This window comes from Myodes glareolus, chromosome 22 (assembly GCF_982192425.1).
Source record: "Myodes glareolus chromosome 22, mMyoGla1.1, whole genome shotgun sequence".
Classification (NCBI taxonomy): Eukaryota; Metazoa; Chordata; class Mammalia; order Rodentia; family Cricetidae; genus Myodes; species Myodes glareolus.
The window spans coordinates 21,956,074-22,089,255 of NC_142047.1; the positions used below are offsets into that span (position 1 = coordinate 21,956,074).

General features: G+C 44.5%; 3 protein-coding genes and 2 long non-coding RNA genes across 7 annotated transcripts; 3 read left to right on the forward strand and 2 right to left on the reverse strand.

Moving 5' to 3' along the window:
- Window positions 1-12,571: 12,571 nt before the first annotated feature.
- Window positions 12,572-39,983, forward strand: Mmp2 (matrix metallopeptidase 2). Its single transcript, XM_048426753.3, has 13 exons — window positions 12,572-13,032; window positions 15,779-16,005; window positions 16,936-17,084; window positions 17,995-18,123; window positions 18,313-18,486; window positions 21,182-21,355; window positions 22,481-22,654; window positions 25,039-25,194; window positions 26,150-26,291; window positions 30,051-30,187; window positions 32,481-32,640; window positions 37,047-37,156; window positions 39,118-39,983. Exons 1-13 carry the CDS (start codon window positions 12,880-12,882, stop codon window positions 39,219-39,221), a joined length of 1,989 nt encoding a protein of 662 aa, XP_048282710.2. The 5' UTR covers window positions 12,572-12,879; the 3' UTR covers window positions 39,222-39,983.
- On the reverse strand, window positions 33,887-41,649 carry LOC146890267 (uncharacterized). The gene is made up of 3 exons (XR_014999152.2): window positions 41,295-41,649; window positions 36,233-37,255; window positions 33,887-36,094 (listed from the first exon to the last, which is right to left on the reverse strand). It is a non-coding gene; the product is annotated as an uncharacterized LOC146890267 (long non-coding RNA).
- Window positions 41,650-41,679: 30 nt separating this feature from the next.
- On the forward strand, window positions 41,680-104,383 carry Lpcat2 (lysophosphatidylcholine acyltransferase 2). 3 transcript variants are annotated; one of them, XM_085682019.2, is made up of 15 exons: window positions 41,680-41,850; window positions 49,917-50,056; window positions 54,662-54,879; window positions 56,177-56,289; window positions 58,115-58,175; window positions 59,097-59,155; window positions 62,326-62,360; window positions 66,171-66,225; window positions 72,831-72,913; window positions 76,308-76,433; window positions 77,584-77,737; window positions 95,491-95,589; window positions 99,715-99,850; window positions 102,398-102,573; window positions 103,474-104,383. In XM_085682019.2, the coding sequence occupies exons 1-15, from the start codon at window positions 41,680-41,682 to the stop codon at window positions 103,699-103,701; spliced, it is 1,854 nt and encodes a 617-aa protein (XP_085538145.1). In that variant the 3' UTR covers window positions 103,702-104,383. The 3 variants fall into 3 exon arrangements, with proteins under 3 accessions (XP_085538145.1, XP_048282711.1, XP_048282713.1); XM_048426754.3 differs by lacking the exon at window positions 103,474-104,383 and having other exon boundaries at window positions 102,398-102,871; XM_048426756.3 differs by lacking the exons at window positions 41,680-41,850; window positions 49,917-50,056; window positions 54,662-54,879; window positions 58,115-58,175; window positions 103,474-104,383 and having other exon boundaries at window positions 102,398-102,871.
- LOC148118467 (uncharacterized) lies at window positions 60,476-67,652 on the reverse strand. The gene is made up of 3 exons (XR_015735993.1): window positions 67,196-67,652; window positions 61,353-61,519; window positions 60,476-60,866 (listed from the first exon to the last, which is right to left on the reverse strand). It is a non-coding gene; the product is annotated as an uncharacterized LOC148118467 (long non-coding RNA).
- Window positions 87,943-88,966, forward strand: Capns2 (calpain small subunit 2). The gene has a single exon (XM_048426758.3). It carries the CDS (start codon window positions 88,023-88,025, stop codon window positions 88,773-88,775), a length of 753 nt encoding a protein of 250 aa, XP_048282715.3. The 5' UTR covers window positions 87,943-88,022; the 3' UTR covers window positions 88,776-88,966.
- Window positions 104,384-133,182: the final 28,799 nt, after the last annotated feature.

Genomic DNA, 133,182 nt, shown 5'->3' on the forward strand with positions numbered 1-133,182 from the left:
GGTGTTCTGTGTGACAGTGTTTACCACAGTGCTCGGCTCAAAGCAAGCCCCTGGCAGATCCTTCTCAGTACCTTAGCTTAGTTCCCCACTTTGCCACAGTGGCTGTGGAAGGTGATAGTTCAGTGAAGACAAGGGACTCCAGAAACCAGAAAGCCACAAGGATGTCCCAGTGCAGATTCTGAGTCCATAGTCTTGAGTGGGTCAAGTGTCCTCAGCCCTAAGCAGGGGTGTTGGCACCCTCCACCAGTCTGTCTTCCACTGTCAAGCTATCAGACAGAGAGGCAGTACTGGACTGTCTGGAGAAATCATCTTGTCTGACATACTGGTGCCCAGAGATGCTCCTGCAGCTGCATCCCTACTGAACCTCATTCCAGGGCTCTTTCTCTACTGATGCCATCTTAGAAACACACTACCCAAACATTCCAAAACCCTCAAGGACCCCCTTCTGTGGAAAAGCTCTATCCTTACCCTGCCCCAGGATGAGTGCTGGGGCACCCATGGTGCTGTGGATACCAGGGCCATTACAGGCTGACTCTGGGATGGAGGATGGAGATGGAGGTGCTCTGGAGAGAGGTATCAGGACATAGAAGAGAGGAAACAGTCCAAGAAAGGCTAGCTGCAAGGCTCAGCAAGGTCCATCCTTCCTGCAAGTTCCGCTCAGGGATTCCTTAGCCCTGGGGTGTTTCCCCTTTAAATAGGCTTTCCACCAAGGGACATGGTGAACAAGCCCCCTTCCTGTACTCCTCAGTCTTGGGAACTCTCTCTGAGGGCTGGTGTAGGAGGGTCTTCTGTCTATGTGTTACTTTCATTGGTTAAATAAAGAAGCTTCCTTGGCCTTTTGATAGGCCAGTCCTTAGGTGGGTGGAGTAGACAGAACAGAATGCTGGGAGAAAGAAGCAAAGTCAGGCAAACACCATGGCTCTGCTCTCCAAGACGGATGCTGGTTAAACTCATGCCGGTAAGCCACAGTCAAGTTGTTATATAGATTATTAGAAATGGGTTAAATGAATATGTAAGAGTTAGCCAATAAAAGGCTAGAACAAATGGGCCAGGCAGTGTTTAAATGAATACAGTTTCCATGTAATTATTTTGGGTGAAGCTAGGCGGGAGCCAGGTTACAAAAAGCAGTCCACTCCTTTTACAACAGAGTGGCGCTCCAACATGGGCTGCTAACTCCATGTAAAACCTGAGAGGGCTTAAAAAGGAGAGAGAGAGTTTAACACAGCTTTTTGCTGCTTGTGGGTGGTGTGCCACAGAGAGAATTTCCTGACTCAGCAGCCTTATAAAAAAAGCTGCGCCATTTTAAAACGCAGCTTCCTGGGCCCTGCTGCTGATGCAAACTCCAGCTATGGAGCATTTGTGGGCCAGGACGTTTGTGTGCCTACTTGGAGTTGGGAACAAAGTAACTGAGACCATGCCTGTGGCTCAGCTCTTCCTGCCTGGGTAGGCAGCAGGATCAGGTCTACTAGAAAGTGGTGGTTTTGAAATACCAGATTCTAGGCTGTGCCACCATCACAATCTCTGTCTGACTCCTGCGGGAGACAGAGCTTTGGAATGGAACATTTGGAGTAAAGTGCTATGGTTTGTTTGATGGCAACTAGACTCACTGTATGCCTAAAAGGGGGACATTGCCTACTGTGGCTCAGAGGCACAAGCAGCTCCGCCATGCTAGCAGTGCAATGTGCAAGGCTCAGAGGCATGAGCGGCTCCGCCATGTTGGACTGGGCAGGGCAAACCCACAACACCTGTTTTTGATCTAGGAATGTCACAGCTTAGATTCTTAAGCGCTTAGTGATTTAAAAGCACAAAGCAAAAATGTTCCTGGACAGCAAAGAGTTACAGGCAATACAATAGGACAGATTCAGACATAAAAGACCTCTAAATGGGTCATAGTGTTAGATAGACATACGTAGGCTTGGGAGAGAGAAGAAAAAGAATATAGAAAATAAAGTTAATGCTTTAAAAAAAGGGATAAAGTCTTTAAAGAGACAGAGTACAGATAGTTATAGATTAAAATAAATAAATAAATTTTTTTAAAAAAGAAATAAAGAAAAATAAGCCATACAAAAATGGAAAATTCATGGAGAGTTTGGATTCTGTACATTGTATTTTCTTCTAATTTTTTGACTGTGAAGGAGCTAAATACAGAGAGACATTTCACTGTGTAGTCTGCTAAGCTAATCCAACATGTATATTATAAAGCTATCTTGACTTCAGAATTTGGATCTAAGGATATGATGCTTTGGAAAAGAGGTTCTTTTTTTTCTTCACAGAGGATGAGACTCTGTAGATTACTTCTATCCCAATATGTATGATAGACCACACCCTCCTGAAAGGTTGCTGTGAACACCCTCAAAAAATTACTTCACTCAACTGTCAACTGAGTTGAACCTGGCACACAGGATACACCATGAAAGACCTGATTAACAGCGCCCCCATACAGCATGAAGCAGTCTGGAGAGAAAAAACTGCACCTGTATTCCCAAATATTGTTTATAAATGTTCTTTTAAATTTAAAGGTGGATATGATATAGATATGAATAATTTGCATTGGTATGGATTTTAAAGTCAATTTTGTTATATGTATATGTATTTCTGATATTGATTAAGGTATTGTGATTGTGTAATTCATTTAAAAATGTAATGTATAATTAGGAAATATAAGTTGTTAATGGATAATCGTCAATGATAGCCAAACTTGTAGTCATATTAGTTGGATTTTCTGGATATATAGAGATATATTTCAGTTAAATAGGCATGCTTCGTATCTTTCAAAGACTACAGAATACGGCATTTTAAATGTTTTAATACCTTAGGGCTTTTCATGACAATGAGACATGTCTGCTCCTGGAAGCACCAACTACTTCCTGAGGAAGATGGGCATCGAAGAGGCTCCTTATGAAGTTTGATAGCCATTTGGACAAGAAACTGCTCTTGCCTGGATGGTTGCATAAACTGGACACAAAGAACCCGCAGAGAGAGGACTGCTGAACTTGCCTAAAAGTGAGATGGTCTTTCGGGGTTCCTGATTTATGAAAGAGTCTGTGAGACATTCTGCAGGACACAGCAGATAGTGACTGAACTGTCTTTGAATTTTCCTGCTTCATGGAAATGTCTGCTGGATACTATGGGCCTGTAGGCTGAAGATGGATGCCCCAATGGTACAAAAGAACTTTGGGTGACTGTACAGGCAACGAGATGTCTCTGTCATTTCTAGAGTTTTGGAAGTTGCTTACTTTTTGTTTACTTAGGTAATTTTATATCCTTCTGGAGCTTTGATGGAGTTGAAGAATAGATAGATAGTTACAGATATAGTTTTCCTTAGATATGATAAAAGATAAAGTAGATATAAATATTGTAACTGTAATTCTTGATTGATAACTATTTTGTTATATGTAATTTTACTATGTTAAAGTGAAAGCCTTTCTTTTTGTTTAAACAGAAAAAGGGGAAATGGTGTAGGAGTGTCTTCTGTCTATGTGTTACTTTCATTGGTTAAATAAAGAAGCTGCCTTGGCCTTTTGATAGGCCAGTCCTTAGGTGGGTAGAGTAGACAGAACAGAATGCTGGGAGAAAGAAGCAGAGTCAGGCAGACGCCATGACTCTCCTCTCTGAGACAGACACTGGTTAGACTCGTGCCAGTAAGCCACAGTCAAGTGGTGATACAGATTATTAGAAATGGGTTAAACGAATATGTAAGAGTTAGCCAATGAGAGGGTAGAGATAATGGGTCAGACAGTGTTTTAATTAATACAATTTCCATGTGGTTATTTTGGGTATAAGCTAGTCGGGTGGAGGGAATGCAGCCCACCGCTCCTCATCACTACAGAGGGCCATGAAAGCTGAGCATTGGGGTTTCCTTCCAAGGTGGGGGTAGGGAGCTAGTGGGGTTCTCCTTGCTGACAAAGCTCAATCTGTCTGAGCCTGTCCAAGAATGAGGAGGAGCTCACTGCTTCATTAACCAGTCTCCCCACAACCTGAGCCTCCTTACAGCAATAGGACCAGGATCTCTTTCTCCCTGAGCTTCTGGCATCCTTGTGAGAACCTCATATCTCTTCTACCCCTGTAGTAGCAAAGCAGGAAGTTTTTGCCCCCAATGGAAGCAACTCACTATTCTTGATCACTGAAGACTTTTCCCCGGGGCACTCTTATATACAAATGATGAAAAAGCTACTGAAGTCGTACTAAGTATAAAAAAAGCTCACAGAACTGGGAAATCTAAGGCTATGTTACTTTCAGGTAAAGCTGGATCAAGGGTGTCCAAGTCTTTGATGTCATCTGCCCCTCCCCACTGACCTTAAAGCAGATCCCCATATACAGATACACACAAATTCAGTGTTGTCGGGGCATGCTGGCACATGCCTGTAATCCCAGTACTCAGGAACTGAGGTCAGTCTGGCCTGCAGAGAACCAAAATGGAATGACTAAAATACAAATAAGCTGGGAATTCAGCTAAGTGATAGAAAGTTTGCCTAGTGTGGGCAAGCACCTAGGTTCAATCCCCAGGTGCCCCAGAAAATTAATAAAAGTTAATGAACTAATTAAAAACTAAATGATTCATGAACTCTTGTGCCTATTTAGCATGATGATCTAAAGGTCTCAAGGCTTCCTCTGGCCTCAATCCCACCCTTAAGATGAAGTGTGGCTTCCATGGGGTTACTGTGTGTGTGTTGTTAATGGCAGATATAGGGCAGGTCCAGGCCACAGTTCCCCAGCTGTTTCTTTCCTCCTGACCATCTCAGACAGAGGTCAGCCTAAGGCAGAAGCCATGGGTCTGGTGATGGGAAGTAGGTGAGGGGGATGTGATGTAAGAGGAAGGAGACAAGGCAGGTAAGTGGGACAAAAGGCAGAAAGGTGGAGGTCACAAGGACACAAACTTCTCATGTCCTTTCAGCCCACACAGGACCTCAGTCTACCTAGTTGGTTCAGTGTAGACCAAACTTGCCGGTACTTTGCCTCCTTGATTTCCCGGAAGGAATCCTGCAGTCTCTGGGTACCGGATTCACCTTTCCATCTGCTCACATTCAGAGAATTATTCATTCATTCAAGCTGTTGTTGGGACAACAAGTATTTATTGAGCAACTACTGTGTGTGAAACCATTCTAGGTACTGGAGATGCCACTAACAGTCTAGCACCAAAGTCAACAAAGAACTAAGAAATAAAAACAGTAAGATTATTTTGAGGGTTGGAGGGATGAGTGAGTAGGTAGGAGGGGAAGCATGCTAGCTGTGTGAGCATAGACCCCAGCATCCTTATTTTAAAAAGTCAGGCATGTGTCTGTAACCCCAGTGCATTAGAGAGGGGAGACAAGAGGGTAACCAGGCTTTTCAGGTACCAGCCTAACTCCAGATTCTGTGAGAGACTCTGACTCAAAGGAACAAGGCAGAGAGAGATAGAGTAGGACACTAGGCATTCTCCTCTGGCTTCTATGTATGCACACACAGATACATGAAAACACATAAACATATACCACCCTCCCTCCACACACACTTCCTGCCCTGCTCTGGACTGTATGGCCTCTGACTCTGGCTTTGGTGTTAGGTTCAATGCAGTTGGTGAGGAGAGGAAGAAGGAGAATGAAACCTCCTTTTCTGTTTCTTCGCTAGAAGCTCCTTCTTAGTTCCAGTTTCCCTCCTTTAGGATTTCAGTACTTGACCCTCCAGGATCTTCAGTGGGGTCAGCCTCAGGTTTCTGCCCAGGTTCCTAGGGTAGCCCTGGGCTATCCATCCCTACTCCCCAGCTCCTGACTGCTTAAGACAAGGCTCTAAGAAATCCTGAAGGGTCTTGTAGCCACAGAAAGGAACTGAGGTTCTACCATGGAAGTGAGGTGAAGTCAGAGCAAGTTGTATAGAGCAGTCAAGACCCTCAGAATCACCAGGGGGTAGAAGGCTAGAGCTGGTTCCAATCTGACTGGGACTCCCTGGCTTCAGTGAAGTCTTTGCCACTGCCCCTTGAAGGGGCAGTGTGTTCTGGGTCCTGGCTTAGGGACAGGGGTGGGTGGCTAGGAGTGTGTCCCTTAGGTTGGAGATCAAGACATAGTGTGAAATAATCCTTCTGTACACTGTGAAGATGTGTCTTTGCCAAGGTACCTTCTGATTCGTTTAATAAAGGGCTAACTGGCCAATAACAATGAAGGAAAAGGTTAGGCAGGAGAGACAAGCTAAGAGGATGCTGGGAAGGTCAGGGTGACAGGAGTTGCCAGCCAGACATAGAGGAAGAAAGAGGTGAACACGCCAAGCTGAAAAAAGATACTACTATAAGGTAGAGCATAGATAAGAAATATGGGTTAATTTAGGATGTAAGAGATAGTTAGTAGCAATTAGTAACAACTGTGGCTATTGCTCAAGCATTTACAATGAATAAGTCTCCGTGTGGTTATTTGGGAGCTGGTACTCTTGATGAAAAACTCCACCTACAAAGACAGAGTGACAAAACAGGGGAGAGCAAGAGGCTATCAATGGCCTTGGCTTCCCAAAGTTTTTCAGGGGCCAGCCAAAGTCATCTAAATATGTTTTGTCAAAGACAAAACAAAGCCAGTCAAAGGGACTTACTGACTTATTCACTAAAAAGTTCAGTTGCTACCTGGCTGTTCACAGAAGGCTGAACAGCTTAGTGGGGGCAGGGAAGGAAAAGTAGGAGGAAGTTGCCCTCTTTCACTCAGTCTCCACTGTGCTGCCATCTTTGTGTCTCTTCCACTTCAAGGAAACCATAGTCTTCTACTACCCTATGCCATGCCAAGTTCACTTACAACTAAAAGTCAGGTGCATCCAAAACAGAGACCAGCAAATGTCCCTGAATTATTGGCTGGATTAGACAGATTCTCTCTCTCTCTCTCTCTCTCTCTCTCTCTCTCTCTCTCTCTCTCTTTCTCTCTGTGTGTGTGTGTGTGTGTTGTATTGAGGAGTGGCGGGCCACTTCCTGAAGCCCGGCTCCTGGCTAGCTTTACCCGAAATAATTACATGGAAACTGTATTTTTTAAAATTTATTTATTATGTATACAGTGGTCTGTTTGCATGTATGTCTGCACACCAGAAGAAAGCACTAGATCTCATTACCAATGGCTGTGAGCCACCATGTGGGTGCTGGGAATTGAACTCAGGACCTCTGGAAAAGCAGCCGGTGTGGTGCTCTTAACCTCTAAGCTATCTCTCCAGCCCCCCAGAAACCATATTCTTTTAAACACTGCCTGACCCATTAGTTCTAGCCTCTTATTGGCTAACTCTCACATCTTAATTAACCCATTTCTATAGAATCTGTGTATCACCACGTGCCTGTGGCTTACCCGGATGAGTCTAAACCTACATCCATCTCAGAGAGGAGAGCCATGGCATCTGCCTGACTCTGCTTTCTTTCTCCCAGAATTCTGTTTGGTCTACTCCGCCTACCTAAGCTGCTATCCTATCAAAAGGCCAAGGCAGTTTCTTTATTTGACCAATGAAAGTAACACATAGACAGAAATAACTCCATATGTTTGTGAGTGAGTAAGTGTGTGTGTGTGTGTGTGTGTGTGTGTGTGTGTGTGTGTGTGTGTGTGTGTTTTCAGGATAAGGTTTCTCTGTAGCTTTGGAACCTGTCCTGAACTAGCTCTTGTAGACCAGGCTGGCCTCAAACTCACAGAGATCCTCCTGCCTCTGCCTCTGGAGTGCTGGGATTAAAGGTGTGCACACCACCACAATCACCTAGCTTTCAGCTGATTCTTAAAGCCCAGTTGAGTCTGCCTTGTCAAGGAGTATGAGCTCAGTCCCCATCCAGGTCTATGCCAGGCAGCCACTGTGGATTTGGGAGGTGGGTCCCATCTGCTGAACCCCACTAGGATGAACCAAAGATCCAGTCCTGGGAAGACACAGTTGGCAGATGCCCACCCCTTGCACACTTTAGGCAATTGCATTGTCCCTGTGAAGAAAGAGCAGCTGTCCTGACAAACTGTATTTCTAGTTCTTTGTTCTCTGACTGTGACCAAACTTATCTCAAATTCCAGGAATAGTGAGTGCCCCTAGCTTCCACCCTCTGACTGGAAGTGGCCTGCTTCTCTCAAGCAAGAACAATCATCTCCTAACAAGAAACAAATTGCCCCTAATATGATGCCCTGGAGCCAACAGGACCCAAAACCAGAGTTGAGATAGTCATCAACCAGACCATTTCTGGACCAGGAATGCTTAGCTGTACACTCTTCTTTTGCTCTTTTTCCATATACATCAAAGCTTTAGTAACACCCCAAAGTCAGGGATTGAAGTGATGGCTCCCATTTCATCCCAATGTGGCTTCATCTGATCATGTCACATCCTTGCTTCTCCACCACTCCTTCCCTTCTGATTGATTGATTCCAGTCAGGTGCCTCTGGAGTCAAGGTCTCCTGGAAGCAATTCCTGTTTCCTCAGGGACACAGACTCTGACCTAAAGGTGGAGTTCAGCACCTTGAACAGTGTTCGTAAAAGAGTTCTTGAATGAGTAAGTGAATGAACGGATGAGTAAGGGAATTGAAATGCTTGTCATAGCCTGGCACCTGCAATGTGCAGCCTGGGTAGTTTCCTAGGTCTATGGTGTCCTAGTTACATCTCTATTGCTGTTGAAGAGACATCATGTCTAAGGCCAGTTATGCCAAAGAAAATATTTAATTTGAGGCTTGCTTACAATTTCAGAGACTCAGTCCATGACCATCATGGTGGGGAGCATGACAACAGCCAGGCAAACATGGTGCTGGAGCAGTAGCTGAGAGCTTACATCTTATCCACAAGTTAGAGGCCGGTGTAGGAGGTCCTTCTGTCTATGTGCTGCTCTCATTGGTTAATAAAAGAACTGCTTTGGGCCTACAGCAGAGCTGTAGGGGAACAGAGCTAGTTGGGGAAAACTAAATGGCATGCTGGGAGAAAGAAGGCAGAGTCAGGGGGAACGCCATGGAGCCGCCAGAGACAGATGCTGAGAATTTCACCCAGTAAGCCACTGCCACATGGTGATGCACAGATGACTAGAAATGGGTTAAATTAAGATGTAGGAGTTAGGGGGCTGGAGAGATGGCTCAGAGGTTAAGAGCATTGCCTGCTCTTCCAAAGGTCCTGAGTTCAATTCCCAACAATCACTTGGTAGCTCACAACCATCTGTAATGAGGTCTGGTGCCCTCTTCTGGCCTGCAGGCATGCACACAAACAGAATATTATATATATATAATAAATAGATAAATTTTTTTTTAAAAAAAAAATGTAGGAGTTAGCCAATATGATGCTAGAGCTAGTGGGCCAAGCAGTGATTTAATGAATATAGTTTCTGTGTGGTTATTTCAGTTCTGGGCGGCCGGGACAAACAAACGGGCCCTCCTCCTACACAACTGGGCCTAGCATGGGGTTTGAAACCTCTACCCTCCCCCCCCCCACAGCCTCCCCACCAACAGCAGTGACACACCTCCTCCTACAAGGTCACACTTAATCCTCTCCAAAACAATTTCACAACGTGGGACCACACATTTGAATAGATGAGCCTAGAGGATGCCGCTCTCATTCCAACCAACACATATGTAACAACCCTCCGTAGATAACACAGCTCTGAAGTTCATCTTCTCCCAGTTCTGGATGCCAAAGCCCTCTCGGGCACCTGCAGGGCCACGTGCTCCCCAGGAAGGCCCCAGAGAAGAAGGTTTCCTAACCTCTTCCGGCAGCTGGAGGCCAACACACTCTTGTGGAAGGATGTCCTCTGGGCATGGCGTGACTGCTGTTTGGAATCAGAACAGCTGTGACACAGGGCCCTCACAGGATGGAGGAAGAGAAGGCTCCAGGGGCACATAGGACAATGTACGAGGGTTCAGGTGTGACTCCTGAGATGGCATGTGAGAGGTGGCCTTGCCCCTCCCTGAGGATTATATAAACAGGTAATAGTAGTTGGTCAGGAGGGAATGTTTCTTTGATTATATAGCTCCTTGTTGGAGAAGGGAGCCACTTGTTCGTCCCAGCCACCCAGAACTGAAATAATCATAGAGAAACTGTATTAATTAAATCGCTGGTTGGTACATTAGCTCTAGTTTCTTATTGGCTAACTCCTAGATCTTAATTTAACCCATCTCCATTAATCTGTGCATCACCACAAGGTCATGGCCTACCAACAAAATATCAGCATGTCTGTCTCCGGCGGCTCCATGGCTTCTCCCTCACTCCACCCTTCTTTCTCCCATGCTATAGGCCAAGTCAGTTCGTTATTCATTAACCAATAAAAGTAACACATAGACAGAAGGACCTCTCATTCCAGCTCCTCATTTACCCATAGCCCTGTATGAACCCCCTTATGCTTCTATCAAGAACTCCAAGAAAAGGCAGGTTGGTTAAAATGGTACTTGCTATCAAGCCAATGGCCTGAGTTTGATCCCTAGAACCACATAGTAGAAGACAAACAGGTTCCACCTAGGGACTTCAAAAGAAAAGTCCTTCCCTCCCTCAGAGGAGCCCCAAACCGCTGCTGTTTGGACTCCAGATCTCCCTAAGTCTTTCAGGGTAAAGTTGAAACTGAAACCAGGTGTTACTAGAGCATGATTCTGGCCTCCCCTCTATTCCCTTGGGTCCCTATCTCTGTAGAAAGAACTTAGATGAGACACGCAGAGTGTGGTGAAGAAGACACGGTTAATGGCAAAGGAAAGGAAAGCTCGCTTCTCGGGATGAGGGTGGGTCAGGACAACAGACACCACTGTTCCCATGCTATTGTGGGTAGGCTTCATGCTGTTTCTACGGGCTCTAGGATGGATAACTTTTCCCAGGAGAATGACAAGCCCATTTGGACTGCCCTTCTGGAGAAGGCAATGGTAAATGAAGGGTTCTGCTGGGTAGGAATTGTGCAAGGTTTTGGGTTCCTGAAAGGGGGTTTAGTTTGTTATCAAGTAATAACTATCAGACAGTCCTGGATGTCTCAGGACTTAACGTCCCCTGTTGGGTTATGATTCAGATCCCATTCCTCTGGCCAGTAAGCATCTCACACTTGTCTCCACGACATGGTCTAGTATTCTAGCCCTAACGTCCTTCAAGGTAGCTAATATCTAGCCAACTATTTGGCATAGTAGGTGACATGTGGGCAGCCAGTGGCTGTCACATGGAAACTGTTACCCAGGGTTGCTAGGTCTAGGACATTTTTTTAACGAAACCAGAAAGTCTGATTTTTACATAAGGCTTCCCAAATTTCAAAATGCTATTCAACCCACAAGCCACGAGTTTGCAACTCCTGCTTTAGTGAGACAACTTTTTCCACTTTCTCTACCCACTTTCCAACTTGGCTCTCTGGCTATCCACAGGACTTGAGGGCCCGGTGCCAAATGGGGCTGGGCCAGCAGGCAACCCCCTCCCCAGAGGTTGCCCCTCCCCAAAGCCTGGATTGTTCACTCAGATGGCCCAGCTTCCTCCTACAGATCCTGGTCCCAAGAGACTCCTTGCTGCTGACCCTGGTCAACCCCCCTCCCAGGCCTGCTGGGCAAGCCTGAACTTGTCAGAAGCCCACTGAGACCCAAGTCAGAGAGCTTTCCCAAGCCCTGGGATAGCTTCGCTATGATTTCCAAGCACCTTAGGCAGAGTGATACTGGCTATCTCAGTACTTGCTCCTTTAATCAGGCCCACCTTACCCTAATTTCACCTTCTTCTTCCCAGACTTGTCCTTGCTGGCCCCTTGGGCAGGATACCCTCTACCTTTAAGATAGAAGGTACTTCCTCCTCTGATATATCTTGCTGGAAATGTCTGTCCTGTTCCTGCCCTGTGCCCCAAAGTTTAGCTCTCCCATGAACAGCTCAGAAGGCACTTCTTCCAGGAAGCGTTCCTGGAATGTCCATATTAGTTGGTGTGGGGGTCAGACTCAATTGTCTTTCCTAAGAGAGAGGACCTTTCTCAGGGTGGAGTGTTGTGTTCTTCACTGTATGTGTTTCACTGAGGACTACCAGTGCCACCAAACAAATGCCTACTTTGGGAGGGAAGAAGAGAGGAAGGGAGGGAGGAAGGGAGGAAGGGAGGAAGGAAGGAAGAAAGAAAGGAAGGAAGGGAGGGAGGGAAGGAGGGAAAGAGGGAAGGAGGGAGGGAGGGGGGGAGTTAGATTCTACTAGCTTCTATTTGTCTCTTTCTACATCTTCTCAGTTTCCTCTCTTGCGTTTCCGTGGCTGATTATCTAAAAGTTCTGCTTCACACTATCAATAAAGGTCAGGGTCCTCTTGCCTCTAACTATCACTTTTCCAACACCCCTGTCCCACGGAGCTCAGTCTACTACTCCCAGCATCCCTCCAAAGCCAAGGCTGCCATCCAATCTCTAAATATCAAGAGCCTCTATAGCACCAGTTGTTTAACGGGAGGGTCCTTATCTGTGCTCCTGGATGGGAGCCTGTAGGTGTAGAGGTGCAGCGGTGAGAAGGAGCCCAGCAACGGAGCAAGGCTGGAGGTAGCTGGAGGCGGAAGGGGGATGGGAAATGCAAGAAGAGGTAGGAAGAAACCGAGAAGAGGGAATGGGAGTGGGGAAGAGAGGGGCGGGTCGTACTGAGCCACCCCTCTCGCCCGCCTCATTCCCCTACCCTCCCCACACGGTTGGGTGCTGCCAGCACTCTTTCAGCCCAGCCGGCCACATCTGGCGTCTGCCCGCCCCTTGTTTCCGCTGCACCCAGACTTCCCCCCAGCGTGGCTGGAGGCTGCTGTGCGTTCATCCAGGGCTTTAAATATACAAAGGGATTGCCACGACCACCACCAGGCACCCGCGGTAACCGGGCTAGTAGGGACGCGGAACTCCGTTATGAATCCCTGAGCCCTGCAAAGCCAAGGCAGTTTAGCAAGGGGATCTCGGAACGGCGCCGTGTGGAGCAGGAGGCTCCAGCCGGGCGGACCCCAGTACACAGCCAGCAACCTCAGGGTGACACGCAGAGCCCGGGAGCGCAACGATGGAGGCAGGAATGGCGTGGGGAGCGCTCACCGGCCCTCTGCGAGTTCTCTGCGTCCTGGGCTGCCTGCTGGGCCGAGCCATCGCTGCGCCATCGCCCATCATCAAGTTCCCTGGCGATGTCGCCCCCAAAACAGACAAAGAGTTGGCAGTGGTAAGTTGCTACGCTGGCTTCATCCAGCAAAGTTTAGACAAACTTTGGAACCGGAGGCCAGCTTTCCTCTGACTTCCTACTGGCCTACCGAGTCGGGAGGGGCTTTGGTAAAACATCTGCTAGGGTCTTTGTAAACGATGGGGAGAGGGTTTGGGTAAGAGGAGGCTGCTGATAAGTAACTTGGGGGAAGTTCAAGGTACATCGCAGGGACCAGGACGGAGCAAAGGAGGGGGAATGATTGCCTTGGGAAACATCTGGAAAGGGTTGTTTTTGTGAATAACAGAGACTTTGTCTGCGTACCTAGGGGATTTGGTCCGAGGTGGGTTTTGTAAATGTCTTTTGGATGCATCAGGAGAACTGGCAAGAGCGCCCTTGGCAAGTATCTTGGCAGGCCTTTAGTACACTCAGTTTAAGGGGGAATCTATTGAAAATCGGGAGTGTACTTTGGCATATAATTTGTGTAAGCTTTTGCGCATAGAAAGATAGCCAAAGCAAGGTTTGGCTAATTTCTGGGAAACTTTGGCACACATCTGGAGACAGGCCTTTGGTGAGACTCTGGAGGGGCCCATTTGGCAAAGTAAAGAGACTGGAGGGAAGCAGAATGTGCATTTTGATGCCTTGGTTTAAGGCAGAAGTTGACCAGGAGGGTCTGAGCTGAGTTTCTTTGAACTTTTCTCTGAGGTCAGAGGATTCAAGGCTGGTGGGCGGGCGTGAGGAGCAGGCGCAGAGGGCCAGGGCGCGTGGGGCGGGGGCGGACTGAGCTGGGCTGGGGTCGGCCAGCGGCCAGCACGACCTCCTTCTTGGCCAGGATCCGAGCTGCGGCTCAGATGTTGTTGTGTGAGCGTGCGCGCCTGACTCTGGGGCTCGCGGGTAGCAGCTATGCATAAACCAGACTGGAAGACAGCTGCAAGGCAATACCCAGCCAGGAGAAGGTACCTCTAGCCATCTATGGGCCATGAATTGGCTTAGATGTCAGGTCTCAGGACATCTGCACCTTTGTTGCCATTATTCAACCATTGTAGGACTCTTCCAGCCAGCCTCCTCCCCAGTCTACCCAGAACTAGGAATCACATGCTCTTGGATAGCCTTTGGATGTCTCTTGCTGTATGAGACACCAACTCTCTTTCCACAGCCCTCTTTAGAGCCTCCGTCCTCTCTGGATAGATGGGTTGGGAGATCTTAAAACATTTAGAGAGCTACGTTTTTCCCCCAAGGGTCTAAAGTGATTTGTTTGTTGACTAAGAGTGCAACTTAGGAGCAGTTACCTGGGTCTCCATGCCTTCTGTAGCCGAAAGAAGCCCTTGTGACCTAGAGGCAGGTGCTAGTGAAGAGAGCTTAATAAGGGGGGAGGGGCAAGCCTGGTGGTGCACACCCGTGAAGCCAGCCTTGGGGAAACTGGGACTGGAGGGTCCTGGGTTCAACTTTGGCTTGGGCTTTACAGTGCAAAGATCCTAGACACAAAAGAAAAAGAACAGAGGGGATTTTGAGCTTCCGCTGCTCCCTGCATCCTCTCAGGTGAGCTCTGAAGATTGATTGGAACTTCTGCAGTGGCCATTTCTTTGGAGTCAGAGTGTCAGAAAGGCACCCATCTTTGTGATGAATGGGGAGATGCTCTTAGGTTCTTAGAAGAGTGTTGGGCACCTGGGAAGCACTAGTCAACACCAGGCCTTATTGTTGTTACACCGCCATTCTCACCGCTACTGTCTGCCATGCCCTCCTTTCCCTCTTGGGTACTGCCTCTGAGGAGGTGAGACCCAGTCCGGACCACTTCTGGTACTTTTCACTGTTCTAGCCAGCCCTTCCCACGTATTTAATCTCGCATTTCTTGGTGATCTGCCCACATTCTTGCCCTGGGTTTGAAATGCAGGTCCTGATGGTCAGTTTACCCCAGCAGTAGCCCAAGGAGTGGCACATGGTGGGTAGGCATCTATCAATGCTGGCTGATAGTCTGAGGCAGACCCTCTGAAGAAGAAGACCATTCTCTGTTTACAGATCACAGATGGAAGGTTTGAAACTCAGGTCTGCTACCAGATCCCATGCACACAATTCCTGAATTTCTTTATAAGAAAGAAAGAGAGAGGGGCTGGAGTGATGGCTCAGTGGTTAAGAGCATTGCCTGGTCTTCCAAAGGTCCTGTGTTCAATTCCCAGCAACCACATGGTGGCTCACAACCATCTGTAATGAGGTCTGGTGCCCTCTTCTGGCCTGCAGGCATACATGCAGACAGAATAGTGTATACATAATAAATAAATAATTTTTTTTTAAAAAAAAGAAAGAAAGAGAAAGAGAGAGAGAGACAGAGAGAGAGAGAGAGAGAGAGAGAGAGAGAGAAGGAGGAAGACAATGTATGCCCAGGTCTGTTGGGAGGTTCAGTAAGATAGATGCTGGAGTATCAGGGTTCAAGCATGGGCTCTGAAGCATGACTGCTTGGAGTCAAATCCAGATCTGACATCTGTGAGTGGTTTCAACTTCAGCAAGTCCCTTAAGCTGCCTTATGTATACTGAGTGGTACATAAATTAACATATAATAAATAAAGGAAAGTGAAAGGTGGTAGCTATTCCATTTATAAATGCACCACCCAGTTGGTGGGTGACAAAACATATTTGAAAGCCTAAGACTTCACTCAGTGTCCTTGAACTCTTTGATTCCATCCTGTCCCATAGGGGGTATTTGGGGAGTTGTTGGGGCTGTGTGCTTTGCCATCTCAATGTGGTTCCTGACCTTGAGACTACCTGTCTCTTTCAGCAATACCTGAATACTTTCTATGGCTGCCCCAAGGAAAGTTGCAACCTCTTTGTGCTGAAGGACACCCTCAAGAAGATGCAGAAGTTCTTTGGGCTGCCCCAGACAGGTGACCTGGACCAGAACACCATCGAGACCATGCGGAAGCCGCGCTGCGGCAACCCGGATGTGGCCAACTACAACTTCTTTCCCCGAAAGCCCAAGTGGGACAAGAACCAGATCACATACAGGTGCCAGGGAGAGGCTGGGAATGCGGGGTCAGCAGCCTGAGGGATGTGAGTCTCCTTGGGATTTGCCTTTCTAGTTCAGGGATTCCCACAAAGTGTCATTACTGAGATTTGGGCATTCAGGGACATAATAGAGTTCTTGGTGAGTGGAGCCAGGTAGACCTAGACTTGAGTCTCATACTCACTAACCACGGGGCACTGGTCTTGTTCTCCCACACTTGGAGTTGGTATCCTTGGTTATGAAACAAGACTAAGAAATCCCTTTCCTAAAGGGATGATTGGGAACCTAAATTAGATTACAAGTAAAATCAAGGGCTTCCATAAAGTTTGTTACAGAGCAAGCATCTAATAAGTGTTGGTGATTGTTATTATCATTTGGATCATTAGAGTAGGTAGAGGAACTTGATAAGCAGCTGATTGTGGTTTTAGTATTATAGGTTTTTTTTTTAAAGATTTATTTTGTGTATCGTGTTCTGCCTGCATGTATACCTACATACCAGAAGAGGGCACCAGATCTCATTATAGATGGTTGTGAGGCACCATGTGGTTGCTGGGAATTGAACTCAGGACCTCCAGAAGAACAGCCAGTGCTCTTAACCTCTGAGGCATCTCTCAAGCCCTTAATGTTATAGTTTTGTTGTGATTTGTTGCTAATAGAGCTAAGAGCTCCCCTCTGTGTGGCTGGCATTTATCAAAGGGGAGAGCTCTGCCTTTTGTCCAATATTGCACTGTTTGTGTTCCCGGTGTCCTTGTCCCAGACAGAAGTGAGAGCTGAGGAGGTCTGGGATTCTGGAAAGATCAATAACTGTAGGAGGATGTACTTAGCTTTGCTCAACACATATGTGCAAGGACATTTCACATCCACACACTGTGCACATAGCCAGTTGTACAAATGGACATGTGCACACTCGTATGCATTTCTACCCTTTCTAGGATCATTGGTTACACACCTGACCTGGATCCTGAGACAGTGGATGATGCCTTTGCTCGGGCCTTACAAGTATGGAGTGACGTAACTCCACTGCGCTTCACTCGTATCCACGATGGGGAAGCTGACATCATGATCAACTTTGGCCGCTGGGGTAGGCAGAGGGGAACTGAAGGGTGTTGCAGCGGGGCCCTGTAGACATCTGAGACATGCGGGGATCCGGAGGGCAATTTACCAAGAAGGTGCAGACACTGAATGTGAGTTAGTTGGAAGTGCCAGAACACGGCCCCGACACTGGAGAGTCATGACTATAGAACAGAGGCTGCCCCGCAGTGTACCGACCCTTCATGCAGTGAAAACCTACTGCACCCTTTAAATGACAGCCCCTAAATGACAACTTGGATTTAAAGTCATACAAAAGGCTTTTTAATTAAAATTCAGTTCTCACAATAGCAATATGGGAGAAGGTGAAATAGAATCTTGGGTCAAATCACCATCTAAGCTGTTGGCTTGAACCGGCTGCAGCATAAATATGAAGGCTGCTGATGTAGGTACAAGGTGGTAAAGCAATGAAGGTGGAGGGTGGGGGAAGAAGAGCATTGGCTTGGGAGGAAGGTGAGCATGCTGTCACCGTGGGCCTGAGGTCTAGCTCCCTGGGTAGTGATGACAGTCTACTGTGAGAGTAGGGCATGGCAAGGAAGATGGTGCTGCTGGGAGGCATGGGTGTCAGGAGGATATGTGGTTAGCATGCTCTTTTGGCACTGGAAGCACATGGGCGAACCCAGTGCTGTTGATAACGATGGAAGCAAAAGTCAGTGGTGCAGGTGAGGGCACCCTGTGGGCTTGAGAGTCACGTGGTCCACCGCATGGTCGCAACCAAGCTAGAGCCTTCCCGTCAACTCCCTGCAACACCTATCCTCGATAACCCCAATGGGGAAAGGGTAGCGGACAGGTGCTCAGCGGAGCGAGGCATTCCAAACACAGATGAGGGGGTAGCTAGACTTAAGGACCAAGCTGTTGGGGTGGGGGAGACGCCAAAAGCTAACAGCCAGTGTGGGTTTCAGAACATGGAGATGGATACCCGTTTGATGGCAAGGATGGACTCCTGGCGCATGCTTTCGCCCCCGGCACTGGGGTTGGTGGAGACTCTCACTTTGATGATGATGAGCTGTGGACTCTGGGGGAAGGGCAAGGTAAGACGACCTCCCCCTGGGATGCTTCCCGGTCCCCTAGCAAGCAAAACCAACCTTAAGGCCTTCATCGTCTGTGATGGGATGAGGAGGAAAAGAGGGGGAGGGAAGGTAGCCTCCAGAGTGAGCCCACAGCCTAGTGTCTGATGGAGGCCCTGGAGTCGTAGGTTTCCCGCTCTGTGTGCCCTGCAGTGGTCCGGGTCAAGTATGGGAATGCTGACGGCGAGTACTGCAAGTTCCCCTTCTTGTTTAATGGCCGGGAATACAACAGCTGCACTGACACTGGCCGCACCGACGGCTTCCTCTGGTGCTCCACCACCTACAACTTTGAGAAGGATGGCAAGTACGGTTTCTGCCCCCATGAAGGTGAGTGTCTGCCCTGGCCTCAACCCTCATCCTACCCTGGCCCCCAGCCTACATGTGTTCCTGCTATGCCTTCCTCTTCCACATTCCACAACTGGTTAACCTTCATCCCTTATCCTGAGGTCAGCCATCGCTGGGGCCCTCCTCTACGGTTATAACATATATTGCTTAATGTCAGGCGCAAGTTCTAAGAATTGCACAGTTGTCCAGGTTCATCATCACCATGTGAACACGGCATCCTTACACAAGCTGAGACGAATACAGAGTTACCAGCCAGTCTGACCTTATGGGACCACTGTCACATGTGATCACCACTATATGTGTGGTCTGTTGTGACTCAAATGTTACTTTTGTGGTGTATGACTATATGTACTTACTTCATATTTACTTAAGTCACCTTAGGTTTTTAAGTTTCTCAGTGTTATTTGTGAAATCATGAATTGGGGCATATTAATTTTGTTCTAACATACATGCGAATAACTTTAGATGTGTTCACAGACCCTATGATTGTTTCTGGGGCCACTGTACACTCCCAACAAGACCCAGGGCTCAAGGACAGGAGGACAGGAGGGCAGGAGGACTGGAGAGGAGAGTTGAGGCACAGAGACGGATTGAAGCTGAATAGTGGCAAGGGACAGGGCTCGGTCCAAGCTGGTACTTGGTTGAAGTAGGGGCTCCAGTCTGAGAATATTAGCTTTCCTTCCCACACTGGTCCCACAGTACCAGCGAGAGTCAGTGTAAGTGGTCACAGCTATGACATCGGACTCTGCCTTCTATCCTTGTGTCATGACAAAGGCCTCCAGCTCCACTCCGTATTTGTGTGTGTGTGTGTGTGTGTGTGTGTGTGTGTGTGTGTGTGTACACATGCTCAAGTGCTCATTCAAGCTCAAAATATTCTTTTCTCCATCTACCATTGCTTGAGGTAAAAGTGTGGAAAGGGGAAGGATATTAATATACACACTCAATCAACTTTGAAAACATCCTGAATATGCTTTCTAATCATAAATCTTTTTAAGAATATGCATGACCTCATACTTGGCCAGGCCATCTCGCTTGATGGCTGTAGAGATCAGAAGTCCAGAAAATGTTGGAAAAGCGGGAGAAAATACAAACATGCTTCTAAGTAGTAGCTTATTTCCCAGCCCATAAAGACTTTCCCGGATCATAGACTGAGGACCGTCTGTTTGGGGTGAGGAGGGGCTATAATTGTATATAATTGTATATGCTTGTGGCTCTCCCTGTCCCTCTTGCAACGGGACACCAACACCAACCATCTAGACAGAAGGAAAGAAACAGAGTTTCTGGTTGTCTTCCTGTTTACATCTTTTTTTTTTTCCTTCTTTCTTTGTCTGGAAGATACAACCCACCACCTCACACATGCTCGACATGTTCTCCTCCAACACTGAGTTCTGCCCGCAGCCTGTTTATGCTTTTGTCACGGAAGCTAAACTTTGTACTAAGACTCAAGCTGTTGGCTGTTAGTAAATCAGAGATTTTGAAATAAAAGTCTGTGTCTTGCATTTCCCAGTAGGACACGAGGAAAGACAGAAACTCCTGAGTCAGCCATTCTGTTAGAACAGTCTTCGTGGATAGATAAGGACACAGCCTCCCACTTCGTGAGCTCAGAAAGGCTCCCTCTGTGTCAGACACCAGCCATTCCTTTGGTCCTTTGCCAGGTGCAAGTACGCATAGTGCACACGTGCTTGGGCCTGGGGCAGCAATTCTGATTACTCAGCCCCTCCTGATGGCTGACTCAGTGTCTGCTCCCTGACCTTCTCTTCGGGAGGAGGGTTGATCCCAGAGGAGATGGACTTCTGGGTGGCAGGAACAGAACTGGTGGGATCCGAGTTATCACGTAGCCCTAACCCACTCTGAATCACCAGGGCCTCTTCCCTAGGAACCACGCTTCCTGCTTCATCAGGGAAAGGTGTCTCGGTTAGGATGAGCAGAACGAGGAAGATAGAGAGTTCTGCACTGGGAGGCCAGGGGTTGGACTCCATTCAACCTGTGGTAGAGTTAACAGGCCTGGTGAGGTCACCTCTGGCACTGCTGTGCACAGATGGTCCTTGTTATGCGCTTGTGGTTTTGCTTGTTGGCAATTCCAGGGACACCATTTTGTAACTCGAGTGGAGGGAGGGAGGGAGAGGGAGGGCCCAAGACAGACAGGCTGAGCTTGATCCCATCCCTCCCTGTTCTCCAGTCTTGGCCCTACCTGGGGTCATCGGCGTGGGAGGCTTGGACACCAGCTGCCCCTGTCTCTTTCTCCTCACACTCCTTCAGGGACTACAGCAGCAGTGGAGCTGTCTAGAAAGGACGGGAGCTTTCTCAGCCGAGCAGATCATCACTAATTAGTAGAAACTGGCTTTTTAGAGTGATCTTTTACCACTATAAATTATGCATAGACGTGTGTGTATGAGTATGCACACATGAGTGTAGGTGCCCTCTGAGGTCAGAGGCATCAAATTCCCTGGAGTTGGAGTTACAGATGGTTGTGAACTGCCTGACCTGGGTTCTGGGAACAAAACTTGGGTTCTCTTAACCGCAGAGCCATCTCTCCAGTGCCTAGAGATTGTTTGCAACTAATATTTTAACACAGCAACAATTTAACTTGCATGAGCCGGCAAGTGGGTGACTAGCCAGCTCTACCCAGGCCGATATCTCTCTCAATGGCGTCTTCTCCCTCTCTTCTACTCCCCAGCCTTGTTTACCATGGGTGGCAATGGAGATGGACAGCCCTGCAAGTTCCCATTCCGCTTCCAGGGCACTTCTTACAACAGCTGTACCACCGAGGGCCGCACAGACGGCTACCGTTGGTGTGGCACCACTGAGGACTATGACCGAGATAAGAAGTATGGATTCTGCCCAGAGACCGGTGGGTATCACTGCCTCTCTCTGTGTCCCTCAGAGACAAGCATTTTAATATAGAATACCCATTTGTCCACCCACAGCATCCTTTCCCGAGACTAGCTGCTGGTACCACATGAGTATGGAAGTCAGCTGGCGCGGTTGGGCTTTGACTTCTGGCCAGCCAGTTTGCACCCTGCTTGCTGGCCTGCACCCCTTGTTTTCCAGCTCTGACATGTATTCCTCTCCCGCCCTCTGCCCTTGAATTTTGCCTCTCACCTTCTCTTGGTTTTATCTCCTCTCAGTCTGTTATTCATTCTTTCTCACTTCTTTCTTCAACCTATGTTTACTGAGCCTGCCTCTTTTTTAAAAATATTTATTTATTATGTATACAATATTCTGTCTGTGTGTATTCCTACAGGCCAGAAGAGGGCACCAGACCCCATTACAGATGGTTGTGAGTCACCATGTGGTTGCTGGGAATTGAACTCAGGACCTTTGGAAGAGCAGGCAATGCTCTTAACCTCTGAGCCATCCCCCCCCCCCAGCCCTTGAGCCTGCTTCCTGAAGCTAACTCAGGGATTGGTCTCTAAGACTGAGCCTAAAGCCTCATATTCTAGGACCATTGAGACCTTCTAGAGTGTTGAGCCCTTCAGCTTGCTCAGTCCTTTGGATGTTTGGCCTCTCTGCTCCTCTCTACAGGGTCCAGCTCTGAACTCTGAACCATGGCTACCTGTGTTTAAACCTTGGCTCTGATACTTAATTTTTTTTTCTTCAAGACAGGGTTTCTCTGTAGCTTTGGAGCTTGTCCTGGAAGCAGCTCTTGTAGTCCAGGCTGGCCTCGAACTCACAGAGATGCACCTGCCTCTGCCTCCCAAGTGCTGCGATTAAAGGCGTGTACCACCACTGCCCGGCTTCTGATACTTAATTTCTGTGCATTACCTGCTCAGCAAGTATCTTAAGTTCTTCAAATCTCGGTTTTTTCCCCATCTATGATATGAAGATGTTACTACAGGGTCTCTACAGTGCCAGGGTTGTTGATGGGGGGAATAGTACCCAGGGAGTGTGTGTTAATATCAACATCTTGTCATTGTTTCCTAGCAGTGACCTCACATCCTCTGCTGCCCCTTGACCTGTGTCCCTTGTCCCACAGCTATGTCTACTGTGGGTGGAAATTCAGAAGGTGCCCCATGCGTCTTCCCCTTCACCTTCCTGGGCAACAAATATGATAGCTGCACTAGCGCCGGTCGCAATGATGGGAAGATATGGTGTGCCACCACGGCTACCTATGATGACGACCGGAAGTGGGGCTTCTGTCCCGACCAAGGTATGAGGCCCTGGCCTCTGGCAGAGACACTGCACTCCTCCACACCTGAGCTAGAACGTTCTGAGGACCAGACTACTTTCAGCACAGACGTTGTCCCTTGACAAGTATCTCAGTTAGGGTTTCTATTGCTGTGAAGAGACACCATGCCCACGGCAACTCTTATAAAGAAAACATTTAGTTGGGGTGGCTTGCTTACCGTCAGAAGTTCAGCCCATTAAGATCAGGAAGGGAACATGGAGGCATGCAGGCAGACATGGTTCTAGAGCTGAGAGTGCTACATCTTGCAGGCAACAGGAAGTCAACTGACTGTCACACTGAGGGAAGCTTGAGCAAAAGAGACCTCAAAGCCTATGGTCACAGTGGCACACTTCCTGCAACAGGCCACACCTCCTACTAGTGACAAGCCATTCAAGGGCCATTTTCTTTCAGACTACCACAGAGACTCCCATTGGGCCTTCAGCCCTCCCCACCTGAGTAGAGACTCCACTGAGTCCCAGTGAAGACAGGTTCCTTGCTAAGGTCCAGCCAATTCAGTCAGACACTCACACAGCTTCCAAAATGAGACCCCATCACTAGGTACTGATCCTGGGTGGGTATCAGCCCTGCTATTTTTATTCTTGCTTTCTGCTCCAGTCACCCTTCCATGCAGGACTGTCACTAGCAGGAGACAGCCAGTTGACCTTACTGTCATCAGAACTATAAGCAGGGCCTAGCTTTCAGGGCCCAAAGGCCCAGGGTTTCAGTTTTCAGGCAGCCCAAAACGTTCAGGCAAATCCAGGACCTGCCATAATTAAGTGAGCCTCTGTCCTCGTTTGATTTTTGTTGTTGTGAATAAACACTTCGGAAGGAAATGGTCACAGGCAGGCTTATACTCCCAGGTTGCAATCTATCCAGGGAAGTCAAGAACTTAATGTAAGAACCTGAAGGCAGGAACCATGGAGAATACCCCTTGCTGGTTTCACCATCTGGCTCACAGGCTCATGCTTAGCTAACTTTTTTATGGACCAGGTCACCTGCCCAGGAACTGGAGCTGCCCATAGAGGCTGTGTTCTCTTGTGTCAACTAACCATAATACAGTTCCTCACAGACATGCACTGAGAACAACCTGATAAAGGCGACTACTCGACTGGGAGTCTTGAACTATGATTCTCGGCTGTGTCACATGGACGGTTAATGCAAACCAGTACAGCCCTGTCACTTTTGTCCTTTATTCCCACAATGAGATAGATGGACCTTGGTGAATGGCGCAGCTGGACAAATCAGCTTTTCTTAGGAGTTTTTCTTGCCCCAAATACTATGCTAGGTGAGATGCTGACATCCCCGCTCTGTGCAACTTCTGCCAAAGGTGGGATCTCCATCCCTGTGGAAAGCCTGTGGCCCCTTGGGCTGTCATGTACAAAGCATAAGGTATTGGTGGCTTAAAACAACATCAACTGACTCTTTGCTGATTCTGGAGACTGGACATTTAAAACCAAAGTGTTTCCTCCGAACCTGTATCACTTTATCATCCGCTTCTGTTATTACATGGCCATCTCTGCGTCTGTCTCTTCATGTCTCTTCTTATGAGGTCATGAGCCACACTGGGTTAAGAGCCTCTCCACTGCAATGTGGTAGTGTTTTTAACTTATTCGTTATTTGAGGCAGGGTTTCACTACATGGCCCACGTTGATCTCAAGTTCACAATCCTCCTACCTTCAGCATATCAAGTACTGAAATTATAGATCTATAACACCACTCTTGGCTCTGCCTTCCATTTTAATGGCATCTGTAAATAAGATCACATGTCCTAGATAACCAGGAACAGAATTTGGGTGTATATTTTGTGTGTGTGTGTGGTAGTGGGGCCCGTGGGATAACAGGGTGTGGTATATGACTTGCCTGCTCTCCGTGGCCAAGCCTGAGCAACGCACACAGACATGGATATGTTTTCAGTTTCCCTATGGGACTGGAGATACTGCAATATCATCAAGTCACACTACCAGGAGAGTGGTTTGCACTCCCTTTCCCAGGCAGAAGTGGTGAAGCCCTCAGGCCAGACTATCCCGTTGGCTCTCCCGCTTTGAGAACCCGAGCAGCAGCTTTGACTTCCACTCTCACAGAGAGCCAGGAAGTATGATGTTTAACAGATGAGCCTTGAAGCAGAGCTCCAGTCTCTCTCCCTCATACTACAAGCAGCCGTCACCGGGAAAGAGCAAGCGGATATTGGCTGACCCACTCAAAAGCAACAGAGCTCTCAGGACAAGGAAGAAATCAATACACCACTTGCAGAACTTTAGGCCTACCCCGGAGATGTCCCCCAAAGTTTCCTTCTTATGAGGAAAGTCTTGATGACAGTCTCATCGCTCTGTCTCAAATTCTACCCCTTGTCCCTGCCCTTGCATCAGGATACAGCCTATTCCTCGTGGCAGCCCATGAGTTCGGCCATGCAATGGGGCTGGAGCACTCACAGGACCCCGGAGCTCTGATGGCGCCCATCTACACCTACACCAAGAACTTCCGCTTATCCCAGGATGACATCAAGGGGATCCAGGAGCTCTATGGTAAGCCTCGGCTTGAGGGCCTCTGCTCTGCGGGTGGAGGTGTCTACAATCATTCCACAGCCTGGGTGGGAGGCCACAGAAGTGGAAAATTCCAGATCTCATCTAGCCAGAATGGTCAGGGGCATGAATGGTGTCTGGTCCCTGGGTTTCGGAGTAATGCTTCAAAGGGCCACTCACACAGCCCTGTCCTTTCTAAATGAGTCTTTCTTGACCCTCTGGGCTCCCCATTTCTAGGGCTCTCCATTAGCTAGGTGTGTAATCCAAGGCAAGACTAGGTTTCAGTGACCAGGTAGGGTTCAGGATCTAGAAGAGTCAGCTGACTATAGAACAGGATTTCTCTGGCACAGAATGAGAATGTTGGCACGGCAATGAACGTTGCCAATCTTTGTAAGATGTTGATCTTTTAATTTGTGATAGAAGCGTAACAATTGGTTCCTGCAGCCAATGATCGCTTATTGTTTGTGCTTTCAGAGAGGCTAGAGGTTTAAAAAAAGTCAGTACATTGTCTAAAAAAAGAAATCAATCATATTGTTGAAGATAGTCCTCAGAGTTCCTGGATCAGGCAAAATAGTGAAGGTCAAACCTGAGTGGGGAAGCCTAGGGACATTGGAAAAGAACTGGAGATCCAGATGGTAAGAGGTGGCATTGCGGTCCTCTCTAGACTGACTTTTTTCAGATGTGGCTGCTCATCAGGAGGGATAAACAAGTGAGTCCTTAAGAAAGCACCACAGCCCTGAGGGGACCCAGACTTTCCTGTTCTTACAGTAAGAGACCACACAAAATTCAGGCTTCTCTTAGTTCCCCAGTATAAGTGCAGGTGACCCTGAGGCAGATGTCTCTTCCTTCTAGCCTTTTTGACTTTATGGGTCAAGTGAGCAGTATTGGGGCCTAACCTGGTGATGAGAAGTCTTGTTGCTGGGGAGAGTCTAAATTCAGGTGTCACCCCATCCCCCAGGGCCCTCCCCTGATGCCGATACTGACACTGGTACTGGCCCCACCCCTACGCTGGGACCTGTCACTCCCGAGATCTGCAAACAGGACATTGTCTTTGATGGCATTGCCCAAATCCGTGGTGAGATCTTCTTCTTCAAGGACCGGTAAGCCAGGCTGCTTTTGTCTTTCTTGTGTTCCCGCTGTTTGCTGAGGACCCCTGGGACCTCACAGAATGATCTGCAGTAAGCAGTTTCTGCTGTGTGCCTCACTACCTATCTTGGTGGCTTACACATAGGTGGTTCTCTCGAATTCTGGGTCTACCAGTTGTCTAGGCTTTTGTAGCAGTAGGGGGTCAGGTACATTCCACACGTCACTCATTCTCCTACAGTTAGCAGATACTTGTGACAGATGACAGGGTGTTAAAAGGCCAAATCAAACCATACACGGACTTAGAAAGATTTGATGCACATCACATCTGAGAATCTCTTACCAATGAAATCAAAGAACATAGCTAAACTGGGCATCCCAGTTTACCCCAGCCCAGCCGTAAAAGATGGAGTGTGTTGTTATGTATTAAGGCACATCCAGGCAGGATTCTAAAGTAGGATAGAGAGAAGAATGTAAGGGGATTGGCCAATCTTCCATCGGCTTTCTCCCTGAGATCTCTAATGGCCAAATTGCTGTCTGTATAGAAAACAAGTGACCATAGGTGGAGAGAAATTATTTCCTTCATTCTTCAAGGCTGTGATCATAACAAACAGCACAGAGTCACTCTAATGCCCTAGATCTCTGGGTAATAGCAGGAACTGTCTAGGACCTCATCAAAGAGTCTGCTCATCCAGATATCTGTCCTTCATCTATCTGTCTATCCATCGCTACCTTCATCTATTCCTCTATCACCTGTCTGTCTGTCTGTCTGTCTACCAAGCATCTTTTTCTGTCCATCTAGCCTCCATTATCCTTCCATACGTTGATCCAGTTGTCCACTCACCCATTCATAGTGTATAATAGTTAGGAAATTGGGTTGTCGACGTAGAATACTATGCTAACTGTCTACAAGTTGTATGGCTACCAGTAGGCTAACCGTTTTCTTTGTACCTCTGTTTACCCATCTCTAAGATGGGGCTAACATTTTACCCTATGAAATAGGGCAAAAATAAGGATCAGATGAGTTTAGTGCTTAGAACAAGGCTAGCACAGAGTGTGCTTGTTTAGCCCCATTAGCTGTCACCTCAACAAACCACATTTTAGCAGCTTGTATGCCAATTGCCTTGATGGTAGCGGAGGAAGGGAAGATGTGTGGTGGGGGTAGGGGTCTGTTTAAAGTCACATCACTGTTCTCAAGAGAAGTGCACAGGCCTCCTACGCTAGAACCACCTGGGATGGGGATATTAAAAAGCCATGGGCTTCTGCCCTCTTCCTGAGCCCTTTGGCTGGACTCTCTGTGGGCAGGGCACACATATCTGCATTTTACCAAATTTCCCCAGTGATCCGGGTGCTCTTTGATGGTGTGCCACTGTGTGGTTAGGGAAAGAAAGCCATAGCAAATTGACAATAATACGAAGAGTTTCTGTGTAGATGTCCCAGGCAAGGAAGGCTTCATAATGGTGGTGTCCTCTCAACAGGGCCTTTAAGGGGAAACAGCATTCTTTTGGGTGGTGACAGTAGTGGCAGTTTAGGAACTATGAAGCAGAGACCGATAAAACTTCCCGACTTAAACATTGTAGGACAGAGAGCCCGGAGAGGCTAAATGATATTCCAGAAATGTCTTCTGTTCCACAAAGGGCTTCTCTTCACACATGGGGGCAGGTATGGGGCACACATGCCCTGCCCTTCACTGCGTATACCACTGGCCAGTCGGCAATAACAAGAAGGTTGAGAGAGAAGTGAGAATCAAAACACAGTAAGTCGATTTTTGTCAGGTCTTAGTGCCCAAGCCAGTATTAGTGATTACAGATTCCCCTGGTGTGCTGCTACACCTTGTAGGGAGGGAGAAAAGGTACATGGAGACTCTAGTCTCCAGCAATGTCCCCAGCTCAGAGCACTTGCCACTGTAGAAACTGTGACCATGTTTCTATAGAAACATGTGTAGTATAGACAGCTGTCAGAAGCGAGAATTGCAGACACGGCTCTGAGCCCATGCCCAGGCCAGAGCAGGTTCTGACACAGCATCACACTCTCTACCAAAGGACCTAACTGGGTGTTCAGTGCTTCACTGAGCTAATTCGCTGTAAATAATTAAACAGAAAACATACACAAATATTGGTGCCAGGCTCTGGGAGGGTAGCACAGTACTACAGGATCCTTGAATATGGATTTTGGAGTTGGACGTGGACTTCAGTCCAGATAATATCATAATCTGAGTGTTGTTTGGCAAATTAGGGCCATAGCCCTGCCTTATATATGTTCCCTCAAGTAACAGAAATGCCACCTTCTCCTGCCCCAAATTAAAAAGTGGAAGAAAAATTGCTCTTTCATGATATAGCGTCCAGGGATAAGGCTGCTTTTTTTTATTTTGTTTTGTTTTTTTAAAAAATATTTATTTATTTATCTATTTATTTGTCTATTTATCTATCTATCTATTTATTTATTTATTTATTATGTATACAATAATCTGTCTGTGTGTATGTCTGCTGGTGTATGTCAGAAGAGGGCACCAGACCTCATTACAGATGGTTGTGAGCCACCATGTGGTTGCCGGGAATTGAACTCAGGACCTTTGGAAGAGCAGGCAATGCTCTTAACCACTGAGCCATCTCTCCAGCCCAAGGCTGTTTGTTTTAAAGGGCAGAGGAGGGACAGCAACTTGTCTTTGTCCATTGACACCTTTACACGACCTCTATGCCAAGGATGGGTCCCAAGATGACTGCCAGGGGCGGTTAGTACCACAGGCTTCCCACAGGTCCAGCCAAAGTATGGGGTGAGGTGTGAGGGAGAGAGAGATGTCTGGAGGTGAGGTGCTGGTCTATCTGCTCAATCTTGTCATGCTGATATAAGACACAGGGCAAGGAATGTTAAGCTAACCAACTTTGGCAAACAGAATCATCTGGAAGGCTTGTTCAAACAGAGTCTCAATCATAAGCCAGGGAAGTCTGCTCCTCAGATCTCAGGCCAGGCCCAGAAATGTGCATTTTTGACACATGCCCAGGTGCTGCTCGGCCCACTGGTCTGCGGATCACAGTTTGAGAGCCAGTGGCTTACCCGTGACCAACCTGCCACTAAGGTCACTTTGCAGCTAAGGACAGCTCTTGTTTTGCTCATGCAGTGCTAAGTCATGTTACAGTGTCAAAAGTTTGGAGACACCTGGGACTCATCCCTAGGATGAGGACGAGGTCATGGGCAGCAGGGACTCGGGGCGCTGAAGGATGGGTAGAAGTGTGGCGCTGAGAGGAAGGATGGTAGAGAGAGATGCTGGATACCGAGCAGATAGATCATCAAGCACACACACGTTAGGCGGTTCTGAGGCTAACATTTTACAAGGCTCATTCGTACAAGTGCTTGGCTCTTCGTATGCCCTTAGTCAACGTAGCTTGTAGTTTGCCAAGACATCCAGCCTCATTCCATTTAAGTTCAGAAAATGCTTTGAAGCGCCTTCAGCCCCTGCCTCACTCAGTTGGCTTCTAACCAGATAGGACAGATAAATAAACAGTACCTGCTCCAGGCACTCAGCGCTGGTGTTTCAGAGAGGCCCCAAGTAAGGAAACACAGTAAGCAGAGACAGTCTGGGGAGGCTTCCGGGGGGGGGGGCAAGAGGGAGGGTGGCATCTTGCAGAGCAATCTCCTCCTATTCCCCAGTGTCCCCCTCTACCCTTCTCTAGATCTTGCCACCTTCCACTGCCCTACCTCATTTCTGATTGGACTTGGCGGTTAGAGCTTTAGAGTGATGGCAGGTGTGACTTCTTGTGTCCTGTTCCCCTCCCCAGGTTTATTTGGCGGACAGTGACACCACGTGACAAGCCCTCGGGGCCCTTGCTGGTGGCCACCTTCTGGCCTGAGCTCCCAGAAAAGATCGATGCTGTGTACGAGGCCCCACAGGAAGAGAAAGCTGTGTTCTTTGCAGGTGTGTGGGAGGGTCTTGCTGGCCCCGTTTAACTGGATCTACCCCTCCACCAAACCACAGTTCCTAGGCACCTTCAGGCGCCCCATCTTCTCTAAAGATCCGCCCCAATGTGATTTCCCAAAGCACAGGGTCTTAGTTGGCTTCTATTGCGGTGATAGAACACCATGTTTAAAAGTAACTTGGGTAGGAAAGGGTTTATTTCAGCTTACAGATGTAGCGTAGCGTGAAGGCAAGTCAGGGCTGGAACTCAAGGCAGGAACTGAACCAGAAGCCATGGACAAACACTGGCTTGCTCCCCACTGTGTTTGCTCCGCCTGAGCCTGCTTTCTTAGAGACTCCAGAACCACCCACTCTGAAGTGGCACCACCCACAGAGGGCTGGGGCCTCCTACATCCATCACTAATTAAGAAAAAACGTTTCAAGGACTTGCCAGCAGGCAGATTTTATGAAGGCACTTTTCTCTACTGAGAGTCCTCCTTCTCAGACAACTCTAGCTTGTGTCCAGTTGACAAAAGGGGGAAGCTAGCCAACGCACATAGGATTTTTCTGGGAGTGTGGTCTAGACACCCAGCATCAACTAGCCTCGCTGGAGGGGCATTTCCTTCCCTCTGGGTTCTTTGCCAATCTCCTAGTTCCTTTCCTAAAGGAAACAGTCTTCTTTCAGTGATGTTTCCCTAACATCAGTCCCTTGCTAGAGCCTTGGCTGGTAACTGCATCAGTTAGACCTTTAGTGTGGTGTGTGTGTTCATGTGCGTGTGCGTGCGTGCGTGTGTGTGTGTGTGTGTGTGTGTGTCTGTGTGTGTGTAACAGAGAGAAAATGAGAGACAGACAGACAAACAGACAGACAGAGAAAATGAGAGAGAAAGAGAAAGAGAGACAGAGAGACAGAGAAAGTGAGAGAGAGACAGGCAGACAGACAAAGACATGCATACACACGCACACACACATACAGGGTCTCATACAATCCAGGCTGGCTTCGAACTTGCTGCATAGCTGACGTTGGTCTTTAACTATGATCCCCCCGCCTCCTCTCAAGTGTTAAGATTAAGCATTTGCCATCACATCAGATTTAGTTGGATGCCGTGAATGGAGCTCAGAGTCTTGTGCACAGCTCTCTACTAACCAAGCCTCAGCCCAACCCCAAACTGTTTAAAATATTATGTATATTGTGTGTGCACGTCTGTGTATGAGGGCGGGGGAGGACATGAGTGAGGGTACTCCCAGAGGTCAGAGGCATTGGTCCCCCTGGGGTGGAGGTACAGGCGTGTCTTAGGATTTCTTTAGCTACCATAAAACATGACCAAAAGCAACTTTGGAAAGAAAGGGCATCTTTCCTCTTACCTCCCATCATCCAGGGAAGTCATTGCAGGAACCGGGAGGCAGAGGTTGTAAGCTGCCCCACCTGGCTACTGGGAATCTAACTCTGGTCTTCAGGAGGAGCAAGAAGCACTCTTAATCACCAAACCATCTCTGCAGCCCCCAGCCTCTCATTTTTAACATATAATGCTTTGTAACATGCATTGGTTTGAATAGTAGTTCCAGTAGGGTGGCTTCTAAAAACAGGATATAAACAAACTATTCTATACATGGTGTTTAGATGCCAAACCAGCACCGTTCTTTACGAGGCTTGTTACCTTTGCCTTTGTTTAGAGACAAGGTTTTATGGCATCACTCAGGCTGGCCTGTGTGTTTGCTGTGTAGCCCAGGCTGACCTTGATGGTGCAGCTAAGTTTGGGCACTGACTGTCCTGTATATGGACAGCTTCCTCCTCCGTCTTTGGTGATCACAGGTCCTGGCCAGGCTAGCTTTGACTCCCAGGACACTTTATACATGTCAGAAAGAGGGGATTTGTGTGGCAGACATGACACTTCCGTGGGCTACTAGTCTCCTTTCACTGTCACCTTTTGTAACCGGCTGTAACCGGCATAAACTGTGTGCATGAGCTAGAGATGTAGTTCAGTGGGTAGAGTGCTTATGTAGCCTAGAAGTTCAGTTCTCAGCACTGTATCCATCAGATGTGGGACAGCCTGCCTCCTTGTAATCCCAGTACTCAGGAGGATCAGGAGTTCAAAGCCAGCCTGGGTTATATGACCTCTTGTCTCAAAAGTGAAGTAAAACAAAACATAACCGTGTGGTGAGGCCTGCTTCTACAGAGCTAAGACATGAGCAGAAGGCCGTTCCCTGTGGAGAAAAATCCAGTAGGCTCTTCTGCCAGAGAGATGATGGCGGAGGCCAAGATGGGCCTGAGGCATTTCTCCACAGCCACTGACCCACCTTCTGCCCCTTCCCTCAGGGAATGAGTACTGGGTCTATTCTGCCAGCACTCTGGAGCGAGGGTATCCCAAGCCACTGACCAGCCTGGGCCTGCCCGCTGATGTCCAGCGAGTAGATGCTGCCTTTAACTGGAGTAAGAACAAGAAGACATACATCTTCGCTGGAGACAAGTTCTGGAGGTAAGGGGGCCCCAGGTAGGATGGTGGCATGGCTGGTTTCATGGGGCAAGACTCTCTGTGGCTTGATATAAACAGCGTGGGTAAACATCCGCTCCCTGGTCTTAGCCTGCCTGGTAGCCGGCCCTCCAAGAGAAGACACCACAGAATGCACCCTCCTTATGACACTGTTAGGGCTGTTCTGGCCAGAATCCCCCTTTCCCTTCTCAGCCGCCTCTGATTGGGCCTGCAGACACCTTGTCTAGACCTTCATGTTACGGCAACTCACAATGGAGTTGGTGATATACATGCAGGTAATAGCTGATTGCTATTGTAAGCCAGATGCTATTGTAAAGCCCAAGGAAGTCGAAATCACTGTTCTTCCCACTTTTAACAAGAAGAAAACAGGGTTTCAAACGGTTAAATAACTAACTTCAGGTTCCATGGCCATGGAGTGACAACTGTGCTTTGAGCCTCCTGGCCCTGGAGAATGCCCTACTCTTTTTTTTTTTTAATTTGTTATGTATACAGTGTTCTGCCTGCATGCATGCCTGCCAGAAGAGGGCACCAGATCTCATTTCAGATGGGTATGAGCCATCATGTGGTTGCTGGGAATTGAACTCAGAGCAACCTGAAGAATAGTCAGTGCTCTCAATCTCTGTACTCTTCCTGATACAGTGGAGACACAGGGAGGGAAGGTATAGTCAAGGCAGCAGAGGGAAATGAGGAAGACAAGATCCAAACTAGGACCTGGGGTGTCACAGGCACCCTCCTCCATGTCTGCAGCAGATACCCTCCCCCATGTCTACACCAGGCACTCTCCCCCATGTATGCAGCAGGCACCTCCCCCATGTCTACACCAGGCACTCTCCCCCATGTATGCAGCAGGCACCCTCCCCCATGTCTGCAGCAGGTACCCTACCCCATGTCTGCAGCAGGCACCTCCCCCTTGTCTACAGCAGGCACCCTCCCCCATGTCTACAGCAGGCACCTCCCCCATGTATGCAGCAGGCACCCTCCCCCATGTCTGCAGCAGGCACCTCCCCCATGTCTGCAGCAGGCACCCTCCCCCATGTATGCAACAGGCACCCTCCCCCATGTCTACAGCAGGCACTCTCCCCCATGTCTGCAGCAGGCACCTCCCCCATGTATGCAGCAGGCACCCTCCCCCATGTATGCAGCAGGTACCCTCCCCCATGTCTGCAGCAGGCACCTCCCCCATGTATGCAGCAGGCACCTCCCCCATGTCTGCAGCAGGCACCCTCCCCCATGTATGCAGCAGGCACCTCCCCCATGTCTGCAGCAGGCACCTCCCCCATGTATGCAACAGGCACCCTCCCCGATGTCTGCAGCAGGTACCCTCCCTTGTGCCTATAGGTCTGGCACAGGAGTAGTTTAGAAGCAGTTGGTTTAGCTCAGAGTCCTCTGGCGAGAAGGCTCTAGCACTGAGAAGCAAAGGTCTGAATGATGGGCCAGAGAACAGCATCCACGAACATAGTTCAAACACAGGATTATGCTTTTCATCCTTCACAATTTACCCTTTAGGAAGCTTAGCTTAAAGAAGTTACAGGACTCAGTCAACTCACTTAAGTGCAAGTTTTCTGGCCTGGAGCTATGCTTAAATTTGCTTCTCCTCTTTTTCTTCTGTACCCCCTTCACTGTGCCCTCTGGGTCATTTGATCAATGAGGAAAAGGGTAGGCAAACAAAAGCTTTGCAGACACCTCCTTTCCCTTTCCCTCCCAGCTTTCTGTGGCTGTGATGGCAGCCAGGCCATACCCAGGAACCACTGATGGAACTCTCGGACCTTGTCTGCTGTCCCTGAACAAACATTCCTGCTTCCCTCAGAGGCCTCAGTCTCCTCCCCCTTCTCTGCCCCTCACCTCACCCGAAACTGCCCTGATTCAGCAGCTGCTTATGTCCCCCGGCTGCCCATGGCAGGGTGGAATTCTGAAGGCACCGCTGAGATACTTAACAACCTAAACTGATTGGTATCTCAAGCCTCGAGAAGAAAAACAGTCTGTCAGGAAACCACTGAGCAGGCCTTTCGCCCATGGGCTCCGGAACCCTCCCCAGCACAACCACGTACTGCAAATGGCATCTCAGGCTCTTGAATTCATGGGCACTGTAAATCTTTAACTCTGCCTGTGGTGAGCGAGAGAAGTCACAGACACATGATTCGGGAATCTCAGAATCCTAAAGCCTATGTGATTCCCCTGTGGTACGCGAGGAGCATTCTCACCATCTTCCTTCTACACATCCTCTGTGTGCACACATGCAAGAACAGGCATGTCTCATATGAGCAGGAGTGTGCATGCATACATAGACTCACAGGCCCTGAAATGCCTTGCTGATTTCTTCTAATCCTTTTCCTTGACAAGGCCTTCCTCCAACTCTAGATGCCAGAACAAATACTGTCCTCTGCTGAGGAAGTTCCATGAGCCTTGGGTAAAGGCTAGAGTGGATAGAGCTGGTCCTAGCTTCTGGACTGTGCATTTAAGGGGGACAGGTCCCTCCCAGAAAAAGCAGCACAATAGCTTGAGACACTTTCTTGGGCCATGAATGCAGGAAAGAGAGAGAGTTTGGAGTGACTAGGGTGAGCCACTGTCTGTCCCCACCCAGCATGACAGGAAGCCCTCAGCCGCTGCCTTTTGGAGTTCTCACCAATACCACAAATACATGTTCAGTGTCCTTTATGTGCTGTGCACATAACTTAAATTCATTTGCATCTCACATTGGGGACTCCGTCCGACCTGTGCCTTGCTCTGGGTGGAGGCTATGCATGTCACCTGGATTTTTCATTTAATGGATACATTGTTATCAACTCCTCTTTCTGGACCAAGGATACCGAGGCTCAAGTGGGTCAAGGACACATGGAAAACCTGGGACTCAAATGTCGCTTCTGACACTCCGCATTGCACCTTCTACATCTGTAGATCAGCTGCCCAGATAATGAGGCTAGAGGGACAGGGAGGAGGTGACACCTCTCCTGGATAAAAAGGACTTTCAGGAAGCAAGTTGTTTGGTGTCTCTGGGCTTCACTTATACAAGAGGGTTGATTGATCTTCACAATCAAGAGGGTTGATTCCTGCCCTCTGCTTGTGCTAAGGAAAGTCCTTTTGGTTTTGGTAACCTGGGCCATGAAGAAACAGCCTTCTTCAGAAATTGTCTTCAGATGAAGCTGTGGTTTTGAAGGTGTTACTGGCAGGTCTTGGAGTGATGAGTTGAAAGCGAAACCCCTATAAAAATAGCCTTAGGGTAGTCTATGGTTGGAATCCCTGGTGGGGGTGGTACGGCTGCCACCAGGGAAAAAGGAGAGCCACCCAGGATGCTGTACAGAGCAAAGAAAGCTTGTCCATCACCAGGATGGGATCCAGTGTGATCTGCTTAGAAACTTTCGGCACGAAGGTGAGACTTGATCTTGATACTGAGATATCGCAGGCACACAGTCGGCGCACATTAGCTTACGTAGTGTTGAATCTGTGTAATGAAATGAGTAGGTTGAGGGGCAGAGGGAGGGAAAGCAAAGGAATAAAAAGAACAGCCATTCAAAGGTTTCTCCAAGAGACTTAAAGCAACAGCCAAGGAGAAAGACTTCATAATGCTCAAGGTATTTACCTGGATTAAAGACAAGCCCCGGAAGGGACTGGGGTGGCATGCAGCCTGCCAGTGAGTGAGTGACTCATGGTCCTGAGCTCACACCCACACGTTGCATTGTAACCTCCCTCTCTGAGCCTCGGTTCACTCCCAGACATGGCTGGTCATCTCTGCTCGAAAGATGAAAAAGCAGCAATTTGTTCAAACCACACAGTCAAAGAATTATGGGTCCGCTCCATTGGTCCTTGGACTGCAGCCGGGAATCAAAGGTTGTAAGGGAGGGGCTGGAGAGATGGCTCAGCAGTCAACAGCACTGTGTGCTCTTCCAGAAGTCCGGGGTTCAATTCCCGGTACACGCACGGCTCATAACCATCTATCTATAATTCTAGTTCCAGGGATCTGACTCCCTCTTCTGGCTTTTGAGGGCACTCACGCACATGGTGTGTAGACATATGTGCAAGCAAAACACCTAAACACATTAAAAGTGAATAAATTTCAAAAGAATTTTTTTAAAAAAAAAGTTGGTAAGGGAACACTCAATTCCCAAATTCCTGCTGAATATTAGACATGGGAGAGACACAAACATGTGTTTCTTGGTGGCAATGACACTTGCTCATAGGGATTGTCTCAAGCCATGCAATTAGGAGCTAGTACTGTAGGATTCAGAGTCAGGTTTAGGCCTCCGCACTGCTGCCTGCTTCCCCTCTGAAAGGCCAAGTCTTTTTTCCAGACCCTCTCTGTGCCATCCCTTGGATCCTTCTCTCCAGGACTGGGGGGTGAGAGTGGGCAGTGGTCTTCAGAGAGGCCATTTGCTTCTCCCTGTCTCTTTCCCTAGATACAATGAAGTGAAGAAGAAAATGGATCCTGGTTTCCCTAAGCTCATCGCAGATTCCTGGAACGCCATCCCCGATAACCTGGATGCGGTCGTGGACCTGCAGGGCGGTGGTGAGCTACCCAGGCCTCTGTTGGCATTCTAGGATTGCCTGCCCCCAGCCAGGAAGCAGCTCCTCCTTTGTACACACTCCTCAGGGCAGCCATGCAGTTCTGGAAAACAAACCAATCCCTTTAGCTCAGTGCTGGGAAGGCAGCCAGACTCCTGACCCTTGCCGCCCCAGCCAAACTCCAGGCTGTAAGACCTAGAAAGGCCCCTCACAGCTGCAGAACCTGGAGCCACAGTAGAGGAGGGCTGGGAGACCTCCAGGGACCAGGAACATGGCCTGGTGCCCTGGATTCATTCTAGGGGTTGAGCCAGGCTGTATTGGGTTTCTCAGGAGGCCTTGTGACCATCTCCCGTCAGAAGCATGGCTCTACTCGAGACAAGGCAAACTTTGTCATGCTCCGCCTCTCCTGTGGCAGCGATCTCCCACTCAGCTGCTTGCTTCTTTGCAGTGTCAGCAAGGATAGCATTTGGGATTTGAAAGCCATATTCTCAGGGAGGTTTCTGTGACTCCCTGGGGTGCTGGAAATGAAGTCACTTTGGCTTTTTAGAGGAGGTCTTAGTTCAGATTCACAAAAGTTTTAATTTATATTTTGATGTGGTGCATGTGTGTGTGCACGCACATGTGTGTGCGTGTGTTCGTGCGTGCAAGTGTGTGTGTGTGTGTGTGTGTGTGCGTGTGTGTGCGTGTGTGTTTGTGGTTTTACCATCTGCAAAGCTCACATAAGCTCCCATGCTGAGGTCTCACAAGCTCAGAAGGAAAGCAGTGTATAATCAGGTGCTCCATTAAGGGTTACCTTCAACCAAATATCTCTCAGGTCCATACTGTGAGCTAGAGTTGTAAGTGGGGTATACAGGATCATGTATGTTTGAAGGAATTCACAGGTTCTAAAGCCTCTAGAGGCCAGGAGGGGAAACGATAGAAAATAAATTATGCATATGTGTGTGTGTGTGTGTGTGTGAATGTGTTTGTGCACATGTAAGTGTGCATGAGTGTATGTGTGAGTATGGACATGCATATGTTTGTGTGGGCCTGAGTGTGTGCATGTATGAGTGTGGGGGACTGTGTATGTGTGTGTGTGAGAGAGAATTTGTGTGTGTGTGTGTGTGTATGTGTGTGTCTTTGTGGTGGCTAAGTGTATCTGAGTGGGGGGCTGAGTTTGTGTGTGTGCCTGAGTGTGTATGGGTGTAGGGGCCTGAGTGTGTGAGTGTGTGTGTGTGTGTTGGCCGGGAAGGGTTGCTTCTCAGACTGTGATGATTGTAGACCTGCAAGCGTAGAGTCTTGTGATCTTTAGGTATTTTAGAGATTCAGAGAGAGGCCAGGCATCTGCACATGCATGTAACATTGCCAGATGTATTTATATCCTGGCAAGTCATTCAGAATTAAAGACAAAATGAAGCAAACATTTGTATGAACCTAATAAACCTGATAGGTCTGGGGGGCCTCCTACTTCCCATCCCCTGATGTGTGAGGGTGCTTGGCTTGGTGCTCGTGCACAGGAAGTCACCAGTAGCAAGTATTACCTAACTTAGTCTCCTAACAAGCCTTAGACAGCGCTTCTCGACCTTCTTCACGCTGCGACCCTTTAACACAGTTCCTCGTTGTGCTGACCCCCAACCATAAAATTACTTTTGCTGCGACTTCATGATTGTAGTTTCGCTACTGTTAAGAATCATAATATAAATATCGGATATACAGGATAGCTGATATATGAACCCAAAGGGGCTGTGACCCACAGGTCGAGAACCGTTTCTCTAAGACGTTGGCGCCTCGATCCCTGGCTCAGAGATGAGCAGTCAATGGCGACAAGACCCAGTTTCCCAGCCATTCCTCTTCCTCCAGCCCAGAAGGTCTTCCCAGGCTGAAAAGCGTCTTTCCTATGCCAGGCAGAGGTGACCATTCCCAGAGACGTTCCATGTGCCGTGTCAGGTCAGCATAGGTCCAGTCTCTCTTGCTTGTCTCTCTCAGGTCACAGCTACTTCTTCAAAGGTGCATATTACCTGAAGCTGGAGAACCAAAGTCTGAAGAGTGTGAAGTTTGGAAGCATCAAATCGGACTGGCTGGGCTGCTGAGCTGGTCCTCTTACCACAGGCCCTGCAATCAACACTGCACACCAGGCCCAGAATACTGGGGAAGGATGTGAAGGGGCCTGGCTGCCCTGCCTTCAGCTCTATAGTTAATCAGCCTTCCCCCTCACCTGGTGACTGAAGATTTAAGAGCGTGCCTTTTTTTTTTTTGTGCCCAAAGAAAGGTGCTGATTGTACCCCTCCCAGGTGCTTCTCCCCCCTCCCCCGCCCCCTAGGGGATGCTTGGATGTTCTCAATGCAGCCCTCTTTTGGGCTGCCCTGGTGCTCCACACTTGAGGTTCTTCTCATCTCTGATACTTCTGTGGCTCACAGCACTGTCAGAGTCAACAGAGACTGTCTTAGGAGGGCACTGGTGGCCCAACAGCCGGCACAGGGCAGCTGGGATGCAGGTGCGTCCAGGTGGAAGTCGGAGACCCCTGGTTTCTGACTGCCAGCCGTCCTCGTGTCTGCACTACATTACGGTTTGCTCTGTGCGCGCTTCCTTCATTTCCTTCAAGCTTTTCCATTTCCCACCGTGCTGCATTTCCTGACGCAAGGACTCAGGTCGTCTGACATCACTGCACGGTGCCTCTCAGCCCGCATACCAATGGCTTCCTTGTGTGCTCTAGAGCATCCTCAGTCTCTTCCTCCACTGGATGGAGGAAAACCAAACCAGTGGCTTCCTGCTCAGCCTTCTCGCTTCTCCCTTTAACAGTTCCCCATGGGAAACGGCCAAGAAGGATAAATAAAGACACCAGTTGAGTGACAGTGTTTGCCTCTGTTTTAGCAGCTCACAGCCAGAAGGAGGAACTTAAAAGGCAAATCTTTGCTCAATGCAAGGCACAGATGATGTGTGCTGGGAAGGTCAGAGCTGCCAAACCAAGAACCACATGAAGAGCAGTTCTGGTGCTGTAGTTATGGGGTCGGTTGGAGGTCCACTCCCCTCACTCTCTCTCATTTTCTCACGCTCTTAAACTGATGGGCATCCTAGTGATAGTGCCGTTAGCAAGGAACAGCAGCCACACAAACCTCTTCTTCTAAAAGCCCCTACGATCACCTTTACAGACCCCTGAGAAGGGGCAGCTGGACCCAGAGGACAGTGGTTTGTCTGAGGTCAGACAGCTGTTAGAAACAGATGTTGCCTATTGTTTTGGGACTAGGAAATGGAATGAGGAGTGGACCCGATTCCTGGAAGAGATCTCAGTGGGTCGGAAATCACTTCTCCCGTGGCCAGCCCACAAGTTCCGATTCTTGAGGTCCTTCTTACAAGTGGCTGGCTAAGGATTTGCAGCCCTGTTTGAGGAGTCTCTAGGCTGAGAAGCTGACAGACTAGCAGAAGCACATTGTTAGTAAGATTCTCTGTTACATATTCAGAGAGAATTCAGCTGCTCCCCCACCACACCACTTCTTGAGTGCTTCACTAGGAATGCTACAAGGCATTATTTAATTCTTCCAACAGCCCTATGAGGTAGGAATTAACCACTCACTCTTGGAGGAGGCAACTGGCTTAGAGAAGTTTACTGACTAGGCCAAGATACCCCCCAACACACACACACCATGCCTTCTGGAAGCAGAGTTAGTCAGTAGGAGTAAATGATTCAGTACCTCCATTCTTCAACCCTGGTCAGTCAGGATTCTACCCACTAGCAATTGGCCTAAGGTCCTCGGCAACCCCGGTAGCCTCCTTCCCCTGCCTTCAGCCTACACAGCTTCAAACAGGCCTCATATTTCCTCAATGTGAAACTGCCTCAGCCATTTCCCGTCTCTGGGTCAGGTTCCTCATCCACAGTGGGAGCCAGTTGTTTTTGCCTTTTCTAAATAATGGTTCAGTTTCCATGAAAGACAGCCATCTCCACACCGCTAATTCATGCTTTGAGTGGAACAGAGTCTACCCTCCTGATGCCAATTCCTGTCTCAACACTCTCTCATCGTAACCTACAAATACTCCCAAATCAAACAGGTTTACACACACACACACACACACACACACACACACACAGAAAAAAAAAAAAAACCAAAAACGAAACACACACTGGAAATGGATAAGTGAAGCCCACCTGGATCTATTAGTTTACTTACTAGATTGGCCCAGGGGTGTTTACTTGTTGCCTCAATTATGAACAGTCAAGTATCACAGCGATGAGCGGTTTGGTTTAGGCACAGGACTAGAGAAACAGAAAATCCTGACGGCACAGCAGAGCCTGAAGAGTCTCTCTGCTGTTAGGACTGCTTTCCTTGCTTGCCTGCTAGGAAAGCAGGTGCTCGGTTCTGAAAGCAGGTACCTTTGAGGGCGGGGCCAGAGCTGGGGGCGTGTCCACAGCCGGGGGGGCAGGGCAGTCAGTGGCTAGGTGACTCTGGCGCGTGCGCAGAAGCCGGGAGCGGCGCTTCGGGCTGGAACTCTAGTGGGTCTGTGGCCGAGGCCGGGCAGCAGCGTTCTTCCGCGCGCTTTGGGTCCCTAGCCACGATGAACCGGTGCGCCGAGGCGGCCGCGGTGGCGGCCACGGTGCCGGGCTCAGGCGTCGGGGACGCGGGGCTGCGGCCACCCATGGTGCCCCGCCAAGCGTCCTTTTTCCCGCCGCCAGTGCCCAACCCCTTCGTTCAGCAGACACGGATCAGTGCGGCCCGACGGCTGCAGGTAGAGGCGCAGTGCGCACGGAGGCGGAGGGGATGTGGTCGGATGGAGGAGGCTGGGGAGGAGTCGTGCATCCAAGAGAGGAGGCACCTGTGGGCTTCTGGTCCGAGAGGGCATCGGGTCTGAGAGAGAAGGTGTCCAAGAGGATCGCAGGTCTGAGGGAATATGAGGGGATCGTGGGTCTGACGGAGGAGGCGTCTAAGAGGATTACGGATCTGAAGCTGCAGTCGTCCGGGGAGATCAGAGGTCTGCCTCTGAGGGGTCAGTGTGTCTGGCTCAGAATTTGTCGGAGGAACTGAAACTCCGATGGGGTAGGCATCTGAGGAGACAGTCTGAAGGCGGAGGCTGTCTGAGGTGTGGAGTCTGGTACGAGAAAGCTCCTGAGGAAGAAAGAGATGTAGGACTGACTGGGAAGGGTCATGAGGGGGCAGACAGGAGGATGTGAGAACTGGGGACACTGGGGGATGGGATGACCCGAGGTACGTGAAGGCAAGAAGGCGCAGATGTCAGCAAGGAAGATCCCATATCGGGGACTTTCTTTGCCTGAGAAGTGATGGATGGGGCAGGAACTTTTTGTATTGAATTTGTGGAAGCACAGACGATTGAGAACTACCAAAGGAGAGTGCTTTCAGCGTTCTCCCCCTTTTATGCCCTTTGTAAAAAGGGGAGTCCGTCTGTACTGGGTAGAGTAAGCGAGGAGGCTGAGAACCTGGTCTATCCTTGGAAACACAGGTAAGGCTGTAGTGGTTTAACTGAGCAGGGACAACCAAAGCTGTAATTAGGGAAGAAAAGCAAAGAGATAACTGACAGACCCCTGAAGGTCGTCAAGAGGTTTTTTATTTGCATCGGTCTTCACTCGGCACCTTTTCTAGATTCAAAGATGACAGGAGAGGTAGCCACTGTTGAAAATGGCCACCACAAAGGAAGTTGTCTCTATCTTGCAAAGGACAGCTTTTGCCATTAGTTCACTTTTCGACTTCCTCTGTGGTGAGGATAGTGATTGGAGAACAAGATAGAGGATGAAAACGTTGACAGGTCCCTGCCCATCTCATAGTTTTTGTTATGTTGGATTGAAGGGATGGTTATTTTTTGCATTGTTTTTGTACACAGCTCTAAGATGAGTCTCTAGAGGGGACCTGTGAAGCACTGAGCTAAGTGTGGGGTGGGCGAAGGTGGTAGTGGTTGGAATGATGGGGGGTGGGAGTAGGAAGAGAAAGATAAAGGATGCCGAGAAAGTAAGTTTCCAAAGTTCCTCTTTGTGCCTTGGATCATCTGCAACACTTGCAAGCACATTGCCAGTCTCTAAAATGAACTTCAGACCAATAAGTTCTCTTTAAATGAAAATGTACCCGTCTCTTTGGGTGCAGAGTTTGGAGGGAGGCTCAAAGCGGCATATTTAAATCTCTGTATTGTACCTTGAGTAGATTATTAGTTTTTAAAAATCTTCTAAGAGAGCTCTTTAAAGAACTCCAATAGAACCACATATAATGCAAAGAGCACTGGTCACTTGTTAGTTCTGTAAATTTGGCCTAGTCACTTAGCTCCCTATCTATTACATTCTCTCATCTAGTATAATGAAGCAACAATTCTTAATAGGAGAGTTAAATTAAATGAGGTAATATGTGGCATAATGTAGTTTGGTTTGCTGATTTTTTTTTCCCTGGTTTTTCGAGACAGGGTTTCTCTGTAGCTTTAGAGCCTGTCCTGGAACTTGCTCTGTAGACTAGGCTGGCTTCGAGCTCACAGAGATCCACCTGCTTCTGCCTCCCTAGTGCTGGGACTAAAGGCGTGTACCACCACTGCCCATCTGGTTTGCTGATCTTAATATTGGCAATTCTGCTGTGTGTCTGTAATTGTATCCTATACTTGAAATTTGCTGCATGGATTAAATTGTTGTGATCTAGTCACGACATTATCTCTCCCTTCCTACCTTTCTCATAAAATCAGTGTTGCCATAGGTGCTTCAGTAACATGAACAGCATGGATAAAGGAAAAATTTGAATAGGCATAGATAAAGTTTAATGTTTATTCTATCTAGTTAAAATACAGATATGCTATCACTTAGGCACAACAATATACTTGGTTCAGACTAAATTTAATATTGAATTATGATTGGTGACGTCTTAAAGATTGTTGTCACTTGAGCATTATATTACAGGGCTTATAGTTTAAATTTGCCCCTTCTTTATTTATGCATTTTAAAAATTATTTATTTTAAATTTATGTGCTTTGGTGTTTTGCCTGCATCATGCCTGTGTGAAGGTATTGGATCTCCTGGAGCTGGAGTTAGAGACAGTTATGAGTTGCCATGTGAGTGCTGGAAATTGAGCCCTGGTCCCCTGGAAGGACCGTCAAATGCGCTAAACTGCTGAGCCATCTCTCTGGCCCCTATTTATGTATTTTTAAAAACTATTTAAGGGTCTTTTACTACTTTGTGGTTTGGGAAAAAGTAGCCTAATTGTTATTGCTGCAACAGAATTTAAAATTAAAATGATTAGTTCAAATTATGGGGTTATTTGCTCATATCAAAAATATTTGTTTGCTGCCTATAATATAGTAAGTACAGATCGCTGACATATAGAGGTCAACAGAAAAGATCCTGTGCGCATGCTCTGGAGAGGTCCCAGGACACCCTAAGATCTCATCTCTGTCTGACCTGGAGGATCTGTATAAGCAGGAATCAGCCTAAGTTTTAAACTGCCACTTGTATTGACACACACCTCAGTATGTACAGCAAAAACCCGGCGAGTACTGGGAAATTTGTTAGTTCTTACACTAAAGGAAATTCCTGTATTCATTAACTATTTATCAAATTGATCAGAGGCCTCAGTAGCCGCACATGACAAGGAATCTAATACAGAATTAAATTACAGAAGTCCCTAGCTAAATGGATCAATGGGAGAAAGCTGGGTTCAGAAACAAACATATGTCTATGGCCATTGAGTTTTCTCCAAGAGTGCTGGAGCAACTCAATGGAGAAAGACTTGTCTTTTCAATAAATGGTCTGGGATAAACAGATTAACGTGTACAAGAGAATTAAGCTCACGTAATATCATATAAAACAGCCTAAGCTAATAAGAGAACTAAATATGAGAAAATCTGAGAGTTAAAATAATGAAAGTCTTAAGAGAGAACATAGGTGTAAATAATTAATGATCTTGGATTAGTCATTCATTTCCTAGATAGACAATAAGCAAACACACACACAGACACACTTGCACACGAGTGGGGGGGCAGGAGAAATAGATAAATTGTATTGTCAAATTAAATGCTGTGTGTTTCAAAATATATAGGAAATTAAAGAGGGATGCAAGGAGATGCCTCAGTGGCTCAAGCCCTTGTCACACAAGCATGAGAACCAGGGCTCGGGTCTCTGGAGCCCTTACACAAAACTGGGCAGATGTGGTGCCTGTAATCCCATACTAATAAGGCAGAGACAGGATCCCTGGGGCAAGCCGGCCAGTTAGATTAGTCTAAAGTAGTGAGCTATGGGCTCAATAAGGGACCTTACCCAGTAAATAAAGTGGAAAGGGATCTACCATTAACTTTAGGCTTCCCTATGCACCCTACCTCCACCCTACATGAGTCCACAGCAAGCACACCATATTTACATGTTTAATGAAAGAAATTAAAATGATCACCTAAAGATTTTAGAAAGTATTTTTATGTAACATATCTGTTAAGAGTATAGTATCCAAAGTGTGTCAGTAACTCCTAGGACTCATTAATAAAAGGCAAGTCAATTTAGAAATCAGTACCAATGAGGAGAGGCTGCTGGAGAGATGGCTCACTTTGTTGTAAAGGTGTTTGTCATCACACCTGATAACCCAAGTTAAATCCCATGACCCACATGGTGGAAACAGAGGACCAACTTCCACAAGATGTCCTCTGTCCTCCATATATCCACTACATCACATAAGCCCCCCCCCCACATACACATATACATACAAAATAGAAGAAAGATAAATAAATGAATGAATACAATGTAAAAAGAAAACTTTACTTAGAAATTAAAAGAAAATGAAGATAGTTTTAGAAGGAAAATGGTGAGAGTCTGCTCTAGGAATGGTGTGAGGGCCCACAGTCTTGACTAAAGGTCAGAGAGTTCAGATCTGTTCTTGCCGCTCAACAACAAGGCTGACCAAAGGTGTGGCTACTGGATGCCTCACTCTTCAAAGGCCAGTCAACAGGATGTTTTGACTTAGGGCGTGGTTACCAGGTGTTTTGAACAGTAAGAAGGTAATTAAGGTTCCCTGCTCTTTGTTTCATGGGAGTCTTTTGTCCCCGCCCCTTTTGTTTGGGATATATAAGTTCATTACTGAGAGTAATAAACTTGGAGCTTTTTGGCTTTTTTCTTTTGACTTGTATTTACTGGAAACCAACATGCCCAGCACTCTGTCCTCTATTTCTTTCCTCAATCCACACTCCCCTCCTGTGGAATGGGTGCTGCCTCAAAGTGGGGCCTGAAAATGGGGAATAGAAGTGGAAGCCCCTGACAAGACTGAATGTAAGAAATGGTAAATTGCCGGGCGGTGGTGCGCACACCTTTAATCCCAGCACTTGGGAGGCAGAGGCAGGTGGATCTCTGTGAGTTCGAGGCCAGCATGGTCTATAGAGTGAGTTCCAGGACAAGCTCCAAAGCTACAGAAAAAACTTGTCTCAAAAAACAAACAAACAAACAAAAAAAAGCAAAACAAAACAAAGAAAAGAAGAAATGGTAAACGGAGCCATGCATGGTGGCTCACACCTTAATCCTAGTGCTCTGGAGGCAGAGGTAGGCAGATCTCATGAGGTGTAGGACAGACTGAGAGACCCTGTCTCAAAAGCAAAACAAATTAAAAGGAAAAAAATAAAACAACAACAAAAAACTGCTTGGGGATTGGAGAAGTGTAGCTCACTGGTGCCACAGTGTCATACTGCTTGTGGCCCTGAATTCATTGCAAAAAAAGCTGTGGAGATGATGCAGCGCAAGTCTCATGTTGCTAAGTCTGACTATGTAAGTTGGTTTTCCCAGAACCTGTGTGCTAGAAACTGACTCTGAATTCCACACATGTGCAGTAGTTTGCATGCACATGTTTGAGCACACGTTTGGCACACACACACACACACACACACACACACACACACATACGTGTGTACCATACACCACACACAGGCACCACACCACGCACACACGTGTGTTGTATACCACACATACACAAATAAATAAGGAGGTGTGAATTTTGTAAAAGAAAGAGATAAAGAACCTTTTTCCAGTTGGAGGAGCATGCTAAATCGTATCAGATCAAAGCACAGGTCCATAGGAAAGAATGGAGACTCTTGGAAATACTTGGGAATTAGTAAATAAAACTCATTTTTCTTCATCTTAATTTAATCAAAGAACTATAAAATATGACATTTAATGCAGACATCTGATGGTATTTTCTCAAGTTTACATATATGTAAAAATGAAGCATCATAAAGAATTCTGAAAGAATGGAATTGCTCTAGTTTGTCTTGCACTGTGTGTGAACTGGTATAGTTTTAATTCTGAGTTGTCATTTATTCAATGTACATGCTATAGTCCTCAGAGTAACTTCTGGCCAAAATTACAAGACAATTTAGCTCAGGAGTCATTCCAGCAATTTAGGTGGCACACTGAGCTGGGCTAGTAAACAAGCAAACAAACAAACAAACAAACAAACAAAAGTTCCACTTTGAGGATACCATCACTCATTTCTTTGTAACTGATAGAAAAAAGCAGAGCAGGGATGATTATTAAAGTCTGAGAGTTGAAGAACAATAGTGAAAACCTTTACTAAAGGGACATTTGTAGGGTACTGTCTCCTGCAACTGTAGGATACTGAGTACTTTCCAAAACAGACCAACTGTTGGCAGAAAAGAAGTCTTGAAAATATCAAAGGATTGACATATTACAGAATATGTTTGCTGACTCTGCCAAATTATATTAGAGATCAAAAACTTACTGGTTATGGTACTGCATATATTTAATGCCAGCATTCAGGAGGCAGAGGCAGGCAGAACTCTGTGAGCGCAAGGCTAACTGGTTTACATAAGGCTGCCAGGCTACTTAGGAGATCCTGTCTCTATGAATGAATGAATGACCCATATATTTGAAAAAATAATCCCCATACATTTAAAAACCAATTTTGTATTTACATCAAACAATTGCAAAATAAAATGCGATAATCCTATATGTAATAGCAGCAAGAAGAATATTTAGAAGTATATTTAGTTAAAACCATGTCTGGTCGCTGTACTGAAAACAACAAAATAGTGCTTCGAGAAATTCAGACTTGTGAATGTAATGTATTTATGAATTGGAAAACCCAGTATTATCAGTATGACAAGGCCTTCCAGATTATCTCCAAATTCATTGCAATCTCAATAAAAATGTGTATGTATGTATGTATATATGTAGAATGAGGAATTCTAAACTTCTATGGCAATTTGAAAATCTTGACATATCTTCAAATAAGGTGAAGAAGAAAAAAAATAGAGATCACACACCACCCCTTGAACTGAAGTCCTACCTAAAAACTGCAGCAACTAAGAAAACTAGAATAGTGTGGGCATTTTTGCAAGTTATTTGATGATATTTAGGTTTCCATTGAGGACAATACAGACAGAAGACAGATGGCGCTGTTTGGATCATGTAATTAATTTTTAGGAAAAAAGGGTTATTATACATAATGACTGTCCACCTAAAAGGCAGGATGGTGTAAGGATTGGGAGCAAAGGTTTTAAGTATAAATTTGGTCCCACTTCTGTTGATATTAACATGATTTTATTGTGATTTGATTTATCCATGGCATTCTTTTCATGTAAAGCAATTTAAGATCTTAAGAACTAAATGAATCACTATGCCATACACCTGACACACAGTAACGTTTACATATGATTTACTGGTCTTATTCATGTACTTTTTATTCTTATTTACTTTTTATTTTTATTCTGTTCTCCAGTTCCTTATTGCTTAGTTACACGGCACTGGCAGGCATGGGAAGCAGAACAATCCATCATTCACTAATGTTTTTATTCCCACTCTTCTTCCTGTGTAGCTTTTGGGAAACAGTATCTGTTTGCTTTGTGTTTAGCTATGCTGGGACCAACTGCGGGATCTGGGCATGCTAGGCAAGCACTCTGGGACCAACTGCAGGAGTTGTGCATGCTAGGCAAGCACTCTGGGACCAACTGCAGGAGCTGTGCATGCTAGGCAAGCACTCTGGGACCAACTGTCTAGGCAAGCACTCTGGGACCAACTGCAGGATCTGTGCATGCTAGGCAAGCACTCTGGGACCAACTGCGGAAGTTGTGCATGCTAGGCAAGCACTCTGGGACCAACTGCAGGAGCTGTGCATGCTAGGCAAGCACTCTGGGACCAACTGCAGGAGCTGTGCATACTAGGCAAGCACTTTCTCACTGAGGCATCGAGCTCCAGCTCCCTTCTCTTCTAGCTTAGGCAGCTTTGGACTTGCTCTTCCCGCCTCAGCGTCTCCAGTAGCTAGAGCCAAAGACCCGGCAGCACCTTCTGCTTTTGCAGGACTCTTCAGGATACCACTCCTCCAGGAAGCTTGTTCTGGCTCCTAAGTCACGCCACTTTTTCTTTGTTCTCCCAGCATCCTCCATTCCCTCTTACGAACATCCAGATCAGAATCTCACTGCTTCTTTTGCCTTTTGTGTTATTTTTGTTTTGTTTTGTTTTGTTTTTTGAGATGGGAATCTCACAATGTAGCCCTGATGACCCGAAACACACTATGTAGACCAGGCTGGCCTCTAACTCATATAGATCCCATAGAAATCCACCTGCTTCTACCTGAAAAATGCTGGGATTGACATACTACAATGCCCAGCAAATAGTAGCCCACTGAGATCAAATGTCATGCCATATCATGTTGTGTGTGTGTGTGTGTGTGTGTGCGTGTGTGGTGTGTGTGAGTGATACAAGACATTTAATTCCTCCTTGAGTACATGCATGAAGCCAAAACTTTGCTATTATGCTTTTGTGTTTGGTGGTGATTTATTTAAATAACATCCATATATCTTTTTTTGTCAACTTTGATTTGCAGATTTTTCTTCTTGGAATTATTCTGCTTCCAGTCCGTATAATATTGGTTGCATTAATTTTGTTACTGGCATGGCCATTTGCTGCACTTGCAACAGCATGCTGCCCTGAAAAGTTGACCCATCCGATCAGTGGTTGGAGGAGGTAAGAGATAATTATATCCAAATATTACACAAGTCAAAAATTTAAGTTTTGATTTTAGTCTCTTACAGTGACTATTTGATTATTCTTTCTTCAGTAGCTTGCCGCTATTCAGTTTTCATAGTTTATATTTGTTTCTTGCGTGGAAATGGCCTTGATTTTTTTTCAGAAATTATCGCATAGACACATTTTGATAATATTCAGTTCGAGGTATAATTTCTTTTCTCTTCTTTCTTTTTTTCTGTGGGGGACTTTTTTGAGACAGGGTTTCTCTGTAGCTTTGGAGCTTGTCCTGGAACTAGTTCTTATAGCTAGGCTTGAACTCACAGAAGTATAATTTCTTAATGTTAAAACATTTTGTTTTCTGGATTATGGTGAAGGATATGCACCTTTGGTTGCGAAAGAGTCCCTGTGTTGTGTTTTTACATGGAATGAATGTCTCCAGTTGCTTCATGGACTAAAAGCTTTGTTGGCAGCCAATACCCTTTTGGAAAGTGACTGTATCCTGAGGGCTGTGCCCTGATCAAAGGATTAATCTCTTGATGGACCCAAAATATGATGGCATGATTAGGAGGTAGTGAAAATCTGGAAGGGCCTAGCCTAGTTGGAATAATTAGGTTACTAGGAGTGTGTCCTGAGGAAGGAGGAGTTAGCCCCTTTCTATATTTGCTTTCTTTGTTTCCGGTCTACTGTAAGGTGAGTAGCATCTGCCATATTCTCTTATTGTGAAGCCCCATCTCACCATGTTCCCGGAACAGAACTGATCACTATAAACTGAAACCTCTAAAGCCATGAACTAAAAGATAAATCTTTCTTCCTTCCTAGCTGCTTGTTTTGGGCCTTGTGATACACTGATGCAGTCTGACTAATAATACAGTCTGTTGTTTTTATCTGAAACATTATAGCTATAAGATACTTGGCTTTTTTTTTTTTTCAAATTTTCACATTTACTTTTCCTTCGCGGTAACAACAATGTGCCTTCTGCAATAATACAGTTAAGTGGATTGATTATATTATTTTTTTATTAATTATGTTAGTGGTTAATATTAACTTTAATTACCACTCAGCCTAGCATTTTTCAAATGTTATCACTAAGGCGAATGGAACTGCTTTTCTAGAATTTCTAGAATTATCTAATTAGGATGGTTCTAGACAGCAGACTGGGCAAGAATAAGTAGAATATACTGGTGAAAGTCATTCCTTTTTGGCAGGATCAGGTTATCACCCTCTGTACGTATTGCACATGGGCCTGCTTCCTATGCACGTCATGGATTCTAGTAGGTTGCAAATCCATGCATTTATTTTAGGACACTCACGAGTTCCTGAAATTGTGCATGGTGTTTGTTTGCTTGCTTCAGATGCAAGGATGTGTTGTTCATTCTGTGCAGGTCTCAAATGCGGTTGTGCCCTCCAAAAATGGTTGAGAACCCCTGCTCGACCGCTTTTAATAGAAGTGTGCGGTTTGCTGTTTGGTTCTTGTCCCAGTGAACAAATGCGAATATGGAAAACAAGGCTGGTTTGAAGTGGAAATAAATGCAGTGTCGGCAACGCCCCAGAGAAAACTCAGTCCCTGCACATCGTCTCTCTTTGTTTTATAGCTCGAGGAAGCACAGCGTAAAGCAACGCTTCATGGGCTGCTTTCCGTGATTCACTCTGCTTTCAGATTCTTCCTTTGGTTTTAGAGTCGCTGGCTCACAAAAATGTAGGGCGAGGGCAAGGATAGTTTAAGGATCTAGAAAAAACTTAGAAAAGTGTTCTTTTCAATATTTTATTGATTTTGCTTTAGACAACTTGCACTTTTGTCCGTTAAATCAGCATCTCTGTTTCCTCTGATGCAAATAATTTTGAAGTTATTATGTGGCACAAGACTTTCAGCTATTAAATTTTTTTCTTAATTGTGCGTGCACACACTTGGGTTTGTATGTGTGCCACAGCACGTATGTGGGTGTCAGAGGACATTTGGGAGTTGACTCTCATCTTTCCCCTTGTCATGTTTCTGTGATGAGAGCATAGGCCATGCTCACTAGCCCACTGTCTCCACCTCCCATTCTGATTACAGATGCACCTTGCTGTGTCTGGCTTCTAAAGTGGGTTCTGGAGCTCCAACTCATCAGGTTTACATGGCTCTTTCCCCCTGTGCATTTTAAAATACATGTAAATAGAAGTCTTTAAGGGGTCTGACTTCTTGAGATATGTTTCTTAGAAGCTGTACCGCTATAGCTAAGTAGCATGACAGCCCAGCAGAGTACCTTCTGTATGTGCAGAGCGCTCGCCCCTAGACTAAAGGTAGAGGTTGTCACTTACCCGCGCCCTCCGGAAAGCACTCTGCTTTCTTTACTGGGCCTCACTTCTTGGGAGGTCAGCACCGCAGAAGCTTCCTCCCTGGCTAGTTACTAGAAGACTTTCACTGGCTAAGAAAATTAGGAACTCAGTGTTTCAAGTTCTTTCCAATACCGAATAGGTGCTATATAGTCAGCAGTGTGTTCTGCATCTGCAGTTCAACCAACTGTGGATCAAAGAGCTCAGAAAAAAGATAACATCTCTACGGAACATGGATATACTGTTTGCTTATTAATAGTCCCTAAACGATATACTATCAGACCTATTTGCATAGCATTCATATTATCTTAGGTATTATCAGCACTCTAGAGGTGTTTGAAAGTCTGCAGGACAGTAGGGATAGCATATGCATCCTGGCATTATATGAAAGGCTTGTGCATTTGTGGATGGTGCTCTTTGCCAGGCTGTGGAGTCTGTTCTCCACAATTACTAAAGGACGGCTGTGCATATTTTATTTTACATTCCACAAAAAGCCATATTGTTTTGTTAAGTAGAGATGTGAACAAAGGTCTGTTCATTCAGATAGGACACTGGTGACAGACCAAAGACATGATTCTCCACCCAAGTCTAGCTTAGGGAACCAATGAGCTTAATGGGGAAGCTTGCTGGAGGATGGAGGCGAGGTTGCCTATGGAAGGTACAGTTAAGGGAGGTGGGGGCACCACAGAAAAGGTACAAGTCCCACTTCCACCCCAGCAGTTGCTTTTTGCTTCTGTGTCTGGAGGGAAGGATGCATAAGCGAGCCGTTAGCGAGCCTGAAGCTTCCATGCACTGCTTTCCGCGTGTCTTGTGAGCACTCTTGCCTCTCCATAAGGGAGTACAGTGGGCCCAGTCTGTGAGGGGCTTCTTGGGATCATTACAACTGGTCTTTTCTTTTTTTAGTTTTTCAACACAGGGTTTCTCTGCGTAGCCCTAGCCGTCCTGGAACTCAGTTTGTAGGTTTGTAGACCAGGCTAACCTCGTACTTATGAGATTCGCCTGCCTCTGCCTCGTGAGTGCTGGGATTAAAAGCGAGCACCACCATTCGGCTAACAGCTGTTCTTATTTCAAGACAGTAGGAGCCACGCCATGTCTGGATGCTCCATAATAAGTGTTGATATCCAAGGTATCCATTCTGTGCTTTGGAATCTAAATGTTTATGAGAATATTTTGTATTTTCTATTTATTTACTTATTTTTGCTTTTATTTTATTTTATTCTTTCGTATTTTCAAGATAGGGGTTCTCTGTGCAGCTTTGGAGCCTGTCCTGGAACTCAGATTCCCTGTTTATTTAAGCATATTAATTAATAGACTGGACCTTACTTGGCTTAAATGTCCAGTATAGCTCTTCGCACAGTGTGGTGGTAATCTTTTTTACACTATTTTGTGTGTCTATGTGTGTATGCATGTGCACATATGCCACTGCACCCCTGCAGAGGTCATAGTTGGTTCCTTTCTACTTTATGGGTTCTATATATTGAACTTAGGTCATCATACTTAGTGGCAAATGAATTTACCTGGTGAACTATCTTGCCAGCTCAGATAACTAATCTTTAATGTTAGTTTATCTTAAAATGTTTTTAAAAAGTAAATAAGGAGGCTTCTGGACTTTCTTGTGTATCTAAGTTCAGTAGAAGTGCAATAGTGAGTTTATTTTTTATTTATTATTTTATTTATTTTTATATCTTGGTGCCTAAAGGCTATCACACTATGAGATTTACCTCTAAGAATTATTCTTAAATTAATTTAGCATGAGACTTCTTGTTTGGGTAGACAATAGCACATTCATTTTGCAGGAGGAATTCATTCCCAAGATGACTGCTTCCTACGGCCAGTACTGATGTTGGTGATCTCAGTGTGGGATGTAGTTTGAAGATTCTTTATGATCATTTCAGGCTTAGAGAATAATGGAGTTCTTTATTAGCCATACGTCTTTGGATAAATTGCTTCTCTGTGCCTCAGTTCTCTTAGCTTCAAAATGCGGACATGGAAAGATGGCTCAAGGGTGGAGCCTGTTGGCTGTTCCTCCAGAGGACAGCACTGGGTAGTTGACCACCCCTTTGTAACTCAGCTTCAGGGAATCCGATACCCTCCTGACTTCCCTGGGCGTCCATATGTCTGTGACATACACAGATAAAGCTACATATAAATAAGATTAAATTTGAATAATGAGGTTAATGGGGCTGGCAAGATGGCTCAGAAGGTAAAGAGATGCTTGCTGCCCAGCCTGATAACCAGAGTTAGAGGAAAGCAAAGCCAAACACGTCTTTTCTATCACTGTTTTCAAAGGAAGATTGCTCAGCCAGCTTTGAAGTTTCTGGGCCGCGCCTTGTTCTTCTCCATGGGGTTTGTGGTGACTGTGAAGGGGAAGATCGCCAGCCCCGCGGAAGCACCCATTTTTGTTGTCGCCCCTCATTCAACGTTCTTCGATGGAATTGCCTGCATTGTAGCTGGGCTGCCTTCTCTGGTGTCGCGCAATGAGAATGCACAGACCCCTCTGGTTGGCAGTAAGTACCCGTAGGGTAACAGTTTAAATCTTATCATGTGCGCAGTTTAAGTAGAAAGAATCATATATCATCATTTTCTGTATACTTATTTGCTTTCATTCCTAAGTATTCCACCCCTGATCTTGGACATGCAAGTTCAAGTGGTCTAATACTGAGCAAAATTCCCAGCCAGTTGAAAATAAAACTTTAAAAGATTTTAAATGTATTCCCTTTTACTTAAATGAGCTACTCTATGTAAAGAAAAAAGATTAGACATGTCCCCTAATCTTTAGACTTTTAGGGAACTTGTACTTTCACAATACCGCCACATCTTTGTGTTTCTACGTGTCATAAGAAAATCAGATTTCAGACACTAAACATGCTTATTTTTTTTTTTTGAAGAATCTGAAAAACACAGGTCACATGCTGTTTCATGAACCTCTCTTCGTGGCATTAGGCTGATGAATGTGCTAAGTCTTTTCTTCCAGCTCTGTTTTCTAAATTACTGTGCCCCTATCGCTCCCCGAGGGACGTTTGTGTAACTCCTTGAAAATGATGGTGTGGAACGACAAGGGCTTCCTGCCATAAAAAATAATGAAGCGCGTGAAATGTTTTTCCTGCCAGATGCTACTATCTCTCCCCGAGGAATCAGTCTCCAAGTAACTGCTCCCGGTTGTCCCAAGGTTCCCGCAAGCACCGAGTGCTGAGCGAGTGGGTGTGTAAGCTGCCGGATGTTGTCTCAGTGTTCCTCGGGAAGAACAGGAGCCCTTGTAGTTTTGTCATTGAGTGCGGACACTTCTTTTTCCTCAGCGTGCAACTAGCGTGCTTTCTGCATTATGGCTTTTTCCTAAACATTTCCCTTGCAGAGTCCTTCACATTTATTTAGCATGTGATGGGAAGCGATCTCTTCAGAAGGATTTGAGTAAAAATTAGTCATGATTGCCCTCTACTGATGTACACGATCGGTTCATACTCCAAGTGTTTAAGGTCCTCCTAAAATCAAACGTGATAGCTTGAAGCTTAGTCCCACAGTTTAACATCCACTAAGAGAAAAGACTCTTAGGAAAGCAAAAATAGTTTTTCCTCCCCTTCGACACCCCCATTCCTTCTGCTAACTTCTGTAAAATCAATGAAATAATACCCATCTCTGCATCTGAGATTAGAATCTAACTGGTTAACTTTGAATTTGAGTTGAAAAATATCGTTCTCTGGGATTTGCTAACATTTTCATTTTCTGTAAACAGATTCTTTCAGTTTACCCGGTGTTAATGGCATGGCGGCTTAAGAAAAATGACTGGATTATGACTTTGTTTTCAAGGACTGTTGCGGGCTGTGCAGCCGGTTTTGGTGTCCCGTGTCGACCCAGATTCCCGAAAAAACACAATAAATGAAATCAGAAAACGAGCGACATCCGGAGGGGAATGGCCCCAGGTGAGATGCAGGAGTCATTCATACACATCGAGAGCTTTTGTGTGTCTGTAGACTTAGTCATTCATGTTCACAGAGAGCGAGATGTCATGCCATGTGTCCACAGCTTAATAGACGCAGAATAAACAAGCCAGTCAATGTGAAGACCCCGCCCCTGCACATACCATTCCCTTTTAGTCGCCAGATATTTTCTTTGTGTTGCAACAAATGATTCTCTGAATTTAATCATTGTTACATAAAATGAATATTTTATATAATTTAGCTCACTTGACTAAAAATATTCTAAGTGTACCAAATCTTTTCTGAGTTATGTTTAAGTAGAGCTTTCCATTCAAGGGCACATGAAAATAGCCTGTAACCCTATCAGACCTCACCAACCCCCACCCTTTCCCTGGGAAGCCCTTGGAGGTCAGTACTGCATAGAGCAGAGATGATTGCGACACACACCCGTGTGTCTTTGCCCAGATGAAAGTACGTGATCTCTAGTGGACAGTGCTACAGTGGTCAGCCCACCTATGGTAACATAGCGACATTAAGCGTGTGTTCTCTAGTGGACAGTGTGCTACAGCGGTTGGCCCACCTATGATAACACATAGACATTCGAGTGCACCCACCCCGGAGGCTTTAGAAACCAAGGCAACAGAGGTGTAGCTCAAAAACAAGTGAGGTGGCGTTTGGAAAAGTTAGACTTTCTGTTTGACTCCAAGAACTAGGTCTAAGATTAGTAGGCGAGAGATAACAAGAAGATAGATTTCAGCTCATTTTTTTTCTCGTTTTGCAGAACTTTTTCCCTGTCCGGGGATAAAAATGGCCTGGTTTGCAATCCTTCTCAGGTCCTGGGTCACAGCCACTTGGTGAGGGGAGAAAACTGTGGAAATAATTTAAACATTAGAGCCACTAGGCTGTTTTGAGTGTTCCTTCTTCCTTGAGATTTCTGACTCGCTTTGTTAACATTCCTTGATAGTAAGCTATTTGTGGACTTATGCCAAGGAAAACTGTTGGCCATTGTGTCTGCTTGTCACAGGAAACCCATGTTATACATTAGGGGATGGAATTATGCCCACTCATTAATTTTTAGTTTGTCGTTTGAGCCACTGTTTTCCCTCTCTAATTATTGTAGATCATATATCACTAACTGCTTTGAGTACAGGGATTTGATTTGGTTTTTATATACTTAGCAGTTAACTCATGACTAAATTTTAAAAGCTTCAGACAAGACTAATCTTGTGTCTTAACTAATGGAGACGAAGCTCACAATGCTTGTATGTCTTTCACAGAGAAAACGTCAAGTAGCACATTAACAGCTAAAATGCCTCCTCAGGACAGGCAGAGCAAGCTGGAAGTCTGTCCCGCATGATAGCCAAGGCAGCTGAGCAGAAGGCGTGTGGCAGCAGGCGTTTCCTCCTTTGTTCGCAAGGCCTCCCTGAAATATAGACTGGGAGTAAATAGCATTTAACGAGAAAGCTATAGCGCAACGATTTCTTTAGGTTAAGGACATAACCTTGCGATATGTCTTCTTTTAAATTTATTCCGATCACTAATAAAAACATTCAGAAACAAATGTAAAAGAAGCAGAAGTAAGCCACATATTCTGTAAACCAAGAGTATTGTTTATTTAAAGCTTTAACTGTCTTCTAATTATTAGACTAGTCAACCTGTACCTCTTTTCGAGGAAGATGGAACAATCTGATTCCAGTTTTTGTTAGGATCATGAGTTAGCTTTTTATTTAATCTTTGAAGCATTAGCGGTGTTGGTGACGTCATAGGAGAATAAAGAGGTAGCCTATTAATTAGATTGAAATATTAAATTTATTCCTTTTCTCCCAAGATACTTGTTTTCCCAGAAGGTACTTGTACTAATCGCTCCTGTTTGATTACTTTTAAACCAGGTGAGATAAATTAAATTATGCATTGTAACAATATAGTATTTGAGATTTCTCAAATGATTCGATTGTGATGCACAATGCAACTCATTTGCTCCTGGCATTCCTTTTCTTATAAAACCTTTCTGATGCTGTGATTCCACAGAACTTATTCCTATTTACTTCTTTGCTCTCCTTTTTGACATAGGCTTTTCCTTTCAGTGGTGTGTGTGTGTGTGTGTGTGTGTGTGTGTGTGTGTGTGTATCTGTTAGTTTGTCTATGTATGTCTGTGTGTATGTGTGTCTATGTGTATATATGTGTGTGCATGCTCAAAAGTCACTGACATTTTTCTCTTTCCTCCAAGGACCCTCATAGATACCGGGGGTCTTCTGTCATAAGTAGGCAGCCTGCAGCAGTCTTTTCATCTTAAGAGGGCAGCCATGGATGTGCCTTTTAATTTGCGACACTCCAGGCTGTCTATGTTGGCTGCTGGTGTGCTCCGCGCCAAAGGTGTGCCTCGCTTCAAGCCAATGTACTAGTTTTGCTTCCAGCATTTTAGTTCTTATTTTCTCTTTGATTTTATTCTCTCCTTGATTTTACCATAACTTTCTTATGTTGTTGGGCAGCATACACTTAGGAAATGATAACAACCCCTAAAATAAATAAAAAATGGTACAAATTATATGTATACTAAAGAATTGTTTTGAAATAAATGTCTTTAATTTTCTTTATCAAAGGAAACAGTGAATAAATATATGCTTAGGTGGTTGAGGCACAGCATTTAATGTTTGCCTTAGGTCTGACTTGTGATGACTCATTTTGGTAAATATTTCAGCATGGTTCATGTTTTGTCTACTCTTAAGCTGTCAGTGTATTTATACAATTTTTACTATTATATGCTTCCTGTTCCTATACAAACCATGCTAACAATCTCGATGTGATTCTAGGAGCCTTCATTCCAGGAGTTCCAGTGCAGCCCATTCTCCTCAGATACCCAAACAAACTGGTAAGAGAAGAATTCTGCTCTCCAAATAGCCTATCCTCTGGGACCTGCTTAAATATCTGATTGATGCATGGCTAAATGAAAGAAGCAGTTGGGTAGACTGAGGCCACCTGCCGCTGGGTTGACTTTTTTCTAATTTTGCAAGATAAACAGCTATCTGTGAGAGCAGAACTAAGTGTCATTGTATATAACTTAGCTCCAGCAGGGCATCGCTTGGTCTCTGCTGTGCCATGTCTGTGACGGACAGATTACGTCTCATACGTAGGCTCTGATTATACCCGGCGGCAGGAAGTTGTGATTTTCGTGGAGATGACAAGGAACCTTTTCCAGATACAGAGGTGACTAGTGGGAGGAAGGCTGGAAGTAGAGGAGGATTCACCTGGGGGAGGAAGCAAGTGCAGGCTCAGAGCCTGGGGAGCAGCGTGATTAATTAAGTCCTAGAGAACTTCCCCTCTTGTCTAAAGTTTAAGGCTGCTCCAGGAAACAGTGTCTTCTGCATCACTTGCTTGCACTGTTCTCTGGACATCAGTTGTACGGCCCTTCCCCAGACACTGGGGTCACACTGTAATCCTCTGAACATCAGTTGTACGGCCCTTCCCCAGACACTGGGGTCACACTGTAATCCTCTGGACATCAGTTGTACGGCCCTTCCCCAGACACTGGGGTCACACTGTAATCCTCTGAACATCAGTTGTACGGCCCTTCCCCAGACACTGGGGTCACACTGTAATCCTCTGGACATCAGTTGTACGGCCCTTCCCCAGACACTGGGGTCACACTGTTATCCTCTGGACATCAGTTGTACGGCCCTTCCCCAGACACTGGGGTCACACTGTAATCCTCTGAACATCAGTTGTACGGCCCTTCCCCAGACACTGGGGTCACACTGTAATCCTCTGGACATCAGTTGTACGGCCCTTCCCCAGACACTGGGGTCACACTGTAATCCTCTGGACATCAGTTGTACAGCCCTTCCCCAGATACTGGGGTCACACTGTTATCCTCTGGACATCAGTTGTACGGCCCTTCCCCAGATACTGGGGTCACACTGTTATCCTCTGGACATCAGTCGCACTGACTTCCCCTGACACTGGGGTCATCCTGAAAGGACCCTACCAGAAGGTTCTAAAAAGGCAGAAGTAACTGTAACTGTAACGCATACTATTTTTTTTTATGGTCCATAATTTTTTTTAAGTAAATTTTATTAAATTATAAAAGTTTCCATTTCTGCCCCCCCTCCCAACACCCTCCCACTCCCCCCACTCCCCCTCCTCCTCCCTCTTCGTCCCCCAGGGCAGTCAGGGTTTCCTGCCCTGTGGGAAGTTCCAGTTCCTTCCCCCTCCCTCCAGGTCCAGGAAGGTGAGTGTCCAAACAGACTGGATCCCCAAAATCCAGTATATGTAGAGGAAACAGGTCCCAGTGTCATAGTCAATGGCTTTTCAGAAAGACTTCGGGCCAGCCACAGTCAGAGAATCCGGCCAAATTCCGAGAATCTGGTTAGATCACGTCCTCGTTCAGTCCCAGTCCAACTGGCCTTGGTAAACTCTCATCAGATCCGTTCCCTTGTATCAGTGGGTGATAGCATCCCTCGCAGTACTGATTTCGTTTTTCATGTTCTTCCTCCTTCTGCTCCTCATTTGGACCTCGGGGGGCTCAGTACGGTGCTCCGATGTGGGTCTCCGACTGTATCGCCGTCCTTCGCCAGATGAAGGATCTATGGTGATAAGCAAAATATACATCAGTATGGTCATGGGCCACGGCCGATTCAGGCACCCTCTCCTCTGTCCAGAGAGCAATCTGGGGGATCTCTCCTTGGACCTGGGATCCCATATATAATCAAGTCTCCTGTAAACCCTAAAATGGCTCCCTTAGTTGAAATATATTGTTCCCTGATCCCATATTCATCCTTCCTCCCCCCCCCATCTCTGGCCACCAAGCTTTCCCCATTCCTCCCCTACTTCCTTCTCTTTAACCCTCTCCCCTTCCATCGACCCTCCCACCCCCCCCATGCACCCGAGGTTACCTGGGACTCTTGTCTATTTCCTACCTCCTGGTGGATAGCTAAATAATCTTCATCAGGTTCATCTTCTTATTTAGCTTCTCTAGGATCACGAATAATAGGCTCAAAGACCTTTAATTATGGTTAGAATCCACTTATGAGTGAATACATACCGTGTTCCTCTTTTTGGGTCTGGCTTACCTCACTCAGTAAAGCGTTTTCTATTTCCATCCATTTGCATGCAAAATTCAAGGTGTGGAACATATACACATTAGAGTTTTACTCGGCGGTAACGCATACTATTTAAGATTACGAGTTCTTGGCCAGTTCAGCTTTCTGTTCGATGGCTGGTTTCTCAGCTTGAGCATCTCCAGGAAAAAAGGGGTTAAAGTCCGTCAAGCTTCTACTCTGGCTCCTGCCTATACATTTGAATTTTTATATATTAAAACTCTTTTACTCTATACTGCTTTGGTGTTCTCTTTTAAATAATCATTTTTTTATACTTGAGAAATTACATATATTACACACATATGCACACAAATTAATTTTTCAGATATGCTCATTTGGGGAAAAAAGTAACTGAACATGTACAATAATTATTTTTAATTCTGAACAAGCTGTTCCATGAAAACATATGAAGTTGGGAAATGATTGCTGTGTAGCTGTATAATCTGTGTAGTTCAGGCATTTATACATTGGTTCACATCCTTTAATAATTACAAATTTATTATTTTTAAAGAGATAGATTTATTTATTTATTTATTTATTTATTATTGTTTTTTGAGACAGGGTTTCTCTGTAGCTTTGGAGCCTGTCCTGGAACTAGCTCTTGTAGACCAGGTTGGCCTCGAACTCACAGAGATCTACCTGCCTCTGCCTCCCGAGTGCTGGGATTAAAGGCGTGCGCCACCACCCGGCTCAAATTTATTATTTTTAATACGTTGCTTTTGTCCCAAGAAACATGAATCTTAATGTTAAATAAAGCCTTGTTTCATTTTGTTTAATTTTTGTTTGTTTTGTTTTATTTATTTTTGAGACAGGGTCTTAGGTTGCCCCTGTTGGTGTTGAACTCAGGGTGTAGCTAAGAAATGGTTTCTTGCCTGCATTTCTCCTCTGCTGAAAGTATAGGAGTCTGTCCTAGTCTAGACTAACTGTTTGACTTCTGCTGTTTTAGGACACTGTGACCTGGACGTGGCAAGGATATACATTGTAAGTCACGTACACAGTTTAATCGTTTATGCAAACTATCTTAATGAAGAAATATTAGTTATTCCTTCTATTTAAAAAGTCTTATTTTTGTAAAAGTAAACATTTCTAATCAATCTTTAATCTCTTAGCCATATCTATAGGAACAGTATCGCTTTCTCACCTACTAACTGCCCAGCGAGACTGATGTCTGTTAATACCATTTGAGGATAACTAGCTGTCCACTGGCTTCACTGTTTTATTGACCAGTGTGTAAGGAACATTCCGGGGCTCTGGCTCACATCATGCTTTAGCTTGAATCTTTCACTCTCATTCCCACTGTAGATTTAGCATCCTGTACTCTGTTTAGATTTTATGAGGTTAGTTGAAGCCGTGTAGATTGCACCAGTTGCGGGACCTGACACTGGTGTGGCCTGTCTGTTTGTTGAGGAAATGGCTACCCAGGACTTCTGCTCCATTCCCAGATCCTGAAAGCGCAGGGATCGGCTGCTCTGGAGCTCTTAGAGAGGTGAGGTGTGTTTTCACCATTGAACAAGCTGAAGTCAATGAAACAGTAGACTCCAGCTCTCTTCCAAGGCCTTTTGTTTAGCTCCCTCTAGAAAGGTGTGAGCCTACTTAAATTTCAGTGAGAGCCTTGCAAATGTGGGTTTGGAAATTTTCCCCAGGGGCCTTACCCAGTTTTGTCAATGTTCAAATAACAGAGCTCAAATAACATTGCCAATGGGAGTATTGGAGGAAATCTGCATTGCTTTCTAGTACGCTCTAGCTTCTTTACACATCATTTGTATACTCTCTTGTATACAAAGAGGGGGAAATTGCATGTATTTCTCCTTTTGTGTGTGTGCAGACATTTCTCTGAAATAGTATGTTTAAACCAGAAAGGTAACTTAAGGGCAGTTGAACAAAACATTAATGCATATAGAACACACATGTTCCTTTAGAGCTTCACCGACTCTGGCAGATAGTGCTAGAAACAAGACATGAGGAAGGAAATGTGTTACATAATGTACGTAATGTGTGATCTTCCACTTCTCCAGAAGCCAGATTTACTCCTCTGACTAGATGCGCGTTCCATGCCACTACTAACTTTGAATTGCTAGTTTTTAACTCTTGCACAACAAAAGCCCTCATGAAGCAAGTGGTACATGATCATCTCAGAAACACAGTGTCTGGGATTTCAGTGGGTACCAACTTGTATCTGCTAATGCATGCCATCCATTGGGCACTTCTAGACGAGGTGCCCTGTGGAGAGCGTGGCTTTGTCATTGTGCAGCAGTCTGGGTGGTTGTGAAGGTCAAATAGAAGAATGTTTTCTGGAAGTGGGTAGGGGAAGGACACAGAGTGGCTTAGGAGTACAGCTTTCTAGCCTGGGGAGTAATAAAGGAAAAAATAAAATTGGGTGTGCTTGGGACCCTTTTTCTCCTACTGGGTTGCCATGTGTAGCCATGAAATGAGGGTTTGTGCCCAGTCCTATTGTATCTTGCTAGGCCATGTTTTGTGGATATCCCTGGAGGCCTGCTTTTTTTCTGGGGAGGGGGGTGGGCAGAGACAGGAGGAGTTGATCTGTGAGAGAGAAGAGTCGGGGGAGGAACTGAAAGGAGAGGAGGGAGGGGAAATGGCAGCCGGGATATAATAGAGAGGAGAAGAATAAAAGTTAAAAGAAAAGAAAAAATTGGAACGTGAATTCAGGAAAGAGAGGAAGAAATATTAAGTATCAAAGATACCTTGTGACAAGATGTTTTAAAAGCTCAAATTTGTTATGTGCAAATGCACATGGCCCTTTCCATGGCAAGTCCTATTCCTTCCTGCCTTCAGAGCTATTGAATGCTGCTGGTAGCACTGTATCTCCAACTTTCAAATCTATGTTCTCAGTCGCTAGTTCACCAAAACAGTGTAATTTCACCAAAGCAGATACCCCCAGGGAAAAGGGGCATGGAAACTAAGCTTAGAGAAGGGACAGAGCTATGGAAGGCAGCTTTCTAAGGAGAATCTGATCACTGTTCTGTGAACAAGGCAAACTTCGTGACTTGTTATGTTCAACCTTCATACTTTTAAGAACAAAATTTGCATCTGTCCAAATATTAACTCCAAGGCCCTATGTAAATGATTGAAAATACTTCTCCTGGGCAGGAGAGGTGGCTCAGTGGTTAAGAGCACTGGCTGCTCTTGCAGAGGACCCACGTATAATTCCCAGCACCCACATGGCCTCTCATAATCAATGTCTGCACCTCCAATTCCGGGACATTCAGTGACCTCTCTGGTGTCTTTGGGTACTGCACACACACGGTGCACAGACATACATGCAGTCAAAACACTCAGATACAACATAATAATAGAAAACATTTAAGAGAAGACTGTTTGATCATGGTTAAGATAGGTTGGTGTGACTTGGAGCTTATGCGTAGTATCCCCTTTCAGATGGTAAGCGTGGCAACAGACACATTTCCATATCATAATTAACTCTACAACTCTTAAATGGAACTCACAAATCCCTTCTTTTTTTAAATAGGAAATTCATTAAATTCTTTTTGGCTGTTTCATACATGATGCATTCTGAGTTTGTCATTCCTCACCTCTTCCCTCCCCACCCCCATCAACCTGTCCTCCTCTGTACAAGTCCCTTTCCTACATTCATGTCCCTTTGCTTGTTCTGTGGCTCACTGAGTTTAACCAGAGCTGTCTGTATGACCTCGGGTTTATAACTATCCCCTGGAGCCTGGCAATGGGTACACAGCTGAAGGTACTGAACACTCTGTATCCATCTGTAGCCAATATTCCTTGGTGGGTTTCCTAACTTACTTGTTAGTCCCTTCAGATCATTTTTTACAGGTAAATTATTCTTTCATTTTTTATAGCAAAAAAAATTAAAATTAAAAAAAAAGATTGGTTGTTTTCTCAAACCTATGGTCTAATCCACTCTGTTTGATTTCTGGGTCAACTGTCTAAAGAGGCTAAACTGAAAATCCTCCAGACATCTGGCTCAGAGTCTAAATCTCAGGAAGCTGTAAGGAAGGACATTTATCTCAAAAACTATTGTTGATGGGTTGGTCAACCACTTTGAGAAGCCCTTTGTCCAGATTGACAATGAAATTTGCGAGTTTTCAGGACATTTCCCCATAGCTCAGACCTTATTACTGAGACAACTTTGATAAAATTTGTGATTATAAGGAAAAAAATCTCGCTGATATTTTGAAAGTTGTTACCCAAAGAATTTAGAAGTCCAGTGTACTAAGGTGCATTCCTGTGAATACACTTATGTACCTTTATAGCTTATTTTAGACTTTTTAATTTTGACTTGACATGTATGGTGTTTTGCCCACATGTGTCCCTGTGTACCACGTGCATGTCTATTGCCCAGGGAGGTCAGAGGAGGGCATTGGATCACCTGGGGTGGGAATTACAGACAGGTGCACACTGCCATCTGGGTGCTGGGAGCTGAACCTAGATTCTCTGGAAGAGCAGCCAGCTCCCAGCCCTGTCTCCCATGCACAATTACATATATTAAAGTAGACATTGGGTGTTCTCTCTTGAGACTTAGAGCGTGTGCTGTCAAGGAGACTGTAAACCTGAGGTTTGGTCTATTTGAGCTATTCCTTTCGCTCCACCAATCCAGCACAGTGATGGTGTTTGGTGATTTAGTTTTTCAATAACAAGAATAGTTGTCTCACCCAGAAAAAGAGGGGTCATGGCTAGAGTGCAGCCTAGTTAAATGCAAACTCTGCATGCAGTGTGATGCGGGGGATGCCTGGGTGTAAATCACGGATGGTGCCTGCCTGGCTGTCTGAGAAGAGCCGTCTCTCTTCTTCTTTTCAGCATCCAGTTGTGTGTGCTTACTTTCTGTCAGCTCTTCACAAAGGTGGAAGTTGAGGTAAGTTGTTAAGATGCAGCCTCTCACCGGACTGAATCCACGCTTAGAGGTGGCAGCCCAACACTTTTAAAAGTCCTCCCGGTCTCCTAGATTGCCTTTCTAAGTCCCTGCTGTTGGATTTCGCTCTTGGAATCAAGCCAGCAAATGCATGTAACTTCTGAGAACCTCCAACATGCTAATCACTCTGGCAGGTAAAATTTGCCTCCCCGCTTCTCACCCCTCTACATTCTAATGCCGACTCATGCCTCGCTGTCTGTCCCACACCTGACTAAAGGAGCAGCGGTAGCTGGTGGAGCCAGCTTCATTGAAGAGTAGTGTGAAAATGGAGAGGTAGTGCCTGAGATGTGACGGAGACATCAGCTGTAGATGCCTTCAGTGACAGTGTGCGCTTGCACCTGGGAATGCTGAAGAAGTTTTGTGTGGCTCACATCATAGTCCACGGGACAGTCTTTGAGATGTAGGGGAAGAATTAAAGTGAATAAATAATTAGAACATTTTCAAAATTTGGACCAAATTCTTAGACCCTAAGAATTGGTTTCAGCTAATAAGTGAAACCCTTAAGTCAAGACGGAAGGTGAAGGTTAAAGTATTGGGACCTAAGGCACTAGCGTGGTGTCCCAGTTGCATCTGTGGATTAGGCAGTGAATAGCTTAAACTTCTATGGGTACTGCAGAATTCTGAGTGGAGGCTTGTGCTCTTAAGGGGCAGGAATGTAGCATTTAAAATACGATTCTGACTTTCTGGATAGCTTAATTGTTTAACCATCTATAGAGAACTAGCAATATCAAGTGATGTACAGGAGTAAACCAGACTTTAAAATACGTTTAAACCCTCATGAATTCTTTGGAGATTTGCTTGCTCTCTGCCTCCTTGAAAGATATCTTTTTACTAGTCTTTATGTCCACCTACCCACTTTTAAAATCAGCTTAGCATCTGTCAACATTGTCATAAAATGTAGCAGGATACTTACGGGCTAATCCTACTGGGGGCCGGAGCTGGGTCTGATCGGCGGTAGTTCAGGAATCACTGAGGCAAATACAGAACTGGGGTCTTTCTCAGAGCCTTTAGTGCTAGACCACAGAGCTCTTCCACAGAGGATGGGCAGGCTCACGCTGTTATCCCTAAGTGCCCTGAGCACGGACGGTTCTTCCTTCTTTAGTAACTGCTCGTGTGGTCTAGCTCTGTTTTCTTTTTTTTATAAAAGACCAACAAGCCTATACTTAAAACAACCTTGTTGTTGCCACTGCAGATTTGGAAGCTATCACACACACGCACACGCACGTACACACACACACACACACACACACACACACACACACACAAAGTGTCCCCTCCTCTAAATTGAGAGGACAAACCTAAGACCCAGCTCCGAATGTGGAAGTACACCCAGCTGTCCTTTCCTGTCTAGCGTACGTGTCCGTGGTGAAACTGCATTACAACGGAGTACGTCAGTTCCTCATCGTGGCCTCCGACTGCCATTACCACATTTCCTTTCTGTGTCGTGACTATTTCTTAAAAAAAAAAAAAATTGCATTCTCCATCTGGCAAAGGAAAGAATGTCTTCTTTGTTCTATAACTTCACAAGCGAAGTGGCTTTCAGCCTGCTGGAAATAGCTGGATCAGTAAGGGAATTGAGTTGAGGTATTTGGATTGTGGTGCCAAGCTGGAATTTATGGAGTTTTAAGTTTAGTATTCCTGTTTTTATTATATTTATTTTGGATTTATAGTTCTTCCCCACGTGGAGCTCCTGACTGCTTTAGTTTGTGTTTTGTGGTACTGGAATTTCACCCAGGGTTCCACACATGCTAGGCAAGGGTTCTGTCAGGTAACTGCATATATCCCCCAGCAATTCTTACTCTATTTTAAGAAAGAACCTTGCTAAGCTGCCCAGATTGGCCTCAGACTTGGAATTCTCCTGTCTCTGTGTCTGAGTAGCTAAGATTAAGATGTATAGGTCTAATAGCTTAATGACATTTAAATATTTTAGTTTTCCACCGTTTGACTCTAACTCAGATATGCATCCCTGCAGCCGTTCAGGCACTAAGGAAGCATGGCCACACCCTAGCGCAGACTAGTAATCTGGGCCTTGTCTCCAAGACTCAGCCTTTCCCACTGGAGCTTCTGGAGCAAACTGCCCTGCCCTGCACAGAGCTCTGTTGGGCGCGGTCTCTGGTCATTTGTCCCTGGGATTGCATGTGTCTGGGCAGTTCAGAAGCAACTCTAGTCTGGGGGGGTTGTTCGTTTGTTTGTTTGATGGAAATCTTTGTTGTTTTTGTAAACATGCTACTAAACCATCTTCAACACCGAGTAAGCCTAATCTAAGAGTAGCTATCTAAGAATATGATATTAGTTTTATATTTTTAAAAGTAAACGTTGGTTAGATTATGACAATGATTATTGTATATTATATAGCTTTAAAAAAAGGTCTTCAAAAAGCCAATTACTTAAGGGAGGGTTGAATAGGTCATGTATTATATGACAGCTAGGCATGTTCACAGAAATATATTTTATGTAGACATTATAGACTGCCCTTGTACAAATCTAGACGGAAGAGACTCTCACACATAGTTCTCTTGACTGCATGGTAGAGCCTGTTGGTTCTCAGCTGCAAACCTGTTTAGCATTTGCTGTGTTAAATGCCGTAGGCAGTTATGTCACAGTGATGCCTGTACATCAAAAAACATGTATCAACAGCTCCATTGCAACCCTACAGGATCATCATTATATACAAGGTCCATTGCTGAACACTGTGTTTTACTGCCTGTGCCTGTATGTTTGTATAATTTGTTTAAATATCTAAATACCTTAAATAATTTGTAATTTTGAATCTAAAGCAGGCCTTTTAGAAAAATCCAGATTTTTTACACCTTCACATAAACACACGCCAGCCACATGTATGTTCTAACAAAGCAGCTTTGTTCTGGAACTTGACAAAATTCTGCAGTTTGTAAGTATTAGTAGACATGAGTGTTATAAAAATTATCAGATTGTTCCAGGTTTTTGCTGCTTGCCTACATGTGTGAAAAGTACTTCAGCTTCTCTAAATCTATGTTCTCACTGGTGAATGAGGTTAGTAACACCTTTTTATGGGGTTGTGAAATTTAATAAGGCTACATACATGGCAAGTGTTCATTAAGCATTAACTTTCGCTTCCTACACCACCTGGCAGTTTTGTTCCATCGGGAAGGAGGCACCAAGTGGTGTTGATAAAAGTCTTTCCTCCGTTGTGCATTTTCTCTCTGAAGATTTAGAAAAGGAATCATAGGAGTACAATCTCACATTGTTAGAGTGGACGTAGCGATGCTTTCATTTTCTAGGACAAAAGAAAAACAAGACGATCATAGTGTCATCGTTTAGCAGTCTTCTCCTTCTTACTCATCAGTCAGTGGGAAGGACGTGTGCCCGGTGTGGTTACGAAATAATGAGCAAACTAGTTTTACTGGTGTTCGGTGTTGGTGGGAGGCCTGGTCTTCCTCACTGGATAAATGGACCTAATACAGCGAGGCATTTTCCCTGACTCTTGTGTACAGGTTAAAGCTTGAGAAGAGGTGGACACCATAAAAAACAAAGCCCAAAGCTGGGAAATGGGACAGCAAAGCTGTTTAACAGGGACAAAGTCAAGCGTGGTGTAAAACTGGAGGCTATTTAAACAGGAAGGGAAGGGGAGCTGTAGGGCTGGGGGCAGGTACAGTCGCCTGGCATGGGCTGCCTTTCTCTGGAGGTCAGAGTAAACTGTCACTGACTTTTAAAAACTAAAGAATTTTTTGGCAATTTAAAATTTTATTTCCTAATATTGTTTTGTTAGAGATTTAGCAAACATTTTTAACCTCCTGTTTTCTTCTTTGAGTTTTGTATTATGCAAGTGTAGTCAGTTTTACTAGGTTAGAACAGAGGATTTGCAGTTTGTTGTTCTGGATATGTTAAGTGATGTGGAGACCTCTGGTGGCTCAATTGGTTTTTCCACCTTGAAGAATTTGGTGCTTAGCAGAGACTTCTGACTAGAAAGGACCATAGAGATTGTGGAGTCAACGTTGTTTATTTGACAGAAGGACTTAAAGTCCAAAAGAAACTAAATGCCTTTCCCTGGATCGCACAGCAGGGCCGGTCCATTCTCCAAAGTGCTGTTACTTTCATGTCCAGTTAATAAAATAAAGGTGGAAAGTACAGTGACATAGCACTTTCTTCTGTAAATCCTTGGCGTTTCTCTTCGAAAGGTCTCTCGCATCCCAGCCCCGCTCAGCATCTTTATTCCTCCTCTTCCACATCCCAACGTCTCTCCTGGGACCATTGCAGAATCTTCTAGACTCTTCTTTCTCAGCTCCCACCTTTTTCATCTCTGGTACCCAACCACGCAAGCTGTTGCTCAAAGACTCAGACATCAGGACTGGAGAAATGGCTCAAGCTGTTAAAGGCACTGGCTGCTTTTCCAGAGGACCTGGGTTCACTTCCCAGCTCCCCTATAGTGGCTCACGTGCTCTTGAAACTCCAGTCTGAGAGAATCCAGCGCCCTCTTCTGGTTTCATTGGCCAATACATACATGTGGCGCACAACCATATATGTAGGCAAAACACCAATCCACAAAATAAAGCCAACGAAAGAACCCTAGACTTTGTCTTGTCTCACTGGTTTGCTCAAACTTCATCCGAGTCACCAGTGTCTCAAGATTCATGGTGTGCTTAGCAATATTTGAATATAGGTCCATCTGAAAAAAAGCGCTATTTCTTTGTACAAATCTTCTTTCCCCTTTAAGTTCTAGGCCTGCCATATATGTGTGGACTTGGCTATATTATTTAGTCTTTTAAGTCGCATTTTCATCATAAGTTAAAAAGCTAACATTTCATATTAAATGGTAGGGCTTGCCCCAGAGCTGAGAGAGCGAATTATAAAGCCCCTTATGAAAGTACTCAATACAGAGTTATGGTTCTTGTTGGCTGATTTAGCTCACTGCATAATAAATATCTGCCATACTTCATGGAGAACCTCCTGAGGGAGAGGGGCTTCGGTGCCAAATCTCTAGGGCATGGTGTACTCACCGGCCCATGAGAGGTCTATGTTCAAACAATATTTGTTGAGTAAATGAAAGTCATGATACCTTGAGTCATTTAACCTTTATAAATTACAATTCTTTATGATGTAAATAAGAATTAATAAAATTATGCATATGGAACATATAGCATAGTCCCAGGTTCATAGGTATACTTCAGTAAGCTAGCAAACGGCAAAATGGCACATACCCTTGGAAAGCCATGATCAAGGGTTGGGCTTTCTGTAGCACACTCTCAACAGAATTAGCTCTTTTGGCGTAACCTTCTCCCTAGCCACATCTGCTGCTTTGACTGTATTTCTTTGCCCCCCACCCTCACTCCAAATTCATGGTTTCCTGCTCCTTGCTCTCACACTCTAGGAGAAATGGTTTGGTGGGAGAAAATAAAGTCTGGCAAGTCTTGGACCGAACCTGGGCCTTGTGAATTCTATAACATTGGGTAGGTGAGCTAAGAGTTAAAATGCTGGTGTAATTGTACTTAGCATGAGTGGTGGCAATGATGTATTCATCTACCTTCCTAAGATGTGACTCTTCTTAGAGGAAAAAGGTCCTAAGAATCTCATTTGGAATATTGTAAGATCAGAAAAGTTATATAATTTCAATATGGAATTAAAACCTTCTTGGTGTTAGAAAACCATAAATATAAAGGGTTCAGTGACCGCTCCATGGCATGAGCATCTCATAAGCCCTAGTGTTGGGGAGAGGGAACAGAGATGGGGACTCCTGGGGAGCTCCTGGTCAGTCTAGCCAGCCAGCGAGCTCAGGGTTCCATGAGAGACCTTGACTAAAAACAAATAAAGTAGAAAGCAATAGAGGACACACCTTGAAGTTGACCTCTGGCTTTCACATACATGTGCACATATGAGCACATACACCCACATGACTTGTGCACATACACATACACACTCCACACATATACACAGGCAAATTTAAAAAAAGCAAGGGCAACACAAGTCAAGCATCAATGTTAGGCGGAGAATAAAGTTAAAAATGATAAAGGAAAACAGACAAGTAAACAAAAATACAAAGCAACAATAAAGTGTGGCAGACAAAAGACTAGAAAGCCAGTTCTGAAGTTTAATTTTTTTTAAGTAGGAAAAATAAAAAGACATAGTTTTTAATCAAATAGGAAAAATAAAAAGACATAGTTTTTAATCAAATGACTTAAGTATTGTTAATATTGGAATGGTCGGAATATAAGATAGTATAAAAGATTTTTTAAGGCCTTTCCACTTAAAATAGAAATGAAAAAATTCATCTCTGCAGGTGAGAGGTTAGGCACTGCTACATTACAAATTCTAGACTTCTAGACATCAGTCTTCTTCAGAATCAGGGTAAAGCTAGTAGGTGACCCTGGCCATCTTCCTATGCCTGGGAAGGCAGTTTGGCAAAGTTAACACAGGAGACTCCCATGTCCCAAGCCTGAGCCCAGTGTCCCTCGCATGACATAGAACATGTGCTCTAGCAAGGTCAAGTGCTGATTGATCATTTAGCTGAGTTTATTTAGTGTTTAATGTCCTGGGCCGAAGGACCGCTGTGGAAAGGTGTGTTTGTCTTTCAGTTCATGCCTGTTCAAGCACCAAGTGATGAGGAAAAAAACGATCCTGTTCTTTTTGCCAGTAGAGTCCGGAATTTAATGGCAGAGTAAGTATGGCTTGGAGCGTCTAACTGATAAATAATTTGAAAATTATTGGTAAATGTTCCTCAATATAGCTTCAAGTGTCCCCCCCCCCCATGGTTCTCATTCGTGAGCTCATGGGGTAGGTATGGTGGTGTGCTAAGGTACACAGTCAGCAAAATAGCTGATCATGGTGTGTCTCTGCTCGAAAGGCCAGCTAGAGTCTTCCACGGTGCTGGCCTGTCACTACGGAGCCTTGGGGTGCTTTCAGGCACCCACACTGAGGCTAGTTTTCCATCCACTGAGCTGCCCAAGGCTGGCTGTTTCTAAAGTATTAGTGATTATGCTACCAGAAAGGAAAGGCTTGCTTGTGGAGAGATGCACAGAGAGGGAAAACAGCCCCCCTATGAAAAAACGGCCACAACAGAAACTGGACAGCATAAGAATTTCTTGTACTTAAGGGGGTTTTAACTGGTGAGTATTTTATTTTATTTTATTTTAAAATTTTAATTAATTAATTTATTTTTAAAAATCTCCACCTCTTCCACGCCTCCCTTTTCCTTCCCCCTCCCCACCTCCCCCTCCCTCTCCGGTCCTAAGAGCAGTCAGGGTTCTCTGCCCCGTGGAAAGTCCAAGCTCCTCCCCGCTCCATACAGGTCTATAAAGGTGAGCATCCAAACAAACCAGGCTCCCACAAAGTCAGTCCATGCAGTAGAATAAAAACCCAGTGCCATTGTCCTTGGCTTCTCAGTCAGCCTTCATTGCCAGCCACGTTCAGAGTGTCCAGTTTGATCACATGCTCCATCACTCCCAGTCCAGCTGGCCTTGGTGAGCTCCCATTAGATCAGTCCCACCGTCTAAATGGGTGGACGCACCCCTCATGATCCTGACTTCCTTGCTCACATTCTCCCTCCTTCTGCTCCTCATTTGGACCTAGGGAGCTAAGTCCAGTGCTCCAATGTGGGACTCTGTCTCTATCTCCATCCATCACCAGATGAAGGTTCTATGGTGATATGCAAGATATTCATCAGTGTGGCTATGGGACAAGGACAGTTCAGGCACCTTCTCCTCAGCTGCTCAAGAAACAATCTGGAGACCTCTCCTTGAACATGGGAGCCCCTCTAGAATCAAGTCTCTTGCAAACCCTAAAATGGCTCCCTTAATTAAGATATTTACTTCCCTGCTCCCATATCCATCCTTCCTCCATCCCACCCATCCCATTCCCCCAAGCTTTCCTGAATCCTCCCCCTCTCCCTTCTCTCTACCCATCTCCCCTTACATTCACCCCCCCATGCACCCAAGTTTTGCCTGGCAGTCTTGTTTTAATTAGATAACGTATACTGACTTGTAACAAAAGAACATGTACACCATCACTCAGCAGCCTTTGGGCCCTCCATGTGTATACACCCTCACCCAGGAACTGCTTCCCTCTCTGAGCCCCAGTAGGAGTTTGGGACTGATAGACACACAGATTTCCCCCCTTGCCTTTCAGTAAAAACTCTATAGGAACTCCAAATTTGACTTTGTCCTGGCTAGTTTTATTGACTATCAACTTGACACAGGCTGGCATCATTTGGGAAGACGGATTCTCAGTTGAGACAATGCCTCCATGAGATTTGCCTATAGGCAACTCTAGTGTGTTTTCTATCTTTTCTTTTTGGTGGGAGGATTTTAAAAATTTTTTCTTTTAGTTTTTAAGATTAATATAACTGCATATTTTCTCCCTTTCTTTCAAATTTATGTACTCTTTTTGTATTAAGTATTGGAGTGTGTGTGTGTGTGTGTGTGTGTGTGTGTGTGTGTGTGTGTGTGTAAATACGTACCTACAAACACTCAGTCTGAATAATGTCACTCACATGCTTGCTTTCAGTGCTGACCATTTGGTATTGGATAGCCAGGTGGTGTGCTCATTCCTGGGGAAGACAGTTTCTCCCACTTTCAGCATTCCTTAGTTTGCAGTGAATTTTCCCAATTACTGATTCATATGGGAGGGCCCAGCTCACTGTGGTCGGAGCCGTCCCTGAGCTGGTGGTCCTGGGCTCTATAAGAAAGCAGACTGAGCAAGCCATAGAGAGCAAGGCAGCAAGCAGCATCTCTCCATGGCCTCTGCATCAGCTTCTGTCTCCAGGTTCCTGTCCTGCTTGAGTTCCTGCCCTGACTTCCCTCAGTGGTGAGCTGCTGCCTGGAAGTGTTAGCACAATAAACCCTTTCCTACCCACCTTGCTGTTTGTTCATGCTATTTTATCCCAGCAATAGAAACCTTAACTAAATCTTCATTTTGTCTCCCTATATACGCATGTCTTACTTCACAACAGCATAAATTTATTTTCAAAATAGGATAAATGTTTATTGAAACATTTTTGCTATTGAATATGCTTGGGTTTGCTTATTTTATCTAGTTTCTAAGCCAGCTAGAAAAATTGTCTTGATATTTTTTTTTTACAATGTAAAAGCAAATTTTGTAACTGTAGGCCAGTTTGTGTCTAAAATTTAGGAAAGAATTTGTATCAGATAACTTGGCTTCCCACAGTATACATAAAAATGAGTCCAATCCTCTTCTTTTTCTGCAATATGAGTGGATGAATAGCGGCCTTACATAAAGATTACAAACAAGTCACGCCATCCTGAGCTCCTTTTCCTCTTATGTGAAGTAGGAATTAAAAGTATTGCTTTGTCTTTCATGTGGTTTCTGTTATAATGAGATTGGGGTGGGAAAAATAAGCGACCAAACCATCTGAAAATGTTCCTGTGCATCTCAGCTCTCAGGAGACTGGAGATGGTGACGTCATGCCAGCCTGGTGTACACAATGAGTCTTAAATGTGCCTGCTCATCTCAGCTCTCAGGAGGCTGGGGATGGTGACGTCATGCCAGCCTGGTGTACACACTGAGTCTTAAATGTGCCTGCTCTCAGGAGGCTGGAGATGGTGATGTCATGCCAACCTAGTGTGCTCAGTGAGCCCTGTATTAAAATACAAAAGGCTCAAAGCAAGTGCTATGAAGGCCCTTTGTGCATATTATATCACCTTGTGCTCAGAGCAGTCCTGCGGCAAGGAGAGCAGTAGGCTGGTTCCTAAGCAGTTTCCCCCAGATCCTGTGAGATAGTGACAGGCTAGGACTCACATCCGCACTTCCGATTGCCAAACCCCACAACACTAATTATTATGTTGCATAATTTGCAATACTACCACTAATAGAGTATGTTTCCAGTAAGAACACAAACTATGAATTTTCGGCTATACAAAAGCCTAACGATAGAAGGCGTTCTGGTGAGTGGATCGAGGAAGTAGAGCAAAGCAAGAGAACCAACCATCTGAGGAACCACAGACACCTTTCTCATCACTACGGCCTGCTCACCAGCACAGGACGGGTGAAACATCATGAGTGTTTCATGGCGTGTTTTTTTTCCTTACTGCTTTTAGAGCTCTGGCAATACCAGTGACGGATCACACCTACGAAGACTGCAGGCTGATGATCTCAGCGGGACAGCTCACATTGCCTATGGAAGCTGGGCTGGTAGAATTTACAAAGATTAGCCGGAAATTGAAGTAAGTATATTTCAAGGTATATGCGCACACACATACACATTCATACCATTCTTGCCAGAAGGCATGTGTGGAGGTCAGAAGACAACTTGGAGAAGTCAGTTAATCCTCTATCCACCATGACTTCCACCGGCCGGAGATTGAATTCAGGTCTTCAGGCTGGATGACAGGCACCCTTACCCTATGAGTCATCTTGTAAGCAGCCTTCCCATAGATTGTGTGTTTGTTTGTTTGTTTATTTATTTATCTATTTATGGTTTGAGTACCTATTTGGTTTGGTTTTGTTACGGCAGACCCCCCCCACCAGCTCCCATGCATTTGTAATCTAGTTTGAACCATTTTTTTATTACTAATTTGGCTATTTGCTGTGATTCTCCTATCTTTCTTTAATTATGATTAATTCTGTTCTTATCCTTACTAGGAATTTGCAGAAGTTATTGACTTAATAAATGCTGTCGTCCTCCCTAGGCAATTACTGTAAAACTCGTTCTTTCAAAGTTTCTTATGGAAATGAATTTTGATAAATTATATAGAAAATATTTTTGTCTTTTAGATGAGAACAGAATTTTGCTTTTGTGCTAACACTTTGTCCACAATATTCCTTAGGCTTGAAAAGTGATACAGTCATTGAAACTGCTTGTAGAAGTGTATATTAGAGCACATATTAATTCTTCAAAGCAAGGAGGTGATGTAAGCATAGTGTACTTTCCAATTATTTTGTCATTCTGCTTTTTAAAAACTAATGTCAGAGGAGATGGGTAGAGTTTAGTGAATCGCCCGATCGCAACATTTCAAAAGCTTGTTGAAAGAATAGCCATTATTTCTTTCATAACAGCTCAATAAGCAGCAGTTGGTTTTCCAGATAACATTAGGTTCAAGTTCTTGGGACTCTTGCTGTTTTGCCACACTGCTTGTATTTAGTTTTCTTTCCTTCCAATATTTTATGGATTTTTTTTGGTCACCTTCACTGATATACTTTTAAAAATTAAGTAGTCACATACACCTTTGATATGTTCTCTCAAATATTTATTTTCTCTGCCTTTTAAAATGTAACATAGACTATTTTCCCATGGACAAGTTGATAAAGTAACGGTCATAAAATGTTCGTGTGACTTAGAAAAAGCTAACAATGTCCTTACAACTCTCTGTTTAGGTTAGACTGGGACGGCATTCGCAAGCACTTGGATGAATATGCCTCTATTGCTAGTTCCTCCAAAGGAGGCAGAATTGGAATCGAAGAGTTTGCAGAATACTTAAAGTTACCTGTTTCTGATGTCCTGAGACAACTTTTTGCACTCTTTGACAGGGTATGTTCAAATTTATCTTTAGCGTTTTCCTCAGCCCATTCCTCAGACCTCAAGGCAGACACTGACAATCTTCTCAGACCGGTGCGAGAAGAACCAGTGTAGTGTGATGCCATGAACTGACTTTCCCCTTAGTGTGACTACTAAGTAGGGCTGGGAACATACGTAGTGCAACATTAGCAGTGTGGATTAATTTAAGCATCAGTTCAGAAGTAAAAACTGCTTATAGTTACATCTGCGATGTAGAATTGGAAATGTTTACGTCATTGAGAAGAATTTTTAAATGTGTGTAGAATTTGTACTTTGGTGACATGGGTGGTGGTGTTCTACTCTGAACATTTCTGGGCTGTCTCCAAAATGTGTGAAGGCCAAGTAGGTTTTATTTTTAAATGAAATTACCTGACAGAGTTCAACTAAGCTCCTCCATGTTTGTAAATATGTAATTGTGTGCAGCGAGTTAACGGACCTATCAGTAAAATTTCTTTAGGAAAAATTTATCTAGATTTCAGATTTTCTTTAAAAAGTTATTTTAGTGTATGGAGTGTTAAAATGAACTCTTTTAGTTATAATTCCAAGTTAGCACATGCGTAGAAACCTGTTGCTTCCATTACATTTAAGACAAATACTCTTAAAATTTCTAGTCTAAAAATATACTAAAATAATAATTCCTATATAGCTATCCATTTCTAGATGAGCTTCCCCCCCCCCATTTTTAACTCCTTTCATCGTTAATAAATGCTGCTGTCCATACTGGTCAGTATGTATTTTCAAGACTCCATATAAATGGGATCATATAGTACTAACATAACTAACATAACCGTTTCTTTAGCATAGCATATTGTATTTACTATTCGACCACTGGGTTGAATGTGGCAATAATTTGTTCCCTTTATCTGTTCCTCAACTGAGGAGTATTTGTCCTGTGTCCAGTTGAGGAAATTTAAGCACGTCCTCCTACCTTCAGACCTCCATGCTTCGCAACCTTCCTGGTTGTCCTCTGAGCTGTGACTACCTTTACCAATCCTTTAGCATTTTGTTCAGGAGCAGTTTGGTTACTTCGTGTTTTGCCCATGGTTTGTAGTTTAGTTGGGAGAGAGCTCAAAGGGGTCTGACTTCCTCTTGTTTAATACTGGAATTCTCAGTTACCTACCACCATCAAGAAAAGATGTTTTTCAAAGAAATTGTGCCTGATGAAAGACAGAGCAAGCTTTCCCCATCCCTGGTGTCTCTCCTCCGCCAGCATGCTCATCTTTCTTGTGATTTGTTTTGTGTTCTTGTAGAATCAACTAGTCTTTAACATGATACGGGTCACCACCCTTTCTCTGTATGAAATCCCTATGTGTCTCTTCTGGGCTTGCTACAATATTCGAATTACATGCCCTCCTACGTGAAATAGCTTATTAATGTCATGATATGCTTAAAGCGCAATGGAGATTTATGGTGAGGGAGAAAGACTATTGGGCGTTAACTATGAAATTTGGTAAATTAGAGGGGCTTTTCCTCTAATATAACCACCGTTTCTGTGACATTTCCGTCGCAGCATTCTCTGTGGCTCAAAAGCCAGGCAAGCAGATTCCAACGAAGTTTCCCTGCAGTCGGTGGGATGTGACCACAACATACAAATAAGGGAAGGAGATGAGGAAATGCAGGGACAGAAGGGGACGATTGCAGCACATCTTTAGGCAACATCAGGACCTTTTCATCAACATTAGAGTGACATTTGTAAAAGCTGCCCTATACTTCAGGTGCCACACCATGGGCAGATGCAGGATTGTTCCAGGTCTGATTGGTGACACCTGCTAACACCTGTACTGTTACTATGTCATGTTTAAATACGGGAAGATTTGGGTATGTGAAAGGGGCAGGGTTAGAATAACCACCCGTCAGACAGATCAAGTCACTCCGACCTAGAGAAGACAATCGGTCCTGGGCGTAAGAACACCGGTGAGAACCGTTGCCTATTTTGCCAATCACATTTCTCCATGGGCTATTTTAGTAGGTCTCGTGTTTATTTTACTTGTTTATCATTTGTCTTTCATATGAGAACTGGCATTCATTTCCTTTTGTGGTGGAAAACCCCGTATCGCTAATGCAAACATGAAATCTTCCTCCTAGGCCCCTTAAGCAGTGTCTGTTTGATTTGCCTCTGTGCCGACTCACGGCTTCTTCCTATGCGCTTATGTTCTGCTTACCCTCCCTAAACAGTGGAACCACATAGTCTCTGGTTAGCTGTCCTGCCTCTGCTTTGTAGAGCATCTCCACCCTCTTTCTTGCGGTCTTCCTTAGTGCTGCAGGCACTGGCTTCTTATTTACCTGAGTACTTACTTTCGTACAGTAAAGTTAATGAACATTGAAAGTCATTAGGACATTTGAGATTTTTGAAAATCTATTTATAATACAGTAAAATGTTTATGACGCATTAGTAAAAAGAATTCAAAGTGTCAATTTATACAGCATGATCTCAATTTCATGCTAAAAATAAAAGACTATATGGCAGGTCCCATAATATGAGTCATATACATGACTAAAATGAACACGAGGAACTCCACGGAGTGATGGGGCTACATGGCACCAGGCCATGATATGAGGTGAGGACTTTTACATTTGTTTTCTCTAAAAAATATGGGGAGAAAGTTTCCTGCGCAGGTGTCTTCAAAGAAGAGACAAGGAAATGGAGGCTGGCCCAGGATTCATCTGGAGCATCACGGTCTATACAGGGAGCTTAAGACTAAGTCCTCAGAAATAGAAGCAGGTTCAGCTGCGGAGACGCCGAAGCTGGGGAAGGAATTCATGCAATACGAACAGATTTCCCTCGCCCTTACAGCCGTCAGTGTGCTTCTCTGTGCTTGGCTTTCAGTATAGACCCCAAGCAGGTCTTCTGCCTGCCATGTGTTGGAAGATAGTGTGGGGAATTAATGACTAATGTATTAGATAGTCTCTGTCTATCTAATCTACCCTCCATCTCTCTGTCTCTGTCTCTCGCTTGCTCGCTGTATGTGCGTGTGTGCGTGTGCGTGTGCGTGTGTGTGTGTGTGTGTGTGTGTGTGTGTGTTTAATGCAGCTGCAGGTCTGTGCCTGTGAAGATTCTTTGTTTTGAAAAGCCGAGTTGTGTAATGGTTGCCACACCTTGTGCACACACTCACACATGCCAGGCCTGTTTCCTCTGTCTAGTGAAATGATTGAGCTGGAGAATGTTTGATGGGAGAGTAGGGAGGTCCCACAACTCCAAGTGTGTTCCCCTCAGTAGCTAGGTAGTAATGCTTAGTGAAGGCTGGGTGTTCCTGTTGATCCCTTAGCAGCTGTCCATGGTTGTGCGGAAAACCCCCCCACCACTTTCCATGTGCCTTTGCCCTCTCTTCCCTTCTCAGGGTTCCCTAAGACTCTTTCTTCTTGGCTAATCTACAAAAACTGTGTCATTATTTTTATCACTTTGTCCTAAAAATGCTATTAGTAGTATGTTCTTTATACGATCAGACATTAGATTGTAGACAACTTAAATGTTCCAAAGATGAGCTGTCTTTGTTTACTAGTTTGGAGTAATTTCCTTTGGCAAGATCCCATCTCTTTGAGGGACAACAACAAACTCTTTTTATCTTTGGCTGTAATTTAGCTTGTTTATACTCACGGTTATTTACTGAATTCTTCATATCGAAGATTAATTGGAAAGTTAAACGTCCAGATAAGTCTGAGACAACGGTTTAGAATATTGGCGTCTCAATATTTTACAGTAATAATTCAAATTAAGTACTAAATTATTTGCTAGCACGTGTGAAGGAACTTAAGAGCATTTAATGAGATCAAAAAATAATACTGGCTAAATCAGGAACAATTATGGGACAGTCATTTCTGTAGCTATAACTGTGTCTTGCCAGGACCATAACAGCAGTGATGAGTTCATCCTCTGCAAGCCCCCCTTGTTAATATCCTCCTACACTAAAAAAGGAAAACAATATGTGTAAGGGTGTTTTTCCTGCGTGTATGTCATTGTCCCGCATGTATGCCTGGTGCACACACAGGCCAGAAGAGGGCATCAGATCCTCTGGAGCAGGACTTAACAGATGGCTGTGAGCCACCATGTGGGTGCTAAGAGTTAAAACAGGGTCCTCTGGAGAACAGCCAGTGCTCTTAACCTCTGAGCCATCTCTCCAGCCCACCTCCTCTAGTTTGAAGTAGTAGTGTACCAACGGTCCTCACAGACACAAGGAAAAGAATGAGAGAACTTGATTTCTATTTCCTTGGGTCTAGTCCGACGTGAGCTCAGTATCTGATTCTGTACACAGACCAATAGTAAGGCTACATGGTTACTATTTCCCTTCTTTAGAAAACATTGACAAGTATCACATTTCCATTTCTTATGTTTAACCCTGAGCTCTTCTGGCAGCAGAATGTCTTTTGTTTAAGTATGACTCAGGAAGGGTTTATGTATACTTTAGCGCTCTGGCAAACCAGCCTTTCTGGCTGTTGTAAACATCTGCAGATCTTTTATTACTGTTTCATTCTGTGGGATGAATGTATTTCTTTATTCCAACTTCTTCCCATCTACCCTGTTCTTGGTGTGAATCCAAGTGCAAGTCTTGAATGCCAATAATAACAAACAGCCTGGCTTGCCCTTGCTTTTAGAAGCAAGGTGCTGTGGTCCAAGGATTTACTCCTGGTGAAAGTCAAGACACGGATACCTTCTATGTTTGCAGAGAGACTAGAAAATTCCCATCTTTTTTACTTCTGTGTCGGTTTTGATTAAGGAACATAGTGTCTCATAGTTTGTATGACAAGAGCCCAGCTAGGCAGTCTTTGCTCTATGGAAGTCACTTTGTAATTTCCATGATATCATTTGAAGGAAAAGGCTACAACTTCTGGGTGGGATAGGTGAACTTTTCGGCTCAGTTGTCTTGAAAGTTTGGCAGTCCTCTAAGTATTTCTTCCCAATTCCTGGGTTGACTTGACTCTCTCATCTCAACTATCATAGTGTTTTTCTGAGTGTTATAATCTTATAAATATGTATCTAGACGTAAGAATCCTATTTTTTATATTCTTAGTGCCTGGGTTCCTGGAAGGTTAGGAGAGGAAGCAGAAGAGGGGCTGAAACAGTCCAAACCTCTGCACTGTAGCAAGTGAGCAATTGCTGGCCTCCCCCGAGAGTGAAGGGAAGTCAAAAGCCGGCTTTGTAAGGAAAAGATTGTGTTTAGTTTCATCCCCTATGCTGGACAGAGTGAGAGTTCAGCGTAGGGGAAAAACCAGTCCTGCTCACATAGACTCTAGAAAAGCTTATGATTTCATCCAGCGTGGTATTTTCATCGACAAATGATTGCCAAATTCAGAGTGTCTACTCCACATCACGTTTGCAGTAGCTAAGGCCACACCTGACAGAAAGACTTTACCTGAGATGGGAACTGGGGGCCCGCCATGTAGACTCAGTCCCTTCCTGTGACCTGGAGGGCTCCCTGAGAGGAGTAACGTACTCAGCATACTTTTGAAAGCGAGGTCCCGTGTAAACATAGGGTTAGGAGTAAAGTAACATGTTTTTCCCATTGATAGGACCAGGCTCAAGGTACAGATGATTAGATGTGTGTCTCAGAAAGAGGTGTAGGTAGCAGAAGGAAACTGAATGAAAGAATGTTGCTTCTGTCACTATTACATGATGTGAAAATCCAGACACATCCTAGGTGGTGGTGGTGCATGCCTTTGAACCTAACGCTAAGAAGGCAGAGGCAGTGGATCTCTGTGAGTTCGAGGCCAGCCTGGTCTACATAGCAAGTTCCAGGAGAGCCAGGACTACACAGAGAAACCCTATCTCTAAAAACAAACAGACGAAAAAGCCAACACAACAACAAAACCCAAAACAAAGAAAAAGGCCAGACACACACAACTGTAGAACTTGAGGCCTTAGATAGCTAATTAATTATCCATTCTCTTCATTTTGTGGTAAGCAGCTAGGCCAAGGGAGGAAGTTCCACCTCATGGCCACAGAGCTGGCTAATTGCACCATGGAAAATAAACATTTTGTGATCTTTTTGCTGTTAAACTGTTACCGTGGATTTAAAAAAAACAATTATTTTCTTAAGGTCTGATTTACAAATCCCGTTATTCGCTTCCTTTAATGTCTTCAGCCGGGTGGTGGTGGCGCACACCTTTAATCCCAGCACTCGGGAGGTAGAGGCAGGTGGATCTCTGTGAGTTCGAGTGCAGCCTAGTCTATAAGAGCTAGTTCCAGGACAGGCTCCAAAGCTACAAAGAAACCCTGTCTTGAAAAAAAAATGCATGTCTCCCCCTCGGTTTATTTACCAGGCTCTGCAACCCTTACCGCCAATCAGTGTTAGCACCTTTCTGTCACCCTCAGCTGATGCCTTGTGCCATTTGCTGTATCATTTTCTTGTCACATGCTTCCTTCCTAGAACCTAAGTGGCTGCTACTGATCTGCCTCCTGGCTTCATACATGTGGGCTTTCTGGACATTTTGAGTAACTGAAATGTAACAACATGTAGCCCTGTGTCTGGCTTCCTTAGTTAGCGTGGTTTGAGATTTGTCCATGTAGTATGTATCAGTGGTTCATTCCATTTTGGTTTTGATTAGTATTTCTTTGTATCAATTACTTATTCACCAGTTGGTAGATATTGAGGTTGTTTTCACTTGGCACTATTAGAAATGATATTATATTAGTGCTCATGTATCAATGTTTATCTCGTAAGTTCAGTAACTCTTTCTCCCCTGTTGGGCGTAATTTTTCTTTAGGTACAGCCTGGTCTGTCTTTTCTTCCAGATTTTAGAAGTGGTTTTTCCTCCCAGATAGCAACTCAGGTTGTTATAAATGTTCTAATAAATAACTGTAGAAGATTAAGTGGGCATTGAAGAAAAGACTTCTTCATCTAACAGCAGCGTGTTATGCTCTGATGACAAACTCTTAGCCAAATGCCCTCCTTCTTCATATAGTATAAATGATTGGAATTTAAAATGTAGTCAAATAACAAAGCAACATGTAAGATGAGGTCCATTGTATTGGATACTAGTTGCTATCGAGTTAATTTGCAACACTAAAAAATTCTAGAGAGATGTCTTAGTGGTTAAGATCTCTGGCTGCTTTTCTGGAGGACTCGGGGTTGAATCCCTGTACCCACAGGGTGGCCCCCAACTGAAATTCCCATTAGGAGATCTGACTCCCTCTTCTGGCCTCCATGGGCACTGCATGCATATGGTCCAAAAACACGCAGATAAAACACCAAAGCACATAAATTAAAAATGTAAAAATAAAAAATTTTCTCACTTAAAGAAGCTTTATAAATAGGTATAAATCTGTGTGAGACACAGTGAGCCCTGTGCGTCTCTTCAAAGGAAAGCAGTCATTTCTGTGTACATTTCCCTACACAGTTAAGGATATTTGTTCTTTAGTGTCCATACAAGTAATTTCGTTGTGTCCCTAAGAAATAAGGCCAGTTATTGGGTATGGCTGAAATAGGATATTGAAGACATTGTTCCATGACCTAAAAGAACAGAAAAAAAATAATAATGTCAGTTGGGTGTGGTGGCATAGATTCATAATCCAAACATTCCAGAGCTGAAGCAGCAGAATTGAAACTTCAAGGTCTTCTTGGTTCAGAAGGGAGGGAGAGATTGCGGTTCTCTAGCTACCGTTCTCTAAATGGCTCGCACACGTATTGTTCTAGAACTGTGCAGTTTCACGGTACTATTCTCATTGTGACTCCACTCTGAGCTATGGTGGTTCTCAGTACCCTGTGAGGTGGACCCTCTTATACGGTGGTCCCCAATCCTTTCCAACCCCGCTCTGATTCGCTGCTCCCTCTCATCATTTCCAAGCGTCTGAGCAGGCTCTCATCACTCTGTGCTGTTGACTACCTCCCGAATGCCCCGCATCCCCTGCTTCCCTGTGTGTCTGCTGTGTTGTCCCCTTGTATCATTGTCCATGGGGAAGTGACTCCACCCATAGTCAGGCGTGTGCGCGCGCTCTCCTGTAGTAAATGCTCCCCTTTCCTTCGTCTCAGCGGGATCCTTGACTTTCTTTGGGCAGCTTTGCTAGTTTGCTAGTGCAGTATAAAGCCCATCACCTGAATCATCTTCAGAACGTGGTACCTTTTCTGAGTTTTCCTTTATTTAGAATATGTTTTTATCTTCCAGGGGAATTTAATGAAATCTTAACACCAAACTCTGATCTATGAAATCTTAATTGTTTAGTGTTAGTAATAGAAATATGCAAATGGACACAAGCTTACACTTACGATCAGCCCTGTGATCTTCTTGACTTTGAGCACAGCAGTCCTATCTTATTTACCTTTGCATCCTAACCGCCTAGCCTTTGTCCCAATGCAGACAAAATTAGATTGAGCCATGGTGAAGCAGGCAGGGAAGATACTCTTATCACTTTTCAGATTTGAAAGAAGTAGTAAAATAATTACTAAGTAATAAAATAATCATGCTGTGTGTGTATGTGTGTGTGAGTGTGTGTATGTATGTGTGTGTGGAATTGTGACTGTATGACTGTGCGAGTGTGTGTGCATGAAGAGGCCAGAGGTTGATCTTGGTGTCTTCCTCAGTTTATCCTCTACTTTACCATTTGAGACAATGTCTCTTACTGAACCTGAAACTTACTGATTCGGCCAGACTGGTTGACCAGCAAGCCCAAGGACCCTGTTGTCAGTACCTTTCTCCCCAGAGCTGGATGGCAGGTGTGTGCTGTGGCACCTGGGTTTTTATATGGTTTCTTGAGATCCAAACTGAGGTCCCTGTGTTCTCCACACTTTACTGACTGAACTATCTTAGTCGTCAAGGGATACAATAGTTTAACCATTAAGTCCTAACCATCTTTCTCTGAATTCCCTAGTGGAACTTTCAAAGCGCCCTGGAGAACGTGAGTTCAAATGTAGCATATCGAAGGGAGACTTTCTCAGAGTGTTGTCTGGGACCCGCCTCCCACACACTGACTTCTGAAAATGCTTGTTAGAAATATATACTTAAATCTCACAAATGTAATGTTGGAGAAAGAAAACAGACAAGGAAGCCAGACAAATTAGTGGAAATGGGAGGAGAACCGTAAGTGCTAATTTTACAGAAATAGCAATTAATGTAAGAGCAACCATGCGCCACCCGGCTGGACAGCTTAGACAGCGCAGAGTCATTCTTAGAAATACTAAGCATGCCATGACTGAATCTGCAGACTCAGAAAAATTTCTAAAGACCTAAGGTTATTTTTCTATTAATACCCCAATGAAGCAGCCTTAGGAAAAAGAAAAGGTTTTATTTGATCTGTAACTGTGTGTGTGTGTGTGTGTGTGTGTGTGTGTGTGTGTGTATGCCTGCAATGCCCACTGAGGCCAGAAAGGGGTATCAGATCCCCAGAAACTGGAGTCAAAGGAGATTGTTGCCTGATACGGGTGATGGGAACCAAACTCGGTTCCATGCAGGAACAGTACTTGCCCTCAACTGCTGAACTATCCCTCTAGCCCTAAAGAAGTTAAGTTTGGACCGAAGTCAGTAACTTCTTTACAAAGAAAGGCCCAGGGCATATGGCTTCACTGGTGAATTCCTTCAAACGTTTAAATAAGAATTCACACTGTGAGCTAGGACACGGGCACGTTCTGCTCTTGCGGAGGATGAATTCACCTCTGACAGGCAGTCAGCAGCTCACAGATGCCCGACTCCAGCACCATAGACCCATGAGGCATACACATATATAGCATAGCTTGTATAAGTGTTAGCCTCCAAGAGGTCCCAAAAATAGTAATTAGGGGCCCTATAGCCGTCCTCCAGACAGAATTAATTTCTGAGGGTAGGATCTGGAGACTGACTGAAGAATACCTACCAAGTTGTCCTTAAGAATTGGATTCTGGATTAAACGAAGGCCATTCTGTATCAAATTCCCACAAATTTTCTTCAGTTCGATCCCTACAGTAAATATTCCTTGGTTAAAAAGTTGTTGATTTGAATCATTTACCTTCTCCTGTGAGAAAAATTCATGTCCTATTTTGGATACTAGCAAAAGTCAGAACACAATGCCATAGCAATTTATAGTTTTATATTTCCTATTTAAAATAGTATTCTAACATGGACTGTCTATAGACACCGAAAAAAATAACTTCATTGAGGCCCATGAAAATATGACTGGTGCTAGGACCCAGCGGAACTCAGCAACTTCAGTTGGAGATGCACCATCTCCTGGGGTGTGGTACCGTTTTAAGCAGGTACAGAAAAGCCAGTTCTTCCACATGTGCACTGCTCTGACTCCATTGCAAGCTCTCTCCAAACCTTAGCGGCGTTTACACCTGCTCGTTAACCCGCAGGCATGTTTCTGGCAAAAGCAATCCTTGAAGGAGCCGATCGGGGGCTTGGGGGGGCTCTTGGAGGCCTTCTTGGAGGAGGTGGTCCTGGAGGAGGAGGAGGAGGCGGAGGCAACATTGGAGGGATCATTGGAGGGATTGTCAATTTTATCAGCGAGGCTGCTGCAGCTCAGTATACCCCCGAGCCGCCTCCCCCGCAGCAGCGGCATTTTACCGCCGTGGAGGCCTCGGAGAGTGAGGAGGTCAGGCGGTTTCGGCAACAGTTTGCACAGCTGGCTGGACCCGACATGGAGGTGGGTGCCAGTGACCTGAAGAATATTCTCAACAAAGTCCTTGCGAAGCACAAGGATCTGAAGACCGACGGCTTCAGCCTTGACACTTGCAGGAGCATTGTGGCCGTCATGGACAGCGACACGACCGGGAAGCTGGGCTTTGAGGAGTTTAAGTACCTGTGGAACAACATCAAGAAATGGCAGTGTGTCTTCAAGCAGTACGACAGCGACCACTCCGGCACTCTCAGAAGCTCCCAGCTGCACGGGGCTGTGCAGGCTGCAGGCTTCCAGCTCAACGAGAAGCTCTACCTCATGGTCGTCCGCCGCTATGCCGACGAGGACGGCGGCATGAATTTTAACAACTTCATCAGCTGCCTGGTCCGGCTGGACGCCATGTTTCGCTCGTTCAAGTCTCTGGACCGCGATGCGGATGGCTTGATTCAGGTGTCCCTCCGAGAATGGCTGCAGCTGACCATGTATTCCTGAAATGGGCACAGAGAGGGTGAGACCCACCATGGAGGAGAGGACTGCAGAAAGCCTGGCTGTGTGCACCACGGTTCATATTCTACCCATGGTTATCATTTCCTGGGGGAGGGGAAAGCTCTTTTGTAATGTTACATATTCCTTCTTGACCATCTACACTGTACTGCTTAATTAAAACTAATTTTAGACAAAAAGTGTTCCAAGTTTGTATAATGACTTTTGAGAGGCAATTGCAGAGATGTGCATGTGCTGAGGAAGTACTGGTTGACTTTAAAAGGTTGTTGCTTATGAATTAGCATTGTTTACGATCCTGGAATAGATCAGGAAAGCATCAGGGACTAGGTTTTTCCCCTTGAAAAGCTGAGAAGGAAAGGTTAATGTCTGTTCTACTCATAATTTCACATCTGGACTTTATATTATGAAGATGTCTACTTTCCGGAGAACTTAACTATATTGTATAGCAATAGGTTCAAAAATGTGAGATTAGGCAGTTTTATCTAGGCATATCAGTTTATAAAAAAAAGAGAGAGAGCACCCACCTAAAAGTCTAACATCCTTTGGCTGCTTCCTAATGAGACACACAGAGCAGCTTTACATTGGGGTGTTTGTAAGGCGTCAAGGACCAGAGGAATGAAAAGGTATTGCCATTGTTCAGAATGTCTTTAGCCGCCTTAATGAGCCAAAATGATCACTCTTATGTTTACTTCATACAAAACCAGGCGCACCCAGGGGATGTTAGTCAGCTCTTGTCCCATCTTGCCCAACCTAAGAGTAAGGAAAATTCTTTTGCTTATCTTTGAAAACGACAGGCAGAGAGGAAAAAAAAAAAAGACCAGGCAAAACACATAATTAACCATCAGTGAAGTGGAAGCAGCACAGCCAGCAAAGGCTGCTGACTTTTCTCGCGGTGGCTTGAGGTCCTGGCTGTAGATTAGCCTTGCTGGGAGAGGCCTTTAGCGATGCCTGATTAACTCCTCCTCCAGATGAAGCAATTCTCTTCAGGTCGTGCTAATGCCAATGCCGAGGTGACAGACTTAAGCGCTGTAGATTATGCCTTACTTCCCAGTGCTTTTCAAATCTGTCTCAGCCAGAACTGCCAGGCTGGTGAGTCGGTGCCACCTCCCTTCAAGAAAGGGAAACCAGGAATAGTGAGAACCTGCCACCCTGCCGCTGAGTTAACCATGTCTTTTCTGGTATACAGCGCTTTACCTGATTTTATTATTTGATAAGGTTGTTTTCTCTTCCGGTATCTAGCTCTTAACCTGATTTTATTATTTGGTACAAGCTGTTTGTTACAACTTCAAGCAAAACCAAGGACCCAGAAGAGGCTGGGTTGCTGCAAGTCTTTATCCACCCATTTCCCGATCTTCAGTGTTTTTCAGTCTCTGCTATGTTTAGTACATTCTTTCCATCCTGGGCCGCTTTGGAGAGCCCTTCTGAGATAAAAACTAACCTAGAATAAAGTTGTAGCTATGGGAACGATGTAGCTGGCCTCTTAAGAGGTCTGGAGCTCATGTCAGAAAGCCCCAGTGATGTTGGGAGACTTTGGCATTTGGCCACCATGTGTACCCAATCACCACCTTCATGTAGTCTTTATGAATTACCACACACGCAATTCTGAACTGAGCCAAGCACAGAGATCACATCTACTTTCTTGAAGGAACTTGTAATTTAACTTGGTCTGATCGTCTGCCTAGACCAGCTATGGGTGTATAAGCATGAGACTGCTGCCAACATCCTCCCGTTCCTACCAACCTCACTGTTGTAGAATCAGTCCACTAATGCATCCAACATGGGAGCAGGAGAGTGGCCAGGAAAGGGAGAAAGCTGCCAAGATGTCTATCAGGACTTGGAATATGTTTCTGATTTGATTTCCACACTGTGGTTGTCGAAGGGACAATGCCGAGCTTGCATTTCATCATAACTGCCTTATAAAAGTTAAGGCTGTCGTCGCATGGTAGAAGTGGCGGTAAGTGTTGCCCTCAGTCCCCTAGCGGAGGGAATACCTATTTCATGGTTCTCCTCTAATGTGCGTGAGAAACATCCAGAAGCCACCTAAGTTTCTCTTCTGTCGTCTTCTATATTCATATAAAATGTATCTAAATGATCCCAGTCACCGTTGTGAACACTAGAAGATTCAGTCCGCACTCGAGATTGTCCTCTGCAGGCAAATCTTTGGCGGTTGTGTAGAACCAACAGCTCGAATGGTGACTGAATTTCTTAGTTTTCATTCAAAGGCTAATGTTTGCAACTTCACTTTCAAGGTCAGAGAAAGTATTAATTTGCAGCTTTAAAAAATGTGCTGTGTTGCTGTCATGGAGTCACATGTCTGTCTATGATCTTCATGCTTGGGACAAAGGCCCGGGGTCAGGAGTTCAAGTCAAGCCTTGGCGGCATAATTAGTGAGCTAGAGACCAGCCTTGGTTGCATGAGACCCTGTCTCAACTCCTAATAACTCCCATGCAAAAATTACCCATTTCTGTATGGAAAGCTGTTTATGGCCTGCGGTGAAGGGTTTTGATTCATCTACTCCATTGTCAGCGAGTGTCTAACATTAAAGAATACAATACATTCAGCTTTCAGTGAGCTGAGAATGATAGCAAGAAGAATGTATAAGATTGTACTGCAAATTTACGTGTCAAAAAACTGCATATAACTTTGAAAACGTGTATCCACTAAATTCCACAACCCATAAAAGCATAGAAAGGAAATGTGTGCTGTATATCCAAAAGCAAGAAATTTCCAAAACTCATTCATGATGGGAATGTCATCTTGAAGGTCACTTTAGGAATATGTTTTAGTTTTAAAGCCTTATGCCCATAGCGACCCTGTACTGAATGTGAATTGATCTTGAAGAATGGCAGAATTACTGTTTGAAAGTGCTCACATAATGCTAAGTATATTAAGGTAGTTTAAGTATAGTAAAATTGGTAGTGTTATTATATATGTGGCAGAACTATACTCTCAATTGGAATACCCAAGTGATTGGAACAACTTTCTTTGGCTGTTTTGATAAGTGAGACAAACAGTGTCCTAATAATAGTGTTCCTCAGGGAATAATGTGTCATCACGGGTGGGGACTTAAGGAAGACCAGTAGATTATATTTTATGAGGATGTTTTGAATGTTGCTCTAAGAGCATTGGTTATTTCTCATTCTCAAAGATGTTATCAATTGTAACATAACAAAGGGAAAAAGAAAAACTGTCCTTGAGATTTAACCCCTTGTAAGATGTATTCAAAATCATATCCTTAAAAAAAAATCTGATTCTAAATGACAAAATCCATTAAGTTGTGGAACAGCCTCGAAAAACTGATGCCTGAGAATCAGGCCATTTATTCCTCCTGAGATTTTTTAAAAATTATTTTTATGTGTGTGGATGTTTTGCTATGTATATGTCTAAGTACCATGTGTGTGCAGTACCTGAAGAGGCCAGAAGAGGGCACCAGATCCCCTGTAGACTGAAGTTAACAAATGGTTTTTAGTTGCCATATAGGTGCTGGGAATTGAACGTGGGTTCTCTGGAAGAACAGTGCTCTTAAATGTTGGTGGATGTTACTTTCCCACATGGAGACTTAATATTAATTAGAAATGTTCCATCAATAGCTCAGGCATGTTACTAGCTAACTATTTCTTGTTAATTAATCCATATTTCTTATCTATACTTTGCCACATGTCTAGGTACCTTTTCTCAGTACGGCATGTTCATCTTGCTTCTCTCTGTGTGTGCTTGTGGCTCCTCCTTCTCCTTCCCAGCATTCTCAGTTTGGCTCTCCCGTCTAACCTTAATTCTGTTCAGCTCTTGAATAGTCAGCTTCTTTATTAAACCAATCACAGTGACATATATTCACACAGTAAGTAGGGATATTCCATTCTAACTGCAGAGTGGTCTTCCTGGGCCGCCTCCTGAGATTTCCACAGTTAATATAAAGATGAGTTACTTGGACTTCTCATGCTCCTAGAAGCCAGGGCAGCAGGTCAAAGGTGCTGGGTGACTGGACTCACTGTGACTCCTCATACTCTGACGCTGCTGCCCTCCAGGAAAGGGACGAGGTCCACAGCTAGGGCTCACTGAAGCTTGGCCATGCTTCTTTTTGCAGTGATTCAGGGTAGCTCCTTGGTGCCAACTCTGACTATTCCTCAGCTCTGCCTTGGCAAAGGATATGGAGAAATGACTAGGACCTTCCATGGAAAGGTTTATTTCTTCATTTACATGTAGCTATGAAGTACATTTTAAGACCAGGTGCTATTATTAAGTTTATAATTCTTCCTGGAGAAGTTTGAAGGAAACCGCCATAGATTTATGGAACAATTTTTTTTTTAAAAAATCACAAAACCAATTCAAAAATATGAAAATTCAAAGAATACATGTTGTTATATAATGTTTTGTCCATTTAAAAATATACTTTATTAAACTGTTAAGTTTGAATGGTTGATGATCAAATTAAATTTAAATTTAATTGCAGTTATAGAAATAGTGGATTTTATTAACTTGAAATGAAATGCATTTTAGCTTCGTTGGTGGTTTCAACAATTTCCTCCAGTTCTGAAGTTTATTATACTGATTTACAGCCTCAGTAGTATGTTATTAATCCAATAAAATAATCACTCCAAGTAATTTCCATGCTGGTTTTTCCTCCTTCACATTACTATAGAGAAAAATTACAAATTCTTTCTCATGTGAGTCAAGGGTCTGCCAAATTATGATCATATCAATCAAAAAATGTGTCTACTGAAGACTGCTTAAGCCACCATATACTAGTGTAAATTTGGGCGCTAGCAATTGCCTTGTTCCCAGTGGTCATAGGAAGGGTCTGTTATGTTTTTGTTTCTGCAAGAAGAGCCGTGGTGCTCACCGGGCGTTCTTCACAGGGCCAGTGGTGTAGAAAGACTGTTCATTCACCAGGCCATTCTTGCTCAGGGAAAGTCAACTGTGTAGGAAGCTTATCTATGTTGAGCAATTTTGTCATGGTCCAAATGAGCTCCTCTGTGTCTAAGACTCACCAAAAACATGTGTACCATGCGTGAAGAATTAAGTGATGATGGCACAAGGAGTATATTGTGCTCCTTAATACGCTGTCTTCTTTGACACTTCCATGGTGATGGCGTCCAGATGTTCACTGTGGCAGTGACTACCTGGTGTATGTGATATCAGTTAGATACTTCATGTAGGTGCATCCAGTTGGATGTAACTTAAACAGCAGTAAAATCAATTTTTAAAAAATAGTTCTTCTCATGGTGGTTTCTAGGCAAATAGGGAAGTTGAATGACTTCAGCCTTTGTCTTAGAAATAAACCCTAATACTTGGGGGAAATCTTAAAATTTCTGTTTCTGCTTTTCCTGGTGGGAACATGAAATTAGATTGTTATTCTTTTTTAGTTTCCGCCCTGCAGTAAGAGAAAGTAATATGAAAAGAGTGGTTTGACTTTTTGAGGTTTGGCTATTGAGAGGCGGAGGAAAACCTCCCTAGAAAATGTGCTTTCAGAGAACCTCCCACCGTGTCCGGGCTTACAGACGCCCCTTCTCTCAAGTGTTCCTGTTGATTGTGTAAAGATGAAGATCCATGTGTGATGATGCCCAGCGCCCTTTGTTAATCTGTGAGATTGAATATTGCTCCAGCCTTGTCCCTGGTGCAGAGTTTATCAGGAGATTCATCACTTGGGAGTTGTACCACCAAAATGATTCTCACATCTAGGATTCTTAGAATTCTGCTCCCCTCCTCCCTCTTCCATCTTTCTGCTCATTCTCCATCTCATTCTCTTTCGTTTCCTCTGGTGTCTGTTCTCTCCTCCTGCGTGGTCCCTTGTGTTCTAACCTACCTCTCCTCCTTCTTTTTCTTTCCTATTGGAGTCAGGGTTTCACTTTGTAGCCCTGGCTGTCCTGGAACTCGCTATGTGGAACACAATGGCCTGAACTCAGAGATCCACCTGCCTCTGCCTCCTGAGTACTGGGCACCACTAAACCTCATTCTATTTTTCCTTTATTGTAAGCTCTCATTCTCTTGATAGTTGATGTGTGTGCCAGCCTGGGTTAGACCTCACACCCTGTATCCTTTGCTTCCTGTTGTCATCGTGACACCCTTCCTGGTCTATATCATGCTAGTTATGCTTGGCTTTCACTGACCCCACAGTACAGGTGCTTCTGGAACCCCAAATCCTCAAAGTCCTCAAGAGGTTGTTGGGTTTGCCCTATCAGCTCCTGGTTTATTCCAAAGTAAGCCAGAAAACTAAAGGATGCATTGTAATTAATGCCTCAGTTTCCGTTTTTTCTTTCGCTTCCATTTTCTGTGTTAATAAACAGAAAGCTTGTTTATTAACCTTCCAGGACCTTTTGGGATCCTCTGGTGCAGGCCATCTTGGCAGGACCATTTTCACCATAGACCCAAAGCTTTATTTCCACTAAGGATTAAAATCTTAGTCCCTGTTTCCCCTAAAGGGTCCTCATCAAAGCAGTTCTGAACGTAGGAACCACACTGAGTGTCAGTGGATCACTTTGCATGGCCTCAGGGGTTAGTATTTGTCGTTACTATTGGTTGTAACTCTACTGAACTGGCAGTGGGTGGTCCTTCCCTCGCTGTCCTTCTCGGGAAAACTTCAAAACTTCTCTTCGCAGTGTCCCGGTGCGTGATGCTGCGGTGCTGCACAGCATGCTTGTGCTTTGCCTCGTATGATTAGCGCTAATTCGATAACCGCCTTTCTAACTGATGGCTATCTTCACAGAATAATGACGGCAGTATTGACTTCCGAGAGTATGTGATCGGCCTGGCTGTCTTGTGCAACCCTGCCAACACAGAAGAGATCATCCAGGTGGCATTTAAGGTACTGCCAACCCCACTGACCACATCTCGGCTGGCCTTGGAAATATGTGTTGACTCTAACTCCATTATTGGAAAACTCGGTGAATCTGTTTCCCGAGTTTATAGATCTGCTGTGACATGTTCGGGAGGGTAATGTGATTAAGTCAATTGCTACTGAGAATAAAGAAAACACAGGCATTCATTTAAACAGCAGTGGAAGCAGCCTAGGTGTGAGCATCAAGATTGAAGAGTGGATGCTTTAGCAAATTGAAGTTGTTTCTTTTCAGGCCTCTTTTGAAGTTCTAAAGTAAGATATAGATATAGATATATAGCTATAGATAAATACCACTCCTTGCCCTGCATCCTAATTCATCTAGAAAGTTCTGATCTGTCCTTATTTTGCATCTGCTAGATCATTCAATTGGCTGGTTTTTATTCAAGTGCTGGAGTTTATTTTTTTGTGGTGATATCAGACCATCATCATAAATGTCCCAATCTACCCTGCTGATCTTACTGTAATATCCAACATATTTTCAGTGTAGTACGGGGATCTCAATTAGGGGAAAAAAAATCTTTCTTATCCCCAGCAAAGCTTGAGGAAAGATCCAGACTGCACTTGCCACTCACACAAGCTATACGCCAAAGTGCATGTCCGGAGAGTGGAGACCCATCATCTGTTAGCGTCTCATCGTGGTGTTTTCCTTTGAGTTCTAAGCTCGTGGGGTATAACATGAACAGCCTGCTTGTTTGTTGGGGTTTTCTGTCCTTTCTGGTTCCCCCAGCTGTTTAGCCCCAAAGAAAATCACACAGAGGATTCCATAAGTTATAAAGCTGATTGGCCCATTAGCTCAGGCTACTTATTAGCTCTTGTAGCTTATATTAACCCATTGTTCTGATCTATGTTAGCCATGTGGCTCAGTACCTTTTTCAGTGGGGCAGATCACATCTTGCTGCTTCGGTGATCTGGGCAGGAGTGGGAGGAATCAACTTCCTCCTTCCCAGAATTCTCCTGCTCTCATTGCATCATTTCTACTTTCTGTCTGGCTTTCCCACCTATACTTCCTACCTGGCCAATCAGCATTTATTTAAAACATGATTGACAGAATATAGACAATTCTCCCACACCAGTGGGACATCGCTCAACTGCCTTCATCTCCCCACTGACCTCGCTCAGCTGAGCCCATTGTCTTGTATAGTGACAGTCTCAGCTTCCATGTAGCATGAAAGCCAGTGACCTTCTCTCCCATCCCTCTCCTCTCCTCTCTCTCTGGCTTTCTCTGAGACCAATCCCACTGTGGCTCAAACAAGCCTTTCCTTTCTCTATTATCTGGCCAAGACTCCTCTGTGTGTGTGTGTGTGTGTGTGTGTGTGTGTGTGTGTGTGTGTGTGTGTGTGTGTGTTTTAGAGGCTACCAGGGATGGTGTGCCCTGAGGACAGTTTCCATTGCAGATTGCTTTAAACTGAGCAAACTGGATGTAAAGAACCCAGGGAGCTGGTGATGAGTGTGATGCAGGGGCCAGATACTTTCCCAAAATGTCAAACCTTCAGCTTTTAGACTTTCTCATCAAAAACCTAAAATGACACATAGAGCTAACTTATTCCAATCCAGACATCTCCGTGTCTGTTTTGGGGGTTGTATGCGTAATTACATGTTTAGCTGAGCAAAGGGTCACTCTTGGTTTGCCAATGAAAGACCCAATAGACAAGCTGGCCCTTCATCACAGTAATGACTGTTTTTAAAGAAACCATGAAAACCTTGACCAGCCTAGACCTTGGTTTGATGATGGAAGAGGGAAGAAAGGAAGACTTAACATCTATAATTAGCTCATTTTTTTCACTATGGCAAGGGTCATGCTTTACATTGGTTTTAATTTACCTATCTTTATGTATTTATTTATCTACTTTTTTTTTAATTTTGTGACAAAGTCTCACTCTGTAGCCCAGGCTGGCTCAAACTTGAAGTACTTCCACCTCAGCCCCTTGAGTGTTAGGATTACAGGTTCCACCACACCTAGCTCACACTGGTTATCTGACGCTGATTTTTGGTATGTTTTGTTTTGAGAATATTTTACATATTTTTTGTTTTCAGTTAGTTATATGCTTTCATAGTACACAGAATCCCGTCACATCCTTTCCTGTGGTAAGCCCATTATAGCTCACTTCCCATCTTTTCTTTCCTCTTTACACTGAGCTATACAGGTAGAATAGTAGAGGTGCCGCTGAGCCTGGCAGTTACTGTTCGAAGTCCAGGATGCATTAGGAAGCTGTGGTCTACAGCTTATGAGAACCTGTCAGTTCACATCTCTTTCCAGCCACCTTCACCCCAGTTACAAAAACAAAACAACAACAACAACAAAAACAACTCAACAGCAGGAAATGGGCCAGAAGCCTGTTTCCCCTTCTTGGGGTAACAAATCCCAAATTCGAGTTATGGCTTTTCTTCGAGCTATGGCCTTTTTTTCTCTCACCCACTGTTAAATATTCACTTATAGTTCTTTCCATGATTACCAGACCTTACTAATGGCAATTGTTCCGTGTCTTTGATCTAACGTTTGGTCTGAAATATAGATGCCAAGCACTGGGGCCTTTCAGTACTGACGACAGCATTTGCTAGCTCTGTCATTTACAGGTTGCATGCCCTGGGACAGAACCTGCTACCTTCATTGGGCCTCAGCTGCCGCATGTCTAAGAGGGCTAACATAGGCACCTGTTGCCAAAGTGTATTGGGAGCGTTAAGGATTAATACATGTAAAGGGAACTGGATACCTCTGACCAGTGCCTGGACAGAAAAAGTTCTAATTAAATATTCTTATTTTGGTTATTGGTTATCCAGCATTTACTCCTCTCCCACTGGTTGGCTGTTGGCCTTCCCAGCCCACTGCTTTGCTTTCCTCCTATAAGTGTAATCGCCTCTCGTGCCTGGTGTTACCTCATTCCTGCGGTCCTCTCTTCTTTAACTTCTTAGAAATGCCTGTACCAGCTGTCTTCCCCAATCTCTTGTTTGCCCCTTGACTTTCATTACCTCTTCCCCTTTGGTTCTCTGAGACTGGATGCCTCTCATCTCCTACTTAACCAAATCTAGCAAATATTTTGCTCTCCTTGGTCATCCCATGGCATTGTAGTCTGGTGCCTGTTTCCAGGGTCAAGTTTTGCTCTACTAAGACCTTCTGTTAGCTTCCCTTGACACACTCTTGTCAAATCCTTCTAAGCCTCGGTTCCTCTTCTGTCCACCTCTCAATGGTGGCTGGCCCAGGGCTGGTTCTTCACTCCATACCCTCTCTGCAGACGAGCTGTACATGCCCGTGGTTCAGTTCTTACCCGAATTTCTACCTGGAACCCTATAATCTCTTGAGCTCATAGCTGATTCTCTCCCCCCCCCTTTCACTTACTCCTGGCACCTCTAACTCAGATTTAACTTTTCTAGGCACAACTTTTATCTCATTTGGCAGTAGTTAGACTTGTTTTCCTCAGTTACCCAACTAGAAAACTCTGGCTCTTTGGCTCCTTCCCATCACTACAAACCTTTTCTGCAGCCTGTATCTGTGCTGTGTGTACAGTCTGTCCTTCCTGTCCTGCTTGCCCACCCTAGCCTCACTTGGTTTTCTTGCTTGGGAAAGGCTCCTGCCCCCATATTGTCCTGCACACTATGTCTGCTTCAGAGGCCTTGTTCAGAAGACATGTAATTAACCTCTTCCCTTTGCAAGTATTAGGTGGGGCCCTATACATCCACCATGATCTGGATCTAGCTCCTCCATCAGTCTCTGGACTTAAGTCCCAGGGACTCACCTGCCATTCCTTTTATCGTCTGGGAACTTCTCTTTACATTATGAGAGCCAACTGTAATGACAGCCTTTGTGGACCTCCCTGGGTAAGAGTCATCAGGTCCCTCCTGGGCTCCCATGTCTTTTAGTACGTACTATTGGCATGGCCCCAATTCTGGCTCTGGCTCTTTCCACTACCAAGCTACTGTAGGCATTTAAGTCTTATAAGAGGAGCAGAGACCATTCTCTCCCTGTCCCCTCTCGCATGCATATACATTAATATATGCGTATGCATACATGCATATATGTCTTGTACGGTAACTAGGTAACTATCTCCGTTATCAAAGGCTTCACTTTGCCACCTCCGTGTGCTGTTTCACTCGCAGCTCTTCGATGTTGACGAGGATGGCTACATAACAGAGCAGGAGTTCTGCACCATTCTGCAGGCTTCTCTTGGAGTGCCTGACCTTGATGTTTCCGGTCTCTTCAGGGAAATTGCCCACGGGGACTCTGTTTCCTATGGTGAGTAGGCAATCCCGATCCCCCCTCATTTATGATGAGAGCATCCGGGCCTTGAATTGAGAGTCAGATGAGTGGGTTCCCTTGGCTGACTATTGGTAATAGCAATGACGATGGTGACTACATACAGCATTGTTCTAGTAGTGATAGTAACAGCTAATTATTGAAGACTCGCACACCAGGTACTCATATGTTTTGTGTTTATAAACTTGTTTAATCAGTGTCCCGGGTTTTTTTGTTGTTGTTGTTCTTGTTTTTGTTTTTTTCCACATCTGTGTTTGGCGAAGAACAAAAGATTTAAAGAGCTTCCTGAAGACTGACCACCTGAAGATTGTCAGAGCCAGGGTTCAAAAATTGAAAGTCTGGCATTAGAGCCTGTACCATTGTCAGCGCCTCAGTGTCTTTCCTATCTGCCCTGAGTGAGCTAGTCAAGCTAGGCTGGAACTGCAGGGGAGGGGTATGGTCCAAGGCACCACAACAGTAGTGGCTAAATGACTTGTGGAGGTCCATGTAGTAGTTTATATGGGCAGCCTTTGTCTTTGTCATCTTAGAGCAGCCCCCATGAGGGAGTGGCCATGGCAGAAGAAGGTCTACGGTACTGTGGTGTAGATACAGACCCATGCACTGGCTTCTCCTTCATCCTGATAGCTCAGAACAATGGTGGTGGATCCCTTTCCCTCTATTCCCCAGAGTAGTCTCTCAGAAACATGCGGAGGCCTGGGTGATTGTTTCCTGCTTAGCTGTGATGTGGTCCTGGATGCCAGGCCGGCTTATCTTCCCCCAGCTTTCGCCTCTGGCTGGAGGGACACTAACCACCTAATTACATTGCCCTGATGGTGTTCACAGAGGTTCAGCTTATTAATGCTTACGGGATGGGGAAATCAGGTCACATACTTCTCTTACTCTGTGTTTAGTTACTGGCCTTTTGTCTGCCCCATATTCTCTTTTAGATAATTACATATAGAGGGCTGTGAATCTGTTGAGCTCATTAAAAAACAAAACAAAACAAAAAAAACTTCAAAAACTCATGTAAACTAAAGCTTCCATGATACTCTCTACTATTATTATTATTCTAAATACCAGTTTTTAAAGCTTATTTTTGTATGTATATGTTTATTTATATGCCTCCACTTTGTGTGCACCATGTGCATGCAGTGCCCACTTAGGCCAGAAGAGGGCATCGGATTCCCTGGAACTGGAGTTGTAGCCAATTGTGAGCTAGCTGTGGAGGTTGGGAACCACTGAGCCTTTTCTCCACCCCCAGAACTACCAAATTTTGATAAAGTGTTTCACTGGAAGATAATAATTTTTAACTATATTAAAATTATTTGCTATGGCCATACTTTGGTTAGCTTAATAATCTGTTAGAAAATTATGCTACATTGTTTGGTAATTTTTTAAAAAAGATTTATTTATTTTATGTGTAGGAGTTGAAGTTGCTTATATGGATGTTTGTGGACCATATACATATCTGGTGCTCACAGAAGTCGGAACAGGGCAATGGATCTCCTGGTCCTAGAGTTATGGACGATTGAGAACTGCCATGTGGGTGCTAGGAGTCAAATCTAGGCCCTCTGCAAGAACAAGTGCTCTCGACTGGTGAGACATGTCACCAGTCCCAGGAGATTTTTTTCCTTTTTTTATTAAAAATTTTAATATGATATATTCTGATCATAAATAATATATTTATTTGAAAATTATATATATACATATATATATGTAGATAGAGATAATTTTTAGCATATTTACCCCTCATGGTCTCTTTCTTTAATTCCCCCCAGGCCCTCTCAGTGCATCTCTCTTCCAACATTGCTTCCTTTTTCTGTGACTAACCACTGAGCCCGATTAGCACAAATGCGCATGTGTGTGGGACCGTCCACTGGGATGTGGGCCATCTGGCGATCTACCAGTGGCCAGAGTTTAGTTTTGTTTTTCAGTTCAACCTTTTTCTTTTCAGAATGCATACATTCTTTCCTTTCTCCTAATACTATGTTCATCCAAGTTTTACAAAATATTTGAGGAATTTAAGTAGTTTTTATACTAAGTGTTGACATTTTTTACTATGGTCTAAGTTTTTGAGCAGCCTATAAATGAGCTCTTGTAATCTGTGTTCCTTTGTATCTGGCATTTTCCACTCAGCGCATGTAGTCATAATTCATCATCATTGGCCACTTGCTTGCATTGCGGTCCTTATGCTCCATGAATATGCTACAATTTTATTCGTTGCTGCTGTTGATTGACATCTGAGCTCTATGCTTCCTTCCCTGTTACGAATGATGTTGGCGGGAATATTCTCATACATATCTCCAGGTGTAATTCACAGTTTCCATAGGTTGTGTACCTCAGAACAGAATTAGTGAGTTGCTAAAAATATATGTCTGTAACTTAACTATTGCAGAGTGGTTGTACAGTTTATGTTATCAGAAGTTTTTTTTGAGTTGAGTAACAGGATTCGGCAGTCATTGTATAATTAAGATCTTTTGTTAAGTTTCATCATGCCAAAAGAAGAAGCGCCCTAATTTATTGATTTTTTTTCTTCCTTCCTTCTAGAGGAATTCAAAAGTTTTGCCCTAAAGCACCCAGAATATGCCAAGATCTTTACAACGTACTTAGACCTCCAGACATGCCATGTCTTTTCGTTGCCAGATGAAGTCCAGACAGCTCACTCTGGTGCTAGTAATAAAGTCAGCCCTGAGAAGCATGAGGAGGGCGCCTCAGACAAAAAGGTCGATTGAGTCGGTGTTCCCAGTGAAGAAAGCTCTGCTCCAGCCTGTCTTTGGGAAGGGGTTTGTTGGCAGCATTGGACATGTGCTTATCAACTAATGATGTTCAAAACAGAAAGCTTTTTTACTAAAATGACATATTTTCTTCCTAAAATGCTTTTATTAACCTTCATATATCAAGTAAGTTCCTTTTGTCTTACATTGTGCTCTTACTGGTTGCTTTAACTGGCGATAAATACCGTATATTTTTGTGAATTTTTCAGTTCAGTTTTCCTAATAAACTCACTGGTCTTCCTCTGTATTGGTCAGCATTGGTCAACACTGTGAGTTTAGCAAGTACAAATGATTTTCAGTTCTTCCACATATAATAGTACTGTGTTTACTCTAGTTGCTTTCCTTTCTGGAAGTAAGGATAAGGAATCTGAAAAGCATGGCAGAATTTTGTAATTTTATCTTTGCAGGTTTGTTTTCCCATTTAGATTTCGGTTTCCTCGGTCACTGGCCAGGAGCGGGGAGCACAACCTTAGCTAGATGATGCTTTCTAAGAGCGCACACTCCCCTTGAGATGCATCTCTATTGCAAGTTTTTTTTTTTCAAATGCCTCCTAAGGTCAGCAGGTCCTTTTCTGATATCCATAGTATAAAGGGGACAGTGCTTCAAAATGACCGCAGTGGCCACAGCTGAGTGGGAATTGCCTTATTGAAAGGAACAGTGATTGCCTAATGAGAAAATGAATTGTTTGCTACAGAGTTGAATTGAATTTGAGTTGGCTGGTTTCAGAGGTAGCACTTTCCCAACAGATAAATCAGATTTGTTCTATTTATATAATGGTCAAATTAGTATATTTTACCATCCAATTCAAGAGAGAGTTTTATTGTGTTTAATTTTCCTCTCAAACTTTAGAGTTTGTCAGAACTATCCACATGGAAAACAGATGCTTCCAATGTATCACCAACAGCCAAGGAATCCAAAAGCTTAGTTTGTCGATGTGTGGCCACAGTCCACACCCAGGCAGAAATCCAACAGCAACATAGCCCCTCTATGTTAGGTGAAAATTTCTCCAAATTCCATTTTTATTGGGACCCATGTCTGCATGCTCTTAATATCACTTACATTTGCAATTTCGAATAAAGGACCAGTTTGTTAAAAGAATGTACAAAAATAATCGGTTACTGTTCTGCAGTTAGTCTTTGATACCAGATGCTTTGCTCTGGCTAGGTCTCAGAATCTACTAGCCAGTCTGCCTTAAGTTAGAGTTTTAAAGTCAGTTCTGAGGCTCCGAAGTTTCCGGGAAGTGTTGGAGACTACATTTAATCAAGGGCCTTGATTCTGAGCTACTTTCACATACGAAGCAGGTGTTTTCTAAGTTAATAACTAAATACATACTTGGATATTTGAGCAGCAAAGTTTTATCCTTAAGTATATGTAATTATTTACTTTTCATGTATATTAAAGCATTTTTAAAAGGCATTAGATGAGCTGAAGCAATTGCTTAATAATTAATTATGCTAAGTAATGTTTACACTGATGTCTGCCGTACACAGTAGATGTATGTACTCAGGTAAGCCCAGAAAGCCGACATGTTAATCCACTAATCATGGGAGAGTAGCATTCGGAACTAGAGGCTTTCTGTGAGGCTTTCATAAATGATCCCATCATTTCCTTGTTTTTATACATCCACTTCTGTCAGTATGGTGTTTCTATTTTACAGTTTCATCAATGAACAAACAAATTTGCAATGTAAAACTTGGCAACTACAAAGTTCTGGTTTTATGATGTTTATCTCAAATATACTTTTTTTTACTTAAAAATACCACAGTTTGAGTGTGAGTTTACATAATTATGGATGTACTTCATTATTTTCTTTCATTTATTTTACTATGTTCTACTGCAAAAAACTCAGACTTTACCCAAAGTTGTAGTAGTATTGGTCTTTAGATGCATTTATTTTTATTTTATGTTACGTGGGTGGTTTTGCCTGCGTGCTTATCTGGTCATCATGTATGTGCAGTGCCCACGGAGGCCAAAGAGGATTCCCTGAACCTGGAGTTATGGGTGGTGGTTAATTACCATGTAGGTGCTGGAACCAAACCTGGGTCTTCTAGAAGAGCAGCCAGTGCTCTCATCCACTGAGCCAGCTCTCTAGCTCCATGTGGTTATTCCTAAGGAGCTTGACCTGACTGGCTGAATGCTCAGTCATTTCTTACTAAGCAGCCCTGGACCTTCCTGCCCTGCCAATTTCTTCTAGAGGGGGCTTTTCTCCTCTTAAGATTGAAGATTAGAAATTAAACTAGTAATCCACTATGGTCATATATATTAATTTGTAGAGGGAAAATGAGAAATATTATTTCTTAAAACATTTAGGAAGCAAAGCGCATTTCAATCAAAATAGTTCTATGGGGAGATTTTGATGTACCAAGTTGCTTAGAGACAGTGGTTGTTTGCATCACGTGTGGTTAGCTATCCTCTTCCGGGCGTGATGATCAGTGGTGATAGCTCTATATTTAACTAACATTTGCAGCTGGATGTGGGAGCACATGCTGTTGCTGGTTTTCCTCTTTGCTCTTTTGTCCCTTTTGGGGACCCACCATCCAGCTCCCAGATAAATCACACACAGATTCTTCTTCTTTCATATGAATGCCCAGCCTTCCCTTGGCTTGTTTCTTAATAGCTTTTCTTAACAATTACCCCGACTGCCTTTTGCCTCTGGGCTTTTTCCTTTTCTTGCTTCTGTCATCTTACTGACCCTCTTACTCTGGCTGGCTCAGTGGCCAGCCCCTAGCGTCCTCTCTCCTGGTTCTCCTTGTTCTCTTGCTCCCCCCTCCCAGATTTCTCCTTCTAATTATTTATTCTATTTATTTTCTCTACATTTTAATTATTTACTTATTCTATGTATTCTCTCTGTCTGCTAGCCCCACCTGGCCTTTCTCCTGCCGTTCAGCTCTTCATTAGACCGTCAGGTATGTGAGACAGGCAAAGAATCACAGCTTCACAGAGTTAAACAAATGCAGCAGAAACAAGAGCAACACTTTTTACATTGTTAAACAAACGTTCCAGAGCATAAGCAAATGTAACACAGCTTAAAATCATATGCTACAAGAGCACACCTTTAATCCCAGCACTTGGAAGGCAGAGGCAGCTGGATCTCTGAGTTCAAGGCCAGTCTGGTCGATAAAGTGAGTTTCAGGAGAGCCAGGGTTACACAGAGAAACCTTGTCTCAAACAAGCAACAAATAAGCAAACAGAAAACCCCATCTTAATTTATTTGGGGTTGGATCATAGGCATGCTGTGACCATCCTGTGTGGATGCCGGAGAATAACTTATTGTACTCGGTTCTCTATTTCCACCCTGTGAGTTCTGGGAAGCGAACCCAGATCATCAGACTTGGCAACAGGTGCCTTTCTTCAGTGAACCATCTCACCAGCCCACCTCTGCCACCAGAGTTTAGTGCAGAGTGACTGACCCCCCTTTGGAAGGCATGGGTTCTGCACTCTGCATGAGGTACAGCAGAGCTGCCTGGTTCAGAGGCTCAGAAGCTCTCCCCATCATATCATTCCAAGCACAGGGTGGTTAATTGGAGGCAATGTGTTTTTCTCAAACAGGGACATGACCTGTATGGAATAGACAGGCTTTTTGCTATGGAAGTCTTTGAGTGTTTTGTCTTTATATGGCAATTATCAAAGAAGATAAGATACTTATAGAAAGCCATTTTCTAGAAAAGCAAACATTTATGATGTGTTAACCTCCCTTCCCTGTACTTGGATGAACTTCTTGGGGTTTTTTTTGTGGGGGGGGATCTTGTTGGTTAGATTGTTGTTATGTCTTAGGAGGTAAATGCCTTCCATAGGTTTCTGTATTTGAACATTGACCACCATTTGAGAGGTGATGCAAATTTCGGGAGGTGGAACTTCAATGAGGAGATAGATCTCCAGAGAGAGACCTTGAGTTTAGAACTTGATCCAGCTTCTTGTCCTTTCTGCTTAATCCTAAAGAGCTCATTTGAACACTCACTGGAGCATGGGTAGTCTATCGCTAGTTCTATGGGTAGTCTAGACTATATGGGTAGTCTATACACTAGAACTCAGTAAGTTGTTACGTGTGCAGTTAAGTCAGAATTTACCCGGTTCCAACAGCTGTGCTTTTAACCACGAGGTACAGCTCCATGCTGCCTGCTCTACAGAATTTACAGATTTAGATCTGTCCTGTGTTTTCCCACTTGTAGGTTCCAGACATCATATTGTGACTTCGTTCTTAAATGGAAAAAAAGATAGATGTAATTAAGAATGGTTATGGGACTCAGATTGGAGATATGACTGAGCATTTTGGAGGTTCCTGGCTCTGACATGGAGGTTCTAAACAGCTGTAACCCCAGTTTGGGGGATCTGATGCCCTCTTCTGGCCTCTATGAGCACAAGTAATATACATTCAGACAAACACTCGTAGACACAAAAGAAAATTAAATTTAAAACACAGAGAGAGAGAGAGAGAGAGAGAGACAGAGAGACAGAGAGACAGAGAGACAGAGACAGAGACAGAGAGAGAATGGTCTGAACAGTGAGCCGTGATTGAGATGGGGTAAGGCAGAGGAACTGCAGACTGGGAAAGGTAACACCTCTGTCCTTTGAACATGTCCTTTCTTATGGTCCTACCTTCCTGTGTGAATACTCCAGGTTCTGTAAAGCAGAGGTGAGGTGAGCTTCAGGATGCTACAGAAGCGTGCCCTGGGGTTAGTGCTGGAGCCTGGGGTTCTCCACTTCTCACCCTCTGCCAAGGTGCCATTGCAGTCACAGAAGAGCCCAGAGGTGGAGCTGAGGGCCAAGGCATCCATTCCAGCTGTTGGGGGAATATTATTCGCCCTGCTGGTGCTCCTCCCATCCTGTGAATGTGCCTGCCGTGCAGGAAGCGTGGCAATCATTTCAAAGCATGAGACAGATAGCACTTCTCCAGTTAAGGCTTAGCAAAGGCCACAGTTCCAATACAGGTAAATGAAAACATTCAGCCTGGTGCACAACGTCCTCACGGCCTGATTCCTCACTGCCTGACTCCTTGCTGCATGCTAGATCTCAGCTGTCCTTAGTCTCCTTTCTCACCAAATCCCCAACCCAATTTCTTGCCTTCCTGCAAGCTGGCTAAAGCCAGTTCCACTCTCGGAGTGGCTCTGCTGCCTCCTTGGATAGATTATTCCCCCATCTATCTTCCATGACTTTCTGTTTTCCGGGTTTTAAACACAGCTCCACCCAGGGCAGTTCACATTTCGTACAACGCTTGTTTTTGTTTATTCACAGGGTTGGGTAGCCATCACCATGATGTAATGTTATCACACTGTCATATGCATTCAGATTTTAAATCAAATGTCGTATCGCCTTTGGGAATTGCCCATCGTCAGTTAGATAAAGCTATGGACACTCTCCTTTCCGCTACCGTTCTTCCTGTTACACTTGCCTGAAGTGAGTCATTTGTGCGCATCCTTGCCGTCTGCCATTTCTAGTGTTCAGGTTTCCCTGACACGTGATGTTTGCGGGAGACATAATGGTAACATTATCTTTCGTTTATTGTTCCTCACATGGTGTAAGAGAAAATCTTTACAGCAAACTTGAAAATCTACAGTTATTGTCTCTACAGCTCACATAAAAGTCAAGGCCAGAGAAGTTTTACTTCTTGTTGGGAGTTACGTAACTGTGAACACTGGGTAGGAATTCAAACCCAAGGCTGCCTGGCTCACCATGAGAGGACTTCTGATTTAGCTAATGTAATCTGGACCCATAAAATAACCAAGGAACTACGTGTCAGGCCGAGGCTTCCAGAAACATGGAAACTAGATAATCTGAGAACCCTTCAGCCACAAAACCTCTAGAATGCTAACCATCACAAGCACGAGCGCAGACACACAGATGAGAGTAGAGTGTTCGAAGGGCAGTCCTCAATGCCAAGACAGAGAAGAGCCACGACTCAGGCCATTTGAGGGGATGAAGGCTGCAGCTGTCCTGTGGGCACGTGCCAGCCTTGCCAAGGAAGAGAGTCTGGAGAAGCAAAAGGTAAGACTTTGGTTTAAGGTGGTGGGGAATCAGAACAGGCACCTCAGCAGAGAGTAAAGTGTTTGCTAAATTCTCGGTAGAAGAGTGAATTGAAAAAGAAAGTTCATCTTCTGCCCAAGGAATACAGTGAGGACAGTTTTTTCTCATCTTGGGTACTAGAATGCAGGGTGACAGCTGATGTTTTTATTTTCCATTTCAATTCTTTTAACTGTATGGGGACTCACTTCTTAGTCTGATATATGTCCTGCTCTATGTCCCATGTGCACTTAGGAAGATAATACATATCTGAAATGAGTCTTTTATAGTCCATATGGGCCTTGGGTTGTTTATCCTGCCTTACAGGTTTTTTTTTCCTCCCCTCACCCTGTGTGTGTGTATGTGTGTTTATGTAGAGTGGACTTGATGCAGCTTGACTTCAAACAGTAATAGGCCTTTAACACGGGACGTTCACAATATTCTTTGACTTATTTCACCCCATGATGGGTACTGACGTCAAGCATCATGTGTGTGTCTTAAATCCCTCAAGTAACACTTTTACCATTTTTATTCTAAACAGTAAATTGTATGTAAGAGAGAGAATCTGAGAGGGGAAGAAAAGCTCTTTTATATTTATTTCCATATCTAGTTCCTATTTCTGGCTTGTTTCCTTCCTCCCCCCTCTACCTTTTCATTACCTCAGATTGTTATTGAACAACACAGCTTTATGAAAATGATTCTAACAGCTTCCTTTGTTTTGATTAGGCTTCTGTCTTTATTTTTGAAGAATATTTTTTTCCTGGATAAATAATCCTAGGTTATACCTGCCCCCCCCCCCCCGCCACACGCATGAGCGTGTGCGCTTTCAGAATTTAGAGATCCCACTGTTACCCTTCCTCCTGTTTCTGATGAACAATTAACAGCAATTTTCTTCATAGTTTTATCCTATGTAATGAATTCTCTTGTTTTCATTTTATTCTTATTATTTGTGTGTGGGTGTTTTGCCTGCATATATGTCTATATACCGTGTATGTGTAGTGCCTATGGAGGCCAGAAGGGGCCGTGGGTCCCCTGGATCTGGAGTTACAGATGGTTGTAAGTTGTCCTGTGAGTGCTGGGAATTGAACCTGGACCCTCAGGAAATGTGACCAGGGCTCTTAACCATTATATACCCATTATAGAGGCATCTCTATACTGTATTCTTAACATTAGGCTACTTGCATCATTTTTCTCTTAATTCTGGCTTTAGAGAATTTTATTATGGTTTACCTAGCTGTGATCTTCTTTCTTTTTGTATGTGTCTAGGGAGTCTGTTTTGTATTCTTTTATTTTGGAGATTATGATATCATTATATAGTTTCTCCCTTCCCTTTCTTCCCTCCAAACTCTCCCAGACATTCCTCCTTGTCTTTCAAATTCATACCTTTTTTTCCTTATTCTTTTTTCATTAATTGTCTTTGCACATGTGTGTGCGTATATGTGTGCGTGTTCCTAAAGACATGACTATATAGCCTGCTCAGTTACTTCATATGTTTTATTTCTGCGGCTGACCATGTGGCATTGGATGGCAGAGCAGTGCGCCCTTCCCTAGGAAGATCGCTTCTCCCACTCTTAGCCTTCCTTAGGCGCCTGTGGTTCTTTGTGTAGGACTGACGCCTCCTGGGCTTTCCCTGCCCACTCCGGCATGGCTGTTGCTGTTCCTGTCTGGCTCATGTTTAAGCAGTCATGGTGGTGGTGGTGGTATTTCTTTTGTTGAACCTCTTCCAGTGTTTAGGCTTGCTAGTCCCGTCACGTTTGTAAAATGAATGGCTGCGGGAAGTTCTCCAGAAATGTGGGAGTTGTTAAAAGAAATCATGAGACCTTGTGGGAAAGGGAAGAATAGGGTAAACGCAGAGAGTGGTTTCAGTCTCCTTGAGTTTTCTAAATTATGTTTGATAACTAAATCGGAAATGACCCTGTATGATGAGCCCTAAATGTATCTAGGAGCAGTATTGAAGATGGTCCCATTATAAATGTGTGAGGGAAAAAAGACCCCAAAGTAACACCTGTGTACCTAAACTGGTAGGTGACACTCAGACACGAAGTGATTGTACCTACCCAGAGCAACCACTCAAAAACCTGTAAAAGATACTCTAAAAACACTATTAGTGAATCGAGATGGAATTAGAAAAATGTTCAGAAAGTCAGGGAAGAGAAAAACCAAAAGCAGCAAATAACCAAACCAAAACAAACAAAAGACAGATGAAAGCCTTAACATCTTAACAACTGAATGGAGTGTGAATACTTTAAATGGACTATTTAAAAGGCAGAAACTGGTGGGTTGAATCAAAAAAGAAATACACAACTGTATACTGTCTGTAAGAAACTCTCTTCAAGCATAACCGTGTTAGGTATCGTGTTTGAGCTGTCCAAAGAAACAGACCAAGCCCAAAAGATGTGTGTGTATATGTGTACGTGTACAGATACATACAAATATGTATATATATATATATACATATTTACATATGTATATATATATATATATATGTCCAGAGAGAAAGAGAAAGAATTTAAACACTTGTTACACAACTATAGAGGCAGGAAGATTCAAAATCTTCAAAGTCTCCTGTAGACTGAAGACCCAAGGAAGGTTTGGTGTTACAGCATAAACTCAAGTACAGTTTGAAGGTAGAAATTCCTTTTCTCAAGGGGACCCCAGCCTGTTTTTCCTTAACTGAGTACTAAGTATGAACCTCCCATTTATTCAAAAATTGGGGAAACAAAAGCCAGCAAGATGATGCCACAAGTAAAGGCAACTACATGTGCACCTGCTTGTGTATTCTCTCCCCCTCCACCCCACCTTCCTGTTTCTCCCTCCCTTACTCCCTCCCTCCCTCCCTTTCTTGCCTTCTCTCATGTGTACAATAATAAAATAAAATAGAACTGGGTGAAAGACCCTTCCGAGACCCACTAGGCCCACTGAGATAGAACTGGATTAAAATAACATTGATCACCTCACCTCCAGAAGCCTGACTGCTAGACTACCATGATGTTCTGAGTCTCCTAGAATTAGTGTTGGTTCAGAGCCAATGTCCAATAATTCTCAAAAGGTCTGCTACTTCCTTTTCTACAAATTATCTTCCCACTCTGTGTGAGGAAGGTTGGGGAAATTTTTTGTTTTATAACTCGGCAATGTGTCAAAGTTCAGAGGCCAAATGTCTCCATTCCATTAGATTCTACCTACATGTCCTGTGTGATTTTTTTGTTTATATATTTATGTGCATGTGTTTGTATGCATTTATGTGTGCCGCATGCATACAGGAGTCTTCAGAGGCCAGAAGACTGTTGTGGTCCCCTAGAACTAGATATACGTGGTCACTAGTTACCATGTGGGGGCTGGGAACCAAACCTGTGTCTTCTACAAGGGCAGCAAGTGCTCTTAATCACTGAGCTATTTCTCTTTCCCACCCCCACTAAATCTTTTAAGACTCATTCCTTCTTAACCAGTGTCTTGACTTTAACAGTAGATTTTCTATAAGGGCAAGAGCTCACCTTGTGTTTTGTTCAGCTAGCTATGGGTTGAGAGTCTGGTTAGCAGTCCCTGTCCTGAGAGATGAGTCTCCTTCAGGGCACATAAGGGTTTCAGGTTATTTATATGGTATTTGAGCTGGGATTTCAAACCCCAGAGATCATCATTTTCTTTCCTTTTTCTGTCCTTTGACATTAGAAGTAAAGTACCAACCTCATTCTGCGGTGAGGAATGTGCTCTGCAGTATGCATAGGCAGCCAACTGCTTGCTTCATAAACAGTTGACTCGGAGAGTCCAGTGCTGATGTTTTCCACACCTTCATGGCTGCATCAAGCCATGACCTCGCCATGTTCTTTGTTACTAGGAACCGAGTCCCTGATGTCCTTACATACGATCACACTAGAGAAACCATCCCAGAAATCCAGAGCAAATTGCAGAAAGCCCATCCGTCAATCCTCTTTCTCTAGCATGACTTTCCGTACCCAAACTCGAGGGTTAAAACTCCCCCAAGACAGAAGGAACGTGGTGCGTGACAGGTTTGTGAATGAAAGTTTCTCAGAAGAGTGGCACCTTCCCTGAACCTGCTGCAAGACTGACTGATTGGAGCTCCAGTGATGTGGATAAGGCCTGAGCCAAATGACACAGGGACATCTTTACCTTCTTAGCAGCCCTTTATTGCCCTCTTCCATAAGTAACTTGACATCTTTGAGCGTATTAGGTAAATCCTGCGAATGTAAGAACAGACCCCTGATTTCCAACCAACCAATGAGCAAAGGATGCTGTTGAATAGCTTCTGAGGTCTATAGCAATTTTCCTTCCTTTTTTTTTTTTTGTGTGTGTGTGTTTGTTGTTTTTGTTTTTCTAGCATTAAGGGAGAAGAGTCTAGGGGGACACATGGTGAGATGGTCTGCATTTACAAATGCTTACAAAGGTAGTGATTTTTTAACCCTTTTTTTTAATCTTATATGTATGGATCTTTTGTCTTTATGTGTGTCTGTGTACTACATGCATGAAGTAACCCCAGAGGCCAGAAGAGGGCATCAGATCCCCTGGAACTTGAGCTACAGATAGTTGTGAGCAACCCTGTGGATGCTGGGAATCAAACCTGGGTCTTCTGGAAGAACTGCAGTGATCTTAACTGCTGAGCCATCTTTCAGCCCGGTTTTGCTTTAACCTGCCTTATGTTTCCAGTGTGGATTTAAACAGTGCCTCATGTGTTTCCCGTGGGCATTTAAAAAGTGATGTATGGTATTTTTTGTTGTGTCGCTATAAAACGGCATAAGACTCTTACCACATTGGAACATGGACTCTGAGAAACTTGAATCTGTGTTCCCAGACCATAGCCACTGCAATTAGGCTCCAGAATGAAGTATCGTTTTTATCCTCTGAGATGGCAGTTGTTTTTTGTCAACAGATAGACAGCTAATAAGTAGTGTAGGAGGTCCTTCTGTTTGTGTTGCTTTCATTGTTTAATCAATAAAGAAACTGCTGGCTTGATAGGGCAGAACTTAGGTAGGTGGAGAAGACAGAACTGAATTCTGGGAGGAAGAAAACGGAGTCAGGGAGACACCATGGATCCGCAGTCGGAGGGTAGGTCATGACCTCGTGGTGATACACAGATTAATAGAAATGGGTTAAACTAAGATGTAAGAGTTAACCAGTATGAAGTTAGAGCTAATGGGCCAGGCAGTGTTTAAATTAATACAGTTTCTGTGTGATTATTTTGGGTGTAAGCTAACCAGGCGGTTGGGAGGACAAGCAGCCCGCTCCTCCTGTTACAAATAAGGAATTAACGTTCACGATTATGGAAGCTGACAGGTCACTAGAGGTTAAAGGTAAGCTTGAGACCTAGGAGGCACTGTTTCAGTTCAGGTCAAAAGTCAGGAGCACATCAGTGTCCCTGTCCAAGGCAGTCAGGCAGGAGGAGGACATTTCTTCTCAGGGAGGCCTTTCTTATTCAGCTCAGACCTTCAGGAGAATGTGTGGGGTCCACCCACTCTTAAGAGGAGAATCTGCTTTAATTAAGTCTATGGACTCAAATATTAATCTAAAAATACGTACAAAGGTTACTCAAGCATCTGCTTGAGCATCACATGGTCCAGGTTAGTTACAATTAAGTACATGACCTTTGGTCTAAAACTACACCTTTAGTTCAAATTTTCCACAAGCTTAAAAATAAAATGCAAAACTACCAAGCTGTCTAAGTAGGCTTAAGATCTCTTTGGACTCTGCATTATTCTACCACTGTAACAAAATATCCAATGCTGGAGCACTTGTAACTTAATCTCATATTTTTCAAGAGTAAAAACCCAAAGAGTCCAGTATCGGCTGTGGTGATGATGAGAACAGGAGGTAAAATCCGGTCAGGTTGGGTTCTGAGAACATCCTTGCTGGAGGCCAGGGATGCCAGAAGGGAGCTCTGGTTCCTGTCTCTTTGTTATCTCCGAAATGAACATCTTCCTAGAGGCTGTATGTGACTGGATGCTGAGACTGAGAGACCTCTCCTGCTACACAGACCCATCCCCTTAGGCTCCCGCCTATGTCTCTGTATTAAATTTCTCTCTAAGACTCATCTTTTGTGGGCCATGGATTTCATTCTTTAAAATCCTAGGGACAAGAGACAAGAACCTTGAATTCCTGAGGCAAAACAAGAATTGGAAATCTGGAAAGCCACTGACTCAGACAACTTTGGTGACCACTGATTTTCCGGAACCTGGGCTCCCCAAGACAGGTTCTGTTGTTCTCAGGGGTGTCCCAATATTCCTGTCTCACTTGGTATCCTCTGACTGAGGTAACTACGTCAAACAGACAGAATCACAGAGGGCACATGTGTGAGGGACAAGAAGCTAAAGGGTGGCCATTCTCTGGGAGTACACAACCTCAGGGTGCTAGACCCCCTCCCCACAGCAGCCCCACTCTCAAAGACTGTACCACTTTTTAGCTTCATCACAGGAGAGCAACCTCCCATTACACAAACCTCTGGGGGACAGAGCATATTTGAAACGTAGCAAATTCTAAGAATAAACAAAGAGTTTTAGACTAACACCCAAAACACAGCTTCACAAACAAAAATTGATAAAGAGTGCATCATCAAAATTTAAATCTTTTGTTTCATGAGACATTATTAGATGAAGGATGACCTACATATTTAGAGTAAATTTTTACAAATCAGATATCTAGAAAAGTAATATATCAAATACATAAAGAACTCCCAAAGTCCATTGGTAAAAACAAGACAATCCAATTAGACAGTGGTTAAAAGATCCGAGCAGACACCGAGAGATGCAGCAGATGGTCGATGGAATGTCCATGAAGGAATATCCGACATTGTTATATCAGGAGGTGCAAATTAAATCCCAATGGAGCACTGCTACATACTTATCAAATGACAAAAATAAGAGTTTGTGACACTATCAATGACTGTCAAGGCAGTGGGATGCTAGACACCCATGTAACGCTGTCACGGGTGTGACCTGGTGTGATTCTGGAGAACAGGTACCTGGCAACTTCTTAAAAAAAATTCAACGTACTCTGTGACCAAACCACTATTCTAAACATTAGCCTCAGAAAAGTGAATGCTTATGTTCACACAAGTTTTACATAAGCATTTGTAGCAGCCTTATTCATAATTACCAAAATGTGTAGATAAACCAAATATACATTAAGAAGTGGATAAACTGTAATGTTTTTAGAATATTGTAGGAAATAAATTTGGGGCTGCAAAGAAAGAGAGCACTCCTCCAAGGAAAGTGTCTGGACACAACAAACTCTACCCTTAACCAAGAGGGAAAGTTCAGAAGATCAAATACACAGGAAATGCACTTGGTCTTTATTCTAATTCAGGTGGTGACTGTGTCTGTTCCCATTGGCTGAGGATTGTCACAGTCTCATTCGATTGGCCAGTCTTAACTGACTCCAGGGGAATGAAGGAGGAAGGAGAAGGGGGTTACTACTCTAGGCCATGAATTTCTGAAATGCAGAGGGGACTTTTGTGTAAAGAAACATTTTACCAGTTTGGGGAGGGCCTTAAGACATTTATGTAGAAGTCTTCCGAGGTGAGGAAAAGATTTGAATTCCATGATTACATAAGTTTTATAGAATTTGGAAAAAAGACTCATATTTAATAAGTTTTACACTATTGAGTGGAAAAGAACAAACCATTGATAAAATCAACAATCTGGATGAATCTGTATGACACAAGAGAAGAGCTAATTTCTACTGGTTACAGACAAATGATAATTCCTTTTACACGACATTATTGAAATGACAAAATTATGAAAATAGAAAACAGGTCAGTGTTTACCATAGGCCAAGCAGATAGGAAGAATGGAAGTATCCGTGTCAACACCATCATCCTGATAGTGGCAGTGAAGGATAGCTTTGCTAAGTGGCGGCCCAGGGAAAGCTACACAGAGTGCATAATCTCTGTGTTACAATTGCTGGTGAGTTTACAGTCGTTTCTGTTGTAATCCGCTGGCCTGGTCTGTCTCCCGGGTACCCTGTTCCTTTAAGAGACTATGCTTCACCCACTCCGAGCCTCCCCCACTTCTGCCCTCCTCCCCAATCCTCCCCCCCTCTGCTTTTTTTTTTTTTCTGGAGAGGCAGAAGCTGTCTCCCCTTTCCTCCTCCATAACCCACTAACCCAAGAGCTCTCTTGATGGCATATCTGTATGTCTCTCATTCACCCAAGTCTCCCACCTGCCAAGGGGACCTGGCAAGGCCTCAGCTGACCCACCACTGCTCCTCGTGGGACTGGTCTTGGGTCACCCCATGTTTATGAATGATAACATTCTCCCCCCAAAACAATCTGTTAAAAAATAATTGGAAAAGTTGATTATAGGAAAAGTCAACTTAAGAATATAACATGAGCAAAACCACATCTTTAAAATGTTTTAAAATCACAAGGGAACACAACACTATGAGACCCATTCTGTCAGTCTTATTGAAGTTTATATCAAGTGAGCAATTTTTAAAGATTTATCTTTAATTATGTGCAGGGATAGGATTGTACGTCTGAGTACCCTCGGAGTCCAGAAGAGGGCATTGGATCTCCTAGAGGTGGAGTTACAGTCGGTTGTGAGATGCCCGACATAGCCACTAAGAACCCAACTTAGGTCCTCTGTAAGAGCAGTGAGCACTCAACCACTGAGCCATCTCTAAAGCCCCTCAAATATTTTAAATAAAGATCTAATCAATCTAATTTAAATAAAAAAATGCATTCTGTGTGTGTAGTGAAACATGACACTGCCCACAGATTCATACAATTATAATGCGCCAATTTAAAGTAAAGTGGGTTGGTTTTTTTTTTTTTTTGCTTTTTGTTTTTTGTTTTTGTTCTGTTTTGGTTTTGAGACAGGGTTTCTCTATGTAGCTCTTGTTGTCCTGGAATTCACTCTTTAGACCAGGCTGGCCTGGAACTCATATTTACCTGCCTCTGCCTCCTGAGTGCTGGGATCAAAGGTGTGTGCCACCAGCATCCAGCATACATGGTTTGTTGTTATTGTTTGTTTTATAAGAGAAGGGGCTAGAGAGTTGGCTCATCATTTAAGAGCACTGGCCAATCTTCTAAAGGACCCAGACTAGATTCCCAGCAGCTACATGGCACCTCAGAGCTGTCTATAACTCCAGTCCCAGGGCATCCAATGCCATCTCTGGCCTCGACAAGCACTGCATGCAGGTGGTGCACAGACCTGCATGCCAGCAAAAACCCATACACACAAACGAACAAGAAAATAATTAGAAAAGAAGAAAAGAGAAATCCTGAATAATTCTACAATCAAGGAACTTTGGTTAGTGGTCTACAGGTAACCCCTAGTAAGCACCCTGATATATCTGTGTGTGGTGTTAGATCTTTAACGGAAGCGATAGATTGCACAGAGTTGTGTGTGCTCCAGTACAGTGGGAGAGTAACCTTGACACTGAAACCCAACAAGGAAAAGTATCCCAACTATTCTATCTCATGTATGAGTAAATTATCAAAATGATGGAAATGCATAAAGGACGTTAATGGCATGAATTTGTGGTCATATCCCAGGAATCTAAGAAGGGCTTAGCATTAGAGAATATGTCTGTGTAATTGAATTTAGCTTGTATTAGTGTCCTATGGCATCTAGTACTAACTCATCTCGTTGTGTGTCCCTGGGCTAAAACAGAAGTGCCCGTAAGCTTCACTGCTTCCTCTCGTGGGGTTCCTGGGAGAAGAAATGTCTGTGCCTGTTGTACCTTCCAGAAACCACCAGATTCCCCAGCTCATGGCTCCCCCTATGTCTTCAAAGACTGCAAGGATATTCAAATTGTTTTCATTTCATTCTGTCCTAACCCCTTTGCCTGGACTTCTACTTTCAAGAGTCCACCAGGAAAATCCAGGACAGTTTGATTGATTAGTAACTTTAATTACATCTGCAACCTTTTTTTTTTTTTTTTTTGCTTTGCAAGGTAGTATATTCATGGGTTTATAAAAAAAAACAGGAAAGGAATATTTAAGAGTCCAATAGTCTGCTTCTGTTCTTCAGGGAATAAACATCACAGTATGGAAACTGCATTAGTCGGTTTTTCGTTACTATAACACAATACCATAAAAACTAACTTTCAACGAGGAAAGATGAATTTGGTTCACAGTTCCGAAGATTCCAGAATCTGGTTTGACAACCCTTGTAGAAAGGCAGTAAGGCCACGGTGAGGAGTGCTTCACATTGGCTCAAGCTACTTTATGCCAAGCAAAAAGCAAGAAGGAGGAAGGGGCTAGGGTTCCACACCTCTTCACAGAGCAGGCCTCATGATATCTTTCAGCTGGGCCACGCCCACTAAAATTCCTGCTGTCTCCCAATAGTCCATGGCCCCAGGACAAAGCTTTCCAAAGCACATGGGCTTTGGAAGATGTGAGATATAGCCATCACAATAGATTAAACAAGACATTCACAGAATTCTTCCTCCCCTTATAATAATCATCTCAGTATAGAGAGAGACTTCCTTCACTTGATCATGTACCAGAAACCAAAAGAAAATGCATACTTATGGGAACATTCTTCTAAAACCCGGAAGGAGACAAGAATCTACTGTCCTGATTCCGATGTTCCTAGTCACCGTTGCGGTGGAAGTCGTATTCAGCACATGGAGTCAAGAAAAGCCAGGCACAGGAAAAGGAAAATAAAACAGAGCCTAACAGTCTCCAGGTTAATTAGTACAGTTAACAAGGGCACTACCCTGCGCTTGGCCTGCTCACCGCTAACATCCAGGCACTCAGGAGGCTAAAGTCGGAGCAACAGCACAAGTTTGTGAGTTCAAGGTCAGCCTGCTGTCCAACCACTGCAAAAGAAAATGGTTTAAAGAAGGGCGTGTGTGGATCGTCTGAAATAAATCCGCAAGAACTTTGTTGAGGAAATTCTGAAGACATTATTGGAATTCATTCACTAAAGACACGGAAAAAACTAGGAAGACATAATTAAATTTATAGGCTGACTTCATGGGCTAACCACGAAGGTCTCCGTCAATATCTCATAAATTCCAAGCTAGTGTAGAGACGCTCCCGCTGTGGTCAGTGCTTGTGCGAGCGGGGGCAGAGCTGATAAGCACCCGTGAGGAAGCTAGCTGTAAAGAACCTGTGTGTGGGCAGGGCAGAGAGCTGCAGACTGCAAAGGAGTGCCCAAGAAAGGCCGCACATCTGGTGCAGGGCGCTTGTCACATCACAGATGACACCTAAAATGGTCACACAGCAGCCGTCCTTGTGATCCAGGTTGGAAATTCATGCAAGATAGAGATCGGTGGAGTAGCAGTGAGTCGGAAAGACAGCTTCTACTGCACTCACCCTACCTGCCTTCATTTAAATTCTTCGAACAAATATCTGCTCAGCACACTGTGTACTGCCGGGGTAGATGCCAGCAACACAGTGGTGAGCAGGACAAACAGTCTTTGTCTGCACAGGACACAGTGGAGAAGGCAAACATTTGAAAATGAATACACACTGAGCATCCCTCGTCTGGAAGTTTGAAATCTAAAATGCCCCCAATGTCAAACCTTTTTGAGCACATCCATGATGTCCCAAGTGGAAAAGTTCACACGGGGCCTTGGAGAAGGTTCTGGGAAACATGCAGAGGCACTAACAATATGTTACAAAATTATCTTCAGGGGGTCAACAGATGGGCAAAGGTGCTTGCGGCTGAGCCTGATGTCCCGAGTTCTATCCCTGGCTCAATCTGATGACTTGAATTCTACCCCTGGAGCCTACATGGTGGAAGGAGAGAATGAACACCTATAAATTGTCTTCTAACCTCCACGAGCGCACCACACTGTGTGTATGCATGCACACACTCACAAAATAAATAAATGGATGTAAAAAAAAACTGTTGTGAAATGTAAGTATATTTAGTGTTAAGACTTGAGCCTGTGAGTTGAAATCCTACCAGGGGAGCCACCCCTGTGATATTAATTCTACCAGACTGGTTGATGAATTAGAATTTCTGTGGCCATGAAAACATGGAATCCTGCATGTCTGGAGGCAAATTTTCTTGGAATATCCGTCGGCCCCTTAAAAGGCATTGCTTGTCAAATTCTGTATTTGACCTAAAGGTTTTGTGACTGTTGGGTGAAATCTAGCAGCAGCTCAAAGGCCAATGACGCCGTCAGGTAACAGCAGAGGCTGATACAGGGTTCCTCTGCTTTGCTGGGCCTAATCTACCCGATCACCATCACCATAATTTCAAACGTGCCTTGAGTTGGAAATACCTTTGTTATGTTACTATTGAAAACATCATGAAAACGTTGTCAGGTTGGAATGTGAATATTTAAGTAACTTTAATCTAAGTTCCTGGACCACTGTACTCATATTTGATATCAGAATAAAATATATCTGTCCCTGTCTTTGAGGTCAGAACTGGTTTGGCATTGACAGGTCCCTTCCCAAGGCATCTTTGTGTGTATGTGCAAATATTTTATAATATTGAAAAACTCCAAGATCTAGAAGCATTTCTGGCTCTAAGCGCTTTAGATTAAGGACATCCAACCATGGTGACGTGTGTGATGAGCTACAGGAAGCAGAAGAAAATGAAGTCAGACAAGAGACTTTGTACAGTGACACAGGTGTAACTGTGAACTGGGCTAAAATCTCACACGACAGAGATAATGGAGTAACTGTGAGCCAGAAGAGGGGTGTCCGCCTCCCTCTTCCTGCCTTCCTTCAGTTAAAGCAGTGTTCTCAACCTTCCTATTGCCGAGACCCTTTAATTCATTCCTCATGTTGTACTGACCCCCAACCATAAAATGATTTTGTTGCTACTTCATGACTATAATTTCTCTACTATTATGAATCATAATATAACCTAACATGTAGGATACTTGATAGGCAACCCTCAGAGGTTGAGAACCACTGGTTTAAAGTCTTTTAATTTAGGAACAAAGCAAGCTGTACTTAATGCTATGAGGAAGTCCTCTCTGCTTTGTGGGACAGGAGGAATGGGCAAAGAAGTTAAACCCCATGTGGAGGATGGAGTGTTTCTTCAACAAAATGTTCTGGATAAAGCAAGTGCTATTTGCGAAGTCTGTCTTGGTTTGTATTTGTATTATATATATATAGTGATAAACATGGCAATCAAAGGCCACTCAGGGAGGAAAGGGTTTACTTCATAAGATGTTTTCAGGTTAAAATCCATCATTGAGCCAAGTCAGGGAGAAACTCAAGGCAGGAACCTGAAGGGAGGAACAGCAGAAGTCATGGAGAATACAGCTCTCTCTCTCTCTCTCTCTCTCTCTCTCTCTCTCTCTCTCTCTCTCTCTCTCACACACACACACACACACACACACACACACACACACACACCCGTCCCCCGTTTTCTTCAATGGAAGAACAGTCAATATATAAATTTACAAAGGTGTTTGGACTTTGTGGACTCAGTCATCTGCTTTGTTAGTGTTTCAACCTAGAATTTGGTAGGAAAAATAATTAAGCTGAAATTATTGAGACAAAAATCTTTCCCCTGGATATAACTGTTCTTTAACAAGAAAAAAGGAAAAGAAAGGAAAAGCTGTCTTCCTTTCGAGTAGGGAACACAAGCCATGTAAACAGTGTGCAGAGGACTTGGAGCACCGCTCACTGTAGTTAGTTCCTTCCAGGTCACAGGCTGGAGGGAAACTGATGATTTGACAGATCTCCAAAGAAATGGACGTGGGAAAATATAGAAAGCTAAAATAGCTTTCTGGTATAGCTAATCTCTTTGAAGATGCAGCCTGTCACCCTCCTTTGGATCCAAAGTTTCCCCCAAATACCTGGTTCTAATTGCCAGGTCATGGAACCTTTGGGAAATGGGAGAACCTAGTTGATGGAGGCTAAATCCTTGGGAAAGGCTTTTGAAGGGGATGTGGAGACTCCTCCGGCTCCCCTCCCTTCTCAGCGGCAGTGAGGAGAGTGGGTTTCTTAGACCATGTACTTACTTGTACTATGAGACTTTGACTCACCGGAGGCCGGAAGTGGTCACAGACCAAACCTCTGTAACCGTAAGCCAAAATAAGTCTGCCCTCAGTGTAATTTGGTTATTTTAGACACGTTGTCACAACAATAGGTAGAAGCTGTAATATACTTCAGTAAATGCAGCATCTGATCAATTTCTCAGCCCTGTCATGATCTTGGCTGTGCCTGGACAGGCAAGATGTTTTTTTCATTCAAGTCCTGCCATATTTGCATTCATCCAGTCCTGCATTTCTTGCCTATCTACTTTAGCTACAGTGTTTCAAATCAGTAACCAAATATTCCTGACTTGAAAATTGATTCCCGAGAACAAAAGCAAACAAACAAACAAAGGGCCCGATAGAAAAATGCCATCCGTTCCCTGGAGGCAACTCCCCAAGACAGACCAGCTCTTCCTTTAAATGATAGGGAGACAGAAACCCAGCTTGAGGGTGGATGGTCCCCAAACTGCTGTGGCTGCTTGCTCCCTCCCATCATTACCCGGCAGCATTTGTGTGCAAGTTTGAGACTTTGCTCAGAGTTTAGCTGATGGCAAATGGTTAAGGGGACGGTTCAAGTGAGTGACTCAGAAGGACTCCTATCATCCTGTGGAGAGCTCTGCAGCTTGCTAGGCCTAAGAGTTGGGGAGGGGTGTAGTGGGGTATATCTGGAGAGTCGCTAATAACTGTCAATTTCCTTCAGCCCTCTCTGGGTTCTGCCATTCACTGATTCAGAAGGTCATTGCAATAATGGTACCTAAAAGTTTGACTTTGCTTAAAAGCTTCTAAAAATGCTGTCAATAGAATCTACCTGGCTTTTGCACACGAGCAATCTCCAAATCTCTAAAGATTGATGGGTCTCTTTTACAAACGAAGAAACTGAGCCACCGCTTGGTCCCAACACTGGGGACAGAAGTTCCATTCCCTGAGGCCAGAGGAAGTCTAGGAATTCAAGATCTCTAACTGCCACCTCAGGGACACACCAGCACATAGCCACTGAGTCTTTTCACACCTCTGTCTTCACACATGGAAAAAGAATACTGGCTTGCCCGCACCCGGGGCCCTGGTGTGACCATGACCACTGTGAGATATTATAGGAGAGGACTCTGAAGCCACAGGCGGGGAGAAAGGCTCTTGGAGCATGAATGCAGCCCCTCGGGCACATTAAAGGCTGGGGCTTCCTGTGCCATTGTCTGTGCCTTTATGGAGGAGTTCCTGCAGAGGTCACCAGGCCCCAGCCCGTGACGCAGGGCTTCCCAGGGTGGAGCCAGTACTAAGGGTGAGAGAGAGTGTCCTGGCGTTGGAAAAAAAAAAATCCCTGTTTGTTCCCAGAGAGTTTGATAGACAGGTTTGAGACAGGATGTATGTGCGCTTTGGGGATGGGAGCCCAGAATAGGCAGCACAGGCCTGTGGGGTAAGGAGACAATCCAGGTGACATGGATGTGGATGGGCCCTCAGGCTTAGTAGCTTAGCACCCTCCATCCCTTAGGCACAGTGTGTCTTCCTCTCGGCACAGGCTGTAATGAACAATGTCTGGTGTTAGTGCCTGTGTTTCCTCATGGATTGCTGTGGCTTTTGCCCTCTCCGTGACTCAGTTTCCCCATCTTTAATTTTTCTTTTTCTGTGATACCATCAAAATCAGACTAACTGTATGTGGGGGGGGGTGCGTGTGTGTGTGTGTGTGTGTGTGTGTGTGTGTGTGTGAAAGAGAGAGAGAGAGAGAGAGAAAGGGAGGGAGGGAAGGAGGGAGAGAGAGGCAGAGAAAGAGAGGGAAGGAGAAAGAGTGATACAGACAGAGAATGAAGGGAAACCATGTATCACTTATGCCATTTTTAAGTTTTTCTTTTGACCAACATGATCATGAGAGCTTCTGATAACGCAAGAATCTGGCGGGTATAAGTTGACGTTTTTCCCACACAAATCTCTGCCTGACAGTCCTTCTAGTGTCCTAAGACATTCTCTCATAGATATGTGGAGGGGGCTAGAGATACCCCAGGAGGTGGGAAAGATGGATATTTATTGGCCCAACCACCTCCAAAGGACTTGGGGGAGAAAAGAGACAGGGGAATGAACTTGAGTTGATGCTGAGGCTGTCTGAATGAGAGTAGACAGGAGGTGGGAGTGGTGTTCTGAGTGCTTACTGTGTGGGCTGGGGGCTCACATCCCAGGGCTATCCCCTGAGGACTGTAAGCTACCTTCCTCAGGACAGGCAAGCTTCTCAGTCTCATCCAGTGGAGCCCTTTAGTGAGGGAAGATGAACTCCAAACTCAGGAATAGGAATGAATTTTACTTCTGAAACCTTGAGCCAAAGTCAGCCATTTGGGTCTCCTGGAATTACAAAAGAAAGTTAAACTGTAACTTTTAAATATATCTCTGGCATCTACTAATAAATCACGCCCAATGGGAACCAAATTTCCCTTCCCAACTCCCTAAAACTAGAGTATGATCTAAAATAAAAAAAATTAAGCATCATTATCTGAATGAACCACATGAGTTTTGCCTGCGGAGGGAACGTGTCAGGAAGGACACAACCAGAGCCCAGAGGTGGGTTTCCTGCAACCGAGTCTCGTCAGAAGTAGCCAGCAAAGTCTCCTGTTGTTCACGCTTGGAGCATTTCTTTCTTTCTTTAAGGAAAACAAAACAAAACAAAACAAGCCAGAGTTGGTGGTTCAGGCCTTTTATTTTACACTTGGGAAGCTGAGGCAAAGGATCACAAGAACAAGGCCAACCTAGACAGACCACAGAGTGAGTCTGAACAGAGTTCTGTGTGTGGTAAGGTGGCAGGGCACTTGCCTAGCACACCTGTGGCCCTCTCTGGGTTTGATTCCTCGCACTAAAGAAATGAACCTGGTAGCCGACAAGGGCCTGAACTGCAGACACCCAGCCACTTACAGCCTAGATGGGACCTGAATATTGATGTACTCAATCAGTTCCAGTGGGGCTGAGACCTTTAGGGAGCAAACTCCAGTATTAACACACACCTTCCAAGATAGTGATGATACCTTTGTGTTTTGTTCTGCTTTGTTTAGTTTTGTTTGTTTGTTTGTTTGTTTCTGAGCTTAGACTTTATGACATAATCTGAGCATGCCCAGAATCACTCCTCTGGGTCACTCCTCTCTGTTGCTTGTTTGGAATTTTAACATAGGGCCTCATGCACACAACTATAGGCAAGTACTCTACCACCGAGCTACATCACCACCTCCCTTGACTGAATTCCCTCAGTTGGCCTTGAATGTTCTCTTATAGCCCAGGGAGGCCTTGAATTTGTGATCCCCCATCTTTAATTTAACCTTTCTGGTAGCTTCTTATGTAGGCCTGGGCCGTCAGGCCTAACTCTTTCCTCCATCTTTGACATCAGTCATATGCCCCCTAAGTGTCTACCATTTTAACTTTCCAGCATCCCTTCAATGCCCTTGTGCTAAGCCTGCCCCACAGTGTGTCTCTCATCTCCCTTTGTATGACCTGACGCTGACCACTCTCAGAAATGAACTCCTTAACTGAGACCGCTCAGCAACGTGCCCACTCCTTTTGGTGTTGCATTCAATAGGGTGGAAACCTGTTGTATTCGGTTATGAACTGAGACCTAAAAACCTGGATTTTATTTTTAAGAAAAGACAAAGAATAACACCATTCTTGGACCCAACCTGTGCATGCTGGAGTGGTTGGGAGTTCAGTGTGGCTGGAATGGGAGAAGCATCTGGAAACACTCCAATATGAATGATTTCAGGCCCTCGATTATGAAGGATACGGGCCCTCAGAAGAACCTACCACTCATGATCTTGACCTCTGACCATTTGTGACCTGACCTCTGGCCACTCATGGCCTTGACCTCTGGCCGACATTTTGACTAGGTAGAACAAGGGACTGATTTTTTCCTACCCCACTCTTTCCCGATCACTAAGATTTTATTATTCAGGATACTCTTTCTTCTGGTCAAATACAAAAGCCCTCCTAGACTGTCCCCTGGGTCTCACTCTACTTCTCTCAGGGTGTCACCAGCCACACTCCCAAGGTAGATCTCTTCCACTTCAGAGGAGCAGCAGGTGGTGATTGAAGTTCAGGGTGTCAGCCCACCATGAGGAAAATCCCTGATGGGTGAATACTGGACAGCAAGGCCCCTGAGACCACACACTCCAGAATGTCTTTTGTTTCTGCTGTGCCTTTACGTGTTTGCTGCTGCCATCTTTCTCTGGTGTCTGGCGTGGTGTCAGGTAGTGTGTTTATCTCATGGAACTATCCTGGTTTTTGCCTGTAGATTATTATGAAGATGGTTTATTCTTAAGTTGTCTTGTCTAATTGGTAACAATAATGTTTTTAAAATAGAGTTTTGATGATTAAAAATAAATATGAGGAAGCGTCACTCAGCTAAGGCCTGTGAGTTTCACTTAGTTGGTGAACAAAGATGGCCCAGTGGGGTGATGTTGACAGGTGATGAAGCCTACAAGAGGTGGGGGAGGGAAGAGGGAATGAGAGCATTGGGGGCGCTACCCTCAAAAATGATTATTTTTTTTTAACCAAAGAGGACAAGCCTGGGCCCCGAGTCTTTGGCTTCTCTTGCTGTCTGATCTCACAATACTCCAGTTGTGGTGAAACCATTCACCATCAGCCCTTCACAAGAGACATAACAACTGGGGCCTCCTGTTCTTGAATATTCAGCATCTAAAATAACATGCTCAATTGGTCTTATTTTGTGTGTAGTACCCTACCTCAAATGCTTTATTCTAACAACTAAATGGACTAATACAGTATGTATTGGGGAAGGGGTTGTAGGGTAGAAAAAGTTTTCGGATGTTGAAGTTTGTGGAAAGAACACAACCTAAGCCAACCAACCAGAAGACGTGGACCAATAGTTGTCAAGTTCTCTTTCATATTTAGAAAAAGTCAGTTCAATAGAGAAAGGTTCTGTCAATATCTACCCACTTGTGTCTGCACTTGGGTTCTGTCCTCTGTGTCCGCACTTGGGTTCTGTCCTCTGTGTCTGCACTTGGGTTCCGTCCTCTGTGTCTGCACTTGGGTTCCGTCCTTTGTGTCTGCACTTGGGTTCCTTCCTTTGTGTCTGCACTTGGAGTTCTGTGCTCCAGAACTAAGTTGGGTCGGGACTTGTTTTATCTGGTATAGAGGGATGAACACAGTGCTCTATCTTGAAGAAAAGATTATATCATCCCAGGGAATGAAGCCAACTCCAGCCTTGACTCACAAAACAGCTCCTGTCCCCTAAGATGGCAGAGGCCATGAATTCAAGTTCCTCATCTGCAAATACGATTAGAATTTGTTCTTACTCCTTGGTCATGTCTCCTTTGTAAATGTGGAGAGTGTTTCAGTTACTGTGGACACCTAGATATGTTCCGGATATCGCAAGAGAACTGTTTCCTAAATGCTTCTTGTTCCCAGTGAAAGTGTAGCAATCGAGGTTCTTGGCCAATCCAAGAGTGAACTTGCCATGCATGTGCTTGACAAGTGGCTCTGAATGCGTTGTCCTGGGCCAGCTGTGTCTGGCCTCCCAACTCCAGGCATCCCTTTAAGATCTGCCAAGTCTCCTCAAGGGCATCACTTTGGAGTCTGGTTCTGATTTGTCCAGCTTGTCTCACTTTTCATCACTTGCCCCTGAATGTTACATCTGGATGGACCTGCAGTGGTCTATGAACCTGGGCATTCACTGAAATTCTAAAGTCTTCTAAGCATCTTGTTAACAGTGATCAGATTTCCTTTCTTTTTCACATGAGTCGGTCTGATGTCGCTATGCATAGTGTGAGCTTTGCTAAGGATCGAGACTGATTTTTCTTGTTATGTGCAGGGAAGAGTAAAAGCAGCAGCAGCGGCAAAAACACCAATAGCGCTAGAGAGACGGTGTGGATTAGGAGGGAGGTCAGTACCACGTACCTGGACAAAGTACTTGAAAGCTGGTCCTGCAGGGTTCATGTTTAGTAGACAATGAAGAATGCATGGTGGAGAGGGGTGCCTTAAGGGAGTAGGGTGTACAAAGACAAGGGCCAACTGGACTTGTAACACTCAGGTAGGCAGGAATGCAGGGGCATGCCAGTCATGGCTAGGAGGTAGGTGGAAATGGGAAATCTTGAATGCTCACAGAGAAACAATAATAATGCTTCCCCAGGCAGTGCCATCATCCTGGGGCAGTGCGGGTGTGAGGAGGGAGATGTGTCAAAAACAGGGGTTGCAAACTTTCAAACATCTCAAAGGTGGAGCATAGAAGCACGGCAGGTGGGAAAGAAGGAGGCTGAGGCCATCGGGAGAACTCATACCCTCCTTCAAATTCAGGGTAGCCAACACAGAGCCCCCAAAGCTTTATATGAAGCCAGAAACTAAGATGTTTTATACAGAATCTCTCAACTTGAACAGCACTAGGTAAAACAGTAAAACATGACTGAGTCTCCAGTAGGTCGGCAAGGTACTGGCTGATGATTCCCTGTGTCAGGGGTGTAAGTCCTTCCTTGATCTACCCTGCACTGTGCAGTGCCACAGCCACTTAGTGACCCTCGGGCATCTTTCTGAGCGATCACCAATGGCCTGTCCCTGGTGATAGGACAGGGGAAGATCTCCCAGGATGGTCGAGCAGGGGCATTGTGTTTATGTTTCATAGGGATACGATCGGAGCAAATTGGATGAAGGAAGCCTGAGAACATCAATGGCTGAAGCGGGGAAGAAATGTGTCCCCATGGCCTCTTCAGTAATTAGCTTTGCTATCCTGACGGCTGCTGACTTCCAAAGGCAGTTCTGGAACCAGCGTCTTAAGACCCGTTCAGAAACAGAGAGGCCGGATGAAGAGAAAGCAGGGTGGATGGTGGTCTGATGAAGGACAGGAAGAGTTGTCATTCCTACCTTCAAATGTCCGCAGGGTGGTTGGGTATCAGCTTCTTCGGTGTGACTCTCAGGGCCAAGGGTGTAGGGAAACAGACCCCGACCTGACACAGATGTCTAAAGTGAGGGTGGGCTGCATTTAAGTGTCCATCCTACTCTGTGTGTCTAGGAATCCAGCCCTGGGCTAACCAGTTAGTGTTTGGGGTGCTAAGTGGAGGAAAGGACTCCTTTGGATGAGCTCTGGAGTCCCCTCTGCTCCGGAAAGGTTGTGCCATGGCATACTTGTGTTAACGGGCACAGCTTGTGATTTCCTTAGGTTTTGTCTCTGGAAATGGCGCCCTCAGGGCAATAACGGACCCGGCAGTACTGTATTCTAGAGGCACGAGCTCAGGAAACACAGGTGCCCGACAGCATTGTATTTTGTGATCACCTCAGAATAATTAAATATAAGACTGGCTTCCATAAACTGGGAAGAGAAATGGGCACATAGGATATGGGAATCTAAAATTCATAAAATGTCAAGTGGGGCTTTTATTGTGTTTAGTCTAGAAGTGAATCCTCTATCCCATATATCGCCGGCCAAGAGAGTCTCCTGTTCTGTGCATTGTCATGGCCTTGACCATCTCTTTGCTCTACAGAAACTGTCTTAGAAAAGAAAAAAAAACCCTTTTTAGTTGTATTTTAATGAATGGACGAGTGTGTGTATGGGCCCCCACATGAATACTTTAGCCATAGCATGTGTGTCGAGGTCAGAGGACAACTTGCAATAGTAGGTTCTTCCTTTCTGTCTGATAGGTCCTGGGATGGCGCTCAGGTTTACCCACTGAGCAATCTCACTGACCACATGTGGTTTGGGCAGCAGTTTTCTAAGCTCTGGTTAGTGATCGGCTGGCCTTCTTTTCTGCACAGCCAGGGTTCTGCTCAGAAAGTATGCCTCTGCTCACACGCTGACGTGCACTCCAACCCCATACACTGAGGTCCTTAATCTGCTGGAAGCTGATTTTTGTGTAGGCTAAGAAGTAAGAATTTAATGTAACTCTTCTACGTGGGGATGCCCAGTTTCCCCAGCACCAGTTGTGGGTGATACTATGTTATTTCCAAGGTGTCTGTCACACTTTTGTCAATAACCAGGTGGTTGTAGCTATTCAAAGTTACATCTGAGTCCTCTACGCCAACCCCCTGGTCTTCAGTGGGTCCTCTGGGCAGAAGTTACCATTCCCCACCTGCTGCAGGTAGCCGCTTCAGTCTACACAATGGGTCCTCTATGCCAGCCCACTCATCTAGGTGTCGGTTAGCATTCTGTGTGGAGCAGAGGGCTAAGGCCAGGAATGTAGGGAAACAAATCCTAACCTATCAATCATGATATCAAAAGATGGGATGGGCTGCCTTCCAAAGCATTGTGTATCTGTCACCATAGGCATCCAATCTCCTGGCCAACAATAGTCACTGTTTGGGGACAACATCACCCCCACCTCCACGTAGGTAGTCCTGGTTAACCTCAGGGGCAAACGAACAGAAACAAAGCTAAACAAAAGAAACAGAGCAGTCGGTCAGGAGACTTTGGGGGATAAAGAGGCTGACGGGAGAAGGAAGGGAATAAGAGAGGGTGGGAGGGGTAAATCTGGCCACAATGTAATAAATATGTGTATGAAATTATTTAAGAGTAGATCAATTTTTAAAAAGTCAAACGAATGAGTCACTGAACTAAACTTACTCTGAAGGTAACATGGGGAAAAAAATAAGAAAGAAGTGGAAATCAGGCAATTCGAAAGTAATGAAGGATTCACACAGACTCCCAGGTGACCAAACTGGAGGGGAAGCTACTAGAAACATGGAAACGTATTGACACGGCAATAAGGGAATCCTTTGTTGCAGGCAGGTGACCCTGCCCCTGGCTCTCCTCCTTTCTGTGTTCTAGGATGCAATGGGGCTGGAGGCACGCCGTTTGGGGAAATGGTCTCTGCTACTCCACATTATAGGTAATACATCCATCATTTGGTGACTCTCTACAGAAGGAACTTAGGATGTAAGAGCAGAAGTGAATGCTGGGAAACCATCTCTCCATTACACAGCAGGAAAAACTGAGGTCCAAAGAGTGATCCTCTGCAGACGCAATGGATAAATGGCCACACGTGGGAGCTGCATTATTTTTCTTTTCTTAATTAACAAGGGGGACGCTGATGCGGGGAAAGACGGAGCTTGGGCTTCTGCCTTAAAAAATACTGTCTGTGGGAATTAACATGGAAAGCCTCTCAAATGATGCCGTTTCTTCTGTTCCACACACGAAAAGTCAGCTTCCTACTGACAGGATCAAGGTTGGGATATACACACTTGAAACGGTCAGATGTTATGTGTGATGTTCACAGACTGTTCAGGGTCTCGCGGCCTTTGAATGGACCTCGCTTGAAAGGTAGAAAGAGCGTTTCCCTGGAGCACTGGTTTCCAAGCCAGTAGGATCGCATCTCCGAAGGTCGAGTAGCAAAGCCATTGTCCAGCCTGTTGGTATTGCCTTATGTATTTTCAAGCCTGAAAACGTCACAGGTTGCTCTTGGGTGGGGACTCGAGGGGATCATCACAATCATGCTTTCTCCCCCTGCCAGGACAAGAGCCTCTTATCTCCCTCCTCTCCTTTGTCTCTCCTGGACTACTCTAAAACCTGCTGATCAGCCCCCCTGCTCCACCCAAGTCTCTGTCCCTGCACCATGCCACTGGCCAGACCCTTTAAACACAGATTCAGGCTGCTCAGTTCCAACACTCTTGATGGATTCCTTACGAATTTGAGAGCGAAATCCACACCCCTTGGAATTGGCACAAGGAGCTGGAAAACCAAGCTACCTCCTTATCCATGCCTTGTATGCAATGGCCTTCTTGATGTACAGCCTCTGCCCACTAACACTGGTGGATGTGGCTGCTCCCTCTGACCCAGTCAATCCTCCTGCCCACGGGGCTGAGACCTCCTGATCTTTTTGCCTCTCAGCTCCAGAGGCCTCAGAGAAGGTGCCTCTGAACACCGTCCAAGGCCCTTCCAGGACTTTCTATGACTGTCATTGCTTAAGCATTTTCTTCAGAACACTAGTCAGTGTGTCCATGTTGTATTTATTTTGCTTGTTTCTCCCTAGGTTTTAGTTCTTCTTGAGTTCAAGGAGGGACTTGAACTATCTGATTTGTCACTATAGTTTTAACTCCCAGAACTGCTGTCCATGATTGTAGATCAGGGAATGTTAGTGTCAGGAAGGAAGGGGAGAAGGAGGAAGGGACAGAAGAGAGCAGACAGTAGTGGTTCTTCTTATTGCCGTGACCAGATAGCAACAACTGAAGAGAGGATTTTTGGTTGTTGTTGTTGATTTTATTGAGCTATACATTTTTTTTCTGCTCCCTTCCCTTTCTCTCCCCTCCCCCTCAATCCTCTCTAATGGTCCCCATGCTCCTAATTTACTCAGGAGATCTTGTCTTTTTCTACTTTCCATGTAGATTAGTTTCATGTATGTCTCTCTTAGGGTCCTTGTTGTTGTCTAGGTTCTCTGGGATTGTGAATTATAGGCTTTTTTTTTTGCTTTATGTCTAAAAGCCAGGTATGGGTGAGCACATATGATATTTGCCTTTCTGGATCTGGGTTACCTCACTCAATATGATGTTTTCTAGATCCATCCATTTGCCTGCAAATTTCAAGATGTCATTATTTTTTTCTGCTGTGTAGTACTCCATTGTGTAAATATACCACATTTTCCTTATCCAGTCTTCGGTTGAGGGGTATTTAGGTTGTTTCCAGGTTCTGGCTATGACAAACAATGCTACTATGAACATAGCTAAGCACCAGCCCTTGTGGCATGATTCAGCATCCTT

Bases quoted from the DNA above. Each gene is read 5' to 3' on its own strand.
- Mmp2 (XM_048426753.3), top strand. From the start codon at position 12,880: ATGGAGGCAGGAATGGCGTGGGGAGCGCTCACCGGCCCTCTGCGAGTT. The intron at 25,195-26,149 runs GTAAGCCTCGGC...CCCATCCCCCAG, and splicing joins GGGGATCCAGGAGCTCTATG to GGCCCTCCCCTGATGCCGAT. The intron at 37,157-39,117 runs GTGAGCTACCCA...TGTCTCTCTCAG, and splicing joins CGTGGACCTGCAGGGCGGTG to GTCACAGCTACTTCTTCAAA.
- Lpcat2 (XM_085682019.2), top strand. From the start codon at position 41,680: ATGAACCGGTGCGCCGAGGCGGCCGCGGTGGCGGCCACGGTGCCGGGC. The intron at 59,156-62,325 runs GTAAGAGAAGAA...CTGCTGTTTTAG, and splicing joins TCAGATACCCAAACAAACTG to GACACTGTGACCTGGACGTG. The intron at 76,434-77,583 runs GTAAGTATATTT...CTCTCTGTTTAG, and splicing joins AAGATTAGCCGGAAATTGAA to GTTAGACTGGGACGGCATTC.
- Capns2 (XM_048426758.3), top strand. From the start codon at position 88,023: ATGTTTCTGGCAAAAGCAATCCTTGAAGGAGCCGATCGGGGGCTTGGG.